Source organism: Glycine soja, chromosome 2 (genome assembly GCF_004193775.1).
Source record: "Glycine soja cultivar W05 chromosome 2, ASM419377v2, whole genome shotgun sequence".
Classification (NCBI taxonomy): domain Eukaryota; kingdom Viridiplantae; phylum Streptophyta; class Magnoliopsida; order Fabales; family Fabaceae; genus Glycine; species Glycine soja.
The window spans coordinates 8,204,616-8,344,514 of NC_041003.1; the positions used below are offsets into that span (position 1 = coordinate 8,204,616).

Below are 139,899 nucleotides of genomic sequence, written 5' to 3' on the forward strand. Positions count from 1 at the left end.
AGAAATAGAGAACTCCATCAGATGATGACGACCAAAACTTCATGCACTATATTTGCTGCATCTAGAACAAGAAAAACCACAGCAATTGAAGCATGAAAGGGAGAAAAAGGGTGCACTACCCAGGCAATTGAATTGAGCAACTTCTGGATTCGGTACCAAAAAGGACTTCATACATAGAGCACCTCATAACCTATCCATCCAATCAAGGATACTGTCTTGAGAAAAACAGGTTGCTTCTATATAAGGTTGGCATACTCCGGATGGTTAACAAATGGATTCCGATTGTGCTATTTGCATATCCTTTCATTTCTCAGTTTTTCATCCCTCGAAGGTGGATCAACTTCATTCCATTTTAATAAAGTGGAAAGGAGTCCCATCTCCCTCTTTTCTGCAGGTAAGATGTAAATATCATTTTTACCTTATATCTGCAGCGAGAAAGGAGTTGCAATATGTAAAAGAATAACAAACTAAACATCAGACTCGGAGCAAACTTTAGTTTTAAGTTGATGTCAAATTTTACACTTGCAGAGTAATGCAATAATCAAATTAAACTTTTTTTGAAAAGATGTTTTAAGAATTCACCATAAAAATAAAAATAAAGAAATTGTCATGAAGAATCAAACAGGTTTTAAAACTTTGTAATTTTAGATTTTAGGAAACTAAAAACTTTTTTTAAAAAGAGTAATCAAACATGTCCTAATTCAAATCCTGCTCTCCGTATTGGATGCCAGGTTTAAAAGATTCTTACATCTATGAGACTATGACTAAACATGAGCTTGATATTATAAAATTGTCATCAAAAGAAATACTACATAACATCAAGTGATAAAATTAATCATTTGATAAACAAATGCATAAAAAGGAAGATAGTTCACTTATAATTTGATCAACACATGTAAATGTAAGGCATGTATATTCCCCCTTGAGCTAAAAACCCAAATACTATTGTCAAATGAGAACTTCAATAGTTCAAGTGTTGAACCTACCAACATTTGGGGCATCCGAGAGGCGAAGGCCTGGAATTCCCCTTGGTTGTTGGAACCCATAACAGACTGCCATGTACATTAATGCCTTTGCTATATACCCTCTAACTTGAAGGAGGTAACATCCCAAACATTGTTCGAACAAAAAATAAGTTAATTGTCCAAGTGAAGAAACATCATAACCAATTATAAATAGATGAAGTACATCATTGAGACTTTCACCATCTATCCAGGTTCCTTTAACTGCTGTTATTGGTTTGTAGTCAGGAAGGGTAAAACTATAAATAGATGCAAGGCTATATATAATTATTATGCTTACCACAAGCAAGTGTGCTGCTATAGATAACCATGTTTTGAGAATTTTGTATGTGAATTCCATCAGTGTTGGGGTTATCACCAGGTGATGAAACACTAATGCCCGAGACTTGAACATTTGTGCAAGAGTCAAACTTGAGATGGGTTTGTTGACTATTCGGAATTGTTATGTTTGTGATTGCTACACCATCACTTCCATAGAACATGAGTGCCTAATTATAATAAAGAAGTAATTAATAGCATAACACATGAGAATTTCAATTTCAATATGTTAAGAAGTTCAACGATACAAAAGGACTCTTACTGTTGGTTTTGTGCTAGGAAGTCTTCCATTGCTTTCCAGCATCACTTTTGTGGGATTGTAAGTGGGAGAGTCATTATTCCACCAAACAAATCCTTGACCATCAATGGCACCTTTGCCTCTGATTGTAATATTGCTACGCTTTCAGAATTCAAGCCATTGCAAGGTACCAGAGCCCCAAGTTGCAGAGCCTGTAGGTGCAATGATTTTGCCATCGAACTGCATGTATTCTTATGAACATAATATGTGAGTATTGTATTCCATCTTAAAATCAATTGACATTACATAAAGTTATCTAACATGTATATAACTTGGCACTGGGAATTTAGGTAGGTAACGTGAGATTTTTCAATATCCCTTATAAGAAAATGAACTATAGACTCTAATATTATATTAAAATTTATCTTTAAACCAATTTACATTATATTAAAATTATGCTTACAAAAAGATCAAAATCAGGAGTATCCAATTCCAGTGAATCCAGGACAGAAATTCCGCAAGATTCATTATCATTTCTAGCCCTTTGGGTAGCATAGCTTGCAATGTCTTCAAGATTGGTGGAGTCCAATCCAAGGTCATTTAATATAGCAGAAGAATCTAAGATCTCCTTGCACAATAAGATGTTGTCACAGCCATCATATTTGGTGCTTTCCTCAGCCCGCGATTCGCCAGCTAACCATGCAGCATTGCCAGGAAAGTCTTGATCCTGAATATCTGATTGTGGAGCATGTGATTCTCTAGGGATTGTCTTGGTATCCTAGTTCATAGAAAGTAAATTTTAGCAAACCAAGTAGATGGTAAAAAATGTCAAGTAAAACTATTGCATCACTTGTGTACTCATTACTCATTAGATCTACAAACTTCAGGGAGGATCAACATAATTAAAACTTCTTTAAGCTAATACCAAAAAAAAAAATTTATACTAGCTTGTTTAAGAGGATCAACATAATTTCTCGTCTTCCCGGTCTGTCCTGTTTTATTTTTCAAACATCAATTTAAAAACATGTATTGAATTCTAAGGTGCAAAAGGCAGTAAAATTACATTGATGTGTCATTCATGGCACTTTTCCATAACCTGTTCCACAAGGGACATCTCTTGTCACTTACATTGATCAGTCTTCCTTCCAGATGTTTGTGTGGTTTGGTTAATGACTTTGTTTTACAGGTTCATTGATCAATCAAGTATAATAAAAAGAGCGGTAAAAGTTTACATATTTGAATTGAAAGCAAAAAGGTCAGAGAAATCTCACCTGGAAGATTTTCCGGATGTGTGTAGCAAATTCCTTGGTCTCCTTCCAGTGTTAGGATGAACTCATTGATAAACATGTGTTGCTGAGTGTTTCCAATGCCACATTTTGCTGCTAAATGTTCTAAGAGTTCTACATCAGAAGGATCAAACTTTACACCAAGAGGAAAGCCAGGCCACTCAGTAGAAACCTACATGCAAAGAAATATTTCTAACGAAACATCTTCTATCATTCAAACCCATGCTAAACTTTTTCAAGAAATGAATCCTGTTACATAAGTAAAGTATGCAAACTTTCCCGTAGGCACATTAAACAATTGAATTAATTTTGTGTACCACAAGGAAAAAAAAACCTGAAGGATAAAGGAATAGGAGCATAAACAGTCTCTATCGTAACATGAAAAGCTCTACAGTAAAAGCAGAAATTGCTTCTAACATTACTGCATTTTTAGTGCATGTGTGAATTTGAGTAAGTTGTTATGAAAATAGAATGAATATAATGTCAAATTGTAACATACATCACTGTTATCAATATGATAAGAACAGTTTGGACATTCACGATATGCCCCACAATCCTTGATTTGATCAGCTGAAGATAATAAGCCAGCTCCTGTAGAGAAAATTAGCAAATATACTCTATATTGCCAGTCTATGACTAACAAACGAAAAAAAGATATACCAAGCATAACACTAACATAAAGAAGAGACATACCTTTTTTTCCTTTCCTAATATCTTTTTAATAGGTCGATCTGCTGCAGTTACACACAAATTCTGCAATATAAGGGCAAGCATCAAATATTGAATAATAGTAACATTAATTTCAAAGAATAAGGTAACAGGAAAAAGAACACCAACAACCTTAAGATCACTTCCGGAATATCCATCAGTCATACTTGCTATTGCATCTAAATCAACATCAGGAGACAATTCCTCTTTTGCCAGGATAACTTTCAATATTTTCGCTCTATTAGGAGCACCCCGACATAAATAAAAGCACAGCAACAATCCAAATGGCCACAACAAACCCTGCATTGCAATACCCAACAACATCAAATAAATAAATAAATTCTCAGATAGAACAGTAACTCAAAACATAAAAACTAAGAACACACCTTGCAAATACTACCTAATGAAAACGACCAACAGAAGCAACGAAAATGGTAAAACCAAAATAATGTTTTTATCGGGAAATCACTGTTAATTTACCAAGATAACATCTAAGAATATTCAGAAAAACAAAATCTGTAACTACAAAATATGGGTTATGTATTTAGTTGTACGTGTAATTAATCTGCCTAGAGCAAGTGACCAATACCTTCTCTTTGCTCCTAAACATAGGTGAATTATCCTCAACTTCATCAGTGACTTCATTCTTATCCTTCCACCCCAAAAGGGTCCTAGATGGTCTCTTTGAAGTGACGTCTTCCTTTTGGGGTTGTGCCTCATCATGAGTTGTCTCACTGTGCTTTCTTTTCTTCCCCATTTTTTGCTAGAAAATATGCCATACCCAAGAACCAAAATCATATGACAAAAATGGTACTGAAATTATATACATAATAAACTTACATTTGTGCTTTAGCAGTTTAAGTTTCAATCTCTTCTTCAATTGAATTTTTCTCTGATGATCTACGAGTATCTTTGGTATCCCTTGCTCAACAAATTAAACAATATCAGCTTAAGCAAATCTACCAAATCTGATATTAGCTTAACATACCAAACATACAATATTTTATTGGTCCATGAAATTTTTTGCAAGATAATCACAATGAAATAAAAAAATAAAATATATATTGTTGGATCAAGTGGCCTCGGAATAATTAAGAAGGGGGGTTGAATTAATTATTAATGTGTCTTAACTAATTAAAATTTATTCTTCTTAATATTATTAGATTCAATTAGGCTTTACTACTAAGTTATGAGAAAGTAAAGAACAAAAATAATAACTTAGACAAAAATAAAGCGGAAATAAAAAGTACACAGCGGAAAAGTAAAGAGTGTAGGGAAGAAGAAGACAAACACAAGATTTATACTGGTTCGACAACAACCCATGCCTACATCCAGTTTCCAAGCAACCACTGATTCTTGAGATTTCCAATAACCTTGTAAAATCCTTTACAAGCAAAGATCCATAAGGGATGTACTCTCCCTTGTTCTCTTTGAACAACCAAGTGGATGTACCCTCCACTTGAACTGATCCACAAGAGATGTACCATCTCTTGTTCTCAGTATTACAACCCAAGTAGATGTACACTCTACTTGTACCACAAAGAATGTATCCTCCAATGTGTTAAGACAAAGAATTCTTAGGCGGTTAGTCCTTTAAATCTTTGTAAGGGGAAACAAAAGATATCTCAGCCGGTTAGTCCTTTGAAATCTTTTGTTTAAAGGGAAGAGGAAGAATCAAAAGAATTCTCAGGCAGTTAGTCCTTTGAAATCTTTTGGCAAGAGGGAGAAGGAAGAATCAAAAGAATTTTCAGGCGGTTAGTCCTTTGAATCTTTTGGCAAGAGGAAGAGGGAATGGAGAAAAAGAATAGCACAAGTTTTTGGCCAATGAACTTTTCTTGAATAAAGAAAATATTGAACAAAAACTCTTAGAAGAATGCTTTGAATGAATGAAAGAAATTTAAAAGTTCTCTCTATAAAATTCGTGTCATGGTCACATATTTATAGCCATTTGATGGCTCTTGAAAAAACAAGTTAAAAGTTGTGATTCTTGGCAATTTCTTCAAAACTAGTCACTTTTTAAAAGTTGTGACTCTTTTGAAAACTAGTCACTTTAAAAGTTGTGACTCTTTTGAAAACTAGTCACTTAAAGGTTGTGACTTTTGAAAAAATCTTCAGAAACAAGTCACTTTAAGAATTATAACTTTTGGTAATTTATTTTTCAAAATAAGTCACTGGTAATCGATTACCATCATAGTGTAATCAATTACACATCAACAGATGGGACTCTTCATGTTTAAATTTGAAAATCAAAACATTTAGAAACACTGGTAATCGATTACAAGTATTGTGTAATCGATTACACAAGTTTGAAATGATTTGAAAATGTTTTATCACAAGTTGTGACTCTTGAAATTTGAAATCTAACGTTTTAAAACATTGGTAATCGATTACATGATTATGGTAATCGATTACTGCTTTGTAAATCAGTTTGAAAAGAATGTTGGTTACTGGTAATTGATTAGTGCCTTCTGGTAATCGATTACCAGAGAGTAAAACTCTTGGTAAAAGATTTTTCTTTGAAAAATTCTCTTGAACAAAATTGTGCTATTCAATATTTTGAAAAACTCTTTTAATACTTATCTTAATGGTTCTTGAAGTTCTTGCATATCTTGAGTCTTCTCTTGAAACTTCACTTTAATTTTGATTCTTGATTGAACGACTCTTTAATTCTTGAAACTTGTTTGACTCTTGATTCTTGACTTGAGTCTTTGGCATCATCAAAATAAACTTGGAAAGCTTTGCTTCCATATATACAACACAATAACAGAAAGAATAACAACTAAATTGAATCCTACACAGCTCACGAATTCAGAGTTTTAGATTTTTGACAAAAGTGATGGATATGACGGAAACAAATCACCTAAGCAATGAACAACCAAACTTCTATTCAGGAGCACATGGATTGAATCCTAAACACACACATAACTGATGCTTAAATATATTTAAGCAAGAAAACAAATCATTCACACACTGAATATTTATTCAGAAATCAGAATCAAAATATACTTAAGCACATGGATTAAATCCTAAAGAGAAAGTGCAAAGGATTAAATTGACTTCTTTGCATGCATCCTCAGATAACTCAACTCACATTGAAAACAGAACATGAAGTCAAAAGCAAATTGGGAAGTCTAAGCTACAAATCAATTAAAAAAAGGAACTTGAGAAGACCCATGAGAAAGAAAAGTCATGGAACCTCAAGCCTATGGATCAAAAGTGAAAAAGAAAAATGCCATTAGGAAATAAATGTTTGAACTTTGAACCTAGGAATTTAATTATATGGGGTCAATGATTCTATCAGTGTATAGGAGACAATAACATTTAGCGAGAATCGTAAGAACGAAATTACAATACAGTTAGAAATAATTTGCAACAGGCTTTCCTACATCTTCATTATCCGATTCCACATGAACAAAGATCAGATGCAACAGATCGGTGCACAGTAGAAATACATTATTGAAAAATGAAAACAAAACTTTTCTTCGACTTGGGAAAAGTTTCGGAGAGAAAGTTGGATGTTGGTTCGTGAAAGGGGCTTACACGATCAGTATCCATATCCTTTGTAACCTTGAATGGCTTCACGAATCTCTTTTCTGCGGAGAAAAAACCGTGACAAATTATTGAAAAAGATAGAAGGAAGGAAAAAAAGAGTGGAAAAGAAAAAACCTTTGCGAGTAACAGGAACTTTCCCGTAACAGGAACTTGGGTGAATGATCTTAACACCAGTTTTCATGTTGAGTCGAGACCAATTGTAAGCGATTAAACCCGAAATACCACTGAGCCATAGACACCCTAATCCAAATAAAAATCGCAAAAATAAAAAAAAAAGATATTGTGAGGTGGAGAGCTTGCATGCAAATCCAGATAATTAAGCACTAAGGAAAATGCATAAAAATTATAGCTTACCTTATAGACTATCCCGTAAAACTTTGAACAATATCATAAATATGAGTTTAAGGAAAAAATAGCAACGAAGCATCCAAAAAATCAGACAAAAAGAAAAACATAAACACCATTTTAATAAAATTAAAATAGAAGAATCTCTATCTTCCTCTTAACTTCTCTGAAAACTTCTTTGCCAAAGTCGTCGTTGTTACTGTAGCCTGTTTAAAAAATAAAACCACAAAAAATTAGACCAATCAAAGAAAACGAACCCAAACCAAAATCGCAAAAAATAGAATGAAATTGGAAGCCCTCCGCAGCTCTAAAACTCAACCGAAAACAAAAGAAAAAAGTGGAACTGAAGAGGACACCAAAATGAAGAAGAAAGAATGAAAATGGAGGAAGCAAATTGGTGGGAAAATGACACAAATGAAGGAAGTAGGTTTGAAGTTGGTAGGGAAATGACTAGAAAACGCTGGAGAAGAAGCCATGTGCATCACCAACAAAAGTAAAACACTGAAGCTGGAATGGCCAAAGCTAAACACTCAACATGGCAGAAAACGTGACACAAAACCAAGGCAAAGCTGGAGGGACATAAAATGACCAAAAAACCAATAAAATGGACGGCTGTCAAACTTTCAGGCATGGACACAATAATAATTTTCCTGGCCTTCTCTTTTAATATATAGTATATAGATAATCTCATTGTTTGCATAAATCCTTTGGCCTCTTTACAAAGGGCGGGCTTAATTGTAAGCCTGAGCTGCATAATGGTACAATCCGCAAAAATTCACTTCATGAATTCTCAACGCATAGAAGCGGTAACTAGCATGGTTATTGGGTTGGTTCCAGAACACTTGATCCGATATTATTATTTTTCATTTAAAGAACAATGTAAAAATCATTTTCAGAATACCAAATCCGGATTAAAAAAACAAATAAACTCACGTCATTCCAGATTTTATAATTTTGAAATAAGTAATCCCAAAAACAACATCTATTATGGATTACTTTTCTAGAATTGTGTATGTACTGTTCCAGAAAGGGAAATTTAGAAGTTCATAAGTTTTTTGTTATTCCAAATTCTTCAATCTGAAATTATAAGAGGATTTGGAAAAAAAATTATGAACTTACCTTTAATTGTTACTTTGATGCAGAGAAACGAAGGGTGACCCAAGCCTTCTACCTAGAATTACTGTGACAAAAGGAAAAGGGAGCAACTGTGGTGGCAAAGGCTTTCAGGCGGAGGTACGTAGTAGATGTTAATGGAGGTGGGTGAAGAAGGAAGGGCAATTTTGGGATATTAAAATAACGAGGTGTAGGTTATAAAACATGGGGATACAGAAAGCAACAACCCAATTCTTATTGCAATTGTGATCATAAATCCATACAATGGGCCCCAATCGATTTTGACCAAAAGATAACAGATTCAACGGCTAAAAGGGGTGGTATCGACTCATCGTGATACAAATTATACAAAGAAACTCATTATGGTCAATGTAGTGGTATTAGTCTCTATTGTATTTTAAAATTAAAAATCAGAAACCGATAATCCTTTCCAAAAGCAAAAGAGTATATTGTTTAAAAGAAAAGAAAAAATAATAATATGATATGTAATTAGAAAATATTTATAATTACTTTAAATCAAAACCAATATGGTATTGATCCAAGTAACATGAAATTTAAATTTTCTAAATTCAAATTTTATGGATAAAAAATATTATTTATGATAAAATATCACACTAAAGGTGATTCTTCCTAAAAAAAAATTAATTACCAACAAAATCAATAAATATTTTACATTAATATCACGCTAAAAAATAATTAAAAATGTTTGTATACATTCATTCATTTGAACTTTGAAACAATACCTATTTAAAATTTACAAAAATATTAAAGAAATTAATTTTATATACAAAATATTGAAATAAAAGCTACCATATAAAAAAATGTGTTAAAGAAGAATATACTTAAAAAGTGACATAGTAAAAACCTTTTTAAAAAAGTTTGAAATATTTACACTATATATATATATATATATATATATATATATATATATATATATATAGTTCTATACCCTTAATGTATCTAAGGGACATTTTAGGTAAGGTGTCACATCTAACAAATGATAATGATTGTCCATTTCATGCATGTATTAATATAGTTACCGTTTAAATTGTTTAATTTATTTCGATAATAAAATTCACTGAATTTATGATATTATTAATTTAAATTAATATTAATTACCTCAACTGTTTTTATTGATCTTGATTATTAACTATTTTTTTTATATACAAACAGAAGTAGTATTTAATAATAATAAAAAAAGTATTGCTCATCCAATTCGTGCTTGTTTTATCCGTAAACAAGGCAACTTAGTGGCTCATGCATGGTTTGGCTAGGGCTTCTACTTGTAGGTTCCATGCTGGTCTCATAGATTTTCAGCAAGCTTCAGTTGCATTGCTCATCAATTCATCAACGAAATAATATAATTCCATTTTTAGTAAAAAAATATATTTGTATATATTAATGTTTATAATATGTTTAATTACTTTTATATATATATATATATATATATATATATATATATATATATATATATATATAATATTTATCTAATGATGTGTTTATTATTATTGTTATTATTAATTATATATAGTATTATATGTATTTGTATAGTGGTGTGCTATATATATTTGATACATGTAAATATATTTATAAGCTTTGAAGTTAGATATATCTTATTATTATAATACATATTTATCTATTTGTTAAGTATATTTTGTAGTTAGTTAATTTGTGAGTTGTTAAATTATGGGCATGAGATATGGTTGTGAATAAGTGAATGGTTAATACTTGATGTGATATTACTTGTGTGTGTGAGTTGTGAATTATACAATAACCTAACTCATGTTTATCTTGAGAAAAATATTTATGCACGATGTGTTAAAAAGAAAGTGTAGGATTCCAAGTTAGTAACCCGAGGTGTTAAATTGTAACACAATGTGTTAAACGTGTTTGAAAATAAGTATCAAGTCATGAATATTATATAATTCATTAGCAATGTCTATGTGCAAAAGTTGTTATAGGAGTTAGACTTGAATCAAGAAGGTGAGACCCTAACAGATTATTCGGAGTCTAGGCCTTGGGATTAAATACTCTCGGTTTGAGTGCTCCTTTAAGTCTGTATTGATCCCATATGGTTGGAGCATTCTCTCAAAACAAAGTGATCTTGATTGGTCCCCTAATGATTTTACTTAGTGAGAATGACCAAACATACCCATTGTGTGGTGTGTCTTGTTATATATTCCTAAGCGTCCTAGTGTTGTTTTTCATTGACATGGTACCACATTACATATAGGCTTAGGTCTTAGTATAATTGTTGTATAACGCCTGTGAATTATTTACAATGAAATTGTGAGTGTTGTTACGTCTTAAGTCAAGTGTTTGATTCAGGTGTAATATGATAGATGATTGAAAAATAACTTTAAATGATAAAGTGGTGAAATGACGTGAATTGTATTAAGTTTAGTTATGTTACAAATATTTGTATAATGTATTTTGCTTATGTTTTTGTTTATCCGTATTTTATTTAGAAATGTAATAACTTACTCCCTATGTGTGTTTGTGTTTGTGCTGATTGTCATTTATTTTAGGTGAGCCAGCATATGATGAGTTCCGTGTTGGAGATGGAGAGGCTTAAACTGTGCTAGGGAAATGCTCTGATAAATGTGACATCGGGGCATAGAATTTTATTTCATATGTTATAATTCCATGAATTATATTATTGTTTTATGTTTTCCGCTTTATTGTGACTTCTCTTCATTCAGAAGGGGCAGTCTTGTTTTGAGCCGAGATAATTTTATCATTTATTTGAACAAGTTCTATTATGATTTCACTAAGTGAATGTGAAATTTTTACCCTTTTGAAATGTTTTTATGTGTTTCAAAACTTTTAATTAATTTTGCATTCTTATTCCTTTTATTATTAGTATATATATGCATGGAGTAGATGGTGTCACACCCTACGGCTCAACATCATCGACTCAGCTCACGACAATGCCGTTGAGAGCGTTGAGGTTGCGCTCACCTTAGCAACTGATTTGATGAAGAGAGGATCGTATGGACACGTGTACGCTTAGAATTGGAAGGTCTTTTCGGGTTGCGTGATTCAAGCCATTGAAGATGCCTCTAAGAGAGATTCATACACTACTTCGTAGCTTTAGCCTTTTAGGATAAGGGCTCGTGTACCCGAATAAAATAAATTGGGTTGCATTGGGTGTATTTATTGGGCCACTTTGTAATTCTTAGTATGTTGGGCTCTGAAGTCTAATAGTTGGTTGGGATTTTCTTTCTGCACCCAGCATTTTTCCAATACACCCAATAGTGAGAAGCTTACAGATTCATATGAGGCTTATAGATTGGCAATCCGTAAGCCTTATACATTGGCAATCCGCTAAGCGCGGGGCTGGGCCTTAGGGCCCTCAGCCCTCGTTCCTTACTTTTGCACCTCCATTTTACTATTTACACTCCCTTCTGAATTTCTATTTGTACCCCCTCTGTTTATTAACTGCAGTCTGTTTCTCTTTGTTTTGTTTTTCTTTGTTTTTCCAGATGAATTCCCGCAAACACCGAGCTGTGCCTACACCTGGGGAAGCGTCCAGCTGGGACTCTTCCCGCTTTACATCAGAGATAGCATGGCACAGGTATCAGGATAACGTTCAGCTCCGGAACATTCTTCCGGAGAGGAATGTCGAGCTTGCACCTGGGATGTTTGATGAGTTCCTCCAGGAGCTTCAGAGGTGTTGTTGGGACCAGGTCCTGACCAGGCTTCCAGAGAAGAGGATTGATGTCACTCTAGTGAAGGAGTTCTACTCCAACTTATATGATCCAGAGGATCGAAGTCCAAAGTTTTGCTGGATTCGAGGACAGGTGGTCAGGTTCGATGCTGAGACGATTAATGACTTCCTCGACACCCCGGTCATCCTGGCAGATGGGGAGGAGTACCCAGCTTACTCCCAGTACCTCTGCACCCCTCCAGACCATGAAGCCATCCTTGCCACCTTGTGTACGCCAGGGGGACATTTTGTTCTGAATGTTGATGGTGCCCCCTAGAAGTTGTTGTGGAAGGACCTGACGACACTCGCTCAGACATGGAGTGTCCTTTCGTATTTTAATCTTGCTCCTACTTCTCACACTTCTAATATTAATGTTGACAGGGCCCGACTCATATATGGCTTGGCGATGAAGATGGACCTGGACTCGCCCAGTCCAGCACTTCCAGGCTTGGATTTCCAGCGTTGATCACAGTGTTGTGTGACATTTAGGGGGTTGTCTCTGATACCCTAATCTTTGAGTCACTCAGTCTTGTGATCAACCTTGCTTATATTCGGAAGAACTGCTGGAACCCCGCTGACCCCTCTATCACCTTTCCAGGGGTCCGCCGTGCACGCACTAGAGCCCCAACATCAGCATCTGAGGCTCCTCTTCCTCCTCAGCCTCCTTCTCAGCCTTCCTCTCAAGCCTTTCTTCCTCCACTCACATCCACTTCAACACCGCTAGACATGCACTGACAGATGCTCAGGTCCCTGTACCAGGGCTAGCAGATCATTATTCAGGACCTGCATCGATTGTCCCTTCATCTGAAGATGGACCCGCCCCTCATGACTCCAGAGGCCTATATTCAGCAGGTCGCATGCCCAGGAGCCCAACCCTCTACTGATAGGGGGGAGAGCCATCTGGAGCCGGTTCGGGAGATGCTGCAGTTGATGAAGACATTATTGCTGATTTGGCAGTAGCAGATTGGGGCCCATGGGCAGATTTGGGTGGAGGCAGCACAGGATCTTAGCTTCTATGTCTTTATTTTTTTTTATGTTTTTATGTCTTTATTTTTAATGTAGTTGATGTCCTTATGTTAGATTCTGTTTGGAACTTAAAAAGTAGTAGTAATAATATTAGAATTCAGTATGTGTTTTCTGAATAATAATTGCATGATAACTTGAGAAGTCATAATTCTTTAGGTTGTTCTGAAAGGTTCGACACTTGAGATGCTACTGATCATTGGAGAAACACTGGTTCTGGAAGCAAAAGTCAGGTTAAGAAATGGAACATGAACCCCACAGAGAGAAAAAGGTTAGCTTGATGGAACGAGGTCATACCTGGTATGCCGAATACTTACTTAGTCCCAGTGAGAGTGTGAACTTAATTGTGAGAGAAAACGCCTATTCTTAAGCTCCTAGTTTTGCATCATTCTTAGACTGCTAGGTTAGTTACGTAAGGTGGATATGATCAAGGCCATGTTTATTTTGTTTAGAAACTTAGCCAAAAAGCCAACCCAACATAATTCTACCCCTTGCACCCATGTTGAGCCAATATATCATTTTGAATTAACCCTTGAGCCAAAAATTGATAGTCCTGACCTTTTTAGGATTTTAAGAAAGCAAAAGGGTTATAAAGGTCTTAATTTGGGGGATTTGGGATAAAAGGATAAGTGGCCAAGATAATAGAAAAACACAAAGTAAGATACCCTCTACAAATTGCAGGCCCAATTCCTTCCAAAAAAATAAAAAAAATAAAAAATAAAAATAAAAAATATTCTAAATAAAGGGCCGAGAAAAAAGAGGTGTCAAGGAAAAGTGTTGTGGAGAAATAAAAGGGCTACGTAAGAGGCCTAGGCAGAAATTGAAGTTTTGCTCTCTTATAATCCTAAATTTGAATTTCCAAGAAAAACCATGATTTTTTTATAGCCAGGCCCCAATACAAGCCAACAAAGTCCTTAGTGATCCACCGAACGTAATTAAAGATAACCTTAACTGAGATGAAGTGCAAAACTCTGGAGTCTTACTTGCAGATTGTTAGATTGCAAACACTGAACCAAACACTTATGAGCAGAGGGAAACACCAGCCTTGTGAGGAAAGTAAGGCAAGCCAAACTTGATTGAATTCCAGATAATTAGTCGATTTCAACTCTTGTGTTTTTGTGATTTCATTTTAAGATTATTACAGATGCAGAAAGGACCAGTCAAGGAATTGAAGAACTGCAGCCATTGACAGTGTTGGAACATTTAGAACTTGCTTATGAATTTATTTGCTTGGGGACAAACAAAGTTTAATTTGGGAGATTTTGATAACTGCTAAATAATTGTGAATTAATAATAGAAAATCAAGCAAATTTTGGCTTAAAATTAATTATTTAGTAGTTATTTGTAATTAAAGCTTAAAGAATTGATAAAGTTTAGATTTTGGCTGCAGAATTAAAGGTTGAAGGTGTAACAAGCAAAAGCAAGAGAAAAACTGAAGAAAAAAAGAAAATTGGAAGTAGGCCCAATCCAGTAGGCGCGTTTAGGGCGCGTCATGCGCTAAGCGGGCAAGGAAGCACAGGCGCTAAGCGAGGCGTTAAGCACAAAGACGCAGGATCCGTTACTCGCACTAAGCGCGGAGCACACGCCAAGCGAGCGATCCAACAGAAGCATACGCTAAGCCTGCAACACACGCTAAGCGCACGATCTGAACACGCTAAGCGCACGATCTGGACGCGCTAAGTGCGGGGTGTCACGCTAAGCGTGCCTATGAAAGCCCAAAGCCCATTTCAGCAGCTATAAATAGAGAGCCAGTCCAGGGGGAAACACACACCTCGCCTCAGAGCACTTCTCTCAGCATTTTAAGCCTGAGTTCTCCCTCCCTCTCTATATTCTTTGTTTTCCTATCCATTCTTCCTTTCACCCCTCAGTTGTAAAGCCCCTCAATGGCCATGAGTGACTAATCCCCTAGCTAGGATCTGGCAGGCCTAAAAAGCCAACGATGTATGGTGTACTTCAAGAGTTATCAATGCAAAGAGAATTCCTTCCAGGTTTTATGTTCTAATTCTTTTCTTTTTACCTTGCATTTACGTCTTAAATTTCTTTTGGTTTTTATTCGCTCGGGAGAGGGTATTTCCTAATAAGGGTTTAAGAGGCAATGCATGCATCAATTTTAGGGGTTATACGCTTGAGAAAGGGTAACACCTAATAGAACAAATAAAGAAAAGAATCATTGGGTCAACATTGCTAGACATAGAATGATGGCCCAATGCCCACGCATTCAGCAAACATCTAGAATTTAACCTTAACGCATTTTAATTATTGAGTCTTCACAAAGGCATTTGGGAGATAGGTAGTTAAAATAGGCTTGTCATCGTGAGGCATCAGGGGCAAGTAAAACTGACATATGTGGGTAGAACAAGTTCAATTGCATAGGTAATGAAACATCATAATCGTAGGCCAATTAGGTTTGTCCGGTCTTAGCATCTTCATCTTAATTAATTATCTTTTTAAATTGTTTGATCTAGTAGTAGCAAATTACTCTCGCATTTATTCCTGCTTTTACTGTTTATTTCTCACTTACAAATTGAAGAGTATTCAATAAAGTACAATAAAATCCTTATGGAAACGATACTCGGACTTTCGAGAATTACTACTTAGAGCGATTTGGTGCACTTGTCAAACACCTCAACAAAGGCATTAGCACTCTAACCCGTAGAAAATGGTACCTCTAATTAATTGTGCAACATTATTAATTTTATAAATATTTACTTTAGCCCAAAAAACATATTAGGCTATGTGAAGAAAAGAAAAAAAGGAAGGAATGAAGAAGAAGTAAAAAAGGGTAAAGTTAGAATTTTTTAAAATATTGTTAGGTGTAGAAAAAATTTGAATGGTGTAGGAAGAATAACCCTAATGGTTAGTGTCTAAGCTGGATTGTTTCTTCATGCACTTCCTAGCACCCCATTACATTACATATTGGACATTTCATAATGTAATAGGGTGAAAGAAGCAAATTGGAGTTATAAGAACTTTTACCTACTGTTAATATTTATTGGAGTTTTATACCGATTATATGGGACTTAATTATTAATTTGGTCACCAAAGTTTTAAAAACTTTAATTTGGTCATTTAATTCTTAAAAATGCATCAATTTAGTCATTTTTGTTGAATTGGGTTGATGTTGTTAAGATTGTAAATGCTAATATTCTTGGAACTGGACTAGTCATTGAACTAGTGAAGGCACTGGTTCGAGGGTCATTGGTTCAACTGGGGTCAAATCGATTTTAATAATTTTTTAAAAATATTTTAATATAATATCCTAGTAATATTGAATAAAAAACAAGAAAATATGCATAAATTGATAATAATAAAAAGTAAAATTCACTTAAAAGTGTCATAAGTTATATTATTTATTTTTTTCCTTAAATCAAAATGACATCATTTTGAATGTTTTTTTTAAAAGATAGTTTTAAGCGGGATTGGTTAAACCGGTTAATCCATTGGGTTTTATTGGTTATCATTTTTCAACCAATTTAGTGGTTTAACGACACACCAATTTTTATGAAGCGTTGGATTGGATACATGACCGATTCCCAGTCAAACCGGTCAGTCCGGTCCAGGTTTCAAAACAGTGATAAATACCAATGATTTTCTTTTATGAATAGTGGCGATTTTAAAATGTCATTATATTTATTATTATTTTTAAAATAAACACAAACACTATTCACCATCATTACACCGCCACCTCCTTCCTCCCTAAACATCACCATAGTCGCCAACATCACCTCCTTCCTCCCTAAACATCACCATAGTCGCCAACATCACCATACCCACTATCACTATCGCACATGAATCTGACGTTTTTGGGCCTAATGGAGGCAAATCTAGTGTTGTGTTGGTGTTTGGCTCGTTAATGGTGGATTTGGTGATGGTGAAGGCGACGTGACAATTCACAAATCTGGTGGTGTCGTGGTCATGCACTCGAAGGTAACGAGGTGGGTCACACACGTGTACGGGTTAGGGAGAGAGATTGACCCACAACATGGGTGCTAGAATCAAAGGTGGCGAAGGTTGTTACCTGGGGTGTGTGATGACAAAGATCAAATCTAGATTTTCTCTCACAAACTCTATGTGTTCTCAACGTAGCTGCACCCATTATATTATTTGTGGTGTCATCTAAATTTAAAACTATTATTACAAAAAATCAATGGAAGGATAAATTTGATTTAATAAACGAATACTTTAAGGGATTAAAGTAATTTCTTTTAAATTAAACTAAAATAATATATATATATATATATATATATATATATATATATATATATATATATATATAGATATCTTACTTTACTCATTTTTAATACATATTTCATAACTTATTTTTTTCATCATATTTTATACTCACAATATTAAGTGTTTATTTAATAAAGGTTAAATTAACTTGCAAGTGTTTGAACTATTTGATAAATTTTAATTAGGTTTCTAAATTTTGTTCCGTATTTGATCTAATTATAAAATAAATACAAGTTTAGGAATTAATTAAAAAAATATTAAATAGTTTATGAACTTGCAGATTAATTTAATGTTGAATAGATTTATCACATTAAATTGGTTCTGAACACACAACATTTTTTTTCATAATTCTAAGAACCAATTTAACTTGTAGTGTCAATTAGAAACACATAATTTTTTTTTCATAATATTTTTCCTCAATTTCTTTTTTGTTTCTATACCCGATGTTATTTAAAGAAGAGAGACAAAAGCGAAAAAGACACCACAGTGTACAGGTAACTAAAGCATAGAAATTGCGAGATACCCGAAAGTGTGTTTTTGTGTCAGTGTAAATAATGCAGTCCATTCAATACGACAACAATCTTAATTTTAATGTGAATGTTTCCATGTGAGAACAGAGTTGTTCATGGGCCACATATAGTTCATTCATTGATGCATCGCCTCTTTCAACAAGAAACCTATCTATGTTCATGGGCCACATATAGTTCCTTCACCAAAGTTCGACTTAGAATTTATGTTCCAACTATCAGTCTATCACCGAATTGCCATGAAGCATGCCATCTTAACTGGACTTTGTTCGTATAAACCTATGGTTAAAAAAGGTATTGAGTGAATCATTAATTTAGCTCATGATGATCGATTAAAATGATCTTTAAAATTTAAAAAATTGATAAAATAGTTATTAAAACTGTAAATTATCAATCAATTTAGCTTTTAAAATTGTAATTAATAGTTAAATTGATTCTTAATATTAAAAAAATAATGAGCAGGAGAAAAACAAAGACGTTGGAAGAAAAAAAAATCAAGTATTAAATATTTCAGTTATTTTCGTCGGTGTGACAATCAAATTTGTGTCTAGTTGACTATCACTATTTAATGTGCCAATTTAACCTTTTTAACGATATTAAGTGAACCAAATGGAAGGACTAAATTAATATATGATTTATAATTTGAAGGATCATTCTTTTATTTTAAAAGCTAATTTGAACAATCATTATGATTTTAGACACAAAATTGCTTGATAATTAATTATTAGGACCATTTTATTAATTTCAAAGGCTAATTTAACCTACGTTACATTAATCAGAGATTGATGGTTCACTCAAAGTATTTATCAAAAGCTGAAACTAAAAGCATTGTCCCTTTGTTATGTTAATGTAAGTAATGGTTCTTTCAAGCTTTTGATTTCTTGGTGTGATCTAGTTGGAAGTGTGCTGAATTAATTAATGTTCAGGAATTTCAGTAGTGAAAATTTTTTATGATCATTTCAAGTTTTTCTTTTATGATCTTTACAAGTATTAAAATGATTCCATTTATGTGTCTCTCCATTTAAATTCAATTAATTGTTGATTTTTGTGTTTGATAAATTTGAACAATGTTACAATTGTGCTTAATTACGGACTCGGAAATGTTCAAATAAAGAGAGAAAAAAAAGGTAAAGGAGTGCCTTAAATTGGACTCAAAGTACAAAACCACATTATGGTCACTAAACTGAAAGTGCATAATGATTTCAAAATCTCAATGAGGGCATAAAATTCCTGAGATCCATGCCTTATGCAGCACTTGAGGTCTTAAAAACCTGTGGTCCCTTAACAACTATGGGTCTTTGATAGCTAACACGTACTACTCAGAATGTTAAAACATTGGCAGAGTAATATATATGATCGAAGTTATGAACACTCTCTGGCATTGGCAATAATATGCATGAAGTTATGCACACTATCTGTAACAATGCCCCAATAGTATGAACACTAGCCGTGACATTGGCAATAATGTGAACGCTAGGTGTGACATGAACAATAATTATAAAGCCAGCATTGAAAGAAATGTGAACATGTTAATGAGAAACGATCGAGAACACTATCAAAAACTTCAATTCATTATCTTCCTATCCGCTGGTCTCACCTTAAGATCTTTAGCCCCAAACTACCACGTGATTCAACTAACTTTGAATAAATGGTATGAAGCCCCTTGATCTGTTAGGTGTCTATACTGCTACAATGAATGTTCATGAACATTCTTTCCCTGCTTAATATGCATACTAAGTCTATGGCTTTAGGTATACATTTATGAGTATCATAATAAGTTAATGCTTACATCTAAGTCAAAAGATAAAGCTAATGACAATGGGGTGTAACTTTATTGCCTCATAGTCCCTTAACATTTGGTTTTTAACCGAATCGAATGGCATCACGTGATTTATGTAACAGACCTTGAGCATATTTGGAAATCAGGTGAAAAATGACTTTTGAGTTAAAAGTACTTTTGCAAAAGAATAAGAAGTCTTCTTTTTGCTTTCATTTTACTTTTATCTTGCATTGGAATGCTTGTCGCAACAAATTTAAGAGCAACCAAATATGCACCTTATCTAGAGAGATAAGGCTTTATTATTATTGTTGTATAGTTTCTCATAACCACATCAAACATTAAGGGACTGAGCCAGTGACTCCAAATAGCGATCTGCATGTAAGATTGAGTAACAGATAGTTATGGAGATAATTAAACACTAAACAAGAAGCATTTTGAATGATCACAAGCTAAACATATTTCTACATAGTGGTTATAGAAGACATTTCATGGGCACAAGTGGAGATGAAAGTTTTAAATAAATCTCCTCAAGTCAATATATAGTTAAAACTCAAAATACGTGTAAATTTCCCCTTGTGATAAGCCACACGAAATTTGTCATGACTCATAATGCTGTCTCAACCTTGTGCTTACAAATGTCATAAATAAGACACAAAAAGGTTCACAAAAGGGAAAAGTGCGCCAAAAGAAAAACCGGAAACAAGTGATTGAAATAATTTGGTCCAGACTGCAAAAAGTTGTTTCTACATTTGATAACCAATACCTCTCAAGCATGCTACTCCTAAAGTCATGTTGTACACGTATCAGTTAATACCAGCTCCATAGTAAAATATTTTCTAAAAAAAATTCGAATACTTAATTTTAATACATATAGGTACTAGTGAAAAAAATTGCATTTGTCCTTTGATCCTACTTGATTTCATTTATATTGCTGTTGTGTCCATGTTCGTGTATGGTGTGGATGAGTGACCTTTTCAAATCTCTGATCTTGACCTTCCAAATCTGCCACTGAGTATGATACTTTTTGAATCTGTACGTCAGTGTGAGTATTAAGTATAACTCATTCCAAATATGTCACTGTGAACAATTTAAAGATGAATAAGATTCATTTTAAGGCACTGACTTTCTTTAAGTACATTGTTACTCTTTCTCTTGATGAGCTAAATAGAGGTAATTTATTTTACTGACGATGAATATTAAAGAAATGATGAGATTGAACAAGTTAAAGTGTGGCATCATAGTGATGCTTAGGTGTTATAATCTTCTTGACTATTAAACATTTATATATATGTGTTATAGTCTTCTATTATGATATTTTTTTTGTAATTTAATCTTATTTTAGGTTATAATTTATGTTTATTTGTGTTTTTTTCATCATTTATACAATTTAGTCATATTTATGCTATTTTTTTATTTATGTATATTTTTAAAATTTACATTAACGAATCCATATCCTAAATTTTTGAAAAATCCCTTATCGATACCCCTAACCCGGTACCGCATGCAACGTAGCCAATACTACATAGTTAGACTTGTTGCCCCTCCATTTCTATATATATCTTTGGAATGCTGTCATCAAATTCAAAGCGTGCAGTCTTGAAGCAGAAGAAAAGTAAAGAAAAGGTAAACTCTTTTCTATAGTTGCAATGAGCATATTTACATCATACACTTTTACTCTTTTAGTGCCTATTTAAGATTTGATGTGACGATTTTATTAGCATTTCATATTCCATTAACTTTTTTTCGTGCTCTTGTCTTAAGTCCGGCATAATAACAGACTGCAACAGACCACTACTTCAATCTGTCTGTGATCTATATCTCACTGCATTGCATAGTTTGCATACATATACAAGCAAAACTTACTTTTAATTATCTACATTCCTAAAGTACACAATGTTTAATTTAAGACTAAAGATCGGCTTGTAGCTGAAACTATGTCTCTCTTAGAAAGAAAAATGTAACAAAAACTGGTAAAGAAAAATAGTCCATAGAAGTTTGTGAATGGTATACCATTATTTCCTATTTTGATTTATCTTGAATATTTGAAGATTCTTATGGATTTATTTTAGGACCTTAGCAGCCATGAAGTGTTAATTCCTTTCTTCATTTTTCGCAGGCATCATGATCTTTAGGTTTAGGATACTTATCCTATTTCTGGCTTTGATGGTGACAAATTCAATAGCTTTCGCTGACCAACAGACATATATAGTACACATGGACCAGACCAAGATCAAAGCCTCAATTCACACTCAAGACAGCACAAAACCATGGTTTGAATCAATCATTGATTTCATTTCTGAATCTTCAATGCAAGAAGAAGATGAAGAAGACGACAATTTAGCCCCTCAACTCCTTTACACATATGAAACCAGCATGTTTGGTTTTGCTGCCCATCTTTCCAAGAAACACCTCAAATACTTAAACCAAGTTGATGGTTTCCTCTCAGCCATACCTGATGAACTGTCAACCCTCCACACAACATACACGCCTCACTTTCTTGGCCTAAGGAATGGAAGATCACTTTGGAGTGCTTCTAACTTGGCCACAGATGTGATCATTGGAGTTCTTGATTCAGGAATATGGCCTGAACACATCAGTTTCCAAGACTCAGGCATGTCCCCAGTGCCTTCTCATTGGAAAGGTGTTTGTGAAAAAGGCACCAAGTTCTCTTCCTCAAATTGCAACAAGAAGCTTGTTGGTGCAAGAGCCTACTACAAGGGGTATGAAATTTTTTTTGGGAAAAAAATCAATGAAACAGTGGATTATCTTTCTCCAAGAGATTCCCAAGGGCATGGAACACACACTGCCTCAACTTCAGCTGGTAATGTAGTGAAAAATGCCAACTTTTTTGGCCAGGCTAGAGGCACAGCATGTGGAATGAGGTATACCTCTAGAATTGCAGTTTATAAAGTGTGCTGGTCTTCTGGTTGTACTAATGCCGACGTATTAGCAGCCATGGACCAAGCAGTTTCTGATGGTGTTGATGTGTTGTCACTCTCTTTAGGGAGTATTCCCAAACCTTTTTATAGTGATAGCATTGCCATAGCTTCATATGGGGCAATCAAGAAAGGGGTTTTGGTTGCTTGCTCCGCAGGCAATTCAGGCCCCTTTCCATCAACAGTTGGAAATGGTGCTCCATGGATCATGACAGTTGCTGCTAGCTCCACTGACCGAAGCTTTCCAACAAAAGTAAAGCTTGGAAATGGAAAAACCTTCAAAGGGTCATCTTTATATCAAGGTAAGAAGACAAACCAGTTGCCCCTTGTCTATGGAAAATCAGCAGGTGCAAAAAAGGAAGCACAGTATTGCATTGGAGGCTCCCTTGATCCAAAGCTTGTGCATGGGAAAATAGTTGCTTGTGAAAGAGGTATAAATGGTAGAACTGAGAAGGGAGAGGAAGTTAAAGTGGCTGGTGGAGCAGGAATGATACTACTCAACAATGAATATCAAGGAGAAGAGCTTTTTGCTGACCCTCATATTTTGCCAGCCACTTCCTTAGGGGCCTCAGCAAGTAAAACTATTAGAAGCTACAGTCAATCTGTTAAAAAACCAACAGCTTCAATTTCCTTTATGGGGACAAGGTTTGGTGACCCTGCACCAGTGATGGCAGCATTTTCTTCTAGAGGACCAAGCCTAGTGGGACCAGATGTAATTAAGCCTGATGTGACTGCACCTGGTGTGAACATCTTGGCTGCTTGGCCAACCAAAATTAGCCCAAGCTTTCTCATGAGTGACAAAAGAAAAGTACTATTTAACATACTTTCAGGTACTTCAATGTCTTGTCCTCATGTTAGTGGTATAGCAGCACTGCTCAAGTCTTTGCACAAAGATTGGTCCCCTGCAGCTATTAAATCTGCTCTGATGACTACTGCTTACACATTGAACAACAAAGGAGCTCCAATTTCAGACATGGCCTCAAATAATTCACCATTGGCTACCCCCTTTGCATTTGGTTCAGGCCATGTTAACCCTGTAAGTGCTTCTGATCCAGGATTAGTCTATGATATCAGCACCAAAGACTACTTAAATTATTTATGCAGCATAAACTATACCTCTTCTCAGATTGCTTTATTATCAAGAGGTAAATTTGTATGTTCTAAAAAAGCAGTTCTTCAAGCTGGTGACTTGAACTACCCTTCATTTGCTGTTCTATTAGGCAAAAGTGCCTTAAATGTTAGTGTGACATACAGGAGGGTTGTCACAAATGTTGGAAAACCACAAAGTGCCTATGCAGTTAAATTGGAACAGCCAAATGGAGTTTCAGTTACTGTTGAACCAAGGAAATTGAATTTTGAAAAAGTGGGTCAGAAATTGAGCTACAAGGTGACATTTTTGTCAATTGGAGGAGCAAGAGTTGCGGGTACCTCATCATTTGGGTCACTGATTTGGGTATCTGGCAGATATCAAGTTAGAAGTCCTATGGCAGTGACCTGGCAATAGTGAAAATCTTTCTAAAGGGTAGCGTTTGGGAGAATAAGAGAGTTTATTGATGACTCATTAGATTATTGTTGGAAGTTACATCATGTGCATAATAAGTTCAGTTGTGGAAAACGGTAATTTAAATTGCTTCTTGGTTGTTATTTTCCATATTGTTTTAGTATGATGTATTTGTACACTTATAATCATGTAATTCTAAATTTTATAATAGGCTTTGTATTTCTCATAAAGTGTCCTCCGTTCTTGAAGTATTAACTTATTCCCTTCCTAGCATGAAGAGATTGTTGACTTTTGTAAAACCAGCTTAAAAATTATACAAAGAATGTTTTTTATAATTAGTAAAAAAAAAACTATTCTGATACGTATTAAACTCTTTATTTCTTAAATTCAATAAATATAACATATGTTTTAATATATTTTTATATTTTTATATACTTAATAATTTGACTACATATTATATTTAATAAATATAGTGTTTAATGTTGAATTTTATAAAAACACCTTAAAAATCATATAAAGGATAATTTCTTAAATATAATATATGTTTAAAAAATTAGCTTCCAAAGCATGTTTTAAAAAATCTAAAAATACTAACAAAATGATAAATATATTTATCAAATTATTTCTTAATTTTTATATTTAATCATGTGACTACATATTAATTTAATAAATATAGTACTCAATGTTGTTGACTTTTATAAAATCACCTTAAAATCATACAAAACATTATTTCTTACTAATTAGTAATAAAATTTTGACCATATACTAAATTCTTTATTTCTAAATTTAATTATTACGACATATGTTTTGATAAATTTATTTATTTTTTATATACACAATCATTTTACTATAATTATATTTAATAAATATAGTATTTGATGTTGTTCAGTTTTATAAAATTACCTTAAAAATTATTCAAAGGATGATTTATCGTTAATAATGGGTAAGATAAGTATATTGACCGTATATACTTATTAAACTCTTCATTTTCTAAATTTAATTTATATAACATATGTATTCAATTTAATAAGTATGTACAGTCAATATAATTTTTATTACTGATTAGTAAGAAATCATCTTTAACTTGTTGCTCCTCTGTTTCCCTATATATGTCTTTGGAGATTTTTGGATTGTTGCCATCTAATTTAAAACGTAGAATCTTAAGCATTAGTCAAATTCAAACCATTTCGCACTAATTGATCCATATTTCTTAATTTTTAAAGTAGGAGAGAAGTAAAAAATTGAAAATAAAATTCGTCAAAAATTAAAAATTAAGAGTAAAAAGATAATTAAGTCTAAATATTATATTATAAAATATATATTGCCCCCACTCTATAAAATGTTAAGAAATTTTAATATTACTTTGAGATACTAGTATTATTGTACTAATTAACTCCCAAGATATTAACTTTTTATGTTAGATAATAAAAATGTTAACCTTTTATGGTTATAAATTTATTTATATAATTTTTGCCCCCCATTATATTGATTTTCTGGATCCGTCATTGATTTTTATTTTGGAGATTTTTGGATTGTTTTCATGTAATTCAAAGCATTTAGTATTGATCATTAGTCAAATCGAAACAATTTCGTATCAATTGATCTACATTTCTTGAGATTGAAGAGTAGTAAAGGGAAGGTAAACTCTTCTTTTGTAATTGCAATGAGGATATACATTGAGTTAAAGCTTACAACTACATTGCATATTTAAGATCTGACGTGATAAGTTTATTAGCACTCATTGTTCCATTAACTTTTTCATGCTCTTGTACTAAGCCCAGCACAGGCACAGATTGCAACACACACAACTTCAATCTATCTACGATCTCTATCTCACTGCATTTCATAGTTTGCATACATATACAATACAAGTAAAAATTTCTTTTAATTATATATAATATCTGAAGTACACAATATTTTAAGATTAGAGATCGGCTTGTAACTAAAAACTATGTTTCTCCTAGAAAGGAAAATGTAACAAAAACTGGTAAAGAAAAACAGTCTATAGAAGTTTGGAAATGGTATACCTTTGTTTCCTATTTTATTTTTTGTTGAATTGAAGATTCTTATGCATATATTTTAGGTCCTTAACAGCCATGAAGTTTTAACCCCTTTCTTTAGTTTAGCAGGTATTATGATCTTTAGGATACTTTTCCTATTTCTGGATTTTATGGTGACAAATTCAATAGCTACCGCAGACCAACAGACATACTTAGTACACATGGACAAGACCAAGCTCAAAGCCTCAATTAATTCTCATGACACCTCAAAACCATGGTCTGAATCAATCATTGATTTCATTTCTGACGCTCCAATGCAAGAAGAAGAAGAAGAAAAAGAAGAGATTTTAGCCCCTTAACTCCTTTACACCTATGAAACCACCATGTTTGGTTCTGTTGCCCAGCTTTCCAAGAAACACCTTAAATACTTGAACCAAGTCGATGGCTTCCTCTTAGCCATACCTGATGAGCTATCAACCCTCCACACAACATACAACCCTCACTTTCTTGGCCTAGATAATGGAAGTGCACTTTGGAGTGCTTCTAACTTGGCACAGACATTATTATTGGTGTTATAGATTCAGGAATATGGCCTAAACACATCAGTTTCCAAGACTCAGGCTTGTACCCAATACCTTCTCATTGGAAAGGTATTTGTGAACAAGGCACTAATTTCTCTGCCTCAAATTACAACAAGAAGCTTATTGGTACAAGAACCTATTCCGAAGGGCATGGAACACATTGTTACATGCTCAGAGGACAAGAGCCTTGTTTCAAGGACAAGGGAACCTCCGTATGCAAAAGGTAAATTACTAAAATTCTTCTCTTCCATTTCTATTCATTCAGTGCTTATTTATACATGACATATGTTTGCCTGCTAGTAGGAAAATCATATAACAATAATATTCTTCCTACAGAATTGCACTACTGCATAATAGAATTGCTCTAATGGATTTTGTTATGACCTATACTAGGTGTGCTAAAATGGTCTATGTGCTGTAGTCGTTCAAATGGATGGGCCTAGTAGTAATTCTCTTGGGTCTCCCTTCGTGGACTACTGCTTGCATAATATTGATGGTATTGTTATTGTTGTTGCTTAGAGAACCATGAAGCGTGACCAAGATCATCCATGAGCTCGTCAATTGTTGGCATAGCAAAGTGGTCGTGAATTATGATCGTATTAAGTGCTCGATAATCAACACACATGTGGCATCCACCGTCCTTCTTCTTCACTAATAACACCAAAGAGGAAAATGGACTGCTACTAGGGCGAATTAAACTAGCTTTGAGGAGTTCTGAAACCTGTTTTTCTATCTCAGCTTTCTGGAAGTAAATGTATCTATATGGTCTGACATTGACAGAGGAAGTGATAAGTTATAGGTTAATATGGTGTTCAATCGCGCGAGGTGGTGGCAGAGTGGAAGGTTGAGTGAAGATGGAGCTATAAGTGTCGAGAAGGTATTGGATATCGGGAATGGGGTGGGCTGGTAGTGGGTCAGGGTCAGGGGCAGATGTCTGGGTCACTGTGAGCTGGAATAGTGTCGACGTAGGCCCATTTGTAACATCAGCGTTTAGTTGCACAGGAATGTCCAAGTGATTGAACTTTATGGTGAGTGTGGTGTAGTCAGTAATTACTGGGCCCAAGAGCTTTATCCACACAATGCCAAGGACGACGTCTGCGTTGCAAATGGGTAGAACACGAAGTGACATTATGAAGGTGTGTCCCTCGATGCAAAGGACAGTGGCGGGGAAAATTTGGTGGCAATCCAACATCGAACCATTGTCGACCATAACGCATAAAGGTTGGGTGGTCTTGGTGTGAAGATTGAGAAAACACACAACCCTTGGTTGAATAAAATTGTGCATGTTGCCACTGTCGATTAAGATGGTCAGGCGAGCATGGTTTATAGTTCAATAAACGCGGAACGTTTCTGGTGCCGTTAAACCGGAAATAGCATTGAGGCTGATGTGTGGGAAGGAAGTGGTGAGTGGCGGGTTAGGGTCGAGTTTAGGAGGGTTAGGTGGTGGGTCTTCTGAGTAGTCTAGGGATGGGTCAGGGTCGTGGGTCTGTGTCAGCGATGAGGAGAAGAATACGGCTCTTGCAACGATGTTGCGAGTTCCACTTCTCATCGCAATTGTAGCAGAGACCCTTCTCTCTGTGGAAGGCCATGTCCTCTAGGGTATGGTGAATGAATGATGGCTTCGGTGCTGGGGAGGGAGGGGTAATGGTGGTGGTGGTGGATGGTGGTTGCGCTTACGATCGAACATCTTGTCTTCTTGAAGCTTCGCCAGCGCGGTGGCCTGTGGTAGGGAAATTGGTTGTAACGCTTGAACATCACAACGCATGTTTGGTGACAAATCGGAGATGAAACAACTCAACAAGAATGGTGGTGGCAGTCCAACAATTCAATTAGCCACCCGCTCGAATTCAGTCAGGTATGCATTGACTGAACTGTGTTGTGTGAGTTTGAAGAGAGTACCCTTCGGGTCGTCGTAGAACGATTGCACGAAACGAGATTCTAGCGTTTGAAGGAGTGCGTTCCAGGATGTGATGAATCCATTACGAAACATCCCTTGGAACCAACTCAAAGTCGAACCATCCATGTAAAAGGAGGCAAGCGTGATTCGGTCCTCATTCGGTGTAACCTGGTAGTCGAAGAACTGGGTAGCTTTGAAGATCCACCTGACAGGGTCTGTACCGTCGAATCTAGGAATCTCGACTTTGAGGTGTGGTCGCGGGTTGGGCAAGGATGCTGGAGGGGAGGGTGTCGGGGTAAGGTGGTTCAGACGACCAAGGATAACTTCGACGGTATGGGCTAGGTCTGTGTATTTTTTAGAGAGGTTTTCATGGTGAAGAGAAAGGCGAGAAATAGCTTCTTCGAGACGGTCTATGGTGGTTTTACGGGTATTATGGTCAGCCATGGAAGGTCGAACCAAATGTTACATGCTCAGAGGACGAGAGTCTTGTTTCGAGGACAAGGGAACCTCCGTATGCAAAAGGTAAATTACTGAAATTCTTCTCTGCCATTTCTATTCATTCAGTGTTTATTTATACATGATATATGTTTGTCTGCTAGTGGGAAAATCATATAACAATAATATTCTTCCTAACAGAATTGCACTACTGCATAACAAAATTGCTCTAACAGATTCTGTTATGACCTATACTAGGTGTGCTGAAATGGTCTACGTGTTGTAGTCATTCAAATAGATTGGCCTAGTAGTAATTCTCTTGGGTCTCCCTTCGTGGAATGCTGCTTGCATAATATTGCTGGTATTGTTATTGTTGTTGCTAACACACACACTGCCTCAACTGCAGCTAGTAATGTGGTTGAAAATGCCAGCCTTTATGGTCGGGCTGGAGGTACAGCAAGTGGAATGAGGTATACCTCAAGAATTTCAGTTTACAAAGTATGCTGGCCAAAAGGTTGTGCTAACTCTAACATATTAGCCACGGTGGACCAAGCAGTTTTTGATGGGGTTGATGTATTGTCACTCTCTTTAGGGAGTGATCCTAAACCTTTTTATGATGATTTTATCGCCATAGCTTCATTTGGGGAAACCAAGAAAGGGATTTTTGTTACTTGCTCCACATGCAAAGAAGGCCCCTCTCCATCAACAGTTTCTAATGGTGCTCCATAGATCATGACAGTTGTTGCCAGCTCCACTGACTGAAGCTTTCCAGCGGAAGTAAAGCTTGGAAATGAAATTTTTTTCAAAGGGACATCTTTATATCAAGGAAACAAGACAAACCAATTGCCCCTTGTATTTGGCAAATCTGCAGGTATTAAAAGGAAAGCACAACATTGCAGTGAAGGCTCCCTTGATCCAAAGCTTGTGCATGGGAAAATAGTTGTTTGTGAAAGAGGTAAAAAGGGAAGAACTAAGATGGGAGAGGTAGTGAAAGTGGCTTATGGGGCGGGAACGATAGTACTTAATACTAAAAATCAAGCTGAAGAAATTTATGTTGATCTTCATATTTTGCTAGCCACTTCCTTAGGAGCCTCAGTAGGTAAGACTATTAAAACCTATATTCAATCTGATAAGAAACCAACAACTTCAGTTTCCTTTATGGGAATAAAGTTTAGTGACCCTGCACCAGTAATGAGAGCATTTTCTTCTAAAGGACCAAGTATAGTGGGACTAGATGTGACTGACCCAGCTGTGAATATCTTGGTTGCTTGGCCACTAAAAACTAACCCAAGTTTTATCATGAATGACAAAAGAGAAGTACTATTTAACATTCTCTAGGGTGCTTCAATGTCTTGTCCTAATGTTAGTGGCATAGCAACACTTCTTAAATATTTGCACAAGGATTGGTCCCCTGCAGCTATCAAATCTGCTTTGATGACTACTGCTTACACATTGAACAACAAAGGAGCTCCAATTTCAGACATGGCCTCAGATAACAAAGCATTTGCCACCCCCTTTGCATTTGGTTCAGACCATGTTAACCCTGTAAGTGGTTGGTCTATGATATCAGCACTGAGATTACTTTAATTATTTATGCAGCCTAAAGTATACCTCTTCCCAATTTGCTTTGTTATCAAGAGGTAAGTTTGTATGTTCTAAGAAAGCAGTTCTTCACGCTGGTGACTTGAACTATCCATCATTTGCTGTTCTATTTGGCAAAAGTGCCTTAAATGCTAGTGTGACATGTTTGCAAAATTATACTTTCATGTGTAATTTCTTGAAGTTCAATATGCAAGAAATTACACTACATGATCTTGAATAACATATTTTCACTACTATTTACTCTTATTTACATAAGAGGATTCAAAAGACTTACTCGGATCCATCATGCAAATCTCTTGATGTTTCTCTCTTTTCTGATTTCCTTTAATTGATTCCTATGATGATGTAGTGATTTTTTATTTTGACCTTTTCTTCTCTGATTTTTCAAAATGTAACTTCTTTTTTCAAAATATTTTTTTCTTAATGTCAAAATTGCCCTTAATAAAGTGAGAAGAGAGAGATTTATTTTGATAACTTAAAAATAATCTCCAATAACTTTAATACATTTAAGTTTAACGACCATTACATTAGACATTTTTTTCATTAAAATCATTCTATAATTATATGAGTTAATATTAAATTAAAATAACTTAACATCACATACACGAGAGTTGTCACAAATGTTGGAAAACCACAAAGTGGTTATGCAGTTAAAGTGGAACAGCCTAATGGAGTATCAGTTACTTTTGAACCAAGGGTATTGAAGTTTGAAAAGAAATTGTTGCGGGTACCTCATCATTTGGGTCACTGATTTGGGTATCTGGCAGATATCAAGTTAGAAATCCTAAAGCAGTAACCTGGAAATAGTGAAAATCTTTCTAATGGGTAGTATTTGAAAGAAGAATCAGGATTTATTGATGACCCATTACATAATTGTTGCAAGTTATATGACTTATATCACATGCATAATAAGTTTTGTAGTTTGCAAAAAGATAATTTAAATTGCTTATGGGTAGTTATTTTTGTTATCTAGACTTATACTATAAATAATTATATACCTATAGTTGTTTAATTTAATAAAATTTAATGCATACAATGAATGAATGTAATATATAATTATAATTTAATGATGTTATCGATGTAAATCACATTTTATTTGCAAATCTCTTTGAAGTATTTTTCAGATTATAAATTGTGCCGACAAATCTACACAAGTATTTTTCTTGTCCGATGTTTATGTGAGTTTTTTCAAACAATATATAATGTGCAATAGAAATAAAATTTGAGCATAATGAGAGCGACAAATTCTAGAATATAACAAAAATATTCCAAACACAAAGCTACTTTGTTAAAAATAAAGCAAAATCAAATAATTGGGTCCTAAAGATTTAATCAATGTGTCTTCTTGGAAGAATCCAATCTAATTAGTCTAGTAATCTACTTTATCGATAATGATTTTTTTGGTTGATTTTTTATTGGTAACGATAACAACGTGTAGTTAATATTTTATAGCGACCGATCTCCCCTTGTCCAATTCAATGCTATTAAACTATACATGTATTGTATATTTGGCTTATATAATATAAGAAGTTTTGGAATTATAATCATAGTTTTACTTTTATTGCATGAAAAAATTATTACTAGTCCCGCAAGTTCCGCTGTTCAGTTTCGAGAAGGTTAAAATTTTCTTCCCTCAGGTGCTCATGTCCATGAAGATATCCAATCAAGTTTGTCCACGTGGAACAACGACATGGACAACTGTTTGAATCTACCGATCTAGGAAAACTGGAAAAGTGTAAGAGAAGGTAGGTTTAGGTAACGTGCCATGCGAGTATTCCACGTGGACTTTCGTTCCCTGAACGGACTTCTTCTTCTTCCGAAACAAAGGTAAGAAAAGTCTCCTCCTTCAACTAAGTTTATTCATTTGATAAAATACCCACCAAAATTTTCAACTAAGTTTATTCATTTGATCGAATTCCCACCAAATCAGCCAAATTTTTCAGTAGCTATACTATAGGATCATTCTCAACTATCACCCTTCAATCACTGCAATTCACTTTCTTTCTTTCAAATATGTCTTTTGTATCAATTCAAATCCAATTGGCACGGTTCTTGTTTGATTCCCTCCAATTTTATGTCTTCTTCTATGACCCTTTTGTATTGAGAATCAAGTTTTGATTTTAGCTATAATATTATTTATAAGAAGGGTGATAATTTTTGTATTGAATTGAATGGATAATTATGGATCATCTTCTCCTTACCGGTATCCAAGCCCATATATGTACCCTCCCAATCCTCATCAACCGTACCCTCCTCCTCCAGGTTCAGCTCCTGATCCATATGCACAGCATGTTCCTTATCAACCATATCCTTACCTTTCTTCACATTCCTTCAACTATTCCTATCCTCCACCTCCTAGACCTTCCTCACATTCTGGCCATTTTGAGTATTCCTATACTCCTCCTCCTCACCCTTCTGATTTTCCCTACCCCCCTCCACCTTATTATGCTCATCCTCCATCTTATCCTTATCCCTACCATGTTCCTCCACCAAATCATGATCCTTCCAAGCCTTCCCTTTCATACCATGCTAGTTTCCAACATGGATCATCTCATTATTATTATCAACAACCAAACCAGGCCTATTCAGCTTCGGCTCCTGAAGTCCAACCTGATATCCACTCGCACACCAATAGCTACTCTGGTCCCTACTGGCAGGAGAACACAAGCACTGCAGCAGATGAAGTGTCACAAGCTAGTGATAGTTCCAAGCCTTCTCAGGGTTCTGCTTACCCGCCTTTGGATGATCTTATGAGCAATGTTCGGTTGTCTGATGGCCAGCCAACTGCTCCTGCATCGCCACCTGCACCTGCAAGGCAACCATTTATGCATTCCATTTCAGTTCCAAAGTTGCAACAGAAGAGAGAGGAATTTTATGGATATTCGAATAACTCCTTCTCGGGGTGGGGATCCTCCTACCACAGTCAGGTTGATTCGTCTAGGCTTTCTGATTTTTCTGGCTCATTTAATGAATCAATGCATAGTCAGAGTTTGCAGATTGTTCCAGTGCAGAATAAAGGGTCCTTGAGAGTTTTGCTGCTACATGGAAATTTAGATATATGGATCCATGAAGCCAAGAACCTTCCAAATATGGACATGTTTCACAAAACATTAGGAGATATGTTTGGTAAATTACCTGGTAGTGTGGGCAATAAAATTGAAGGAACTATGAATAAGAAGATTACTAGTGATCCTTATGTATCAATTTCAGTATCCAATGCTGTTATTGGGAGGACTTACGTCATTAGCAACTCCGAAAATCCTGTTTGGTTGCAACATTTCTATGTTCCTGTTGCGTATCATGCTGCTGAAGTGCACTTTCTTGTTAAAGACAACGATATTGTGGGTTCACAGCTCATTGGCATTGTGGCAATTCCAGTGGAGCAAATATACTCAGGAGCAGTAGTTGAAGGAACCTTTCCTATCCTGAATAATAATGGGAAGCCTTGTAAGCAAGGTGCTGTCCTGACCCTATCCATTCAGTACATACCTATGGAGAAATTGAGCATTTATCACCAAGGAGTTGGAGCAGGGCCAGAATACATTGGGGTTCCTGGCACATATTTTCCTTTGAGGAGGGGTGGAACCGTTACTCTGTACCAAGATGCTCATGTTCCAGATGGCAGCCTCCCTAATGTGTTGCTTGACAGTGGGATGTATTATGTGAATGGAAAGTGTTGGCAAGATATCTTTGATTCCATAAGTCAAGCTCGGCGTTTGATTTATATTACAGGATGGTCTGTGTGGCACAAAGTAAGGTTGGTTAGGGATGCTGCTGGTTATGCTTCAGATTATACCTTGGGTGATCTTGTAAAGTCAAAGTCACAGGAAGGAGTAAGAGTTCTTCTCCTTATCTGGGATGATCCTACGTCAAGAAGCATTTTTGGTTATAAAACAGTAAGTAACACAACCTTTTCTGTTACATATCTCTGCATTTCCATGCTTGGTATGGCTGGTAGGAATTGATTGGCAATTGTCTGCATATGCAAACCCTTGCTTTATGTTGTTATCATCGATACACTTTTTATATCTTTTTGGACTTTGCTACTTGTTGTAACTATTTTTGAATTGTGGCAATGAAAAGAATTAGATTTTGGCAATGAAATGTAGTTCAAGAGACAATGAGATACTTGTTGTTGGGTAAGTGAACAGCAGAAGTGGAGGGTACTGATTCCTCAACACATTTTTCTTGGTTACTAGTTTTATAACTATTGATAAAACTTGTTTCTGACCTTCCATTGCCTGATGGTGGCCTTAAATAAATCAGGGTTGAATTTCTAAAACTTGTATACATTTGGACATGGGACATTTTATAACTTAGGTTGTCTTATTCTGTAACTAGGATTCTGTGCCTAAAATCTGTCTTGAAAGTCACACTAGCTTGATAGTTAATCTGTCAATGCCCTTGGATAGATTAGATGGTAATATAAATAAAACAAGTTACCCTGCAATCCATTTTTGTACCCTCTTCATTAATACTTTCTCATGTATGACTACTGATTTTTACTTTATTTCAAGTAAGATTAAGATTATTAAGTGATTTTTTTTATCAATACAAATATAATATTTATGATTTTCCCTTTTAGCTTTAGTTTTGAGACACTCTTGGACTTTACGATCAGGATGGTGTCATGGCAACTCATGATGAGGAAACTCGTAGATTTTTTAAGCACTCTTCAGTGCAAGTGCTTCTTTGTCCTCGCAGTGGCAAACGACATAGCTGGATCAAGCAAAAGGTTAGGTTTTGACAACTACTTTAATTGAAATATTTTTTATTAGTTTATGCTCAACTGTCTACAAATTGAGCTGGAGTGTTGTTTCCCATTGATTTAATTCAGTCATTGTTTGAAACCTTGCATTTTCGGGATTTAAACTTATGTATTGTGATTTACTACTGATAACGTGATCCAATTTGGTAGCTTACCTAATTATACAAAATAAAACACCATTGGCTATGACTTATACAATCTTCAAGTGTAGTATTCTACTTGTTGATGATATATGCAATGTCATTTGCAATTTTACACAGAACTCTTTGCAATGCATATATCTTATAGGAATTTAATGTTTCTGCTTATGCATAGATGCAATTTATAGTTAAAAGCAGCATGCAATAACATTACTTATGCAGTAAGGAAAAGAAAAATCAGTTAGAAAAGTAAAACTTTGACAGGGTTCAATTTTTCCAACTTTTATATCTGCTTTTTTTGTGTTTGATCTTGGTAGGTTATCACATACTTACAGAATTTTGGTTTCAGAGTTCAACATTGAATTTCTGTCTTCTTATTATTAGGAAGTTGGAACGATATATACACATCATCAGAAAACCGTGATTGTGGATGCTGATGCTGGAAATAATAGAAGAAAAATTATAGCATTTGTTGGTGGACTTGATTTGTGTGATGGGCGATATGATACTCCCCACCATCCTCTTTTTAGAACATTGAATACAATACATAAGGATGACTACCACAACCCTACTTTTACGGTAATCTCTATCTCCATTTTTGATCAATCAAGACCATCTAGAGTTTTCTGCCAATCTCTTGATATGATAAGCAAAGGATGAATGAAAGAATCTGTAAAAGAAAAATATAGCTACAAAATGTATAAATCTAGTTTCATTAGTTCTAAATAAAGTCAAAGCATAATCAAGAAATAATTTTCATTCTTTTATAAGGAAGATCAAATTTTTATCACTAAATGTTGTGTGGATTTATACCGCAGCATGCATTGAACTACAAAGTTAGCGATGATATGTTAAGCATATTATTAAAAAAAATAGTTATTTATATTCACGTACCCTAATTGCACAACTGAAATTTGTCTATAAAAACCACAATTTATGAAGAAAGTGGTGAAATCTGTATAAGGTTTACAGGCCAAACAATTTAAATCGTGGTGGAATGTGTAGCTAGGAATCAGTAAGGTGCAATTTCTAAGTATTATTATTTGAAATACGCAGACCAATTAATTCCTATAATATGACTAAATATCATGACAGGGTAATATTGGTGGTTGTCCGCGGGAGCCATGGCATGATTTGCATTCTAAAATTGATGGTCCAGCAGCTTATGATGTTTTAACTAACTTTGAGGAGCGCTGGTTAAAAGCTTCGAAACCTCACGGGATTAAAAAGTTGAAAATTTCATATGATGATGCTTTGCTAAGGCTGGAAAGAATTCCAGATGTTATTGGCATCAATGATGCTCCAAGTGTTGGTGAAGATAATCCTGAAGTTTGGCATGTTCAGGTAATTAGTTATCTAATAATGCTGAATAAATATTTTGATTTTCTAGAAGCAATTATTTTCTCATTTACTCTAAAATGAAATTATCGATTATGTCTACTTTGGAATGTAGATATTTCGTTCAATTGATTCAAATTCCGTTAAGGGGTTTCCAAAGGATCCAAAAGATGCAACGAGCAAGGTGAATGAAAAGCCTTGTGTTTCAATTTTTGTTTGTCAGACTTGGTTTAACCTATCAAACCTTAACCAATTTGTGCTATATGTACTGTCAGAAGGTTAAATGTTAAATGTATTTTTACAGAACCTAGTTTGTGGAAAGAATGTGCTGATTGACATGAGCATACATACAGCATATGTTAAGGCCATTCGTGCTGCACAACATTACATTTATATAGAGAATCAATATTTCATCGGTTCTTCTTACAATTGGAGTCAACATAAAGACCTAGGTATGGAACTCCTCTTTATGCATAATTGTTCCTTATAATTGCACCCAATACTATCCTGGAGACTGTGTAGAACATAAAATAACATGATGTATCAACTTCAGTGCGGATAAATCATCCAAAACCAGAATCCATCTTGGAGAATTAATCTTTCACTAATTTAATTGAGTAACCTATATATACATTATATCTAGATCATATTATGTTGAATTGCAAATTTTCAACGGCTGTTTGTTTTTCTAATTTCATGTTGAAAGGGAAAAAATTCTATATTTCTAAATTCTAAATGAATATTCTGTACAAAGGCCTTACAAATCATAGGCTAAGGTCCATGATTAGTTTCCTAAGGTAGGGGTAAGATACAAGAACAATAAAATGCAACAAAATTGGCCCTGATGAAATAAAATAAACAGCTAATGTTCAATTCTACACATTAGGCTTTGCAGAAAAAACTTGTTGAAAAATAAACAATAGGAATGCCCATGGCAAGCCTCTATCAACTGTATTTTTTCTATGTTCTCCATCATTTATTGGATGAATAAGGAGTAAGCATTGTTAATGAAGTGCCACAAATTTATTTTGAAACTCTCTTTTATATGTTAATTTCCTTGCTTTGGCAGGTGCTAATAACTTAATCCCAATGGAAATTGCTCTAAAGATTGCTGAAAAGATAAAAGCAAACGAGAGATTTGCAGTGTATGTTGTTATTCCAATGTGGCCAGAAGGTGTTCCAACAGGGGCTGCCACACAAAGGATTCTATTTTGGCAGGTATGATTCAATACACAATGTGAAAGCCAAACTTCAAATTTTGGCAAGGATTTGATTGAACTAATGAATTTGTCATAATTTGAAATGGTTCACTCTAACATCATCAAATTGCGTCTCTGCTCGAGATCATTTTCCTATTCTATCCTCCTATTTCAGGTTGTTGTTTTACTGAAAACTGAAAAGGATTATGATGATAGTCATGCAATGCAATAAAGAATATCATTGCGGCCATCATAATTTTAAATTGCTAGAATAGCATCTTCTTTCTTTTCCATTTAATTGTTGTTCTTTCATCATTCCAAATACTGAGGTATAGAAGAAAAAATAAATTGGACTCTCAAATTATTCTTAAACTAAGGGATCTTTATGGCCTGTCAAATGAGTAGTAAGACTCAATTGTTCAAAACTTTAGGTTCCAAATGTCAGAGGAAAAAGTTATAGCACCTGCTGGTACTTGGTTACTTCATTTGTTAATGTGAAATTCTTTTTTTAATTTTTGCAGAATAAAACAATGCAAATGATGTATGAGACAATTTACAAGGCTTTGGTTGAGGCAGGGCTTGAAGCTGCATTTTCTCCACAAGATTATTTGAACTTTTTCTGTCTTGGTAATCGAGAGGCCATGAATTTGTATGATAATGCCGGTGTGACTGGAGCTCCTCCCCCAGCAAATAGTCCACAAGTATGTTACTAACACCCCCTTTCCCTTTTATACTCTTCCAAATTACATTTTTCTGCTACCATACCACATTTATGTTACGAATCTCATCATATGAAATAAGGAGTCCATATAGAATTCAAGACATCTATATTGCCAAATACCGATATTAGGAAAAAAAAAATGCTTCCGGGTAGGTGCCTAATATGTTAGCATGTAAACTGCTCCTTGACACTCGGAACACAACAGGTTGTTGCATATCAGATAGTACTCTAATGCTCTATCCAAGTGTCGTATAATTTTCACTTAATTTCCTGAATGTTATTTTCCTGACAGTCTTTATAATATTTTTTTTAATGGCATGCAATCTTTATTTAGTGAATGCAATAGTAAAAAAATTTTATACACATGTGCTATATTTTCAGGCAGCCAGCCGAAATAGCCAACGCTTCATGATTTATGTTCATTCAAAAGGCATGATAGTTGATGATGAATATGTGATATTGGGGTCTGCAAACATCAACCAACGCTCCATGGAAGGAACAAGGGACAGTGAGATTGCAATGGGAGCTTATCAACCTCATCATACGTGGGCAAGAAAACAATCTTATCCACATGGACAAGTAAGCTTTTCTACATTGTCATTATTGATATTTGCTAAGATATTACCAATTTCATGTTTCACTTGTGTTATTCAAGCTGAAAAGATGAAATTGCAAAATTTCAGTAAATAATAATTCATAATGATGTAAAAATATTAGATAGAATTTTCCTCTATTAAATTCCAAATGCGAGACAGCATGGTAAGGGGGAATAACTCACTGCCATAAAAAAATTTGTTTAAAATGCAGAAGATAACTCGCTGCTCTCAGAAATATAACACTCATTAGTATTGTTTTTGGGTTGTCAAATGAGGTTTTGCATGCATATCATGCAATGGTCTACTGCTATATCTCAATAATTAATATTTACAAGGTAGAATGATGTAATTAATCCTTATTATATTACAGTCTGTCAAGTCAGACTGTATTCTCTTCCTGACTCAGCCACTCAAGCATATATAAATTTGAAAAAAATTAAAAAAAGATAATAGTTTGATTTTGATTTGATTTTTCAGCAAGTACATTATCGAACCCATTAACTTGTATTCGTGTATTATAACTTAACAGCAATTCTTTGTGAAACTGTGCTATGTAGATCCATGGATATAGGATGTCACTTTGGGCAGAACATACAGGAACAATTGAAGAGTGCTTTTTGCAACCCGAGAGCCTTGAATGTGTAAGAAGGGTTAAAGCAATGGGTGAAATGAACTGGAAACAATTTTCAGCTAAGGAAGCAACAGAGATGAAAGGGCATCTACTGAAATACCCGGTAGAAGTTGATCGAAATGGCAAGGTTAGACCCCTTCAGGACTGTGAAGAGTTCCCGGATGTGGGAGGAAAAATAGTTGGATCTTTTCTTGCTATGAAGGAGAACCTAACCATTTGATATTGAGTTTATTACTTATTAGTTTGAGTGTTTTCACATTATGCTAGCCAATAGGATATGGTGTATGTATGTACATTACAACATAGAAACAATTTTGAAAAGCATGATAGTTGAAGAAACAATTACCAACCCAAAATCCAACCAAATAAAGACACCATACTGAAAAAGACCAAGTGAAGATGATGTACAAATATACAGCTAAGTTCTATTGATCTTTCTTTCATGGGACGTTTACAAGCTTTGCATGTCTACTACTTCCACTCGGAGACCAAGTGCAGCAATTTCAGGCACATCAGCAACTACCCTTTGGTTCTCATCATTGTTTTGTCCTCCAACATATTCCTCACAGACCATATGCCTCATTCTCTCAGAAAAGGATTAGTTTATCAGTAACACACTGCTGCAATAACAATAGAGTTTCATTCCAATGCTGGATTTTGTCTTGTGCATGCTTCCTTCTTTCTATATGCACACTTGCCAATTTATATATATTGAAATTAAAAATTTAAGGGGGCAAGTTAGTTACTAGTGTTTTGCTTGGATTATGAGTGAAATGGTTGGCAGTGGGAGAGACAAACTGAGTGGACTTGAACTGAGGAAATGTCAGAGAAAAACTCTTAAAGGGCCTCCTTCATTGTCTTTTGACTTTTGCAAACTTTGAGACACTAATGTTTTGTTTAGATTATGAGTAAAATAAAAAGGAAAAAAAAAGTGTTGTTTGAAAGAATAAAATAAGAAGGAAAAAAGAAAGAAAAAAATCTCCACTTAATTGGATGAGTGAAAAAGAGCGTGAAAATAAATAAATATATTATAGTACAAATAATTTTATACTAATTAAAAATTATTTTTTACTATATTATTTTTTTCTTGATATAAATTATTTAATATTTTAAAAAATTTGTTATAAAAAAGTTATTTACCTTTTGAATAAATTAAAACAAAACAAATGTAAAAGAGATATTATTTCCTCACATTTCATTCTAGTGTGGATCCTACAAAAGCAATATTTCTCCTTCTTATATTTCTTTTAACACAAAACTATAGAAATTTGATATTTTTATCTCAATACTTTTTAATATCTTTTCACTCCATTTTAAACAAAAACTGTAAATTTTTAGAAATATCTGGGACATGAAGCAACTTAGAGGCTTGCCTGAATCAAGTTTCATTCTTCTTGAGCTCAGAGTAAAGCTTAAGTTGAAGTTGAAACAAAACATATTTGCTTTTAATGATAAAACTTTTTTTGGTTGTGTTGTTACGAATGATAAACTATATTAGATGGTTAAAGATTATATGGTTTCAACTAATTTCTAGGTGATACAGAATTGAATATTTTTAATTATTTATCATTGAAAAACTTAATTATGTGTTACATAGATATTAGTTAGGATTAGGGGTGGGAATAGGTCAGGTCAGGCTTTGAAATGCCTGAGCCTAGCTTACAATGAATCTTTGGTTTTTATTTTGGCTCGGCTTGGCCTTTTTAAAAGTTTGGTCTGGCCTGATAGCCTTTTTAAAAGTCTTCTTCGCAATAAATATTTAATATTTTATGGAGAAGGAACGTAATAGGAAAATTAAAGAAAAAGGAAAGTCAATCAAAATAATGAGAAATATAAAAGGGCACATGACTCACACCTAAATTGTAATTATAGTCCTTGATTATAGGAATAGAAGTTATGAAGCAGTAATGTGTAATCAAAGTCTGATAGTTTCAAAAAAAAAATAATTGTATCCAAAAAATAATATTATATATTGGTATCCAAAAAATAATATAAGTATATATATATATAGGTCGGCCTATCAGACTTATAAAGTTTTTTAATGAGTCTAAGTCTGGTCTATTTAATTTAATAGGCTTTTAAAAAAGCTTGAGTCTAACCTTTTAATTAAATATGTCAGTTCAGGTCAGGCTTTATGTAGGCCAAGTCGTAGACCCCTGTAGGCCGACCTGACCTATTTCTACCCCTAGTTAGGATCATAAAAAGATGGTAGTCAAAGACTAATTAATAATATTTCATGATTGAAGGCAACACATGTTTGTTTGGAACAATTGACACTAACAACATATTTGGAACATCAATGGAAATTTAATAAAAAAATATTTTTTTTCTCTTTAAATATAAGTTATTTTCATGCCTCTAAAAAATTATAGTTTATGATCATTCTTCAAACATTTTCCCCTCAAACATGTTATTCTCAATTTATTCCCAAAATTTTCAAATATTTTTTTGTCTTTTATCTTCATACATATTTTTTTTCAAACTTATTGTTAACTCCTTCACAAGTATATTAATTTATCAAAATAATATTAAACGATAAGACAAAATGTCAAGTTCATAGTGACTTTGAATGTACTCAGAATTTGTACATACCAAATTTTAAACCAAGGAATGACTAAAAACAAATATTTTTTCAGAGTGATAATGCAAAAATGTCAACTTCAATACTAATAAAGGATATAAAAACAACATAACAAGATGCAAGAGACAAGAAAACCAAATACTTGGGTATGGAAAAAAAAATACTTGGTGTAGATTTTTGTAGAAGTATTAGGTGTTTGTCCTACCAAAAGTATTCTTGATGTAATGTTAAGGATTTTTCACCATTTAAAATTTTTCCAACTACTCCCTTTATCAACTAAACTACTCTAACCATGATCTCTAATGTGAAAAAGCCTTAATCACTTGATTTCACTCCTAATTACTTAGAAAGTTAAACCAGGTAATTTGCTTTAAGAATAAAGATACATATATAAGACTAAAGAACACCATTTCATCCCTAGACATGGGTTACCTAGAAGTTTCTTCAAGTTCTTAGAGTAAAAACATTTTTCAATTATTAAAACCCTATAACATATTGTAAATGAGTGATCAAACCATAAACAAAGCAATAAACGTAGAAAGGAGGCAATAATACTGAAATAACATTAAATGAATAGTAAAGATCATTACATCAAAGATTTTTTGGTATCCAATCCCCAACAATGAGTAAATTAGTCTCTCATAGTCATAAGAGACTCAAAAATAAGAGATGAAACAAAGGAAATGAAAAAGAATGAAAGAAGAAGAGCTCCCAAGTGGATGTTTTGCTTCAAAACCTGCCCTCACTGCCTACTTCCTCCAAAAAGAACAATGCATCCTTTTATATCCTTCGAAACATTGCATTGTCATTCTTTTTGAAAATTCATCATGCGTTAAGCCTATACATGCATGCTTAGCACACATGCATAATACAATTGACTTAAGTGATCACTTGTTAAGCACCCAACAAAGCCCTTAACGTCCAAGCACAATATAGATTGGCTTCTCGCACTAAGCGTGCACTAACGCGCTAAGTGCACTATTCTCATTCTTCATACATCGTTGAATTCTTTGTTGATGTATTGAAACTCTACAAAATATTGTAAATTTACTAACTTTAGCATTCTTATGATAAAAACTCAAAAGAATCTAAATTCTTATCTTTTTAAGTCAAAAGAAGCCTTAAAAGAAAAGAAATTAGATAATTACTATGTAATTTAAGTGCACAAACTAAGTATACATAACACTTACCAATGAGTTTTGTGTTATCATCAAACTGTTCTAACCAACTAAGCTAATAAGTTAATTATGTTAAAAAATAATTAATGTCGCTATATATAACACTAAAATTTATAATGTATATTTAATACACATATAAGTTTACATAATTAATTTTGATCTAATAATATATTTTTTTTATATGTATAATTTTTTTTATTAAACTTATGATTTTTATTTAAACCTATGATTTTTATTTAAAATTTATATATGTAAAAAAATACATTAAAATGTCACATGTTATATGTGTATTAATTGTTATAAAATTTATTATATAAATTTATAAGTGTATTAAATATATATTAGAAATTTTATTGTTATATATAGTGATATTATATATTTTTTAACATAATTGACATATTAACCCAATGAGTTAAAATGTTATACTAATAACACGAAAGTCACATGTTCGAGACATTTTTAATGATGCTTGGTTTTGTTTGTAATAATGCATGGAAAGTTTTAATTTTGTGGCATTCTTCATTTAAAATATTTATGGACCAAAGTAAATTAAAATATTTGAAGTTTAATATTTTTCATGCTTATATTACTGTTTATTATAAGGAGAAAATGAGTTATTAAAAACTCATGATGACATTTATTGAATTTTAATTTTATCTAGCTTATATTTCTTAAATCTTGAGTAAACTATAAATAGCATTTATTGGACTTTAAATTAAGTAGAGATAGTGCATATACCTGAATTGAGATTATAAAAAAGAGCTTTTCTATTAGGTAACATTGCAAAAGTTAGAGAATGTTTATATATTTTTAATTACTTAAAGTAATTTTTTAAAAGAAATAAGCATATTTTTTTATAAAACCTTTTTCATTTTTGTTTTTTTTTTTAACTTTCTTTATATTAAATCCATTAAATATATAGGATCTTTTAAGAAATTTGCTTGTTCATTTTTACAAGACTTCTTTTAAATTATCTTTCACATGGATGATTGTTTTTATCAAATACTCTTAATTAATTGATAATATGTTTAATCTATAAAAGTTAAATATTGTATTATTAAAAAACGTCAAATATTGTAAATTAATAAGATAAACTTTTTCTCTCGTGTGAGTATTGAGGAAGATTACTAACCACAAATTAATGAGATGATATGCATAACTACTATTATGTGTTAACAAAATAATTAATTAAATGAAAAGTAATTAGATGACAAGAATGAGATGATCAGTCTAAGTAGTCTCAAGAGTAATTTAAAAAATATATAAATTGTTAACAAATTTAATATTATTAATTAAATTAATTATTTTTCTTAATTTTTGTAAATTAATTTAAAGAGCCTCGTATATAAAAACAAGAATAATATACAATGACAGTTCTAAAATTTGAACATAAGATTTTACGTAAATTACCTAAATTTATACCACCATTCAATTTTTAATGGAATTTCCACCACTAAACATAGTGGTTTGTTTTTCTTGACTTATGTTAGGTTCATGAATTAAGAAATCTTAACAACTGATGAAAATATTCCCAGCCGAACGATTGTGGAAATCACAACTTTAATTTTCAAAGATTGATGTGTAAAAGAAAACAAAATTCTTCTCAAGGCAGACATGAGACGTTAATAAATTAATTTCTAAAGATAAAAAAATTAAATTTAATTCTTAAATGTATAAAAATCATAATAAATCAATCCAATAGATAATTTAATGAAATATTAATTCTTAACGTTATAATTTAATGTAAAATTAATGTTTAAAAAATATAATTTATTATCAGATTAGTCATTAAATATTGCACTTTAATACAAAATGATCTTACAAATTTAACAATAAGATTAATTTATCATATTTTTTATACATTTAAGAATTAAATTTTTATTTTTTATTTTTAAAGATTAATTTGTCATTTTATCATAGATGAATTTTATTATTTTTCAAAAAAAAAAATGAAATATACAGTAAAGTATAGAAACCCTAGGAAGAAGAGATTTGAAACGGAAAGGGAAACTGGCTTACCAAAAATAATAGAGAATATATTTATTTGTTCAATTTAATAGTAATAATTATATATAGAGTATTTAGCGCATGCCAGCTCAGTCCCAAGTGTTGTGTTCATAAAACTACGGCGCTACGTACAGCTAATACAACACTCCCCAAAATTAACAACATTCATTTTTTCCCTTTTTTTTCTTTCTTTCTTTCTTCCTTTCTCAAATCTCAAATCTCAAATCCAACACAAAACAAAAGGCACTTACTAACGGAACACAACGCAGTACTTGGCTTCGCACTTGCTTGCTCCTTCCAATCTCTCGATTCTCGAATCGTTCAATTGCATTCAATTCAAATGTGCAATAATTCCTTCTTCGTCTTCCAGATTCGCTGATGCTGATGATTCCGAATCCAATCGAAACCAATCCAATAATGTTTTCCAGCTTCAGCTCCTCGTGCCTGCCGCAGCAGTTAATCCCCGTCTCCCGCCTGAGATCCTCCGTTGTCAAGAAGCTGCCGGAACCCTTGCGCCGCTCCATTGCCGATTGCCTCTCCTCGCCCCTCTCTCCCTCCAATGAACCTTCTAGAACACTTCAGGTCTCTCTCTCGCTTCGTGATTCGTGTTTCGCACTGGATGTAGAAAATGAATTTCACACGCACACTTGCTGAATATTATTTTTATTATTATTTAAATAAAAAATTACACGTTAGTTATAGTACTTGTTTTTTCTTTCGTCGTCATCATCATCATCATTATTATTATTATTATTATTATTATTATTATTATGTGGAAATAGGAAGTTATTAATTGTTGTGGTTGGTTGGGGGAAGAGAGTGGGATCGAGTAAGCTTAGCTTCTTTTACGTACTTGGCTGAATGCAAATCTTGTTACTGGGTGAGTTGGGGAAGGGGTAATTTGGTCAATGTCCTGAGGCCGGTTTGGGTTTAACTTGTCGGAAGGGGCATTACTCCTGTACACACTCTTACATACGGGCTATGTTACCTTACCTATCTAGTTATTTTTAGGTCCTGTTTGGACTTTTCAATAAACACTTGAATTAAGTTAAAATTGACTTATGCATAAGTTAAAATAAGCTTTTGGAGAAGCTAAACAAGGGAGTTTCTATGCATATCATCTCTGTTAATTAATTTTATCTCCTTATTTTCTTCTCCTAGAAGTGCTTATCGAGAAGTTTTTTTCAAATTGGCCTGGATAGGATTTTTTAACATTAACTATAGAATTAGCATTCAGTAAATGCTTGACAAGTCTTCCTGGCTTGCCATACCCATCATGATAGGCACCATAGCAACTCCATGTGTGAAGTTCTGGAAGTTAGTTAACTGCTGCTCAGTGCTCACATCCTTAATTTTTTAAGTTTAGGCTGTGATGGATTCCTGATATGGTTTTCTTATTTAATTTAATGATTGCTTCTTTATCATATGTGATAATAAAAGTCTCTCCTAATTTTGTTGCTTGTAAGTTAACGATTTTAAACGGCTGAGTAACGCTGTGCACAGGTACGACAAATTTTGAAAGTATTGTGTGAATAAATGAGTATTATTGTCTTTGTTTTCAATTCGTGATGCAGTCTGTGTATCAGCAGGAAAAATTTAATATTTATTGCATAGCTTGTGATGCAGATGTCATGTTCAATTTTTTCTTTCATTTATTGTATTTGTACCATCTGTACTGAGATTGCTAACATATATCGTATCCAAAAGATATGATTGTTATCGGCGGTAACTAGTAAGTCAAGTATTTGTACATGTAGGCTGATTACGCAAGCACTAGCTTCCTATTATTGGGGTTCCTTACTCTCAAACATATTTGTGTAGCTTAAAATATAACCAAAATTTAATGCTATGCATAACTGCCATTCTTGTTGTACTATGACTGAGATTCCATTTGACTGCAAATTATGGTGCAGCTAGAGTCTAAACTTTACCGATTTTATTTTTATTTTATAGCTTAAATATATTATTGCAGGATTATCTGAAAGCCCCTGCAACCACAGACTTGGCTTATAATGCAATTCTGGAACATACTATTGCAGAGAGGGAGCGCAGGTAATTGTCGCATTTATTTATTGATGTGGTGGGATAGTTGGTGATACTACCCAGATTTGTTAAAACCATAGCACTATTACTATTCTGCTATTTTCCTAAGACAATGTCATGCACTAAGTAAACTAATTTTGTTGGATGAAACATGTGGAGTACATCCTTATAATTTCGATTCGATAGTAGCTTAGAATTTTCTTTTTTCTCTTTTCTTGGATAAGAAGGTAATGCATATTTGTTCAAGCAGATGGTGTTGTATTTGTCGGTTCATTCTGTTCTGGGATTGAACCTGATTTTCCTTTCAATTCATCCAAGATCTAGTTCCTATTTGCTATGGATCTGTTAATGTTTCCCACAGTTGAACTATTGTAATTGGCTTTGTACTGGTATTTTGTTCAGCTGAGCCACTTAGGCTGCTGTTTAGTATCTGTTAGGCACCTCAAATATTGTTTCTATTTCTTTATTACCTTTTGCCTGTTAGCATTATGCGGACCATTTCAAATTCCAGCAGCTTCTAACTTTGACACTATTTTCTCAGTCCTGCGGTAGTCTCAAGGTGTGTGGCACTTTTGAAGCGGTATCTCCTAAGGTTTGTTGCCAGTTACTAAATATGTAGATACTCAACAGTTTACAAGATTTCTATCTTTGAGACATCATCTATTACTCTAGCTGTTCGACTCTCATTTCATATAGTTACACAATTTGCTGTCACAATCTTTATGTAAGTGGATAAAATGCCAAAAAAGAGGAGAGTATTCGTAGGTTTTTTCATCAACGATGAAAATTCATTGGTATATCTTCTGTTTTGCTTGCTTTACTTCAATCATTGAGCTGAAATTGAGCTCTAAAAAACTTTGTGCTGAAGTTGAGCTTCTACTCCTCAAGTACTAAATTGTTGGAAGAATATTATTTAGTTTTAGCAATTTTACAAACAGGACGCTGATGTATATTTGGTGTCAATAAAGTCCATTATTTAAACAATGATGATTAAAGGTGCCACAAAAAAGTGCTAGAGTATGATGTTATCTCGTTGCTTCATTAGATTCTACAGGAAGATGTTCTGATTTTTTGTGGAAATGGGTTCTTTCAATTACTGCTCTAATGTATTAAAGTTTCTGATATACTTACATATATATATGCTATAATGGGCATACAAGCACTCGTAATAATAAACTAATGGAGTAATATGGTAGATCCTTATTGTAAAGATTAATGTGTTCTAGCATATTTATTTTCTATGACATGGCAATGCCTCATTATTTGTCAAATGAGTGCTTGCTGGGTTTTGATTATTTTACACTCAAAACTAACTTTTCAGTCAGTTTCTTTCTTGAACAATTTGATTATAAGCTTTTGTCAAACTCATGAAAGAAAAATAAGCTAATCCAAAGATGTACTAATGTCTGACATGATTTCCTTATTTGACTGCTTATTGGACAATAAACGATTTTGCTATAGTTGTTATTTACTCATTAAGTATTCACAACTTCTTCCTACAGATACAAACCAAGTGAGGAAACATTAGTTCAGATAGATCGTTTTTGTTCAACCATAATTGCTGAATGTGATATTAACCCAACTCAGCCGTGGTCACGAGCTTTGAATCGACAATCTGGTGCATCAACCACATCCACAAATACATCTCCTTTACCTGTATCTACCTTTGCCTCTGAGTCCCTTGTAAAGTCATTAAGTTATGTGCGTTCCCTAGTGGCTCAACACATTCCAAAACGGCTTTTTCAACCAGCTTCATTTGCTGGACCACCTTCATCAGGACAGTCACTACCAACATTGTCATCTTTGCTGAGTAAATCCTTCAATTCCCAACTAACTCCTGCAAGTATTCCAGAAACACAAAGTTCTGCAAGTGTTCCAGAAACACTAGAGAAGGATTCAAGTGCTCTATCTGTTTCAAGGTTATCAAAAATTGAAAAAGCTGATGAAACGGAAGAACTAGGGTTCATTGCTCATGATGTTCTAAAATGGCGCTGGCTTGAGGAACCACAGTCATCATCTATAGGGACTGAAAAGTAATAATCTATGCTTCATGTTGGTTTAGGTGTCTTGGTAGTGACCACTGTAGTTTATATCTCTACTTTACCTGTTAGTTTTTCCCCATCATATAGTGCTTCAGAAATTGACTTTGTTATTTGACATGTTTTAATGCAGTGATCGAGCTGTGAATTCTCAAGACATGACAGCACATAGTTTCTTAGAAATAGGTGCTGCAGCTCTACTTGTAGGAGATATAGAATCTAAGATGAAGGGGCAACCATGGAAATTTTTTGGAACCGATGATATGCCTTACCTGGATCAGCTATTGCAGTCTTCGCCTGTAACACCAATAACTAATTCTGACTCTGCTCGCCCCCATTTGAGAGCAATAACAGCATCTAAACGCACAAAACCGGGCTCTCGTCAGATTTGGCATGTTCTTCTATCAACTTGCATTGATATTTTTCTTTTTTAATTCTTTCATATTTAAGTTCTGCCAAATCTTACATAATTTGTTTTTTTAGCCAAATATTATATAAAAAAGTTGAATGATCACTTTCATTATAGTTTATAGTTATTGTGAAATTAAAGTACTTACAATCTAAAACCACTGGTTTATAGAATATTTGATTAGCCAGAAAAGGACAAATGTATTACATTGTCATGTCCTGTAGGCTTCTATGAAAATAAAAATAAATTTTAGTATAAGAATTATAATTATCCATTGCTGTTAATGAACGGAAATTTTCTTATTGATTAATTGACTGGTGTGGTGTTTCGGGGGGAGGGGGATTGATCTTGTTATTTCCCTCTTCATAATATCTTTTTATTCTTCAAAGAAATAGAGCAAGTAATCTTTATGCAGTAGTTTGGGGTTCTGTTTGGTTCATTAACCACTCGTTCCCATAAGGACTGTAATGTTCCATGACTTATCATTTGTTTATACGCCTATGTGATAAGTATTTAATAGCTACTCTACAGTTTGATACTCTCGCTCTCTCTCTGGGGATAAATGCTTGATACTCTTTTTACCCACAAGATGCATAAAAAATCTGTTTATTTTTTCACTACTTTGGCATGCTGAATGCTTTTCATGATTTGATTTGCTGTTCTGGACATCTCCATTTCTACAGGGAGGATTTTCCTGTTACTACATTCCGTCCCAGAGCTCGACAGCTTTTCCAGTATCGTCATTACAGGTTTAGATCATTATTGACTTTAGAGAATCTTCAGAGGAATTAGATAGCAAATGTTTGCACCTGTTTTTACTACCTCTGAAAATTCATGCAATAATACAAGTTTTAGCTTGAATCTTGCATTGTTGCAAGTCAAATTGCTGTGATTCCAATTTTGATTCAGATTTTTTTTGTTATTCTGTTTTTGTTTTTGTAACTTGCATCAGAAATGCATTCATTTAATTAAAGCTTCTAAGTTTCCTTAAGTGATTTCCAAGATTTACATTGGTATAAATGATTTTGTATTTGCCTGAATTTGAATTGTTGTTGGGACAAAAGGGATGGGAAAAACTGTTTGGGTCTTTTAGAGCAGTTAGTTGGAGTGGATCAGTTGGACAAATTGGGGGGTTTTGGGGGCGGGGGGGATGAAGGAGAAACCCTCGAGGGAGAATTCTCTCTTATTTCAATTGTTCAATAAAATTGTTTGTTTATATAAATTTTTCTCATTTTTCTTTCCTGGGTTCCAAACATACATACTGCATATGTATTCAGTGAAGAATTATAATTTTTTTTTATCATACTCTAGCTGTTTTAATTGATTTATTTGTGTTTCTACATCTAAATGTTCTCTTATGCCTGACCAGTGAGCAACAACCTCTGCGATTGAACCCTGCTGAGGTACAAGATGTTATTGCTGCAGTTTGCTCAGAGGCTTATTCCCCAAATACCAATGTTACTACAGCATCAACTAGACTAAGTAATAACAGTGGAAAACCATCAACGGATGTGGCTGTGAGCGTCCTTATTAAACTAATTATTGACATGTATGTTTCAATTAATTGTTGTCTTTTATGTTTTATTCCTTTTCTGGTTATCATTTGCTTAGCCCCAAATAAATTTTCCCATGGTTTTACTATATATTCCTAATTTCTATGATCAAAATTTTTAATCACAAATTCTAAACTGGGATGAGTTGAATTAATTTTCAAAGTAGAGGAAAGTGGGAGGGATTGATATTGAAAAATCAAAGAAAAATGTTATGGGATTATTACTTATAAAATAGTGGAGTTAAAATTTCAAATTAGAAAGTATTTTTATTGAAGTTGCTCCCCCCGTCTTCCCAAGTAAAATTATATTCCAAAAATCAGCCAGAAATTCTTGCAATTTGGCACCAATTTGAGGAATGCCATGCTTAGAAGCTGTTGTAATTGGGCGTGCAAACAGAGGGAGAGTAAAAATAGACAGTTTAACATGTTTTAACCTACAGCTAACTGTAGGTTCGTGGCAAAAGCCATGAAACAAATATAATTCTCTGATCTGCAAAGATTACAAGTAGCCATTCAACACTCATACTCCTAGCATTGGATATCCTCCACAATCTCCCTGAAAATTTGTTAATTATCAATGGGGAGACTGCTGTGTGCCCTTCACAATTGAAGGAACTATTGTTTTGTTACAGTAAGGAGGGTTTTATAGAGGTGTATGAATGTATAACTCATTGGCTGGTATTTTGCTATTGTCCAGTTGATTATAGAATGGGTCACTGGATAACCTATTGTTAATACATTGTTACATGAAAGCATTGCCGAGATATGGCTACATGGTATTTCAAAGCTTTGAGGATTAAGCTTTTCAATGTCGGGTAAAAATATCATGTTGAGTGTCAGATTCCTTAACCACAAATGAATTTTCTGGCCAATTGATTGATTGAACTTGTATGTTATTTCGCATTTCTATGGTTTTACACTGTTCTGCGACTCAGTTATGTATGATGGTCATACGATATTATTTTGTAGGTATGTTTTAGATTCTCGGACAGCTGCTCCTCTCATTCTTTCTATGCTTGAGGTGATGCATAAATAAAGTACTTTCTCTCTGTTATGCCATCTGTAATTTTTTTGGGTACTAATTTATTTCAAATGCATATTTCAGGATATGCTTAGTTCTTCTAAAACAGCATGCAGGGTTCGTGCTTTTGATTTAATTCTAAACCTTGCGGTTCATGCACATCTCCTAGAACCGATAGTTGCTGATGATGCTTCCACTATTGAAGAAGAATATTCTCAAGAATCCTATTATGACAGTGACACTCAAGTTATGGTGCAAGGAAGCAGAAAAGGAAGTTCTCAGAACAAATCAGACACAGGCTCTGCAATTGATAAGTTTGAGTCTTGGATTTTAAATATTCTGTATGAGATACTACTTCTTCTTGTTCAGGTACCATTGAAAATGAAACTGTTGAAATAGATTATTGTTTGTGTTTCTTAATATTTTTTCTTGGCTGGGATCATCTGATTGATGGGTGTCAATATTTTATCTTTGACACTTTTCACAATATATTAATTTCTGTTACATTATATGGTGTAGATGAGTTGCCATTGGAGAACTATAATGAGGAAGGGGAAGTTTTAAATAGATTGAAAATATAAGAATACATGACAAGACTGCATTGTTTTTTTGACAGCATTGAGACCAGGAATTTGCTGCTTTATTTTTTGTTTTAAGAGTTAGATAGCAAAGTTAGATGGATTTGTGGTGATATTAGCATTTGCTTGGGAGTAATTAAAGCAACAATTAGTCTATCTGATGCTGTTTTATAAAATATATTTCGTATGACTAGAAAGAAGACTCTTTATCAGATAATTGTAAAAAATTTCTAGATGATTTGCCCACCTGGACAGTTAAATTCTACTTCTGAATTCAATTACCTTAGAATGTGGATTTGAACCTAACTCAATCCCAAAAGCTAGCTCATAGGGTGATAGTTGCCCTCCACTTATATACCATATCTTGGCACTATCTCTAGCCAATGTGGGACTTGGGTTTTTCTCAATACTTTTTATATTGGTGTGTAGATAACATGGTGGATGACCTTGTGAGTGGATCTAGGATAGACTTTGATACCATCTTAGAATGTGAGTTTGGGCCTAACTCAACCCCAAAAGTTAGCTCATAGGGTGACAGTTGTCCTCCACTTATATACTATATTTTGGCACTATCTCTAGCCAATGTGGGACTTGCATTTTCCCCAATAAGTTATGATATAATATCATAATACATTCAAAAGTTGGCTTTTTTTATATGATACATACATACATATATGTGTGCACACACGTATCAATGAAACCTTTTTGTTCAATATTGCATAGAAGTATATTGTAAAAATGTAATCTAGTGTTTATAGTGTAAATATGAATTTGGATCCTCACATTACAGATCCTAATATGACCTTGTCATTTAAAGATATAGAAAGAAGACATTGTACATGGGGATCCACTGTCATGCATATCTCCCTCTAGACTACTAAATTGATAGGATCACTGTAAAAGCTAAAATAATAGGATTTAAATTCTCTAAATGTATATGCACCATTGATTCATCCTTCCATCTTGTACACATTCTAAATAAATCCCCTTTAGCTATATTAAGCAGAAGTAACTGTTTCCTGAAGATCTTATCAATATCTTGTTTTTAACTATATATGACTTGTAGTGTAATGCAGCACTGTAATTTGTTAAATTTGTAGAGTATAATAACACTGGGGGCTAAATCTTTGGAATACAGAATGAAATTGAAGAGTAATTGCTGTAGTCATAGGTGTTACCTTAATGCTTGGTATACTTGTAGATAGTGGAAGCATCTTTTGACAATTACTGTTTTTTAATAAAAAAAGAAAACTCTTTTGAGGTATTACTAATGTTTCTGATTGGGTTTGCATTAGTTTCAATCACATATCTTGTACTTCATCTCAAAATCTGAGATTGATTCTGCTTAGGTGGATAAAGAAAAAGTTTTTATCATCTATTTCACATGAATGTTCTTAAAACAATTATGCTATCTGTCTGTATACTTTTTCTGTTTTCTGTTTTTCAAAAATAATGGTTTAATCATGCTGTTGTCATAACTTAAAATTTATGCTGATTAATTGTTTTATACAGTCTGAAGAAAAGGATGAATCTGTTTGGGCATCTGCTCTCAGCTGTTTGCTGTATTTCGTCTGTGATAGAGGAAAGATCAAGAGAAACCGTTTGCATGGTCTTGACATAAGGGTGAGAAATAATATCCCCCTCTCCTATTTGATTCTACCAGTATTTCATTGAAATTCCATTTTTTGTTTCACTCCACATTCTGCTGGGTAAATGTTTTGCTTCTTTTTTGGGAGGTTGGACAGGGTGTTAGGGGAGAGGAAGCTTGCCAATTAATGAATTTTGGAATTTTTTTGTATCTATTTTAATACATAGCCATTCATTCACTACTTTGTTATAAATTGTTAATGTTCTATGTCATTAATTATGATATAACTGTCTAATTTAGTTACTTCCAATCTGCCCATAGGTTCTGAAGGCACTTGTAAGAATCAGTAGGGAGAACTCCTGGGCAGAATTAGTTCACTGTAAGCTTATTTCCATGTTAACCAACATGTTTTATGAAGTTGCTGAAGTTGCTGAGTCTGTATCTGGCAAACCCAAGTTTCTTGTGGATCAACTTGATCTGATTGGAGGAGTTCAATTTATTTTTATTGAGGTGTGCATATCTTTTAACCTCAACCTTGATATACCTCCAATAGTGTTTATTATCACTAATACTTTTGACCCTTTAAATACTGAATACCAACAGTATTGCTTTCTATAATTATTGTATCCATGTTAAATATACAATGCTCAACATGTTTCTTCATCAGTTGAACTTTTAACTAATAATGGCTCCTCAATCCCTAGAAAAACAAGTATATTATGGTTGATATACAGTGTTCTTTATATTTGCAGTATTCTACAAATGTATTATGTTGAAATAGCAAAACTAGTATTAGAAATTGTGCAGTGGCCTGCTTCAGAATATGTATTTGGCTTTTAGGATTGTAAAAGAATGTTGGGGAATTATGCTTTAATTGTTTGGTAATAAGCTAGTGTTGTGATTGCTTGATCCTAATGGAACAAGACTTTTGTTATTGTGATTGCTTGATGTGCCCAATATAGATTTACCATTTCGTTTAATTGATAAGATTCCTGCTTTTTGGTTTTTCAAAGTAGTATAAAATGTTGTTAAATCCCTAAACCAAGATCCTAATTACAGTGTTAGTTTTAAATTATATGATTTCACCCTGCTTTTTTGCTATGTTGATTACAGTATTCCCTTGCAAACTCAAGAGAAGAGAGGAAAAATCTGTATTCGGTGCTTTTTGATTACATTCTGCATCAAATAAATGAAACATGCATAGCTACTGGTGTCAATGATTATAGTGATGATGAGATCCAACCTCTTGCTGCTCTTCTTGCTCAAACAAATGCACCTGAGGCATTTTATATTTCTGTTAAACTTGGGGTAGAAGGTATTGGAGAGATTCTGAGAAGATCAATTGCATCAGCACTGTCCAGATATCCCAACAGTGAACGACTAAATATGGTACTTCCATGTTCTTCTTTTCTTATCTGGTTGTCTAAATAGTTTTAGGGCTATTCTTTTTTCATGATTCCAGTGAGCACCTCCCCTTTTCTCCTTCCTTTTCTTCCCCTCTCCTTTGTGGATGTTTTTATGTGGGGTGATGGACATTATAAGTCCAAATGCTTTTTTTTAATGTCAACAAGCTGCAAGATAAGTTTCTTTGTAAAATACAGAGAGGAAAAAAATCAACTTGGATTAGTTTGTAAAGGCAGGTAACATTTAACCATTTGGGCTCTGGAGAAAGCATGTGAAACAGTTTGTCTAGTGCTTCTCATAGCTTTGTATATAGGCATGTGTAATACCTTCAGCGAACAGAAAAGCTCTGCTATACAAGATAATGAAATCATTATAGGTAAAAAGTAAGTGTTGTTTTCACTGAGCTGCATCTGCCTTTACCTTACAGTTTGCTCTAATTCACTACCTAATATCAGGATAATGCTTCACTTCACTTGTTTTAGTTCAAATATAAGTTTATTTTACATTCATTATACTCCTTAATAAAGATTAAGTTGTTGTCACTTTTAATTTTAATATATTTCCTCATATATGTTAAATCTTTGCAGCTACTGGAAGTTGTAGCAGAGAAATTTGATGCTGTAATAAGTACGTTTACTCATTTGGACAAAGAGTTCTCTCATATGAATCAGATAACCAAATCTCTCAAGTTTCTGGAAAATATGGAAGGTGTGGTTATGAGAAATGGCATTGGTTTGCAGGCAAAGCACTCCTGGGCTACTTTACATTCTCTTCTTCATTCTGAAAGAATTTCTTACCGTCAAAATGGGTATATCTGGTTAGGTGATCTGCTTATTGCTCAAATTAATGGAGAAAGAGATGGAAATATATGGTCAAGTATCACATACTTCCAGAAGAAAATTGCTCAAGCTGGAACTCAAGATTCTTCAAATACATCAGATGTTCCTTTGCCTATTTTACTTATGTGTGGCCTTCTAAAATCAAAATACAACTACATTAGATGGGGATTTTTGTTTGTTCTTGAAAGGCTTCTCATGAGATGCAAATTTTTGTTAGATGAGCATGAAATGCAACAAACAAGCAACAGAGATCTGGGTCATGGAAAGAAAGATTGGCATCTTGAGAAAGCCAATGCAATTATTGACATAATGAGTGGAGCTTTGTCTTTGGTGTTTCAGATAAATGAAACAGATCGCATCAATATTCTAAAAGTAATTGTTTCTGAACTCAATGTGTTTTTTATAATATGCTCGTGTCATAACATTAAATGTCCAAGTCTTTGCAACCCACACTACAAAACAACAAAAGCCTTATTCTACTTGGTGAATCAGTTACTTGAATCACATGATAACATTAGTCTCAGTCAAAGACTAAAAATCTTAGGAGATATTATTTACCATTCTTAGAATGTGGGTTTAGGCCTAACTCAACTCCAAAAACTAATTCATAGGGTGAGGATTGCCCCTCACTTATATACTACTCCAACCTTTTTCTCTTATTGTCCCCTTAAAGCCCCACATCCAGTACCATAGACTATAGCTAGATGTATAGTAGTATGATAAAACTTTCTGTTTAGATTGGTAGGTATTTTGTGATCACAAATAACGCCAATGCCTTTCTCCATTTTAACCCTCCCGCTTGTATCTTGTATATGGCATCCTCATTAATTGCAATCCATGCAAATTTTGAAAAAATGTAGCAAGCAAATCTGCATGTTGTTTATCTGATCAAAGAAAAGGAAGAACAGAATGCTTTGCCAGTTGGATTTAGTTTGAGGAATTGTTAAGGAACTTTTGGCCACCCTTCGTTTATTAGTAAACTGCTGATAGAGCATGGTTTTTTGTGATATGATCTAAAATGGGATTATTTGTCAACTGGAGAAGCATTTTATAATAAATTAAGGGTCAGTTTGTTTAAACTTATTTTTTGCAATAAGTGCTTATTTTAATAAAATAAACAGTATTATGTTTTTTGAGCCCTGGTGCAGCGGTAAAGTTGTGCCTTGGTGACTTGTTGGTCATGGGTTCGAATCCGGAAACAGCCTCTTTGCATATGTAAGGGTAAGGCTGCGTACAACATCCCTCCCCCATACCTTCGCATAGCGAAGAGCCTCCGGGCAATGGGGTACGAAGAAATAAATGTTTTTTTAGTGTGCTTGTTTAAACTGCTTCTGCTTAAAAAAACAGTTTCTGCTTATTTTAAGAAGCAAATCCTATCTGCTTCTTAAAAAAACACTTATTTAAAGTTGCTTTTTTTAAATTTAAACAAACTCACCCATTACTGTTACAGATTTTTTAGAATAATAATTTTTTAAGAAATTTGTTTGTATAATCCCTTGGAACAATGTTAGTAGAATTTCTATTCGGTTTTATGTTTGGGCCTTCTATTTAAGTATTGTTTGACTTAGCGTTCATTACCTGATATTTTCAACACTTTCCTCTGTTTCTAAACAGATGTGCGACATACTATTCTCTCAATTGTGCCTTAGAGTTCCTCCTGCTGCATCTCTGCCCTTTGGAGATGATGTGCGACATGGCAGAAATTTCAATCACGTTAATTTAAGCAAAAGGTTTGATGGTGATAATCATGCCAAACAAGATACTTTTCACTGGGATGGACACAAGGAAGAAGCAAATAGAAGATCCGGCTACCATAATAACTACCACCTGGATCACGAGACTGCATCAATGGCAGCACTTTTCCAAGGACGAGCTGTTGTCCCAATGCAATTAATTGCATGCGTCCCTGCTGCCATACTATATTGGCCACTAATTCAATTGGCTGGAGCAGCAACAGATGATATTGCTTTGGGTGTTGCTGTTGGAAGTAAAGGAAGAGGAAACCTGCCTGGTGCTACATCTGATATTCGGGCCACACTTCTTCTACTACTTATTGGTAAATGCACAGTAGATCCTGTTGCCTTCCGGGAGGTTGGTCAGGAACAATTTTTTAGGTGATTCCAAACTTCTTTGCTCTTTTTGAATTAGTTGGTTTTCTTACTTATTCACCTTTATACATTGACATATAAAGCATGAACGTTTTTGCATCTTGCAGGGAACTTTTGGATGACACAGATTCAAGAGTGGCATATTATTCTTCTGCTTTTCTTCTGAAGGCATGGATTTTAATTGATTTTTGTGTTAAAAATGTGTTAGATCCATTTATATCACCTTTTGTAATACTTTCTCATTTCTGCAGCGAATGATGACCGAGAAGCCAGAGAAATATCAACACATGCTTCAGAATCTTGTTGTTAAGGCACAACAGGTACCTTCATTTTATTAATGATGTGCTTGAAGTCCATATACTATTTAGCAAAGCTGAGATTCTATATTAATTTTGCATCTGGATGAGCTTCTATTGGGAAAAATCCAAGTCCCACATTGGCTAAAAATAAAGTCAAGTTAGAGTATAAAAGTGAGGGATAGGATAACACTCACTCCTTGAGCTAGCTTTTGGGATTGAATTAAGTCCAAACTCACATTCTAAGATGGTATCAGAGCATATCCAAGAATCATTCAAAGAGCCACCCAACATGTTATCCACACACTCAACCCAAAAGCTAGCTCAAAGGGGTGAGGGTTGTCCCTCACTTATAAACTCTAACTTGACTTTATTTTTAGCTGATGTGGGACTTGGGTTTTTCCCAATACACCCCTCGCGCCCAGCTCTTCTTGGGCTTGGTGCGTGGATAACAATGGTGAGTGACCCTTTGGATTAATCTTGCATATGCTCTGATACCATCTTATATTCTTAGAATGTGAGTTTGGGCCTAACTCACATTCTAAGAGCTTCATATTCAAGTTCTGTTTGGCTAAAATACAAGATTTTGGGATCATGCTTGCAAGTAATGGTTTGTATTAGAATGTTAGGGTTATTCATGTGTTGAGTCTTGTAAACTTCGTAGTCATATTGGAATGGGTTTGTACTAGTTGTATACTATAGTACCTGGCTTATGTTATTATAATAAATAGGAGCATTAGGTTTAGTGTTCTGTATTCACTCATCTCATGCATTATATATTTAGAATTCTTCATCACTTTTTCTCCTTTTTCATCCAACCCTATAATTTTAATGAGAAATATATTGCTGTCTAGTGAGAAGTTGCACACTAAATTTATCATTGATTATGGCCTTGTGTTTTTTTTTTTTTTATCAGCAAAAATATAGTAGAATTATGTATAATATGAAGATCAGTATAAGTGGTACTGTTATATATACAACCTAGCATCATACTCTGCAGAGCTATGGTGACCTAATACTAGCAATACATGAAGAATTAGGTAACCATAGGTCTGACCACAGGCTAGGCACCCCAACACCAAAAAGCTATGTGCTAATCCCCCCCTAAACACAGAGCCCTTCCCTAATATTGCTGGACCAGAAGTGGAATGGAGTATGAAATCCTTTTTCCAAATTCTTAAGCCATGTCCAGCAGAGGAATAAAGCGTCCTCCATCAATTTGTAGGCATTAAAGCTGTCATTTGAGATAATGATTTTGTTTCTATGGTGCCAAATACACCATGTCAAGGATATCCACCAAGTCTGCCAGCGCTGTATCTTAATGTCCTCTAGATTACAGTATGAGTGTTGGAGGAAATGGGCCCTCAGTGTTTGGGAATACACCCACACTGTTTAACTAGGACATGGATTCCCACCCTAATGGCAGAATATTGTCACAGTTAAAAAATAGGTGAGATGCATCCTCGCCATGATTCCTGCAAAAAGGGCAGCTGATGTCGTAGATTTCGATATTTCTCCTTCTCAGATTGCACTTTGTTGGTAGTCTATCCCGGATTAATCTCCAAGCAAAGATTGAGGCCTTAATAGGAATTTTAAGCTTCCATATTATATTAAACACTCCATCCTGATTCTCATTAGGCGACCCCCTATCAAGCAACCTATATGCATTCCGCACTGTATATCTTCCATTTGTCTCTCCCTCCCATCTCCATGTGTCCTGTTGCTGCACTTGTGGTACTAGACCCTCTTTATCCTCCATAAAAATTTTGCAGCCAAGTCTATTTCGCTTTCCATCAGCATGTTGGTAGTGGAATCGACATCTAACCTGTAAACTATACATGTTGGTAGTGGAATTCAATTGCTAATGTGGTCTCCTCTAGTGAAAAGGCAGTCAATTGTTTACTAAGTTGTTTCATTGTTCATAGAAGACCACGGCCATTTTAATACGAAGTTTCTAATGTTCACATATAGATGTATATAGCTATTGCCTAATACCTTTTTGGTTCAAATGAAATATGAGTATAACATATCTTGGTGTACTACTACTGCTTAGCTGATTAAGCCCATTCAGAGTTTAAGCAAAAGTATGTAGCAGCTAATGAATAGTGCTTGATAAGTTTCCATATGTGTGAAAGTTATGCGCCCTGTAGAGATGGCGCAACAAGCATTTGTTGACTTGTTACTTGTTGCGAATTAGTTCTTCCGACTTCAGACATCTTGTTCATATCTCTACGGAGTTGTTCTTTACAAAAAACAAAAAACACCAGGGGCTTTGTGCAGTTTATTATATTATATTCTTAAAATAAAAGTAATTTTACTAGAAGTTCGTTTTTCTTGCAGTTTTCTTAATAATATAGTATTTTTGGCCAATTTAATATTTACTATTATGATTATGATTATGCATTGTATTTGCAATGTAGAGTAACAATGAAAAACTGTTAGAGAATCCGTATCTTCAAATGTGTGGCATACTTCAACTGGCAAATGATCTGGGGATTGACCTATGATCTTCAAGGCGTGACTTTCTGGGAGATTGTTATACGGGGTAGGACATCTGCATTGGTTTGAGGAATTATTGCTATTGATTCTCAGGGAAAACTTCCATTATTCGATTGGCTCAGATTGAAACGCCTATCCAGGACATACTCTAGTTTGAATGTTTCATTCCTGCAACAAAATTGTGATTGATTGTCAAAATTGCAAAGTACAATTGCGTCCAGAGAAAGAGAGCCAGTGGACTTGGGTGAACTCTTGATATTAATTGATTACTTTGAGAAGTAATTAACCGAACTAGGAAACATACTGCATGCCACCAATTCTCATTGATCTCTTCAGCGATATTACTCGTTTGGAGAGCCATGTTGTATACTTGTATCTTCCATATCTTCTACATGTATTTCAACTATTGGGGGAAGCCAGAGTTCTGTTGAGGGATACTTTTGAACGTCCCTGATTTTGACTCTACTGCTGAATGTTGCTTATCTTGGCGTGTCACCAGGTAGAGACCCCTCTCCCTCTTTCTCTTGCTTTGTTGGGGAGATTGACACCTACATAGTCTTGACACTTCAGTCGAGATTATCAGTGCAGGCCTAAATAGGTATCGATAGACCAGCTAAACTTGATGATATACTCTAATCTTGCTATATCTAACTTGTTTTTCGGTAGTTGTATCAGATTGTTCCCACATTAAACAATTCATGTATTTGATTTTGCATGAAGGGAAGTTTGTAGCCTTTTTTTTGACTCATTTTGACGTGATCTTTTTGTGTGCATGCAGTTGCTGACGATTGCATTACATTCCAACCTAAATGTATGCAGAAACTACACAAGTTTGTTTCTCTTGTACAGGACGTAGATTCCCACCGAGCCTTCTTCAGTTTTTTTCATTCATGAAGGCTGCCTCTATGCTTTCTTTTTTACTTGGCATACAGGACCTTTCATGGGCAAAGGAAGAACTCAATTTTGTGCGTTGTCAATATCATCACAGGTCCAACAAAATCCTGTTAGGGGCTTCTGGGATGTCTACTTTTAGAGGCATCCAAGTTGCTCTCATTTTCTGTAAATATGTTGTTTTATTTTTTTCCCCTTTTGATCCCACCCTTGTTGCGAAAACTGTAACATGAATTGAGAAATTAATACGTACTAATGTAGATTATCTAAACAGTACACATGGTTTTATGATGGATACGGTTGTGTAGGACAGTTTGTCATGTAACTCTTGGGTAATCAAGGTTATCACAAATAAAATTACTCACATCACAAAGAATCGTGAGAATACACAAAGATTACACGATAGGAAAAATAATAACAAATAAGAATTTAACGTGGTTCGGCATCTCTTGTCTACATCCATGCAACTGTCTCAAATATTTTTACTATCACAAAATGATTACAAGATTGTAATTCATCCTAAATAGTGTATTACTTTACAAATCTGAGTATCGCACTCAATAGTTACAAGAAATGATAATAATCTCACATAAATACACTTTTCTCTTAACAAAGTAATTTTTGTTGACAATCTCTCTTGTCACACACTCTCTCTTCATGTGTTGTATTTTTTCAATAATATTTTCTCTATTTATAGTGAAATTTGTCACCAACTATAATAAATAAGTTTTTTTGAAAGTTAAAACAAAATTAACTTTTATTGCATCCATTTAACTAAGGTTCATATAGTAAAATATAATTTTTTATTTTGCATTTAAACTACCTAAATTTTAGTGATAAAAAAAAATCAATTTCCAATAAACTCTACATTAATTAGACACTTAGATTTCATATTTTTTAGTATGTTTGCAATTAACCCGAAGTTTTATGTGTCTAAATTTACCAAAAGAAATGTCAGCAACGCTCTTTACTATGTATGTGTCCCACTTTTCATTTACATTGCATTTAGTAGACAAGTGATAATTGTTAGAACACGTACTAAAAAAAAATAAAGAAAATGGTAGAACAATACAAGAGATATGGCATTAAATAGAATATTTTATTTCTTAATTTTGTATATCACATATACATAATTGGTTTCTGTAGTACAGTTACAGCCTTAATTCAAAGTAGCAATACACTATACCTTTGTTATGTCTCTAATCAGATTGAATCTGCAAATTTGCGATCAGTTTGGTGTAGTAGAATAAAGGGGGAGAGGAAGGATGAGGAAAGAAAGTGAAAATGAGTGTTGCTTGGTTGAATTGAAGTGCAGGGAAATATTCAAGTGTATTTAATGCGGCCTGCAAAAAACAATTCTCTGCTGAATAGCAAAGAAAAGATAATAATAATAATAATAATAATAATATAGTTTTTCAATATTAATTTCTCTTTTTCTTTCTTATCTATCAAATATTTTTTTCATTATTTCATTCTATTTCTCTTCAATCAAATATTATCATTCATCATATTTCTCTTTTCTTTTTTCCTCACGTGTTTTCTTTCAACTCTTCCTTTTCTTTTCTCACAACCTAACAAAGGATTAAAGAAACTTTGTAAAAAAAAAAACAAAACCACTCACTTCTCCATTAGGTATTTTAATATTTCAGCTCTAGTTTCCGTTTATTAACCCCAAGTGAAATATTGTCTAAATATGCTTACTTTTTCTGAGTAGCAGTGGATTTAGTCGAGATTATAACTAACTTTTCTATTAACATGTTCATAGGTCCATAGGTTCTTCTCTTATTCTTAATTACATTAATGGTAATTATGCATTGTACCAACACTCAGCCCAACTCGTCAACCTTGGTCATTGCTTTGGCTTGGACCCTCTCAAACATTGCAAGTATGTTCTTAGCACCATGTTCATAGGCTTGAAAGGGTGATGCTAGGTGCACCAGCATTATTGTTTGTGCACCCAACATTTTTTGGTAATTTCAGAATTAACCCTACGAGTCTTCTTCTTACTTTTTAAGTTATTTTTAGCCTTTTTTTGTTGGGTTTTTACTGGTTTATGGCATTTGCGCTCTGCTTTGTGCTCTGTTGGTTTTTTTCGTTGAGTGAGGTGTCGCTTGGGTGGAGGTGAAAGTGTTACCGGTGGTTGGTGGTTGTTGCGGTGGCTAGTTCGTCGTCGGAGGTTCACCAAGTACGCGCGAGTTGTGTTGCTGGGTGAGTGAGTTGATTTGTATGTGTAATTTTAATATGCGGATCAAGTTGATCCGTATGGTTTACACATTTTGAATTTTGTAAAAATTGTTTAAAGTTAATTTTTTTAATTATTAATATGTTTGTATGTAAATTTGTAAAAAAAAAAATTGTTTATATGTGTATTTGAAATAATTCGTATGTAGATTGATATAGGGTTTTTGGTTTTTAATATATATGGTTATGAGTTGTAGTGTTTATAAAATGGTATGCAGTAAAAGATTATGTAGAGTTTTGTATGATATTATATGTATAGTGTAGTTAGATGTTGTATGTTTGTCATGTGAAAATTTTTTATTTGTTGTTAAGATGGACGAAGATCAATGAATGTATGACAGTATAATGTCTGAAGAAACTGATATGGATGATGAAAATGAACAAGAATATGGTGTGAATGAACATGTTGATTGTTCATATGCGTTCAATACTTTTTAGGTAATAATCTTCATTATTGTTATTAAATTGATAAAATGAATGTCCCTTTGAAGACTAAAATTGTGTGGGTTGTGTTGTAGGTGTTTGATGTCCGAGATGATGTTTTGCAGTGGGTTCGATCAGTTGCTCATGAAAATGGATTTGTGCCGGTGATTATGAGGTCAGACACAAACACTGGTATTGGTTGTAAAAGGAGTGGTCAGTATAGGTCTAGAAGAAAGATTTTGTTAGAAGAGATACTGGGAGTAGGAAATGTGGGTGTCCCTTCAAGCTTCGTGGGAAACCAGTGGTTGGAGGGTAAGGTTGGATGGTGAAGTTGATGTGTAGGAGTCATAATCATGAATTGATGAAGTCATTAGTTGAACATCCATACGCTGAGCGATTGACTAAGGATGAAAAGATAATTATTGCTGATATGACAAAGTCAATGGTCAAACCAAGAAACATTCTGCTAACGTTGAAAGAGCACAATGTCAATATTTGTACAACAATTAAACAAATATACAATGCAAGAAATACATATCGTTCTTCCATTGAGGAAGTGATACTGAAATACAACATCTAATGAAGCTTCTTGAACGGGATCAATATATTCATTGGCATAGATTAAAGGATAAAGATATGGTACATGATATCTTTTGGTGTCACCTTGATGCAGTGAAGTTATGCAATGCATGTAATTTGGTGTTTTTGATAAATAGTACCTACAAACAAACAGGTACAGACTCCCACTACTTGACTTTGTTGGTGTAACACCAACAGGGATGACATTCTCTGCTGGTTTTGCATATCTGGAAGGTGAACGTGTTAATAATGTGGTATAGGCTTTAGAACGACTTCGAGGTTTATTTCTAAGACGTGATGCCTTCCCTGGAATTATTATGACTGGTAGAAACCTAGCATTGATGAATGTAGTGAAAATTGTATTCCTTGAGTGTACAAGCTTGTTGTACAGGTTTCACATCGACAAGAATGTCAAGGAAAAATGTAAATCCCTAATTGGTAAAAAAAATGCTTGGGAATATGTGATGGATGCCTGGGGAAGTTTGGTTGATTGTCCTTTGGAACATCAGTTTGATGATTGCCTTAAGAAGTTTGAAATTGCTTGTTCACCCTAGCCAATGTTTGTTAACTATGTTAACGAAACATGGATAATCCCCCACAAGGAAAAATTTGTTATAGCTTGGACGAATAAGGTGATGCACTTAGGAAACACAACAACAAACAGGTATGAAAATGTTCATGTTTTTCTATTAGGGTTGATGAATTGATGGATTTTAATTATTGTATTTATTTTTTGTTTTTTGTGTATTTCAAATGTAGGGTTGAATCTGCTCATTGGGCTTTAAAAAAAGTATTACAAAATAGTCTTGGAGACTTATGTAGTGTTTGGGATGCCATGAACAACATGATCATGCTGCAACACACTGAAATTAAAGCATCCTTTGAAACAAGTACACATGTGATTGGACATCTTTTTAAATTTACCTTATATAAGAGGCTTCTTGGCATGGTTTCAAGGTGTTGTTTAAATCAAATTGCTGCTGAGTTTGAGCGTGTACATTATGTTGGCAAGAATCCTTCTTGTTGTGGTTGTGTCATGAAAACTACACATGGTCTTCCTTGTGAATGTGAGCTATCTAAATATGTTCTTGGTAGCATCCTACTAGATTCAATCCATATGTTTTGGAGGAGACTAAGTTTTTCAGACCAAGGGTTATCTGAGCCCCAAGTGACCATAAAGGAAAAGATGAAAACCATATCTAAGAGATTTGAGGAACTTGATGTTTGTGATAAAGTAACTCTAGAGAGTAAATTTCGGGAAATTGCATGCCCTGATCAAAACTCTATGTGTCTTCCTCCAGAAAAGGTCAACACTAAAGGTGCACAGAAGAAACCGATGAAGAGAAACCAAAGATCAACAAAGCGTGATCTGTCTTACTGGGAGTATGTTGATGCTTTACATTCTGTGCAAAATAGTAATTCTTCAGTGAAGCGTAATGCATCATCTTTTGACCAGCCTATTCCAAGAAGGACCATGCCGATGGTGGATCAATTTCATCCTGTTATACACGATTTCATTGACAACATTGTGGATGTGAAAAGATGACGGTAACTGTGGATATCGTGTGATTCCTGCTTTATTAGGTATGAGTAAAGAGTGTTGGTCCTTGGTGCGCAACCATTTGCTTAAAGAACTTGGCAAATGGTCAGATGACTATATCAAGCTCTTTGGTGGCACAGACAGATTCAAGGAATTAAGGAGGTCCCTACTTGTTGATGGATTTTCCATGGTATGTAATTTATGTTTTGCTTTTTAAGAATTAACTTTAAATAAATGTGATGTGTATATTTGTTTGATTCACGTTACTATGGATAAGTGGATGGATACAATCGAGATGGGATATATCATTGCATCAAGGTATAATGTAATCTTTGTATCGTTGTCGCTACAACAAAGCATGACATTCTTTCCTCTTAGAAGTCAACCACCAACAGATTCTTTTGTGCATCGCATAATATGTATCAGTCACGTCTATGACAATCATTTTGTTCAGGTAGATTCAAGATAGTCCTATTTTTAAATTTATGCAATCATTTGTGTTATAATAACATAAAATTGTTTGTGCATGTACAACAAGTTTATTTAAAAGATTGTTATCCTTTACCGCCTCTAGCATTGTTATGGTCTAGGAATTGTCATCCTCGGGCAAAGTAGTGGCCAACTCCATATATTAGTAGAATGCATCAGTATAAAAACTTGTTAACGTTAACTGGATATAGTGTTACGTCATTACTAGGGTTACCTGGTACGTTTAACAGTTACGTAATTTAAAATAATTTGTTAACGTTAACCCTAATATTTAGAGGCATAAACATAGACTAAAAATTATAAACCAAAATAAATTAACATTTACAAAATGTTTGGTAAAACCAAAATATTGTCAAATACAAGAAAATTATAAACATAGTCCAAATATTAAAATATAAAATGGATGACGTCTATGGCTGATCCGTGTGTTGCCTTTGTCGCGACCTGACATAAACATTGCCATCTACTGTGACACCCCTAGCGATCCTTAAACAGTCTTCCATGACCTCGTGTATTTTTGTGCCTGCATTGACTATCCTTAGGTTGAGCAAACGCTCAAACCTTTCTGCGATTGCTTGGCAAGCCTCCTATGATATTGAATACAACCCATAAAGTATTACAATAATTGAACTAAATGACATTTGAAAGAACAATAATGCAGCATTATTTACCATTGCATGTCTAGGCTGCTCCTCATCAGAAGGGGCATGTGTCGGTGCTGCTGCTGGTGCCACTGGGACCTCAGGGATATGTGGCTCCACATATGTGTCATCCTGCGTCACAGGTGGATGTCTAGCCAGATCAACAGGCTGTGCTTGTATCATGAATAGATGAGAAATCATGAAGAACCAATGCATGTAATCTGATGCACACTATCCTGACACAATACAAATCTGCCCCACTACTGCAAGATAATCAGAGTAATGCATCCACCTGTCGTTAATATCTTCAAATGATAACATTGAACCCGTAGTCTGTGGAGGAATGGTTTGAACATATCCAAATTGTCGCACCACCCTCTCTGGTCGGTGTCTGACGACAATGGGACTCCATCGTAGATGTCCTGAAAAGCACGAAATCTAATCAAAATTCTGCACTCCACGGTGCTCACCGTATGGCATCCAGCAAACATCAACAATTGTCAATCCATCTAGACGTTTCTGGTACCTCGATGCTGGTAATGACTTCAAAGAAGCCTTCGTAGCAATCCACCGCCAGGCACGTGGTGACATCTCATCATAGTCTGGATCAGTCAAACACTTAGCAATAGAGGAAAAATGCTCATATATCCAACACTACAAAGATTAGATCAAAATAAAACAAATGTCAAATTAACATATTAAAAACATAGTCCAAATTAACATGTTAAAAACATATTAATTACCTGTAATAGGGTAATGTAACCAGCAAGCTATCGGCCGCCGCTCTTACAAGCATCATTCAAATGATCATACATATGAACTAGGGCAGCAGCTCCCCATGCATAGCTTCCACACTGACTCAAGTCTCAGAAAGTGTTTAAAAAACAACATGAGCATGCGTTACACTCGTTAGCAAAAAGAGTGCAACCTAAAAAATGCAGCAGATAGGCACGAGCTGCAACAGTCCAATGTTCGGCCTCACATTTACTCTGATAAATATCTTGTAGCCATGATAGGTGTATGTATGCCCCATGACATTGTATTGTCTCAGCTCTAGCTTCCTCTCCGGGGACTTCAAGTAACTCCACCAACATCAAGATTGCTTCATCGACATGCAGAGTCTTAAAGCTGTAGAATGCGCCTATAATTAGAAGATGAAGCAAAGAGGCCACATCATCCAGGGTGATGGTTAGCTCTCCAACAAGAAGATAAAAACTGCTAGTTTCCTTATGTCACCTCTCCATAAAAGCGGATATAAGTCCTCAATTGCCAGTGTCTACTGAACATGGGATCAAAGGACTTAATCCTGTGGCAGCGACTAGTCCTTCAATTTCAGGAACATGCCTCCCAAATTTCTGAACCTTCCTTCCATGGGAGGATAACTTCAATTCAGGACGTTCCTACAAAAAAAATTAAATGATTCGACAACTTATAAAAATAATAATTAAAATTATGATAAATTTAAATAATAACAAATACTTAACAAATAAGTTTAATTAAATATTTTAAATACCTCTCCATTCCATAGGATGACTGCAACATGGTCACCATAGTCAGTCAGCACTGATGGGTCACGCAGTCCACCTGGAAGTCCCTCAGCATCATCAACAGCTTCTTCAACATGTGCATGTAAGTCTTCAGTCACCACAGGATCATCCTCAACAACAGGAGCAGCTTCCTGCTGCCTACGTGCGCTGCTGTAGGCCTTCGCCGCTGGGGAACATCACCTGAATGATGATGATCCTCTTTCCCCAGGGCTCTACCTATAACTTTGCCTAAGGCACGACCTAACCCTCTAGTTCTAACCATAATCTACAAATTTTGACACATGCATTTTTTGGCCAAATTCAATATTTACTATTAAAATAAACATAAACAACTACAAAATTTATAACTACAAATAGTATATGATTATTTTCCATTGAAATAAAGTGACACCATTTATAACTATTTCATACAGCATATATGACTACATAATTAAAACACAAAATTCATAAATAAAATAACAACTACATAATTAAATAATATATGACTATTTTTCATTGAAATAAAGTGACACCATTTATAACTATTTCATAACAGCATATATGACTACATAATTAAAACACAAAATTCATAAATAAAATAACAACTACATAATTAAATAATATATGACTATTTTTCATTGAAATAAAATAACACCATTTAAAACTATTTCATAACACCATATATGACTACATAATTAAAACACAAAATTCATAAATAAAATAACAACTACATAATTAAATAATATATGACTATTTTCATTGAAATAAAATAAACATAAGCAACTACAAAATTCATATATTTACTATTAAAATTTAAAACTATTTCATAACACCATGCAATCATACATATTTTTTTTTAAAACACAAACAATACCTAATTTTAAAACAAAACTAACAAATAAAATACCTATTTAAAAACATTTTTCAAAACATAAATACCTATTTTTTTTTTCAATTAAAGAGGGTCATATGGATCAAGATGATCCGTATGACTCACACAGATCAAGTAGATTCATATGAGTCATACGGGTTAACTAGATCCTTGTGACTCATAGGGATCAAGTTGATCCATATGAGTAATACATATCTTATTACAAACACAGATCATGTAGATTTGTATGACAACACAACCAAAAACGAAAGGGCAGCCATTAACGAGGAGAAAAAGCTTACCTCGACGGTGGAACAACACAATGAAGCTGCAAGTCCTCAATGTTGACAACCAATGGAGGAGAAGAAGCTCGAACTTCCAACAAAGAAGAAGCTCCAACGGCACAACCAAAGCAAATGAAACAGTGGCACAAGGATGTTGGGTGCACCAGCAATAATGCTAGGTGCACCTAGCATCACCTGGCTTGAAATGCTCCCATTAAGGCTATAATGTACTCAGGCTCACATGAGAACAGTGCCACCATTGACAGAGTGTGTAAAATTTCTTGATTGCATCACTGTATACAAGTTTTCTATTTGGACATCTATTTTTCACAACTTAAACGGACTTAAAGTTGGTTATGGGCCAACTTCTTGTTTCTTGATGAAAACAGAATCCAAAGAAATGATTATTTTTCTTTGGTTTTGTTCTTGATTCTTCAGTTTTTTATTTCTTTTTTGTCATCACCCAAACCAAATCAAGATGATGAATGATGAACGGGTGTTGCTAGCTACAACAGCCATATTGTTTGTACACCCAATAATAAAATGTAATTCCAAAAATGTCCTTATTGTTTTTTTCTTTCTTTTAAGTTACTTTTTTTTTATAGTAACACATTCATTCCTTCGTTTTCTCGGTTTCTTCTGGTTTTTCATTGTTGTGAGAGGTGCATTATGTCGCTTCGGTCGAGGTGAAAGTATTACGGAGGTACATCAGTGGTGGTTGTTGCGATGGTTGGTTTGGTTGTTAATGGAGATACGTCTGGGTACGTCAGCATTATTTTTTTTTTGCATAACATACAGATTAAAGAATTTGTAAGTTATATAAAACTTATGGATTGATTAATCCATAAGTTTTATTATAACTTACGGATTAATTAATTCGTATGATTTATACATATTATGTAATCAGTATAACTCATACGAATTAACTAATTCATATGACTTATACGGATTACCTAATCCGTATAAGTCATATGGATTAACTAATTCGTATGACTTATACGGATTAGGTACTCCGTACCGTATGAACTATACGAATTTTTAATTTTTTTAAATTAAAATAAATATTAATTTTTTAATTTTTTTTGAATTATAAATATGTTAGAATGATTGTTAAAAAAAATAAATTAATGTGTATAAAAAATTTATTTGTTTATTTGTTTTTTTTAAATGTAATTCGTATTATTGTTTTAAATATTTTTAAATAAGTGTAGATTGATAATCAATTTGTAATTACTTATTTTTATATTTTGGAAATGATATTAATTGTAAGATAATTTACCCTTGTAATTTATGTATAATTTATTTGAGTTGTTGTGGTCTAAAATTGATTGTTTTGTGTGGTCATAATTTCATGAATTAGAATTAAGTTGAATAAAATAATTATTTTACTACATATGGTCCGATTATAATTTTTTTATGTATTATATGCTTATGAATTGTAAGTAGAAAAATTTGATGTTATTGGTTTTTAATATATAGGGTTATCAATTTTAATGCTTTATAATATTATATGTAGTAAAAAATTACATAGGATTTTGTGTGATAGTATATGTATGGTGCGGTTAGGGGTTGTTTGTTTGTGATGTTAAAATTTTTGAATGTGTTGTTAAGATGGGCGAAGATCAATTGATGTATAATAGTATAATATCTAAAGAAGTTGATATAAATGAATAAAATGAAGACGAAATTGATGTGAATGAAGAACATGTTAACTGTCCTGATGCATTCAATACTTCTTAGGTATTAATGTGATTTATTGTTAATAAATTAATAAAATGAATGTCCCTTTGAAGACTAAACTTGTATGAATTGCATTGTAAGTGTTTGCTACCCGAGATGATGTTTTGCAATGGGCTCCATCTGTTGCTTATGAAGTTGGATTTGTGGCGGTGATTATAAGGTTAGACACAAACAGTGGTATAAGGGGAAGGACTTTATTTGTCTTAATTGGTTGTGAAAGGAGTGACCAATATAGGTCTAGGAAGAAAGATTTTGAAAGAAGAAATATTGACAGTAGGAAATGTGGGTGTCCCTTTAAGCTTCGTGGGAAACCAGTGATTGGAGGCCAAGGATGGATGGTGAAGTTAATGTGTAGGAGTCATAATCATGAAATAGAAAAGTCATTAGTTAGACATCCATACGTTGATCGATTGACTAAGGATGAAAGACAATTATTGCTGATATGACAAAGTCAATGGTGAAACCAAGAAATATTCTGTTAACGTTGAAGGAGCACAATGTCAATAGTTATACAACAATCAAACAAATATACAATGCAAGAAGTGAATACCATTTTTCCATAAGAGGTAGTGATACTGAAATGCAACATCTAATGAAGCTTCTTGAACGGGATCAGTATATTCATTGAGTGTGTACATTATGCTGGCAAAAACCCTTCTCGTCGTGGATGTGTCATGAAAACTAATCACGGTCTTCCAGATGCATGTGAGCTATCTAAATATGTTGTTGGTACCATACCACTTGAGACACTCCATATGTTTTGGTGGAGGCTAAGTTTTTCAGACCAAGGATTATCTAAGCCCCTAGTGACCATAACCGAAGAGATGGAAACCATATCCAAGTGATTTGAAGAGATTGACGTTTGTGGCAAAGTTACTCTAAAGAGTAAATTCCGGGAAATTGCCTATCCTGATCTAAACTCTATGTGTCCTCCTCCAGAAAATGTCAACACCAAAGTTGCTCAAAAGAAACCGATGACCAAAAATCAAAGATCAACAAAGTTTGATCATCATCTGACCAACCAATTCCAAGAAGAACTATGCCGATGTTGAATCAATTCCATCCGTTCATTCACGATTTCATTGAAAACATTATCGATGTCAAAGCTAACAATAATTGTGGATATTGTGCAATTGTTGCCTTATTAGGTATGGGTGAGGATTCATGGTCGTTGGTGCGCAAACATTTGCTTAAAGAACTTGTCAAATGATCTGATGAGTATATCAACCTCCTTAGTGGCATAGATAGATTTGAAGAATTAAAGAGATCCCTATTTATTGATGGATTATCCATGATATGTAATTTATGTTTTGTTTTTTTTATTTAAAATTTAGTTTAAATAAATATAATTCATATAACTAGTTCATGCAGGTTACTATGGATAAGTGGATAGATATAATCGACATGAGATATGTCATTACATCAAGGTATAATGTTATCCTTGTATCATTGTCTCTACAACAAAGCATGACATTTTTTCTTCTTAGAAGTCAACCACCAACAAATTCTTTTGTACATCGCGTAATATGTATTGGTCATGTGTATGACAATCATTTTGTTCAGGTAGATTCATCATAATCCCGTTTTTAAATTTATGAAATTAATTGTGTTATCATAACGTGAAATTGTTTGTGCATGTGTAACAATTTTATTTAAGAGACCGCTGTCCCTTACCGCCTCTAACGTTGTTATGGTCTAGAAATTGTCATCCTCAGGAAAAGCAGTGACCAACTCCATATATTAGTAGAATGCAGCAGTGCAAAAATTTGATGATGTTGAAAAGATACTATGTTGATTTAAGTGAAGAGCGAACATTTAGGTACCTATGACATTGTCATGGACTACAATAATATATAGTTGTTTCATTGGAAATTCTTATAATTATTTATTACACCTTATGTTAAAACGGTTTAGGGTTACTATAATACTTAGGGTTTAGTGTTACGTGCATTGTTAGAGTTAACTATGACGTGAAAACTAGGGTTTAGTATAACATCAAAAACTAGGGGTTTTGCAGACTAGGGTTTAGTATTACGCTTTAAGATTAATTCGAAAGTTATTAAAAAAAATTAAAGTGTGGAAAGTTTAATTTACGTGTGTTGATATAAGCAGTTGTTAAATAATTTATGTTTGTCAATGGTAATATAAAAAACAATTCAAATAAAATTGCTAAAAGAAAAATGTTGTCAAATAAAATAAAATGATAAACAGTCTATAAATTTTCCTAAAAAATTCTAAATGTCTACATGCATGATCTGTACACCTCTTCGTCGCGACATCACATATACATTGTGATCCACAGTGACACCTCTAGCGATCCTTAGGCAATCTTGCATGACAACATATGTTTTTGTGCCTTCAGTCACTATCCTTAGGTTGAACAACCTCTCCAACCTTTCAGCTATTGCTTGACAAGCCTCCTATGACATTCACAACAACGGATAAGGTATAACCATATTGCATGTTTAAATTAAATGAAATTAAAAGTAGGATGAATATATATATATATGTTACCATTGCATGTCTAGGCTGCTCCAAATCAGAAGGTGCATGCGCAAATGCTTCCTCCATAGCTGCTGCCACCACCAAGTACTGAGGCATATCTGGTTCGACATATGTCTCATCTTGCACGATAGGTGGATGTTTGGGTGGATCCCCAAGCTGTGTCAGCCTCATGAATGGATGCAAAATCATGTAGAACCACTCCATATAGTCTGGTGCAGATTTCCAGGCACAACACAAATCTAGCCAACCGATGCAAGGTAGTCAGAGAAATGCATCCATCTATCGTCAATATCTTCCACGCATAATCTTGAACCCGGAAAGTATGGAGGAATCGTCTGAACATACCCAAATTACCACACAACCCTCTCTGGTCAGAGTATGACAACAACGGGATCCCATCGAAAATGTCTAGAAAAACATGAAATCGGGTCGAAGTCTCTAATTGCATGATGGCACCATAAGGCATCCAACAAACATTAGCAGTCGTCAGTCGATCTAGACGCTTTCGATACGTTGACGCTGGTAATGCCTTCGTATAGGTCCAGTGGTAGGCACATGGTGACCTTTCATCATAGTCTTCATCCGTAAAACCCTCAGCAACAGATGGAAAATGCTCATAAATCCAACACTACACAAATTTTCAAAACAAAAAAAAATATCAAATCAAAACATAAAAAAAAATATTAAATAAAATTCAATGACAATTACCTGTAATAGTGTGATATATACAACAAGTTGTATGTTGTCACTCTTACAAGCATCATTCAAATCATTGTACATATGCACTAGGGAGGCAGCTCCCCATGCGTTGCTTTCATTCTGATAGAGGTCTCGAAAGGTGTCCAAGAACACCACATGCACGTGTGTTGCACTCTTGTTAGCAAAAAGAGTGCAACCTAGAAAATGCAACTGATAAGCTCGAGCTGTTATAGTCCAGTGTTCGGCCTCACATTTGCTATGATAAATGTCTCGTAGTCATGATAGTCTTACATATGCCCCATGACACTGTACTGTCTGAGCTTTGACTTCATCTTCACTGACTTCAAGTAACTCCACTAACATCAACACTGCTTCGTCGACATGAAGAGTCTCGAAGCTGTGGAATGCGCCTATGATGGGCAGATGAAGCAAAGAGGCCACATCATCGAGGGTGATGACGACCTCTCCTACTGGAAGATGGAAACTGCTAGTTTCCTTATGTTGGACAAGTGGCCTAAGAAATTTTAAGAAAGGGGGGTTGAATTAAGATTTCGTTGACTATTCTTAATTGAAAATTTCTCTTTCTTAGATATTCCCTAGATTTAATTATTTCTTTAATTGTAAGTTACTTGAATAACAAATAAGGAGAAGTAAACTTAAAGAAATATAAACACAATAGAAAGTAAAAGAGATTAAGGAAAGAGAGAATGCAAAACTGGATTTATACTGGTTCGGCCAAAACCCGTGCCTACGTCCAGTCCCCAAGCAACCCGCTTGAGATTTTCACTATCCTTGTAAAATCCTTTACAAGCAATAAACCCCAAAGAACTTCCATCCTTTGTGTTCAGTGATTACAACCAAGAAGTTGTTTCCACTTCTTGCAATGAACCCCAAGGAACGTTGGTCCCTTGTGTCCAGTGATAACAACCAAAAAGTTATACCCACTTCTTGCAATGAACCCAAAAGACGTTGGTCTTTTGTGTCCAGTGATCAATCAAGAAGCAAATCCTGCTTCTTGCAATGAACTCAAGGAACGTTGGTCCCTTGTGTTCAGTGTTTGCAACCAAGAAGACCTTATCTTGAAAACAGTCACCAAGAGTAGGTCTCTTGAAAAACTTTTTGTAAGAATTGAGGAGAGGAAGAAAATAGAATAGCACAAGTTTTTGCCCGATGAACTTTTCTTGACAAAGCTAGTGTTAAACAAAAACTCTTTAGAAAGATGTTAAGAATTAGTGTTAATCAATATTTGAAATTCGTGTCATGGTCACATATTTATAATCATTTAATGACTCTTGAAGAACCATGTTAAAAGTTTTGACTCTTGGCAAAAACTAATAATCACTTTAAAAGTTGTGACTCTTTTGCAATTTCTTCAAAATCAGTCACTGGTAATCGATTACCATAATGGTATAATCGATTACACAGTTTATTTTATCAAAAGTCGTGACTCTTCATTAAGGTATGAAATCCAACATTCAAAAACCACTGGCAATCGATTACAAATATTGTGTAATCGATTACACTATTTTGAAAATATTTTGTCACAAGTTGTGACTCTGGAGATTTGAAATTCAACGTTCAAAAACATTGGTAATCGATTACATGCCCATGGTAATCGATTACTACTTTGTAAAACAGTTATAAAACTATTTTTGGGCTTCTGGTAATCGATTACCAGAGAGTAAAAACTCTAGTAAAAGATTTTGAAAAATTCTTTTGGACAAATTGTGTTATTCAATCTTTTCTTTGAAAAATTCTTTTTATACTTATCTTGATGCTTTTCTTGAGGTTCTTGCATATCTTGAGTCTTCTCTTGAATCTTCTTGATTTCTTTAATCTTTTTTAATGTATCTTTTTAAAAATCTTTGGCATCATCAAAATAATCTTGAAAGCTTTGCTTCTACACCTTATGCCACCTCTCCGTAAAAACATATATAAGTTTTTGATCGCCAATGTCCAATGAACATGCGATCAAAGGACTTAATCTTGTGGCAACGACTAACCCTTCAATCTCAATAGCAGGCCTCCCGAATTTATGAACTTGTCTTCCATGGGAGGATAACTTCAATTTTGGACGTTCATAAAAAGAATTAAATAATTTTAACAATAATAACAAAAACTTGTTGAAATATAATTTTTTAAAACTATAAATACCTCTCAATTCCAAACAATGACTACAACATGATCAGCATAGGCAGTCAGAACTGATGTGTCGCGCGGCCCGCCTGGAAAACCCTGATCATCAACAACTACTCCTTCAGATTGTTGGAAGACCTCTTCAGCTGCGTCATCCAGGTGAGGACTCTCCTCAGCAACAGCGGCAATTTCTCGATGCCTACGTGCAGATGTTGTTGGCCTTCGCTGTTGGAGAGATTCATCTGAATCACGATTATCTTCTCTCCCTAGGGCTCTTCTTACAACTTTGCCTAAAGCACGACATAAACCTCTAGTTCTAACCATAATCTGCAAATTTGAACATACATAAAAATCTATGTCAAAATTCAAATAATACTTCAACCAATTACAATGCAATCATTCATAAATAAAAAAATATTATATATATATATATATATATATATATATATATATATATATATATATATATATATATATATATATATATATTCAAATTTTATTTTTAATTAATTTTATAATTACAAAATAAAACAATAACTATTTCAAAACAAAAATGAAAATAATCTATTTTTTATTAAAATAGACTAACTATTTAAAAAACATTTTAAATAAAATATTTATACTTAAAAAAATAACTATTTGAAATTAATATATTTTTATTTTTAAAAAAATATTTAAAAACATATTTGAAAATAATATATTTTCATTTAAAAAACTATAACTATTTCAAAACAAATTTGAAAATAATACATTTTCATTTAAAAATAATAATAACTATTTCAAAACATATTTGAAAATAATATATTTTAATTTAAAAGACAATAACTATTTGAAAACATGTTTTAAAATAATATACTTTCATTTTAAAAAAATAACAATTTAAAAACATATTCGAAAATAATATATTTTAATTTTAAAAAACACTAAATATTTGAAAACATATTTGAAAATAATATATTTTAATTTAAAAAAAAAAACAATAACTATTTGAAAACATATTTGATTTAATTTAAAAAAACAATAACTATTTGAAAACATATTTTAAAATAATATATTTTCATTTGAAAAAACAATAACTATTTCAAAACATATTTGAAAATAATATATTTTAATTTTAAAAAAATAACAATTTCAAAACATAATTCATAAAATATTTTTTAAAATTAAAAAATTAACTATTTAAAAACAAAATTCAAAATAAATGTTTTATTTAAAAATAAACAATAGCTATTTAAAAAAATTAATACATTTAGAATTAAAAAATCACTATTTAAAAACATAATTCAAAATAAACTATTTTTATTTAAAATAGAAACAATAGCTATTTACAAACAAAAATAAAATTAATATATTTACAATTAAAAAAAACAACTACCATTTAAAAAAATAATTGTAAATAATCTATTTTTTATTTAAAAAATAAACAATAACTATTTACAAACAAAAAAAATTATATTTATATTTAATAAAAAAAACAACTATTTAAAAACATAAATCAAAATAATACTTTTTATAAAAAAAATACTAATTAAAAAAATAAATAAAATGAATTTATTGATAATTAAAAAAGATACAATTACATAATCCGGATGCATTATACGGATTAACTAATCCGTATTAGGTAATCTGTCGTATAACACATACGGATTAACCTAATTAGTATAACATCCATACGCGTTATATAGATTAATTAATTCGTATAACGCATACGAATTATGTAACCTGTACATCATTACAAAGATACGAATGCGCTAATGAACAACGAAAACAAAACAAAAAAACTTACCTTGACAACGAAATACCACGACGATGGTGTAGACGGCCTCAACGGAGCCAACAGAGGCTAACTACGATGACAGCGTGGCAAGAAAGACGCAGACACGGAGGAGGACGAAGACGCGTTGTGACGGAAGGAGTATGGACTCCACGAGGAAGATGAGAGGGAGAGGGTTTTTAAAATTTAAGTAAAATACATTTTTGTCACTTTACTTAAATTGCTAGATACACAAACAATAGTGCTGGATGCACCTAGCAATAGCCATGATGAACGTGTTGGTTAAACATCACAATATTTTGACCTGATTGAAACAAACCTAGAAATATGAAATTAACTTTAACTACCAACATGTTTTGCAGTCCTTAAAATTTTGGATAACTTAATTGTGACTCTTTGCATGGAAGAGTTTCTAGACTTTATATAGTTCCTTGATGCAATTAACGGGACACACGGAATTGGATGAAATCAGAATTGTCAGTTTTTTGTGCTTAGAAATCTAATTAGCGCGTTAGGGTGTAAATCTACATTGTTGCATTCAATTGTCTCTTCCTTGTTTATAGGAGCTACATGGGAATGTTAAGATTTTGCAACAAAAATTAGAAAACAGAAACCCCAGACATATTACCATTATGTTATAAACAATGCTTGTCTGTCGTATGTACTCAGAATGAGTCATTAAAGCTATCAGTAATTATCTCACTTTCCATTTTGCTTTTTAATCCGCTTAGCCTCTAAGTGATACCTCTCCAAGTCATCATCAAGATCTTTAGCAGTCACCTTTCCAAAATTGCCATTTACTTTTGCGTAGCTTCTCTGACTCTGAGTGCGGTGAAACCTCTCAAAGCTATGATCAAGATCTCTAAAAGACACCTTTCGAATATGGTCCTTCTCTTCTCCACGGCCCCTTGGAAGGTAGCCCTGTGCAAAGTCATTGTGAAACCCACTATCGCCAACCCTTCCTCGTGTGCTGCATAAAAAAGTAGTACAGTATTCCAGAACTTGCAATTAATAGTAACAGAGAAGATATCTAAGAAAAGGGACATGGAGGATAAAACCTGCCATGTATGAGCAGTTAAGCACAATTCCAGGGTATCACTATAATAACATATGCAGCATGTACACTCCACATGAATTTACATTTATTTATTGAAAAACAATTATATATTCATATACTCAGAAGTCAGAACCAAGGACTATCTAAATATAACCTGTGATTTCAGGTAACACAAGTGAGAAACTGCAAAGTTCAAATTAAGGTTATCGAGTATTTCAAAGGATAAATGATATGATAGGTTCACAATTCAGACTAGATGAAGAAATATATAAAGCTGAGAAGCTCAAACGATCAAGAATCAGAATTTCACACCTAAAATGGACATCATTTGGTCTTCCCATCAAGTTATTTTGACAAAGAGGAGCGACAGCAGGAGTAGCCAAACTTGTTCCAACAAGCTCAATTTGCAATGGCTTTCCATCAAGCCTCATATTGTTGTATTTCTTGATGGCTAATAAAGCATCAGAATGCCTCACGAACACAACTTCTGCAGTTCCCTTTGATCTTCCACTCTGATCATAATGAATAGTGTAGCTTTTCAATTCACCCTCTTCCGAGAACAGCAGCTGTGAAAGTCAGACACAATTTTTCAATTTTTTGCATTATTTGACAGACCAAAAGAAATAGGGCTACTACAATTTGTGTTTTCTCTTTTTCAATGTATATTTGATGTTTGACACAAGCCATTTGGGTATGTAGCCCGATGTACCTCAACCAAAGACAAGGAGGGGAAAAAACTGAGATGTGACAACTTTGACTTCATAAACCAGAAGAATGACAGGGTTGCCATCAGAAATGACATAAAATTTAACATTAACAAAGATATAGAAACCAATCGAATACGTAGCAAACAGTAGCAAGTTGTGACATTTTCTGCACCTCTCCACAGACGCAAACTTTCGGAATACAGAGATTCAAGCATGCTACACTTTTGAAGTTAGGAGCAAAATTATGACACGGATAAGAACAAAAGTTGAAATTATAGGGTAAAACGTGTTTCAGGTCCTTCAATTTTCAGTCCAAATTGACCTAAGTTCCAATACTGTAAAGACCAATAACTTTGATTCTCATATTTTTTTTGATAATCTGTTATTTTCATCTCTCTTTATGAAACATAAGACACTAGGGCGAGTGAAGAAATTAATTAATAATAAAATAACTTATAAAAAATACAAGTACAGGGAGCATGACCAAATTTGACTGAAAAGAAAACTGAAGGACCTAAAACTATATTTGTATCACCCTGATGAAAGAACATTTACTACTATTGTCACGAGACGTACAAAGAAAAATGGATCATAACACATACAAAGTAAAACAGTAAAAAAGTAGGGGGAAAATAAAGCAGAACAGAATTTCTAGTGTAGATGATGATGAACCTTGATATCATCGTTGGTAACTCCATGATCCAAGTTAGATAAATAGAGCTTGGTGCCACTTTCAATCTTAGCCGCACCTGACTCCTCCAAAACCATTTCTGGAAATAATGCAACCATGCTCTGTTGCCTTACCTGACAACCAATCAAACACTAACATTCTCTTTTCTTCGTCTTAGTAATAATAATAATAAGGGAAAAATAGGAAAGCATGAAACCCTAACTCACCTGCGGAATCGGGTACGGCGTCGTTCTGGCCGGGTTGTGAACAACCGTGAATCGGCGGCGAGAAGCCACGGCGGCGGCTGAACGCTTCTTAATGTCGTCGAGGGACATGTCGATGCCGCCGGCCATTCTCGTCGGAAAAAAAAAAGTGAGGGTTTAGGGTTTTGGGAAGAGTGTTTGTGAGTGAGTGTGCGTGTTTTTGTGCCACTGAGTGAGTGAGTGTATTTGAATATGGCGCAGTGCGAGAGGGAGAAGAAAGAGGACTCCAATTCCCTGTTTTCGCCATCCCACGTACTCAATCATACTACAGTTATTTTAGTCGTTTGATAGATCAAACGAACCACACGTTTAAGATCCCAACCGTCTGATCTTCATCAGACGATTATATACGCGACAAATATGTGAGTGCGTCAAAATATTGTAGCTGGTGCGCTGCACTGAATCGTGTTTACGACGGAGATTGTTTGTGGTGTGATGGATTCTGACATATTGTGTACGAATTTTGATCAAGTTCCACTGATATTTTGACGCGTGTCAGCGTGTGAAGAAAACAACCAATTCGAGGTCGTCTGATCATTATTTCGTGCTATCAACCCTTGATTCAAAAGTGTAAAGCATTTTATTTTTATTTTTTTTGAAAATGAAAATTATGAAGTTACCGAAACATTATTTTATTTTAGCCTGAAGCAACGTTTGATTTTATTTATAGTTGAGAAATGATACTACTCAACTACGGTAAAATATCGTGCATAGCTTCTTTGCGTCGCTCTAGCAAATGGAGGTGAGGATGAAAAAACATAATTCTTAACGGCATTAGTTAGGTTGGTTAAGTTGGTTATGGAGAAGTTAGTTAAGTTAGTTAGCTTTCGGTTATAACAACCTTACATCTCATGTATATAAGCTTCCGCCATTGATGAATAAAGCAAGAGCTGCAGATCATTTTTCTTTGAGTTGTTTTAGTTCTCCCTTTCCTTATGATACCTCATCTTGTTATCATGGTATCAGAGCTCTTCTGGTGGAGAGTTCTGTTGCGCTGACATTCCTTCTTCCACTACCCTCAATAATCCACCATGAATGAAGCATCAATCAATAACACGGAGAGTTACCTATACCTCCATCCGAGCGAGAACCCGACCATTGCCCTCGTTTCCCCAGTCCTAGACTCAACTAACTACCACTCATGGAGTAGGTCCATGGTCACTGCATTAAGTACCAAGAACAAAGTGGAGTTCATAGATGGAAGCGCGCCTAAACCACTGAAGACGGATAGAATGCATGGAGCGTGGCGCCGGTGCAACAATATGGTTGTTTCGTGGATAGTTCACTTAGTGGCTACCTCCATACGGCAAAGTATACTTTGGATGGACAAAGCTGAGGAAATTTGGTGCGACATGAAATCAAGGTATTCACAGGGGGATCTTTTGCGAATCTCCGATCTCCAGCAAGAAGCTTCAACGATGAAGCAAGGTTCACTTACAGTTACTGAGTATTTCACTCGTCTACGCATGATTTGGGATGAGATTGAGAACTTTAGACCTGATCCAATCTATTCCTGCAATATCAGGTGCTCCTGCACTGCTTTCACCATTATCGCGCAACGAAAGCTCGAGGATAGAGCTATGCAGTTCCTGCGAGGCTTGAATGAACAATACGCTAACATTCGTTCTCACGTCCTTCTCATGGATCCCATACCCGCCATATCCAAAATATTCTCCTATGTAGCTCAACAGGAAAGGCAATTGCTAGGTAACACCGGACCAGGTATCAACTTCGAACCCAAAGACATCTCCATTAACGCCACGAAGACCATTTGCGATTTCTGCGGACGCATTGGTCATGTGGAAAGCGTGTGTTATAAGAAGCATGGAGTGCCCTCTAATTACGATGCGAAAAATAAGAGTAACAATGGAAGAAAAACGTGCACCCACTGCGGCAAGTTAGGACATACAGTGGATGTCTGCTATCGGAAACATGGGTACCCGCCGGGATACAAGCCTTACGGTGAAAGGACCACCATGAACAACGTAGTGGCAGTAGAAAGCAAAGCCACTGATGATCAAGCTCAGCATCATGAGTCCCATGAGTTCGTTCGCTTCTCCCCTGAGCAGTACAAGGCACTACTCGCCTTAATCCAGGAGCCATCCGCCGAGAACACGGCACCCAATCAACCCAAACAGGTTGCATCAATTTCTTCATGCACCGTCAATACTCCAATAAACCTAGGTATGTCACCTTCTACCAGTGCGCTTTCCACCTCCTGGATACTAGATTCAGGGGCTACAGATCATGTGACTAGCTCCTTGCATAACCTTCACTCCCATAGACGAATCAACCCAATCACAGTAAAACTTCCGAACGGCCAATATGTTCATGCCACTCATTCAGGAACAATTCAGCTCTCGCCCAACATAACCTTACACAATGTTCTTTATATACCCACTTTCACGTTCAATCTTATTTCGATATCAAAGCTTGTATCTTCCATTAATTGTGAATTAATCTTTTCTTCCACATCATGCGTATTGCAGGAAACGAACAACCATATGAATATTGGTATAGTTGAAGCAAAGCATGGTCTCTATCACCTGATACCAAACCAGATAACCACCAAAGCTATAAACTCTACCATCATCCATCCTCGATGCAATGTAATTCCCATAGACCTTTGGTACTTTAGGTTGGGTCACCCATCAGCTGAAAGAATACAATGTATGAAAACCTATTATCCTCTTCTGTGACACCCTCTACCCCTCACATATATATTAATAAAGGAATAAAAATTCAAATATTAATTAAAAGTATTTTTAAAACATTTTTAAATACAAGCTTTTCAAATGGGTAAAAGGCTCACATTCACTTTCTTCTACATCATATTCAAACTTGTCCAAATAAATAATAAAGTCATCTCGACTCAAAGAAAGTCATATAAGTCTCATACAATTAATATAGAACCTATATCCTAATGTCACATCCTATCAGAGCGTGGTGTTCCCGTGTCCTCTAGCATGAGGTTCTTCATAGTCATCCACCTATTCATCTGCTCCCACGAACACAAAGTTCAAGATCATCATAGGATCCAAACACAAACAGCAAACCGGGAGTGAGTTATCACATTGCTAACTACTAGAGAGAAACAACACAACATATAGTAGCCAAATACAATTTACTTAGCATATCTCACATTATTTCATCACTTTGTCATTCATCAATCACACTTTTCATCCATCAATCACACCTTTCAATCATCAATCATTATACACAGGAATCACACACTCCGATCAAGACATAATAACACATCAATTTCATAATAAACAATTAGCCAGCGTATGCGACAGTTATGCTAAGACTCAAGCCTATATGCAATGTGGTACCATGTCAGTGAAAAACCACCCAGGGGCACTTAGGAGTACATAACAAGACACACCACACAATGGGTTTGTCAGGTCACTCTCACTAAGTAAGATCATAGGGAGACCAGTCAGGGTCATAATGTTTTGTAAGAATGCTCCAACCATATGGGATCAACATAGGCTTAAAGGAGCACTCAAACCCGGTGACCCCCAAGGCCTACACTCCGAAGAGTCCGTCAGGGCCTCTCCCTCCTGATTCAGGTCCAACCCCTAAAATTATTTTAGCACACAGACTCTATCTATGAACTGTACAAAACACACGGCTCCTCAATTGTTCTCAAAATAATTTTAACTCATCGCCCTTTAAGGGTCTTATCATTAATTCGTCGCCCTTAAAAGGACTTAACATTAACTCGTCGCCCAAAAAGGGACTTAGCATCAACTCGTCGCCCTAAAAGGGACTTAACATCAACTCGTCGCCCTAAAAGGGACTTAGCATTAACTCGTCGCCCTTGAAGGGACTTATGATCGTGTGATTGTACAATTCATAGTTCACAACTCAATGCACATATATAACTCAATCATATACATACTCAATTTATCACATACACTTAATCCCAATCACAATGGTATAATCTCAATTTAACATGTTATCACACCTCATGAATCATGTACACTTTACCTATGAACTATGCAATACACACATCTACTCAATTGTTTTCAAAATCATTTTAACTCGTCGGGTTCCCACAGTGGATCCCATCACAATATTCGTCGTCCTTAAAGGGTCTTACAATTGTGTGATTGCACAGTTCATAGTTCAGAACTCAATACACACATCTCATCTCAATACACATGTATTTCATCATCCGTCACATGTTCAATTTATCACATACTCACAGTTTGAATCATCATTTCATAACCTCAACATAACAATTTATACAAAAGATTTCATCACAACATGGAGTGTAAAATCCTTGGAATAATTTCTCACAATTATATCAAAATCAATTAATCAAATTCATGGGTTAAACACAAAGACATCAAGAGCACTCAAGTTTATCAATCAATTCTCATCAAGACATCAATTGGTACATAGAACACAATAATATTATATTTATAATCATAAAGAGAAAATTATAATTCAATAAACATCCCAAAATAAACCCAAATTTAGTTCTCTAAGGATCCCTACACATGTTCATTCTAATCCCCAATTGCGATAACCTCATCCCTTACCTCTGAGCGGACTCACGTGTCTTCAGCCAGCGATAGTAACATCTCTAGCGGTTCCTTGAGATTCCTTCAGTTATTCCTCCGAATGCTCCGATAGAATTCCCAAACGTCAGAGAGACGGAGAAGAGATTAAAACCTCCACTTGTACTGTCTTCATGTGATTTCTTTTTCTCCCTCTGCGAATAATATCTCGAAAATCCCAACGGTGGAATTGTGCGCAATTGAATTTCTAATAACATATCCAAATTTCATGAAAATCCAACGGTTAACGAAACCGGGATCGTAGTTTTACCGAGACAGTTTTGGGTTTCTGTGGGAAATTAAAATGCTACAATGCGAAGGGTTTTCCTCTAAGCTCAGATATGATTTTGAAATTCCCAACGGTGAGAATGTTCGAAATTGGGTTACAAACGTGGTACTCAAATTTCACCACGATCCAACGGTGAACGAGTCTGAGATCGTCGTTTTTCTGAGACAGGTTTGGTGGGCTGCGGGAAAAAGAAAGGGTTTTGGAGAGGAGGAGAGGGAAAACGAAAATGAGGGAAAGAAGAGACATCGTCAGTCTAAAAACTGACCTAACATCGCTATTTATACCTAGGGTACACACAACTTATTATTACTCTATTTATTTATTTTTAATATTTTATAAAAAGGAACTCTATTTTATTTTCTATCAAACAAATAAATGAAATACCCTTTTTATTTTCTCTCAAATTATTATTTTAATTAATAACTATATCTCCTTATTTATTTATTTATAAAATCTCATCATTTTTCTAAAACTTTATTTATTTATAAATAACAATCCTTTTTAATCTAGATTACAAAAATTGGGATGTTACATCTTCTGACTAATAACATAAACTTTGTATGCAACACATGCCATTATGCAAAACACAAGAAAATGTCGTTTTCTTCTAGCAATTCACATGCATCTCATGTTTTCGATTTACTTCACATGGACATATGGGGCCCATGTTCGAAACTATCCATGCATGGTCACAAGTATTTGCTAACGATTGTTGACGATTGCTCACGTTTTACATGGGTACATCTCATGAAATCTAAAGCTGAAACACGACATGTCATTATGAACTTCATTGCATTCATTGAAACACAGTATAATGGCTAAGTTAAAATCATAAGTGATAATGGGGTTGAGTTCTTCATGCATCATTATTATGCATCGAAAGGAATTATACACCAAACTACATGTGTCGAAACTCCAGAACAAAATGGTGTCGCGGAACGAAAGCATCAGCACCTACTCAACATCACTCGAGCACTCTTGTTTCAGGCGAGTCTACCACCTAATTTCTGGTGTTACGCCTTGCCACATGCCGCATACCTAATCAATTGCATCCCCACACCATACTTGCATGATATTTCACCTTACGAAAAATTACATAAGCATCCATGTGATATCTTTAACCTTCAAGTTTTCGGATGTCTATGTTACATCAACACGCTCAAAGCAAATCGACAAAAGCTTGATGCTAGGGCACACCCATGCATCTTCATTGGTTTTAAAACACATACAAAAGGATATCTTGTATATGATTTGCATTCTAATGATGTTGCAGTGTCTAGAAATGTCATGTTTTATGAAGATCATTTCCCATATTATTCTGAAATCCAGCATTTAAACCCAGATAATTCAGCTCCATCTCCGGGATCCTTTTCCGGTAAGAACCTTGACCCACCAATAGAAAACTACCCATCACGACCCACGATATCAGTACCCTCATCTAATGAACCTTCAAATGAGCAACCTCTTCCACACCTTAGGCGTTCCACACGAGCAAAACATGCCCCGACATATCTCCAAGACTATCACAGAGACCTTGCTTCATCTACATCAAATGCTTCGGCGGTTGTTCGTTATCCTCTAAGTTCAGTGTTTTCATACTCACGTCTCTCACCTGCACACAGGAATTTCGTCATGAGCATCTCATCAACAACAGAACCCTCCTTATACGCCGAAGCTTCTCGCCATGACTGTTGGATTAAGGCGATGAAGGTCGAGTTACAGGCTCTCCAGTCAAACAACACGTGGAGACTCACACCTCTTCCTCCTCACAAGACAGCTATCGGATGGATATGCATATATATAAAATCAAATATCGGGCAGATGGTTCCATAGAAAGACACAAAGCGCGATTAGTTGCAAAGGGGTACACCCAAATGGAGGGGTTAGATTACCTCGACACATTTTCTCCGGTAGCGAAGCTCACTACAATCCGTCTTCTTCTTGCATTAGCTGCACTCAACCGATGGCATCTACGACAGCTGGATGTCAACAATGCGTTTCTCCATAGGGAACTTGACGAAGAAGTGTATATGCAAATCCCACCAGGTCTTTCGGTTGATAATCCGCAGCTTGTATGTCGTCTTCAACGGTCTCTTTACGGGCTTAAACAAGCTAGCATACAATGGTTCACGAAGTTATCTAGCTTCTTAACCTCTCACGGGTTTCAACAATCCAATGCAGATCACTCCCTTTTCTTGCGCTTCACAGGAGCCATCACTACGATACTCTTAGTATACGTGGATGATATCATCCTCACAGGAAACAGCATAGCTGAAATACAAACCATAATCACCCTCCTGGATCAAGAGTTCAGAATTAAAGACCTTGGAGATTTGAAGTTCTTTCTCGGGCTCGAAATTGCACGCACCTCTGATGGCATCCATCTATGTCAACATAAGTATACCTTGGACATTTTATGTGACTCAGGTATGCTAGGTTGCAAACCAAACTCAACACCAATGGATTACTCCACGAAGCTGCAAATGAACTCAGGAAACCTTCTTTCGACTGAGTCTTCATCCTCCTATAGAAGATTAATAGGCAAACTCATATACCTCACCAACACACGCCCAGATATCGCATATGCAGTTCAGCAACTCAGCCAATACATGGCTACTCCTACCAACACTCATCTTCAAGCTGCCTTTCGCATCCTTCGATACCTCAAGGGTACACCAAGCTCAGGACTCTTCTTCGCTGCGACGGGCACTCCCCAACTTCGAGCTTTCAGTGACTCGGATTGGGCAGGGTGCAAAGATTCCAGAAAATCTACTACGAGGTTCTTGGTTTACCTTGGTTCTTCCCTTGTCTCTTGGCAATCAAAGAAGCAATCAACCGTGTCGCGCAACTCCTCCGAAGCTAAGTATCGAGCTCTTGCTTCTACCACTTGCGAGCTACAATGGCTGACTTATCTACTTCAGGACTTTCGCGCCACATTCATTCAACCAGCAACCTTATATTGTGACAACCAGTCTGCAATTCAAATAGCCACAAATCCTGTTTTCCATGAGCGAACCAAACACATTAAGATAGATTGTCATATTGTCCGTCACAAGATTAACTCGGGCCTCGTCAAACTCCTTCCAGTTTCATCATCCCTGCAACTCGTGGATATATTCACCAAGGCCTTGACGCCTGCCATCTTTCAGCACCTTTGTAACAAGCTGGGAATGATGAATATCCATTCCCAGCTTGAGGGGGGCTCTTAACAGCATTAGTTAGGTTGGTTAAGTTGGTTATGGAGAAGTTAGTTAGGTTAGTTAGCTTTCGGTTATAACAACCTTACATCTCATGTATATAAGCTTCCGCCATTGATGAATAAAGCAAGAGCTGCAGCTGATCATTTTTCTCTGAGTTGTTTTAGTTCTTTCTTTCCTTATGATACCTCATCTTGTTATTAATAATTGCATACACCCCACACATCTTTGGGAGCCACCAACTTCTAATGCCTTTTATTTCCATTGACAAAACGACAAGTTTTGGTAGTTAATAAAAAATTATAATTACAATGAAATAGTAAAATAATACGTTGCATATGGACCTAAGAATGGTTGGTCAGTCTGATAACATGTCGTGATTTATTGTATGCGTTTGCCAGACCAAATTTTTACATTTCAAATTGTTTTCTTTCTTCTCTTTCTCCCTCATGATTGTACATTTTATACATCTGGTCTTATTTATAAGTGAAATAAATGATTTCACACTCATTAACAAATTTAGATAATTTCAAAAAAGATAATTTTGTCCTAAACTATCATATATTAGAATTTGATATTCAATCAAATGAAATATATTTTAAAGATAATTTCATTGAATAAAACAAATATAGTTAATTTTTTATATAATGATTTTTTTTCTTGCTGTTGATGCAATGGTAATCTACCTTGACAATCTACCAAAATAGTGTATAACAATGTCTTCAGAAAAGAAATCTTAATAATATATCAGAAACTATTGCAAAGCAGCTGATATCAAAATAAAATCATACTTCATAATTTGTAATGGAATTCCATTTACCAATATTAACATCTGCTCATAGCTAATAGTCAATGGTAGAGAATAAAGAAGCCATTTTCGCATGTCAATTAGTAGTTTTAGTAGTTTAGTATGAAATCCAAATGAACCCATCTCGCAATTATTTAAGAGTACTAGATATTGGGAGTTGGCACTAGTTAAGCAACTAAAACTGTAATGGTGTGGCAAAAGTTCCCAAGTGTCACAAAGCTACGATTCTGCCAACTTACCTTGTTGGTTTAGATACTCTGAAAGCAGATCAATTTGCCTATAAACCTGTTGTGGCACATAGAAATGCTCAATGTTGGCAGAAGCATTTCACCCTTACTTTAGCTACATCAAATCTGATTGGAAATGATTTACCTGCTGATGGTCCATTATTGCATGGTGGTGATGAACGCATAGAGGTCCATGGGGCATGTAACATACAATTATCTTCTTTTCACTGGAGAAATGAAGCAGGGGTTTGTTACTTTTAACTATTGTTTTTTCCCTTGTTTAGTACACTTCTATTAGTTTTCCATTTTTATCTCTTTAATTATGTTTCAGTTCGAGGCTCCAAGGTTATCACTATGCAGAAGTGAGCAAAATGGGTCAACTGTAATTCTAGTTTGATTTTTAATGATTTAATTTTGGTTTTGTAGAATCATTTTTAGGATTTTATTTTTGGTTATACTTCTGATGGTTTATTGAGAAGTCCTAGAAAAGTGCATGCCTGCCAAGAAGTTTTATGGTGCCTGTAGAGGGACCAACTATTTGTAAAACTTTTATTTTTATAGCAATCTATATTATTCCAAGAAAATTCCTTTTGTTTTGGTAAATTCAAAGTTTCTACTTAGTGGATTCTATGTCAGATGCCAGAAAATCTAGTTCTTTTTTTTCTTATACCTTTTGTGCTTCTTTCTAGTGTCACACTCCCATGCTAGCTATGAGATTATGGTTTTGAATATTTCAATGGTCCACTTTTTTAAATTTAAGATTTGAAATATAACCATTCTTATATTTTCTGTACCTGTGCATGCCAGTGCATGTACATACAATATGTTGGCTTTTTGTGTAACTTAATGAAATAGCCAAAGAGTTTCTAGTCGTGATTATATTTCTAGGAACTTTAAATGAGTTAATTTGAGAACTTTGGAGTGGGAAAGTATTTGTTTTGTATAAGGAGTTCTTTCTCCCCACCAGTTTTATCAAGAACTTCCTTTTCCTCTTATTGGCTAATGGCTATAACATGTATTTAACAATTGCCCTGGTCGACGCATCTTGATTAATCTGGCTTGCATAACTTAGTTCAAATTTATGGTTTCTTTGTATTTCTTTATTCATGCTAACTTCCCCTTTATTTATTGGATAAATACTTAGAATCAAATTAAGCAGGCTACGGCTGATAGTGAACAAGTTGTTGAGATGGCTCTTCTTATTCTCAACCAGGAAATTAATAAATTGCAGGGTGTAAGAAAGGTAACAGTTGTATATGCACTGTCTGGATGGTTAGTGTTACGATTTGTCCATCGATCTTCATCTCAAAATTTGGATTTTTCAGGCTCTGTCTGTGCTGTCAAAAGCTCTGGACAATGATCCATCATCTGTGGTACTCTGGTTTGTTTATCTACTGATTTACTATGGAAATTTGAAGCCAAATGAAAAGGATGACATGTTCTTGTCTGCGGTATGTTCTTCTTTGCTCCTACTTTTATGTGGAGTGTGCCCTGGAGAATATTTCATCTGAAGAGTTTTTGAGAATATTGTTATTGATGGTAAACTCAGGAAATCTAGAGACTTTATGAATTACCTTTTAGGTCTTGTGGTTTGGTTTGTGTAATAACTAGTCCCTCTCCTACTTGCTTCTATTTTTTGCACATAGAAGTAAAAACACTAGTCTAAAATACATGTTGTCCATTACTTTAAATATCATAAGGAAAACCGAGTTGTACAGCAGAACTATTTTGGCCCATTATTTTAAATTGATAAATTGTTGGAACCAGTCTATCATTTTATAAAAACTGGTCGCTGGCAAGTATATTCATGTAGTGATGGGTGTGAATGGATGAATTAAAAATCTTTCTGGACAAATAGTCTTAGTAGGAAAGTGGGCCATTATGAGAGAATTCAATGCAATTCTTATAGAAAAATGAACTGTATTTTTCTATGTTTGAGAAGGTACAATGGTGTGTATAAATAGGGTTACAAGACTGATTTTGTACACTAATTTAGAGCTAAAAATCAGGAACCAAAATCTCTATAATTGTTGTAACTAAGAAAGAAAATAAATAATAGCAAATCCTAATTATAGTTGTACAATTAGAATCACATGATTCTGTCTAATTTCCACAATCATCTACACCCCCCCTCAACCTGGGTGATAGATATTTATCATTCCCAGATTGGTTCTAATGTCCTCATATGAGTGTCTTGGAAGAGCTTTAGTTAGGATGTCTGCTGTTTGGTTACATGATGGAACATGGGTAACAACTATAATGTCTTGGTCAATTTTTTTCTTAATGAAATGTTTGTCAATCTCTATATGTTTTGTTCGATCATGATGAACTGGATTTTTGGCCATGCTTATGGCAGCTCTGTTGTCACATAGTATCTTCATTGTAGAGTAGGTGGGAATCCTGATTTCTTCCAAATCCTCTTCAGTCAAATTCCTTCGCAAATGTCATGTGCCATGACTCTTAGTTCGGCTTCTGCACTACTCCTAGCTACCATGGACTGCTTCTTGCTCCTCCAAGTTACCAGATTCTCCCACACAAAGGTGCAATAACCAGTAGTTGATTTCCTGTCAAAAGCACAACCTGCCCAATTGATAATTGCTATTCAAGAGTACAAAATCCATTAAAAAGTAGCAATGTGCCTCTAATTTTATGGTTTCTTGTGTAAGATTTGTAAATAACTGATTTTGTTTGAGTTTTACACAGTGGAGGCTTCATTTTGATGATTGAGATTGTTAATATTTGGATTTTCAGGTTTAAGAAAGGAAGATTTGGAAGTGTTGTTAAAGAGCTCGCTCAGCGAGCCAGACTAGCTAAGCGAGGCTAATCCGCTTAGCGAGGAAGCCAGCTCGCCCAATGAGAGAAGAACCCTAGAGAATGTAAAGTCAGATAGCAGCGCGCTAAGGGCACAGCCAGCCCGCCCAGCGAAACCTTTGTCGCTTCTCACGCTTAGCGCGTCCACATCCACTAAGCGCCCAGTCACTAACTCTAGCTCAGCGAGACATGCTCGCTAAGCGTGCATTCATAATCTAAGAAACCCAAAAGTCTTTAAAGCTGGAAGAGAAAGGGAAACTAGGGGGCACATGTAGCGTAGGAGAGAAGAAAACGGAGCATCAAGGCTGAGGGAAGGAAAGGAAGCTGCTTTCTTCATACTTTCACTTCACCATTCCATTTCAATCTTGTTTTTAGCCTTGTATTGAGCTCTCCATGCTAATGGAGGACTAAACACTTCATTGTTAAGGAGTTTTTCCACTGAGCACTCTTGATGTAAAAACTCTAACTATCTATTTAATATTATTTGCTAATGTTCTCTGCTTCTATCTGTGGTTACTTATCATATTTATGACTTGATCATCCATTTATATGCTTTGTTAGGATTTAAGTGTTGGGAAATGCTTTTAGTCCTTAGAACTTGGTAGAACAGCTTGAAGCCTTCGTTTCTAGGAATAGTGTGAAGTAATCTAGTAGAAATTGCATCTAATCCATAATGCGGCTCGCTTAGACTGAATTTGTTGAGGAATCAAGAATGAAACTAGGAGGGCTAGGCTCTTTCATGTGAGATATTGCAGTTAGAGTAAGTTTGACAGTGCAAAGAACATTAGGATAATGTTAGATAGAAAAAAACTTCATTAGTCACATCAAGAAAAAGTTCAGTAGAATACTCTCCGACATATCCACCTCGGTATTTGTTTCATCTCACAACTCAGCGTTTATTTCTAGCATTTGTTCTTAAGTTGAGAAAAATTGTTACAGTTCACTTGATGACATGAATGAGCTGCTTCATTTCACTTTACTACAATTAAACATTGTTTACAAACTGAATATGCGTCATTGAAGTACAAGAAATTCTCTGTTGATACGATACTCGGTCTTACCATTTTAATTACTACTTGAACAAATTGGTGTACTTGTCAATAGTTCTAACACCAATCCAAGTTTGTATATACTTCAATGCCCTTGTCTGAGTTTTTCTTGAAGTAGAGACCTTTGCCTAGGGTACCTTTAAGGTATTGTAGGATTCTCCTCATAGCTTTCTCATGAACATCTGTGGGATTTGACATATGGCGACTTGCCATACTTACTGCAAAACCAATGTCCGGCCTGGTATGTGTCAAGTAGATTAATTTTCCAACCAGACTTTGGTACCTGGTTTTATCAGATGGAGGACTATCATCTTCAAAGCTGTTCTGATTGGTTGGTTCTATAGGGGTGTTGGCTTCCTTGCACCCAAGCATCCCTATTTCTTGGAGTAGATCTAGGGTGTACTTCCTTTGAGACATATAGATCCCATGCTTTGTTCGAGCCACTTCCATCCCTAGAAAGTACTTAAGCTACCCCAAATTTTTTACCTCAAATTCTCTAGCCAGAAAACTCTTCAAGGGATTGATTTGGTTATGGTCGTCTCCCGTGATTACAATGTCATCAACATAGACGATAAATAGTGTTACCTTCCCTTCCAATGAGTGTTTAACAAACATTGTGTGATCTGACTGACATTGGGTGAACCCCTCTTTCTTGACAGCTCGGGTCAGCCTCTCAAACCAAGCTCTTAGAGATTGCTTAAGACCATACAATGACTTCCGGAGTTTGCATACCTTATTTGAGGTGTTGGCTGCTTCACAACCTGGAGGAATCTGTATGTCCACTTCCTCTTCCAACTCGCCATTTAGGAAGACATTTTTGATATCCAGCTGGTGCAAGGGCCAATCCAGGTTTACTGCCAATGACAAAATAACTCAAACTGAGTTGAGTTTGGCTACTGGTGCAAAGGTTTCTTCATAGTCCACCCCATATGATTGGGTGAATCCTTTTGCCACTAACTTGGCTTTGTACCGGTTTATACTACCATCAACATTGTACTTGATAGTAAAAATCCACTTGCATCCAACTAGTCTTTTTCCTTTAGGTAGAGTAGTGATCTCCCAGGTGTTATTCTTTGCCAATGCTTGAAACTCTTCATTCACTGTTGTAGTCCATTTAGGATGTTGGAAAGCTTCCTGAATGTTTCTTGGGACATGAGTGCTATCAAGCAATGCTACAAAAGCCTTGTATCCCTATGATAATTTTCCATAGGATATATATTTTTCAATGGGGTGTTGAGTGCAGGTTCTCACCCCTTTTCTCAAGGCAATAGGCATATCCAAGTTACTTGTATTAGTATGAATAGATTCAGAGATAGGAATAGAGTTACCTGTGGGAATTTCATTTTCAGGAGCCTGGTCAGATTCATGGATCTACATTGAAACTATGATTGGCTTTACCGCCTTCTGGTTTCTCCTTTTTCTAACGTAAACCCTCCAGTTTTGATCTTGACTCCTTGGTTGAGCTTCTTCTGGTTTCGCAGAAGCAATTTCTGTTAGTACTGCTGATATAGTTTCTTCAATCTCTGGTTCTGCAGGAGCAGTTTCTGTAGTCTCCAAAGGTGCAGCCATCTCATCCTTTTCTAAGTCTAAAAGTTGGAATTCTGTCATGTCAGTCAAAACTGGCATCTTCTCCCCTTGAATGCCAACTTTGGGATAGTAAGGCCGATGCTCGAAAAATGTCACATCCATTGTATGATAGAATTTTCTGGTTGTGGGAGAGTAGCACTTTTACCCCTTTTGGTGAGGTGAGTATCCTAGGAATATGCTTTTGATGGAGTTGGGATCAAGTTTACTACGGTGTGGGTCTAGGTTGTGAAAAAAATATGAACAACCAAACACTTTCAAGGGAATTGAGGTGAGGCTTTTGTTGGTTGGGTAGGTGGTCTGAAGGACTGTGTGAGGGGTGTTGAAATTAAGGACACTAGAAGGCACTCTGTTTATGAGATAGGTTGCGGACAATACAACTTCTCCCCAAAATTGTTTTGGTACATTTGTGGCCAACATCAGTGATCTCGTCACTTCCAGTAGGTGTCTATTTTTCCTCTCCGCCACTCCATTCTGTTGTGGAGTGTCTACACATGAACTCTGATGCACAATTCCATTTTTCTGTAGGTAGAAATTCAGCATGGAATTATAGTATTCACGACCATTATCTATTCTCAATACCTTAATGTTGGTCTGGAATTGTGTTTGCACCATTGTATGAAAAATCTCTAATATTTGTCCTACTTCTGACTTTTCCTTCATAAGAAACACCCATGTGACTCTTGTGTGGTCATCGATGAACGTCAAAAACCATCTAGAGCCGATAATATTGCTGGCTCTTGATGGTCCCAATACATCACTATGAATTAGCGAGAATGGTTAGGAAGGTTTGTAAGGTTGTGGGGGGTAAGTGCTCCTAGTATGCTTGGATAATTGACAAGTTTCACAATGAAAATTTCTTAGTCTTTTATTGAATAATGATGGGAACATTTTTTTCAAATACATAAAATTTAGGTGGCCTAATCTATAGTGCCACAACATTACAGACTCTTCACTTTTTGAAGGGATCACTATACATGAATTAGCTTCGGGTTTCTTATTGGAATCTTTAACCTGAAGAAGATAGAGCCCATCACATTCTTCAGCACTGCCAATCGTCTTTCCCGACCTCAAAATCTGAAAAACACACACATTATGGGAAAATTTAGTGACACAGTTCAAATCATTTATCAATTTGCTGATGAACAGCAAGTTGCAGTCAAGTTTGGGTACATAAAGTACAAAATTTAAAGTGATATCTTCTAAAATCACAACTGAACCTTTACCAACAACTTTTGAGAGTGTATCGTCTGCTATCCGAACTGTAGAGTGTTCATGACATGGAGAATAGTTGTCAAAAACAGTTATGTCTCCAGTCATGTGATCTGAAGCTCTAGAGTCTATAATCCAGGATCTTCTTTTTCCTTTGGAGGTGTTTAAAGTATGTGAAAAATTACCTTTCTGAGCTACTTTTGTTGTACTAGTAGGTTTCCTTGTGCTCAACAAGGTTTGTTGGAGAAGTTTCTGCAGGGATTCTATTTGTTCCCTGCTAAAGGGACTTGGATCAGAACTTACCTCTCCTTCTTGAGAAGTGTTATAAGTTGTGTTGCCTCTAGTTTCCTTATTCCGGAATGACTTTGCATCTAGTGGTTTACCATGGATGTCCCAGCAGGTTTCCTTGGTGTGGCCTAGTTTCCTGCAATGATCACAACAGGGGCGGTTCTTCTTCTGTGGTGGACGGGTCTGATTCCCTCCTGATGCCAATGCTGAGTTTTCAATGTATGGGGCTAGCGTAATGTTCCCTAGCATAAATTTTCTTCTACTCTCTTCTCTTCTTACTTCTGAGAATACTTCCCGTAATTTTGGATGTGGTTTGGTTCCAAGTACTCTTCCACGTACTTCATCAAGGTCCCTATTAAGCCCCAACAGAAATTTGTAGATTCTGTCCTTTTCCACCAACTCTCTATATTTCTTTTGTCATCTGGACACTTCCATTCCATTCCTTCGTAGGTATCCAATTGCTGCTAGTATCTACTCAAGGTGTTGAAAAATTCAGTGACTAATTTTTCTCCCTGTCGCAGGTCAGGAGCAGGCTCTTGATCTCAAATATGGCAGAAGTGTTGTCTTCATTGCATTCCATATCTCCTTTGCGGTGTCATAATACATGAAGTTCTCCCCAATTTCATTTGTCATGGTATTGAGAAGCCACGACATCACCAAACTGTTTTCTAGTTGCCATTTTTGAAGGTTGGAATCCCTCTTTTTTGGTTGTTTGGGGTCACCCGAGATATACCTTCCCTTTCCTTTTCCTTGGAGGAAGATGCGAATTGACCTCTCCCATTGGATGAATTTTTGCCCATTCAGTTTGTGGCATGTGATAGGGAGAGCAATCCCTTCAGGTGAGCTGGTTAGCAACATGTCAGTCTCCCCTTTGGTTGCGTTTTCTGTTTTCTCCCTTTCCATGGTAGGACCAATGCTAGGTTTAGGGAAGTATCAGATCGAGCTCTGATACCATATAGAAAAATGAAGTGTATTTTTCTATGTTTGAAAAAGGTACAATGGTGTGTATAAATAGGGTTATTCTGTACACTAATTTAGAGCTAAAAATCAAGAACCCAAATCCCTATAATTGTTGTAACTAAGAAAGGAAAGAAATCATAACAAATCCTAACTATAGTTGTACAATCAAAATCGCATGATTCTGTCCAATTTCCGCAATCATCTATAATTCTTGTTTGTTATCTTTTTGGTCTCTACTTTAATCCTTTTTTAACTTTTTGTTAGCATGTTATTCCTTCCTTTTGAGAACTGAATTTGTGCTGTGAAAACAGTCAACTGTTGTTTTCCAGGTTAAGCTCTGTGAAGAATCTTATGTACTGTGGCTCATGTACATCAATAGTCGGGGGAAGCTTGCTGACCGATTGGTTGCCTATGATTCTGCTCTCTCAGTGCTCTGCCAACATACATCTGCCAGTCCCTAGGGCATAATACATGAAAGTGCATGCATCTTAGACCTGTTTTTACAAATGATGCATTGCCTATGCATGTCAGGGAATGTTGAGAAGGCCATTGAAAGAAGTTATGGAATATTCTCTACTACAACAAAATCCAATGAGTCTCATCATCTGTCACTCTTAGAAATACTCAATTGCTTAACTGTTTCTGACAAATGTGTATTCTGGGTTTGTTGTGTTTACTTAGTTATTTACAGGAGACTGCCTGATGCTGTTCAGAAGTTTGAATCAGAGAAAGGTCTCCTTGATAATGAATGGCCCTTTGTCAGTTTATCTGAAGATGGCTATTAAACTTGTGGAAACAGCTATTGAATCTATTGATTCTTTTGTCTATCGTGAATCTGTAAAAAGTGAAGTTAATCTCAGGTCTGCTCAACTTTTTGCTCTCAATCATCTCAGATGCATGGCTGCCCTTGATAACAAAGAATGCTTTAGAGATTTGCTGGATAAATATGTTGAGCAGTATCCTTCCTGCATAGAATTGGTCCTGGCATCAGCTCTTATACAGAAACAGGATATTAATGTTGATAGTTTCATGGGATTTGAGGAAGCCATTAACAGATGGTCAATAGAAGTTCCTGGAATCCAGTGCATCTGGAATCAGTACATTGAAAATGCTATCCACAATCGAAGAATTGATCTGGCAAAAGCAATTACAATCTGGTGGTTCAAATCTATTTGGCAAGTACAAGTACAAAATCTCCCAAATGGAGGGATGGAGATCACTGATGATGGTAATTCTTGTGGCTCCCTGGGATTGGATTCAAAATCTGTTTCAGACAGATCCAGTTATGATCATAAACAGATAGATATGATGTTTTGATTTCTTAATCTGTCTTTCTATAATTTTTTACAGAATGATAAAACAGCAGCATGCATTGCTTTGGACAAGGCTAAGAGTACTGCTAGTTTTGGAGGTTTAGAGCAATGTATAAAGACATATGTAATGTTTCTGGTTTATGATGCGTGGAGCTTGAAGGAGGATGGTTCTGATGGTGCCATCAAGAAGAATTTGGAGTTGTATGCTGATGGTTCCTCTCAAGCATTGCTAGTTCCCAAGGTGTTGACCAGAAAATTTGTTGACAGCATCAAGAAGCCAAGAGTGCAGCCATATTAAGTCCAGTTTCATTTGACTGTTCTCTGCTAAATTTGATACTTCAGTTATGGTTTGGTTCATCTATTTTACCACAAACTGTTAGTGACCCCAAACATCTGGTGGATTTTGTTGAAGCCATTATGGAGGTTGTTCCTCACAACTTCCCATTAGCTATTGTTGTTTGCAAGCTACTAACCAAGGAATACAATTCTGACTCAAACTCAGCCAGTCTATGGTTTTGGGCTTGTTCAAGCCTGCTAAATGCAATTTTGGATGCCATGCCAATACCACCTGAATATGTCTGGGTGGAAGCTGCAGAGCTTTTGCACAATTCTATGGGCATTGAGACAATATGTGACAGATTTTATAGAAGGGCTCTATCAGTGTACCCATTTTCTATCATGTTGTGGAAATCCTTCTATTAGCTGTATATGATCAGTGGAGATGGAAAAGATGTTGTTGATGCAGCAAAACAAAGGGGTATTGAACTTTGTTAACTAAAGATTTAGGAACCGATTGAAAGTCAGGTTGGTAGGATCAACATAATTGCTCACGGGAAATTTGTTCGAATCATACAATATTTCCACCTTTTGGAAGCAGTTCTAATGACAAAGAAATTTCAGGTGTTTGAGAGTTGAACCTATATCGAACTTTTGTTCTGGAAGGTATATAAGGTATGAGTACATTGGCAATGTCTGGTGAGTTTTTAGGTGCAGGCACAAACAAATTATAGGTTATGAAACTTTATAGGAACAGTGAATCTTTTCTGTTTTTGCCATCTCACCTTTTGTTTTCCATCCCCCACCTCCCCGTTTTCTTATAATTGATGTTAGCCTACTTCACTGGTGCATGCCCGATCCTACACACAAAAATGGGAAACAGAATAGTACTAAGACATGTGAAGGCCATTCCACCATAATTGGGGAATGCTGGTAACTTACTCGTTGACACTTTTGAACATTTTACTGCTATTAGGTGAAATCTTGTGTTGGCATCACTAAATAACTCGAACCCAATCCCTATATAAGTATGACCTATCAATCATAATAATTAGTTTTCAATTCCTTTAATTATTTAGCCGTGCAAATCTATTATTTCCAATTCTGATTTGTTGAGAATTATTAGGAGATTGGTAGCTTGATTCACTACATATTAGGGCTGTTCACTTGTATATATATCACTGTAAACTAATATCAAATTTATCAATAAAAGTTACAAACTTATTCCTCTATATGGTATCAGCCTAAACGATCCACCCATTCCCTATTTCTTCAATTAAGGACGTCGTTCCCCACCCTTGCCTCCCATGGCCGACAACAACTCCTTCATTCCCAACCCCCATGAGCCATCCAAACCCCTTGCTTGCATCACTTTCACCAATGTCACCAAACTTCTTCCCAACAATTATCCTAATTGGAAACAACAAGTTGAAGCTCTCCTTGATGGTTATGATCTCCTCCAATATCCAGATGGATCTTTTCCTACGCCGTCAGAAACGATCCTCACCGCTCCAACATCTTCGACGCCGACTCCGTCGGAAACGACCCCATCACTGCATCACTTCCGGTAACAACTCAGAATCCTGCTTACCAAACCTGGCGTCGACAGGACCGCCTTATATATGGTGCTCTCCTCACCACTGTCTCTAATGAAGTGGTCTCCCTGGTGTCTCAAACCAAGACCTCGCATGATCTCTGGATCCTTCTCAAAAACACCTATGCCAAAGCATCTCGCAAACCTTTTCTCGGCCACTGTCAGTGGTGCAACATCAAAGGTCATGTTCTCTCTCAGTGCAAAACCTTCCAGCAGCAGCATCCTAGTGTCCCACCGCCACCTCGTAACTTTTCGGCTCACACTGGACAGGTTCAGGTCAATACTGCAACTGCCGGCCCATCGCAACATGATTTTCTGTTTGACAGTGGAGCGACACATCACGTAACCAATGATCTCGATAATCTGGCGCTTCATCATCCGTACACTGGTCCTGACTCACTGTTTATGGGTAATGGTTCAGGTTTAAACATCACTCATTCTGGAACACTTTTACTTAATGATTTATCCTTGTCTAATGCTTTGTGTGTTCCTTCCATGAAACAAAAAATAATCTCTGTCTCTAAACTTACCCAACAAACCAACTATGTTGTTGTTTTCCTGTCAAACTCTTTTTATGTGAAGGACTTGCAGACGGGTCACACAACCCATAAAGGCTCATGTGTGGATGGACTCTATCTCTGGCCCGCCACCTCACCCTCCGTCCACACGGTTCGAACAGAATCCTCTGCATCATGGCATCATAGGCTTGGGCACCCTTCATCTTCTATTTTCAAATTTGTTCAGAAACATTTTTCCTTAGGCTCAAATAAATTTTCGCAATCCGATTGTAACTCGTGTCAAATTAGCAAAAGTCATAAACTTCCATTCCATGAATCCACTCTTAAATCTTGTTATCCATTAGAAATAATTTTCTCTGATGTCTGGACTTCTCCTATTTTATCAATTGATGGTCTTCGCTATTATTGCATGTTTGTTGATCATTTTACTCGCTATATTTGGCTATATTCAATGAAACGAAAATCTGATGTGCAAACTATATTTCCCAAATTTAAATCGCTAGTTGAAAATTTCTATCATCACAAAATAAAAATTCTTTACACAGACAATGGTGGCGAATATATTGGTCTTCGCCCTTTTTTACTCAATCATGGTATAAGTCATCATACAACGCCACCTCATACACCTGAACATAATGGAATTTCAGAACGTCGGAATCGTCACATTGCTGAAACCGGTCTCTCTCTTCTCCATCACTCGGGCTTGCCCCTCACCTATTGGCCTCACGCCATGACCACCGCCGCTTATCTCATAAATCGCCTCCCAACTCCAATTCTTGGGTACCAATCACCCTATTCTAAATTGCTCAACATTAGTCCGGATTATCATAAGTTAAAGTGTTTTGGATGTTTGTGTTTTCCCTGGATTAAACCATATGCTAACCATAAACTTGCACCAAAGTCTGCTATGTGTGTTTTTGTAGGTTACTCGGCTGATCAACATGCATATTTGTGTCTCGATCCCACAACAGGAAGGATCTACACCTCTCGGCATGTGAAGTTCGTTGAATCTGAATTCCCGTTCAACTCCCTAGTAACTCACGCTAGTCCAAATAAAAGTTACAAACTTATTCCTCTATATGACCAACATGAGGTTTTATCCGATAGTGTTGAAAAAGAGTGTCAAAATTGAGTCTCAAAATTGAGTTGCTGGCATTTTTCCTCCCCGTTATTATGCTGGGCATGGTGGTATCACATTTTGGACATTGAATTTTGTAGACCGTTACCACAGATACCGTGGTTGGTGTTATTCTTCTTATTCCTTCTCTCACCCTTTTTGTGAGATGACAACGCGTTGTCTTTTTTTCCTATACAAGTTATACACGGGATTAGCACACGGTCATACACTACAATTTTTTTAATTAAAGTGACACGAGCCAAAAAAAAAAAGAACAAGATTAAAGGTTAGTTTTTTTCTAGTTGAGAACCAGCATTAGTGGAAATTTTAAAAAATAGTCATTGAAGGGGGGGGGGGTTAATGCTAGTATGTCAGAGTTAGCACCTATCTAAAATGATAATACGACAATTCCTGAGCTTGACAGTTTCCAAAATGTAGGAGAGTAAATAGGTATTTTGGTCTCTGACTTTTGACTCATTTTGTAAATTAGTCTCTATCTTTTTTAAATGTAAAAAATAGTCTATATCTTTACATAAGTTTTGCAAAATAGTCTTTGCCGTTAAATTTAAAAGTAACGCCGTTAATGAGATGCATTTTGGCAATTTTAGTGCTACATAAACTATCCAACGTGGCAAATTGTCTCAGATTGTAACACGTAGACTGTACTTTCATGCAAAATTTAAAAAGTTATCAAATATTTTCTTCTTCACTTGCTTCTTTCTTCCTCAAATTAGGGTTTCTAAAGCTTTGATGCTTCTAAATGCATAAATTCATATGACTATGACTCAATGAATAATTATATACATAAAGCAAAGCAGTATTCGAATACCAGCCCAACATAATTTACTGGCAGACTGTAGATTTTGTGGAGGTGATTTTAGGTATTCTAAAAGGACTGTGTTGTATGTAAAAATATATCAAGATATTGGCTGAAATTTTAAACTTTTTGTGCTTTTGTTGTGACATGGCAGGTGTTCTTTTTCAATTGTTTCTAAGGATGAAATTCCTACATACGAATATGCTTTGGAACTTAATGGTAGCACCTACATTCTCTTTTGTTTAGTTGAATACAAGGTTAATTAGGCCAATTGCCTAACAGTCATTAAATATCTGGTTGACTTGCAAGTGTTACATGGATAGAGGAAAAACAATGTTACCTATTATTATCTGGATCGTTATTTTTTCATTGGTTAGTTTTTCCATGAAATTTGGCTACAAAAGTACATGTCTCTGTGTGTGAAATATTTCATAAAGAAGGCACTAAAAGTAAAAAAGGGCATAGAGAGAAGCTTTAGAAATCCTAATTTGTGGAAGAAGAAGTAAGTGAAGAATAAAATATTTGACAACTTTTTAAATTTTACATCAAAGTACAGTCTACGTGTCACAATCTGGGATAATTTGTCACATTGGATAGTCTATGTGACACTAAAAATTTCCAACAATGCACCTCACTAACGACGTTATTTTTAAATTTAACGACAAAGACTATTTTGCAAAACTTATGCAAAGATAATAACTATTTTTTACATTTCAAAAAGATAGGGACTAATTTGCAAAAGGGGTCAAAAGTCAGGGACCAAAATGCCTATTTACTCTCAATATAATAATAAACTTTATAATAAAAATAATAAGCAATGAATATAAATTTCCCTTCTAAGAACCTGTGGATAAAATATAGAACGCAAAATAGAAAGTAAAGAAAACAGAGACACTTGTTAACATGAAAAATCTCTCGATAAAAATCATGGGTCATCCAGACCAAAGAAATAACTTCACTAAAGATACAAGAGAACCTTCAACGAGTGCACTAAAACGTGCTACAAATGGTCGAATCAAAACAAAGTCTTACTTGTTAATAGAGATAAGAAGATAAAATCTCAAAATATAGAGTAGATAATGTGAAACACTTATCTTTCTCAAGATATCTTTTACCCGATTCAACTGAATAATTTGAAGTATCACGCGCGTAGAACTTGTTATCCAAAAATCAGCCTGATCCAACGGTGAACGAATCCGCATTTGTAATCTGAAAAACATATGCGAAAATCACAATAATTTTCTCTCTTTTTCTTTCTCTCTCAATGATTTGTAATTACTTTTTTACTCTCAAATGAGTTCCTCTCAATCTCTAATCTCATCCCCTCCACTCAAATAAGTGAGACTTATTCAAATAAGTGAGACTTACTTATATTCTCATTTTAGATATTTTCTCCACATAGAAAAGAAGTCCAAAAAATCCAACATAATACTTTGTATAAGCTACTAATGCGCAATGTAGTTCATAATTACCCTCTTAATAAGAAACTTCGGATTAAAATACAAGTATCATTTTATCAGTCAGATCCAGTTTTCAATTAATCCTTTAATATGTTAACAAATTATCATCCAAAATTTTAGTGGGTGCCTGTTTCTGTGTTTTCAACCATGTATCGACGTCCAATTTAAATCAAGAATTTATAGCTTTTGCGTTTTCATACGAATTTGATGTGAAAATTAGAAAATACATGTTCAAAATCAAAACTTGACTTCGAACACAGATAGTCAAAATTGCCTTTTCTGTTCTCAAGGTAATTTCTTTTTATCTTTTTGATGTTTTTTTTTTGTAAAGTTACTTTAATATTATAAGTTCGAGTTTCATTATTGGAAGCAGAATCATCCTTTTCTTTGGTGATGCAGGGAGGGAAATCCTCTTGTGAGATATATTAAAAGCCTCTAAAAAAGACCGTGGAAGCTACATCAACAATAACTTTTAAAATGATAAAGGACAGATTAACATTAAATATACAACTAGTGTCTATAGACAGACCATACTTAAAAGTGCATCTATAGCTTGATTAGCTTCGCCAAAAACATGCTGTCACGAAGAAATAGCAAGACAACATCTCATTTACATAATGACACATAATAACATATTAACATGTGACGGTTAATATTTAATTTTAACTTTAGGGACTTAAATAGTTAATTTGAAAAAAAAAAATCTAATAGTGAATCAAAATATAAGAAAATTAATTTAGTAAGTTCAGATAAATAGGAAGGACTATTTTTACAATTAAATCTTTTTTCTAAATAGAAATTCAATGAAAAGAAATTTTTAGCTTCCTTAATTATTTTAATCATTACTAGATGTTACCAAACTAATTTAGTATGTTTTTTTTAACTAAACATTTCAAACGCATTTTTTATATTTTAATTTATATATTTTATTGCTAAAAACTAACATTTATTTCATTATTTGTGATTTTAATACCTGTTGTCTAATTCCAATAAATTGGTTCGTGTTCGAGAAAATGTTCTAATCTGTGATTTTATATGGTACGTGTTTTCCTTAGATCATTACTCCCCCGTTGTTTGAATTATGGTTGAGAATAGTAGAGGAACCAAAGTGTTCGTGTTCGTTTACGTAGTGAGGCACAAAAGCGTGGAAAGGGTTACCAACAAAATAAAAGTAAAGAAAAAAATTGGAAAAATTTACCCACAAAATAAAAGTAAAGAAAAAAAATTGGAAAAATTTACCCACAAAATAAAAGTAAAGAAAAAAATTAGAAATGAATAAGGGCCCAACCGGGTTCGAACCGGTGACCTCTTGATCTGCAGTCAAATGCTCTACCACTGAGCTATGGACCCTTTGTTGTTAGTTTTTCTGTTAAAATATATTAAAATATAAATACAATTGACAATGTGATCTACAAATTCAGTTGTAAACACCAGTTTATACTGAGTTGTATCAATGTGACTAGAGATAATGAAAATGAATTTGCCGTGTCGAATTTTTAAGTTGATATTTACATTTTGGTCTGGTATTTTATTTTTTATTTATAAAAAAATAAAAAATATTAAATAAATGAGACTTATAAAATATATATTAACAAAAAGAGAAGTATAAAATTTAAATATTACCTGTCACGCGCTTATGAAAAAGAACTTTCATCTATAAGTAAATTTTTAGAATTTTTGTAATTTTTTTTTGACATAAATAGTATTTTTGTAATACTTACTCTCTTAATAGTTGCATGTTTTAATTTGATATTTTTAATTTTTAATTTTATATCATTACCTAAAATCGAGCTCTATGATCGGCCCAAGTTAAGAACATATCCTTAATATTGAAATATTACATCTATTTTTTTAAAAAAAAATTGATATAACTACAAAGAACATTAAGGAAATGTGAAAAGTTGGATTATCAAATTGTAATACATTTTTAAAGAAGTGTTGGTATCTTGTAATTCACCTAAGGATTTTCAAATTGGATTATCTGTTTATATCCAACCTCTTTAGCACAAAAAAAAAAGTAAAAAAAAAAATGAAAAAAAGGTAAGAGGCCAAATTCATAGATTTTCTAGCTTAGTGTTCAAAGCAAAGAGTTCAACTTATTAGTACATTTTTTTAATCTAATAGCTTATTTGGCAAGAGAGAAAAAAAAAAGTGGATGAAAATAAGAAGAGAAATAATGTGGACGAAAATATGGAAAAAATAAGATTAAATTTAGGAGTATTTGACTTGAGTGAAATAATAAATAAATAAATAAATAAAATATTACAAGATTGATTAAAAATAAAAATATATTATTAAGGGTTGACAATTAATTGACTTTCTTTTAACAACCAAAATTGATTGACTTTTTTTAAAGAAAAAATTAAGGTTAAATTGAATTTTGTTCTCGCAAGTTTTTCAAATCATGATTTTAATTTTGTTGATTTTTAATTGTAATATTTGATCTTTTTAATTTTATAAATTTACGATTTTGATCTTTTTATAGATAATAACTTAATAATTGTGATTATTAGAGATATTAAATTAATAATAAAATTTTAAAAAACTTTAATAAATGACTATTAATCTTAATGTGATGTTATTGTGGGTGGATTCAAGTGTGACAATGAAGATAGAAAGAAGAAGTGTGTTGCAAAGAAGATGAGAAATACAATGTTTGTGAAAAATTATTATTATTATTTTTTATTCAATTTTTTTAATAAAATAATTTTGATTAATTTATAATTAATTTAGTAACTTATTTAATCATAATTATTTATTAATAATCTATTTAGAGGACCAAAATTATTAATCTACAAGAAAGATAAAATGTTACAATTAAAATACAAGAGATCAAAATCATGAATTTGAAAAACTGAAAGAATTAAAAATAGAATTTAACCAAAAATTATATATAGTACTTTAAAAATGTTCGTAATACGTCAAACTAATAACAAATGCTTTCGGTCACCATTTTTTACGATTTCAAAAGTAATTTATAAACATTTTCATTGTGACATTTTCACATAATTGAGCGAGAAAATAACAAAGTGAAACCTACATTTTTTTTTAATCTCTATCTATTTCTACTCTATCAAACAAGGCTCATTTCTCATTTGTTTTTCATTTCTTTTCCCCTTAGTTTCCTTCCATTTCTTTGCTACCAAAAATGTATACTAAGAATTTTAACAAAAGAAGTAAGTGACATTTGATCTAATTATTTTTAAAGATATTTAATAATTTTTTAATCTTGAAATTATTTTTTTAAAATAATATGTTCTTATATCGTGAAATCTAAAAAAACCACGGAAAGAATAAGCATATATTAAAAACTCTTTATCTTTTTCATATAGAATCCATTTAAATTTCTTGCTAAGAATATTTTTTATCTATACAAATTAAAAATAATGTTAAAAAATTATAATAATTAATACATTTTATTCAGTGAATCATGTAAAAAGAAAAAACATTTTATTCGAGCAAGTGAGGAAGCTAGTCTTCTGCAGTCTCTTTAGGAAGTTTAAAAATAAGATGAGGACACCTGAGTATTTGACTAACAAGGTAATTAGCATTTAAGCGCGAGAATTCAAATGATAGATTAGAGAGACGCGACCGAGATGAGGGCAGAGAAGGCTTTTTAAACAAATGAGGACAAATCTTTTTTCTTTTTTCATATGGGTACATTTTAATACAGTAAATTCTAACATGTGTATGTGACTTTTGAGTTAGAATAATAATATCTGTTATAATTTATTAATTTTTTATTTTTATAATGAAATTATAAATTTTTTTTATGATTTGAGTTTAATTTTTTTATTTATGACTTTAAAGTTATATATATATATATATATATATATATATATATATATATATATATATATTATGTTTTTTTTTACGATTGTGTAGTTGTAAGTTTTTTTTTATTTATATTTTATAACTTTTGAAGTCATAATTTTTTGTTTTTTTCCTAGTAAAGTTTTTTGTTTTAGGTTTTTTATTTACCTATATTTTCTTTTGTTTTGCTTTCAATTTTTTTTAAAAATTGTAAATAATTTTATTTATTTAATTATTAAATAAATATTTTAATTTTACCTATTATTAATTTTATTTAATATTTTGTATATGATTTTATTTAATATGTTGCATATTTTTTTAATATTATTTTATTTAAAATATTGTATATATTTTTTGAATATTTTTTATTGAATATATTTGTATATTTAAAATTTAAATAATTTTTTGATAATGTTATTGAATTTGATTTGTTTTTAAAAGAAATAAAAAGGCAAGACATTGGTACTAATGACATGAAAATCATTAAATATTTTATAAAATAAATAATTCATGCGTATGAAAATCATGAATATGATAAAGAAAGAACATAGGTACTCTAAAGATGTATATGTCATGATAACAAAAATCGACATATTGTAACATTGCATTATGTTCGCATGTATGTTTGAAGAATATGAGAGCTTAAGGTTCAAGAAATTACAAATATGCAATTTGGTTGATGAGTAATGGCATGCAAACGAATGGTCATGTGATTATGATGACTTTGTTGACCATCTATGCTGAAAAACATTTTCAAAGTTTATTCACATAACTTTCATTCTCTTGAAAGTAAAGAGAAAATGTCAACCACTACTCATATAGGACGAACCAATTTTAAATAAGTCTAAAAAATGTTCATTGTGTGGAAGTGAATAACATAATCGTAATAACTGTTCATGCAAACAAATAAACAACTAATATAATTTTTATTTTTTATGTTTCTCTTTAATTTATATTGTTCATTTTATATTAATGTATCATGTTGTTTTTAATTTAACAACTACTTTTATTACTAAATTATTAGATGTTGTTAATAATAAATTTCTTTATGCAAAATAAATAATATTATTTCATAAATTATAAGTTAATATTAGTAAAAAATTATTTTAAAATTTGTTTTAAAATTTTTGTTTTTTAAAGTTTAAGTATTTTAAATAAAACAAATATTTTTAAAAAATATTGAATAACATTATGTTAGTTTTTTTTATTTCATTTACAAAACAAATCAAATTCAATAACATTATTAAAAAATTATCTAAATTTTAAATATACAAAATATATTAAATAAAATAATATTAAAAAAACATATACAATATTTTAAATAAAACAATATTAAAAATATATATAGCATATTAAACAAAATCATATAAAAAATATATACAAGATATTAAATAAAAATAATAATAAGTAAAATTAAAAATACTTATTTAATAATTAGCTAAATAAAATTATTTACAATTTTTTTAAAAAATTGAAAGCAAAATCAAAGAAAATACAAGTAAAAAAAAAATCTAAAACAAAAACTTTACAAAAAAACTATGATTTCAAAATCGTAAAATATATATAAAAAAATTGAAGACTTCAAAGTCATAAAATGAAAAAAAACATATACGATTTTCAAATTATAAATAAAAAAATTAAATTAAACTCATAAAATACTTTATCACTTCAATTAAAAAAATTAATAAATAGTAACAAATATTACGACTTCTTACTACTTATCTAATTTTCTATAATAATTTACATTCCTTTTCAATTGTTCACTTGACATTAGAAATGTTTAATTTTTTGAAATATAAAAAATATTTATCTTATACATCAAACAAATAAAAACCTAGTTTGGATTTCAACCAGGATATGCTTATTCTCATTATTTTTTTTATATATAAAAAATCTTATCCTTATTTATGCTAATAATTTTAACTAATTTAGAAAACTAATTACAAAATAATAGAAAATAAGAAATAATATCAAACTGAAAAAATCCTAAATATATAAGAAATAAATCACAAATGTTAAAAAGTATGGAAATTAAAAATATGAAAAAAATCCTAAATATATAAGGAAATAAGAGATAGAATCCCCTGGCGTATATCAAGGATTTTGTTAATTCGCACCTTTACGGGACCATTCAACCCACAGGCAACACCCTCTTTCTGAATTACCTTCAAACAACACAATCGCTCTCTTCGATTTCTAGGGTTTTGCTATTGCTTTGCATCCGTTCCCCCTTCTCACAAAAACAACGCGTTTTCTCTTCCCCTTCGTATCTGTAAGCGTGATTTCTTCTTCTTCTTCTTCACCTTCGTATCGTTGATGCAGCGTTCGATTCATTCTCTTCTGTATCATTTTTAATTTTCGGTTTTTGATTATTATTTATTTTAAAATTTTCAGATTCTTTGCGTTTGTTTTTGGTTGATTGAAGGCATTCACAGCGTAATTCGTTGCTGCATTTTAATCGATTTATCCAACCAGTTACGTGCTCTTCTCTTAATCTCTCTCTCTCTCTCTCTCTCTCTCTCTCTCTCTCTCTCTATATATATATATATATATATATATATATGTATTTTATTTTGTAATGATTGTGTGGTTTCTAGATCCAATGAACTTTTTTCCTTTTCTTTCTTTTTTATTTCGTTTGTCTTGTTCGATTGCTTTATTTGATTTTCGTCCTTTGTTTATGTTTAATATTTTTTCGTATGATTCTGTTATTGTTTGCTTCTGTCTCTCTTCGCTCTCCTCTTGTTTGTTTATTTCATTGATTTTTCGTGATTATTACTTGCTTTTCGTCAAATGAGATTTCGATGCCAGTTGGTGGATTCGTAATAAACTTTTTTTATTGGTTATGTACTTGGGTCACTTGGCTTTCCTTTTGTCATGTCCAATTCCAATAAGTGTACTAGATATGAATCCCATTTGGATTATGCAGGCATGAAAAGCCATGGCCTTTCCTAATATTGACAAATATGATACAGCCGGGTGTATGGTCACAAATGTGACTAAATTGGGCCTAAAGTCATTTTAGTTCCATTAACCCTGCTTCTCGTTCTCGTCGTTTCATGATTAGGGTTTATAAATAATAAATAAATAAAATATCGTAGACACATGTGAATGTGTGATCGCGGTTTGTTGAAGTAGATGGTGAACGCGATGGAGTGGCAGAAGCAGCGTTGTTGGCAACCAAACAGAAACGCGGAAATGATGTGCGTGAAAGTGATGACCGACGAACAGCTCGAGATTCTGCGCAAACAGATTGCGGTTTACGCAACAATCTGCGAACAACTCATCGAGATGCACAAAAACATCTCTGCACACCAAGATCTCGCAGGTTTCATCTTTCAGCCTTATTCATTACTTTGTGACACTCTCCGTTAATGTTACTTTACTTTCCCACGACTGTTTAATTTAATTTAATAAACTGCCTAAAGTATTTTTCCTACTATGTCACTGCCAAATTATAACGTATGAGCTGTTTTAATATAATCAGTCACAGTGTGTAAGTTTAACGTATGGACTGATTTAATGAAAGATTTCGGATTTAATCTTAATAGTTAGCAATTTACCACTGTCTTTTTTATTTAATTGAATTGAAAGAGTTCTTAGTTATATTCAGTTACGATGTCTGCTAGTCATTTTAGTTTCCTTAAACTGTTCATGTGAACTATTATTAAATCAGACATGTGTGTTTAATTTAATAAACTGCCTAAAGTATTTCTCCAACTATTCTGCCAATTTGTACAAGTACAATGCATGAGCTAATTTAATGAAGGAATCCAAATTTTGGTTTTGATATTTAGCACTTGTTTATTGAATTGAAAGTGGCATCACTCTCTATAGAGAAAATAATAATTTGATGGCTTAATTGCACTGATTAATCAAAAATCATAGTTTGATATGACTTTTAGGGTAATTATTGTAAAAATCCTTTACGCTGTGAGAGCATATAGCCATATAGTATTAAGTCATAGTAATAATGATTAACTGGTGTTTTAATTGACAGGTATTAGGCTGGGGAATATGTATTGTGATCCATTGTTGGGGTCTGGTGGTCTCAAAATAGCTTCAAGGCAGCGGTGGACTCCAACTGCTATGCAGCTTCAGATTCTGGAGCGAATATTTGATCAAGGGATTGGGACTCCCACCAAGGAAAAGATCAAGGAGATCACTAATGAGCTCAGCCAGCATGGTCAGATTTCTGAGACCAATGTGTATAATTGGTTCCAGAACAGGCGGGCTCGCTCCAAAAGAAAGCAGCAGAATGTGGCGCCTAGTGCTAATGCTGAATCAGAAGTGGAGACTGAGGTTGATTCTAAGGATAAGAAGACAAAGCCGGACGAATTTCAGGCCCCTCCTAGCGTTTCTGCTGGGCCTGCTGATAATTTAGGCTTCCAGAACCATGATAGTTTGCAGTACTTGAATCCAGAATCCAACAAACCAGATTCTGTCTTCCCGTCTGATGGGACCAGAAATTTTCATCATGTGCCTGCTTTTGATGGGCTGCTATCAAACTCAAGTATGTAACTTCTTGTGCTTTCTTTCTGTATTTGCCCTTATATTAGTCAAGTAAAGTTAAGATTAAAGTTCTCTAATGTTATGTTGTTTTAAGTTGGAAGTCAGTTGATAGGTACCAGGAAATTGACAAAGAAAAGGGAGATGAAATGTACTGTATTATTTAGTATTAGGCCTGATCTTGGTGAACCAGGACTTAAGTATAGCTGTGTTTTCAAGTAGGTATGGAGAAGAAAATGTAAAAAACCACTCTAGGCATTCAAGAGGCCTAGTTCTAGTTCTCTCTCAAGGTCCTAAGTCTCCATCCCCCCTCCTTCCACCGTACTCACTGCAGATGCTTATATACCCTCTCCCATTCATGACACCCCCCTTTGCTGACACTGCCACTTGGCAGTTAGACCCTCTCTCTCTTCAATTCTGATAAGTCATAACCTGATCATGTCTAACAGGTGCTCCTTGCCTTAGGTGTCTCCTCACATAAACTTTAGTGACCTTTAGCCACTGGTCTATCAACTCTCCTCCCTTCAAAACTCACTTGTCTCCACCCCAAGTTGGAAATCAAGAACTGTTCCTGGAAATCACCCCAACTTGAACTTGTAATTTATTAATATTTGTTTTTTAACCCAAAACCAATTTGCTATACCTTGTTTAAAGATCCCTGTATGTTATACTTTGCATATTCGTGCATCACCAGAAACCATTTTGATGAGTCTCATCTTCATGTGTTTGAATTTAATTAGACTATGGAGTGTAGTGATGGAACTGTGTGGTGAAATTACCTTCTAGTTTTAATTTGGAAATTAGGCGAAGGATTAAACTTTTTCTTTATCAAAGAAATTTGACAATCAAGAATGTTCTATTAATGTTTGCAGGGAGCAACTATCTTACTGGAAAACTGGAAACACCTGAGAACTACGAATTATACCAGCCAGCAGGTGACTACAACATTGCAGGTTGACATTCAATATTATTCTGATGACTGTGATTAGCTGTAAAGAATTGCTGGTGTGGTTTTGGGCTTGTGTTGATGAGAAAAATTGAACCAATTGAAACGTGAAACTTATAGTTTGTAGTATATAGATACAATGATCTTTTATGTGGTAGGTGGACATTTTACTTGATAATGGAATATAATCATGAGTTCATATTGATATTGTGAAGTTGGCTTTTTTTGTGAATGGTGTACTGTAAGCATCTTTTACCATTGGCTTGGCTTTGGTATTTGGTTGACAGAGACATAGTAAGAATATATTATCTGTGGCTGTGGCTTTCTGCTTAAATTTAAGTGGAAGCAGGATAAGATGAAATTGTGACTAAAACAGTAAAGCTTACAAAATAAAGTCATACGTGGATTTGGTTTTGTTTTTCATGCCCCATGTCCTGAAGACAAACATCCGCGTTTAACTGGCTCATTACTTGTTAAAATTGATGTAAATCGAAGATATGCAATCCATTGTTTTCTTGTGAGAAATGTTAAAAGAACTATGGTCCCAAACATGTTCCTAAATATGCAATCAATATCTTAGCAAATGTTCAAATTGATATAGTATGCGCCAACTAATTTACCATGCTTATAAAGGAACTATGCCTCTAAGTATTTATTGAGGCCGAAGCATGATGAATCTGGTCTACCTTTGTTATTTTGTCTGTGATTGATATGGGAACCAAACAAAGTCCTCTGCTCCTTAGGTCAACCTCCAATTTGTCCGCACATTCCTGACGTGACACCAGCTGTTAAGAAACAAAATGATCAGAGACGAGCAATTTAGAGAGAAAGCAATTGTACAGCATGATAATTAATCATCAACCTGAGTATGGGGATCATTAATCGTGCTAAAGTAAGTGAAGCTCAGCATCTGAAACAAAGTCTACAATCCCAGAACAAAATAAGTAAGAGTGATCTCAAAATAACTTGTTCAAGTTTCCTTATAATGTATTCTTATTTTTATTGCCTGGTAATATAATTTTCTGCCTAGGAGTATCAAATATGTACCCGGATTTGTGCTTGAAGAAGCTTGATATAAAGAGAAGCCTCCTGAAGAACTGATGCGGTGTCAGTCTGCAGGATATTCAGAAAGCCAAGGCCACACTTTCTTAAAGGTGTTTATTATGCTAGTAAGAAATGAAGGATCTAGTTTTTGTCCATTAGGGGTTAGCAATGATGACTCACCTTGCCAAAAGGTGAAACCAACTTTTGTAGAGTTGTAATTTTATTGCTAAGCTTCTGATTTGTCATCATAGGCACATGCAACTGAAGGCAAAAAAGGGGCATTTTTTAGGCTTACGGTTAAATTGAATTACCTAGTGCCTAATTTAATCAGCAAAACGAAAAAAAAGTAACTACTATTATCATAGTTTACAACACTAAATTCTATTCATAATAATTATGTACTAGTCTTACTCTTTGATAAAATTAAGTTTCTTTTCTCCCTTCTGAGAATTACACAAGTTTCATTGATATCTCAAGAATAACATTAATAAGCCACAAAAGAATTATAACCTTTTTAATTTTAGTTACTTTGTGCGGAGGGATTATCTCTGAAACTTCTTTTGCTTGATGCCATTTCGGTTCCATGATTGTAATTTTGCTTTTGGAATTGCTTTTCACTTTTTTCCACAAGGACATGTTGTCAGTGTACTCAAATGGACGCTTTCTTGCATTTCCACATACCTGCAAACCCCTCTCTAACTTAAAAATTAAAAATAATTAACTTGAGTCAGGGATTATTAGTCATCTTGAAGTTGCATTAAAACTTAACCCTTATTATGAAACTAAAAATTCTCAACAAGAAATCACGTGTTGATTTATAATGTATAGAAGTCCATTTTCTATTGTGATGATTCAATTACAAAACAGGGCCAAACATGGACATACTCCTTCATACTGAGAAGGGTCTTTGTCAAGTAACAATGATTGCTGAGAAATTTCTTTGCTGCTTGGGATGGCAAAGAGACTACCTGTCAAAGTATTAGAATATTCATGGTTTTCACTAAGATACAAAATTATATTTCAATAGTTATTGGGACTGGGGAAAGATCGTATAATAACCAGAGTAGGTAGAGAAAAAAGGAGCTCCTAATATCTAGTCTAGTATTGAAAAGTATATGCACCAAACCTGGGTAATGATTGTAGTCATAAATCAGAGACTGAGACTGGCTTGGCTGTGTATGGACTCCTTGACCTAATTGGCTGTAATTGTTGAATATTCTAGACTCCATGTTGAAGCCATTGATATGGAAGTCACTATAAAGAGAAGTGTTATTTGTACAACAACTAGCACAACAAATTGTATAATTAAGAGAGAAAAGCATAACATGTTATAAATGAGAAAGATAGACATAAGAAAATGTTATAAGAATTGTTGTATGAATAACACAATTAAGCTATTAAAGAGTGTGTACTATTGCAAAGAACTGTCAGAAGTGAACCGGGACTTGCAATTTTTTCTATGCAAATTGTTAACAGTAAAGTTAATTAAAATTCTTATAGGGGTTTTTAGGATAAATTATTAACCTTAAGATTTTGTTTATATGAATTTTGATATTTAAGTCAAATTCTTTTCAGAAGTACGAACAAAATAAAACATGAAACACATATGGAGAGAAGGGCATGCCAAGCTCAACCACTTATCTCAAAATGATATAATTAATTCTAACCTCCGGCCATCGTTAAAATTTAATCAAGATTCTTTCGATGCATGTTATATAATCAAAATAATACGAAACTTCATGAAAAATATGCACTCTTTCAAACCGGTTATGGCTAAACAAATGCAGCTCGAATGAATTAGCTTTGTCTGGTCTATTTTGCTTGTATTATCATGTCGATTGGTATTTAGTAAAACCATAAATTGATGATATAAAATAATGGTGTTATACTATGCTTTAATAGAATCCTTCAATTAATTATCATATTGATTTTTGTCTTTTGTAAATTACTATTAGTGGATGATACGGATACCAAACATGCAATAATTTTACATATTGAAATAGAATCCGATTGTTCTCGTGGCAAGCTAAACCTGGTGAAACTCGAAAAAGAACAAATTTGGATTATGCGTACTTCGTTCACTTTGTTTCGTTTATTTCACACCACAATGAAAATCAAATTGCACAAGACAGTGTTAAGATAACATTAATTCACTTACATTAGATCGTTCATATGCATGGAGCCTTCTAAAATTTCAAACTGAGCTTCATCATTTCCTGAATTACCAAAAAAAATTAAGCAAAAAAGCTTGGTGACTGAGTTTAGATATTTAAAATGTTTGCAATTAATAACTTTGGAGTTATTACTATTACCATAGCAGTTAAACCTAGAAGAAACTGATGATAAAAGAGCATTTCTCATCTTTGCAATATCAATGGAATAAGAACTAGCTTCTGACATGTTGGGCAAATTGGCACCTGCATATCAATCAAGAAAGAAAAGATTGTAGGACATGGATGGAGTTTAATGGCGGAAAATGATCTTGCTGATGCATTACCATGACTTTGCACTTCAGGAATTGGAAGAGAAGGTTATGGTTACGGTTTTGTTTGCTAGTCATAAAGGAGGATTGAAATTTGAAGCACAAAATTGTACACATGCACTCAAACTTGAATGCAGATTCTTTAGTGAACAGAAAAAGGATTTTAAATAGGTATACCGGCACTTTGGGTTCTCATAGAATAAAAATGCTAGTAATCAATACACAAAATTGCAAGAACTAGCAAAAATGATCTCAATCACTCATGTTGGCATTGTTGGAATAATTCCCATGTAATGAAGAATACAGTAACATCCAAACCCAAGACGAAAGATGCTGTAAAATTTCACACATGAAAGGCTAGTCATAAACAAAACCAAATACAACTTAGTACCTTTCATGTAAATGTCTTGTTTTCCTTCCAATGAAAAGCTGAACTAGAGAGGATGTTCAAAGATTTGAGTTTTGGTCTTGATCAGAGAGAGACGCTAGCAAATTAATGGAACTTAAATGAATTTGGTCATGTAGCTCATGCTGATTTGTTTGGAGTGTAGCAAAGGAATCTATTTATTTAGGAAAGCAGAGTTTTCAGAGTGAATTACAGTAAGTAACTACTAAATTTGTCATCTGTTTGATTTCGCTTTCATCTCAGCTTGACTTGAGGTTGATTAATTAATGACTTCCTGCAAATGGACAAAGTGTGTATTAATTAGTGTGACACAGACGTATACTACATATGATATAGCTTTTGGAGTAACAAGAAAGGAATTCGAGGCCAACACCTGGTCAAAGCCTAAGGAAGTACTGTGTTAAATTCTTTTGGACGACTACTTGCACACTAGTACAGTAGTACTTTTGCTTGTGCATTAGTATTTTTTGGGTACATTGTTTTTACGTCTATAAACATCATAAGTTGTAAATTCAATGCTAGGTTAATTGAAATATGCAGAAGTTACTCAGGATATTATACCTAAGAAATTTTCATGTTTAATTTTAACATTAAAAAAAATGTATTTTTTTTTGGAGGGATGTGGGGTGGGAATTCAATGATAGCTGTGTGATCCGTTATTTGGGTAAGATTTCTCAAAATTGATATTGATTTCTCATTTGAGTCAAATTTTTAACAATAAATATTGATTACAAGTTTGAGTTAAAGATTATTAGATTATTTATTTACAATGATTGTGCTAAGGTTAGAAGCTAAAACCTCAAGCATATTAACCAAACTCTAAATTTAAGTATAAGAATAGGAATTTTTAATTTAATAACCAAGCTTTAATCAGGGTTTCCTATGAAATGGTCCGACCTTCAATGACCACCTTGCATATGTGGCACTCTTACAAATTTTTGTCAATAAAATAATCAATGCCAGTGCTGCGTTTTGTCTTTGCTTCGTTTGCCTTTTGTTTCTCTTTCGGAGCTTTCCCTTCACATCGACAATCCGTATAGTCCTATTTTGCGCTTCTGTCCACTTTTCTTTTTCTTTTCAAAATCCTAAATACGCTTTCTTCTTCTTCTTACCCCGCTACTTACCCATACTAGCTCTACACGTCTGAGCTACCAAGGCTATGAGGTCAGGCTTCTTCTTATGAAGGTAAAACTAGGAATAGAGACTATTCGAAGAACTACAAAGCTTTAGGGATTCTAATGGAAGAATAGAACCCAAATAGTTTCATTGCATTCAGTGAAAAAGATTACAAAAGTTATTTTTTTCTTTCCCTGCCACCCCTTATCTATACCCACGAAAACAAAATCATAATAGAAATCATAACAAACTAGATGCCACGTGACTTCCTTATTAACTTCCTACCTCAATTCCCCTGCCTTCAAAAAATCCTTGTCCTCAAGGATTAAAAGTTGGATACGTCCTCTTCAAATCATACAAGAACTCCCAAGTAGCATATTCGATTAATTGGTGTTTCCACTTGACCAACACCTTTGTGACAGTCCTGTTACCTCTCTTGACAGTTGCTCTATCCAGAATTAGTTCAGGTTCTTTGCCTCCCATAACACCATCGGAATCTGTAGGAAGGAAATTTGAAACTGGTGCTTCACCAACATGTCTTTTAAGCTGTGAAACATGAAAAACATCATGGATTTTAGACCCCTGTGGCAGCTTCAGCTTGTAAGCTACAACCCCAATTTTATCCTTGATCTAAAATGGTCCAAAGTATTTAGGTGCTAGCTTTGCATTAGGTCTGAATGCTACTGAAATCTGCTTGTATGGATGGAGCTTAACATACATTATATCACCAATCTCATACGATCTGTCACTTATCTTCTTATCTGCTAATTGCTTCATTCTCTTCTAAGCCCGCTTCATGTGAAATTTTACTAACTTTAATGCCTCCTCTCTTTTCTGCAAACTTCTGTCAATTACCTCCACCTTTGACTCACCCGGCAAATAAGGAAGGTAAATTGGAGGAGGCTGGCCAAACATAACCTCATAAGGACTGCACTATATGGAAGTGTTATGGTTGGTATTGTACCACCATTCTGCCAGCGGAAGCCATTTAGACCACTCATGAGGAACATCACAACACATACAACTCAAGAATGTCTCTAAGCATCTATTCACCACCTCGGATTGACCATCCGTTTGTGGATGATAAGCTGAAGAGAGTTGTAGCTGAACCCCTTGAAAGGCCATCAAATCCTTCCAAAATTGGCTGACAAAGATAGGATCCCTATCACTGGTTATAGAGTCTGGAAAACCATGTAACTTGAACACATTGTCCAAGAAGGATTGAGCAACTTCAATAGCAGTGTAGGGGTGTGTTAGGGACATAAAGTGGGCCGCCTTACTTAATTTGTCCACTACCACAGAGATCACTTGTTTTCCTTTGGAATTTGGTAGACCTTCAATAAAATCCATGGTGATATGCTGCCATATCCTCTCTGGAATTGGTAAGGGTTGTAGCAAACCCGAATAGGAAGATTTGTCATATTTACATTTCTAGCAAACTTCACAGCTGAGCACAAAAATTCTGACATCCTTGGTCATGCCTCTCCAATATACAATTGATTTCAACCTCTTCAATGTGGCTTCCCTACCCGAGTGGCCACTAGTAGGACCAGCATGTATCCATTGTAACAAATCCGTCTGTAAAGTTAGATCCTTCCTAACTACCAATCTCCCTTTCCTTCTGAGTTCATTATGGTTCCAAGTATGATGTTTATGTGAAGAAGCATCGGTTTGCAAATCTTGGATCAATTTTTGAATGTCAGGATCAGCCTGCCAAGAGCGTATGATTCTGTTCAACATGTTGCTTTCCGGTATGAGAGTTGTGATTGTTTGACAGTCTACGGCTTTGTGTCGGGATAGGGCATCAGCTGCTAAATTTTCTCTTCCCTGTTTGAATTCAATTGTGAAATCAAATTCCATCAATTTCACCAACCATTTCTGTTGGAAGGATGTCGTCAACCTTTGGCTCAGTATATACTGCAGGCTTTTGTGGTTTGTTCTGATAATAAAGTGAGTATTCAATAGATAATGTCTCCACTTTTGGACTGCAAAGACTACTGCTAACAGTTCCTTTTCATATGTGGAAAGTGATTGTTGTTGTATATCGAGGACTCTGCTAATAAAAGCAATTGGATGGTGATTTTGCATCAGCACAGCACCAATGCCATAACCTGAAGCATCCACCTCAACCACAAACACCTTAGAGAAGTCAGGTAATGCTAATACTGGTGATTGAATCAGACTATCCTTGAGGGATTGAAATGCTGCTTTTGCTTTGTTAGACCAGTGGAAATTATTTTTCTTCAACATGTTGGTTAAAGGCCTTGCAATCCCACCAAACCCTCGAACAAACCGTCTATAGTACCCTGCAAGTCCCAAAAATCCCCTCAGCTGTTTCAAGGATGTTGGTTGGCCAGTTCTTGACAACCATGATTTTTGCAGGGTCAATTGACACACCATCTTTTGTGATAAAATGGCTTAAATACTCAACTCTTTCTACACCAAAGTAACATTTAGATTTCTTAGCATACAAGGAATTCCTTCTCATAGTCAACAATACCATATGCAAATGAGAGAAATGGTGTTGTAAATCCTTGCTATATATTGCGATGTCATCAAAAAACACCAAAAGGAACTTTCTCAGGTAGCCTTGAAAAATATTATTCATGAGACCTTGGAATGTGGCTGGTGCATTGGTTAGGCCAAATGGCATGACTAAGTACTCAAAGTGGCCTCCATGTGTCTTAAATGCAGCCTTGTGGATATCATTGTTCTCCATTCTCACTTGGTTATAACCTGACCATAAATCAATTTTGGAGAACATCTTAGACCCATGCAACTCATCCAAAAGATCATCTACTAAAGGAATAGGGAGCATGTCCTTAATTTTTTGTTTATTAAGGTCTCTGTAGTCAACATAGAGTCTCTAAGAGCCATCTTTCTTGCCAACTAGGACAACAGGACTTGCAAAAGGGCTGCTGCTTTTCTGTATTATACTAGACTTAAGAGAATCCTGCACCAACTTGTCAATAACATCTTTTTGCTGCTTAGCATATTTGTAGGGCCTCTTATTATTAGGATTAGCCCCTGCAACCAAGGGAATTTTATGATCATGACCTTTTCTCTTAGGTGGTAGTCTCGTAGGTCCCTGGAAAATGTCCTCAAACTGCAATAGTAACTCCTCTATAGATTCAGGAGTAGCTTGATTGGTAGCATGTGTGGTTAATGAGTGCAGTAGGAAATTATTATTTGTGTCACACAATTGTAGCATGGATAAATGCACACCTAAGACAATTGTCTTTTGTAACTGTTTTTTTTTGTTGCCGTTTTTAGTCTTGCACCTGTTGCCCCTCTCAAGACCAATTTCTTACCTTGGACATAAAACTGCATAGATAACCTATAAAAGTTCCAGGTAATGTCCCCTGGAGTAACTAACCACTCAATTCCTAACACCACATCACAACAACCCAAGGGTATAAGAAGCATATCTGAGGTAAATCCAGTGTTTTCAAGTATCCAAGAAAACTGCTTAACAGTAGAAGTAATGTTTACCCGAGCTCCATCAGCTACTGCCACACTTAAGATAGGAATGTCTGTTATAAGACAACCCAATTTCTTAGCCACCCCCTCATCCAAAAAATTATGGGTGCTGCCAGTGTTGATGAGTATATGTAAGGGTTTCTTCTAATAGTAACCATTCACTCTCATAGTTTTGGAACTAGCTATACCAGTCAGGGCATTAACTAATATTTGAGGGTCCAAAGAAGTACTACCATCTTCATGCGTGTTGTCAAACTGATCTACAATCTCCTCCTCAATATCACTCACCTCCAGAACATGAATCTCAAGTTTCTTATGTGTTAAAGCATGGTTGGGGCTATATGGTTCATCACAAAAATAACAAAGTCCTTTGGATCGTCTCTCAGCCATAAAGGCAGGTGTGAGTTTTTTATTAGGTTGTCGTTGAGTTGGGTTTAAGGTAAATTGTGAATCAATAGGCTTGTGGGTAGGGTTAGGTGTGGGTAAAATGGCTTTTGTACTAGGTTGTGTTTTCTGGAATTTAGGGAAGGTTTTGGTAGGGATGTATGAACTGGAAGCAGATTCATACAATTTAGCCAACTGGAATGCCTTTCTTACATCTTGAGGCTGAAACATTTTAACTGTCATTTGAATATCCTTTTTTAACCCTCCTAAAAAACAGCTTAACAAATTAGCAACACTTATGTCTAATCTAGAAGTTATTGCATCAAATTGATCATGGTATTCCACCACCGTACCCTTCTGTCTTAATTGCATAAGTTTAGCCATTGGGTCATCATATACTACACCAAAACGATCGATTAATATGTTTGTAAATTCAGTCCACTTAGGAAGGTTACCTTCTGGAAGAGTCTTCACAAAGGAGGTATGCCACTGTAGTGCCTTCCCTTTGAAGTGCATTACAACCAATTTCACCCGAAAATCCACAGGAGTACCATTAATCCCGAAATACACTTCACATTGGTAGATCCATTGTTGAATTGCATCACCACTAAAGCGCGGGAAATCAATTTGTGCCAAACGCGTTCCACAAGAATAATTGGAATTTGCATGGTGTTCGTCTCTACGATGAGGTCCTCGGTCCGTAGCATTAATCTCTGAATCAAAGTTCTTTTGTAATGTTTCCAAGATTCGTCGATCGATGGAAGAGTCAATCGCTTGTTGTATTGAAGATGTAATCTCCATTATGCGCGCTTTGAGTTTTGACGTGATCCGGTGTTCCAAGCGCTCTTCTTGTTCCCGCAACGCTGGTTGATTATGAGTTGCTTCTGCCATAACTGCCAATGGAAGGTCCAAGCTGATACCACTGATGAAGGTAAAACTAGGAATAACGACTATTCGAAGAACTACAAAGCTTTAGGGATTCTAATGGAAGAATAGAACCCGAATAGTTTCATTGCATTCAGTGAAAAAGATTACAAAAGTTATTTTTTCCTTTCCCTGCCACCCCTTATCTATACCCACAAAAACAGAATCATAACAGAAAAAAATCATAACAGACTAGGTGCCACGTGGCTTCCTTATTAACTTCCTACATCATCTTCTTCCCGCTTTCTTTCTTCCAGACCCCTTTCTTCAAAATTAGGCTTAAGCTTTTCTCAGTATCCCTCATTTTCATTCTCATTCATTCTCTATTCTTCTTCTTTATCTTTTCCCTAAACAAAATTGAACACAAAACTATCTTGGATGAACCTATACCGATGTCAATGCTATTTTCAAGCTGTATCGTCCACTCCGTTTCGAGCTCCATCGTCGTCGACTTCTCACCGCTCCACCTCTCAGCGTGGTTGCTTCTATCAATTGATTGCTCTTCTTTAAAATATGCTGGAGAGATTAATGGCCCCCGAAGTTCTGTTATAATCTTGAATTTGTTTTGGTTTCAATTAGGTATTTTATGAGAAAACTGAAAAAGATGAAGAAGAGCAACGACCAAGTGCTTGCTATCAACGAGGTACAAATTCCTAATTAATTTGAATAGTCAAATTTCATAAAATTTACTACTTCAAATTATTTATACTTTTTATTATCTTTAAATTTTTTTCTTATGAATTTTAATGAAAAAACATTTTGATAATAATTATTTAAGTATTTCTTAATCAATAGCATACATTTGTTTGTCTTTTTATAGTTTACAGATCCATATATACCTTTTCAATCCATTTTCTTCCACTATATAAGGGATGTTGCTCTCCATGTGTTTTAATCATAAAAAAAAGATCACCAACAAAAAAAGCTTGTCACTTTAGTTGAATTTGAGGTGTGAGCATTCCTCAACATTCGATTTTCAAGTGCAGAGAGTTCGATAAATCAATGTCTTAGTAAATGTTGCTGTGAAAATGTCATCATTCCCATAAAAGATCACCATGAATATTATAACATAATGCTATACTTTTTTCTATCTTCAACAAGTAATCAACTTTAGTAATGTAAACCGCATGTTTGACATGATAACAAATTTATAAATGTCATGATTTTCTTAATATTTGGCTGGAAGGCACAAGTGGGTTGAATATGCAAAGAAGACTAGATATAATGCCTCCCAGGTTCCAGCTGAATGGCATGGTTGGCTTCACTTCATAACTGATCACACAGGAGATGAGGTAATTTTTTTTCTTTCATAATTACTTCTTTGGTAATGCCTTATGGTATGAAAATTTTGAAGCCCCAAGATAATAATAATAATAATAATAATAATAATAATAATAATAATAATGCAATGAAATAGTTGCAGCTTCTTTTACTGAAACCAAGATAATAATAATAATAATAATAATAATAATAATAATAATAATAATAATAATAATAATAATAATAATAATAATAATAATAATAATAATAATGCAATGAAATAGTTGCAACTTCTTTTACTGAAATCAAAAAGGTATGGTGTTGAACACAAAGAAAATTTATCTGGAGAATGTGAATAGTATATCTATCACGTTGAACCTAAGGATAAACTAAGCATTAAAAGCATATGCTCTTATTGTACCTATTTCTTTCTCTATCAGCAAGTATATCTTCCCAGCCTAAATAGGGACACTTGTTTTTCAATAAATCAGTTCAGAAACTATCAACTACAAGTAGATTATTCTTACTTTTACATTCTTCATTGAATAAATAACATTTGTGAATTATAAAATTTATCTAATAGGTTTGAGAAAGCTTATGGATGATATGAAAACTTATAATCCCACCGATAGTGTTTCTTTTACTTATCTTTCATCTGTTAGTTTAGTTACATTATGGAGAATAGTCTCATCCAAGTCTTTTCATACCATATGGTATAATAAACTATAAGTGATAGTTTAGATCATTATTTAAAAAAGCATGCATACTTTTTAACTTATTGCTTGAAAGCTCTTTTATAGACAAGTCTTTTCTTATCACATGGTAGAATGAACTATAAGTGATCATTTAGTTCATATCTTCTAAAAAACATTCATAATTTTTAACTTTGCTTGAAAGCTCTTTTATATTTGTATTTGTTCTTGTTGTTGTGGACAAATGTATGAATTCTAATTCTAGAGGTAAGCACGGTAACATCCCATTTTTTCGGGAAATAAATTAAAAAGGTTTTTCATTTAAAATAAATAGATTTTTAGAAAAAAATGATGAGATTTTTATAATTAAATAAATAAGGAGAAATAACTTTATTAAAATAATGGTTTGAAGGAAAATAAAAATAATATTTGATTTATTCATTTGATAGGAAATAAAATAGAGTATTTATTTATAAAATAAAAATTAAAAAATAGATTAAATAATGGGCTAAAAGTATCTAGCTATAAATAAAGACATATTAGGTCAATTTTTAGGATGATGACAGTCTGTGCGCTTTTTCTTCCTCTCAATTTCATTTTCCTTTCTCCTCCTCCCAAAACCCTCTCTTTTTTCTGCATACACACAAATTTGTCTCAGTAAAATGACGATCTTGGACTTGTTAACAGTTGGATCATCGTGAAATTTGAGCACCAGGTTCAGAACTCATTTCCGAACATTCTCACTGTTCGAAATTGCAAAAAGCTATCGGAGGAGATAGAAATTCTCTTTGCATTGTAACCTTCTCCCTTCCCGCAGAGATCCAAAATAAGTCTCATTAAACCTACAATCCTAGACTTGTTAACCGTTGGATCATTGTGAAATTTGGACAATAGGTTTGAAATTCATTTCATTACATCTTCACCGTTGGGATTTTTTAAATGATGTCTGGGAAGGGAGAAATACTTATTTCACGTAGATAGTGGAATGAAGGTCTCAATCTCTTCTTCTCTCTAACGTTTGGAAACCTTATCAGAGCAACTAGAGGAAAATCTTGAGGAATGTCATGGAACCGTTAGAGAAGCCGCTATCACTATGGGAACATACGTGAGCCCGCTTAGAGGTAAGAGATGAGTTTATCGCAATTGGGTTAGAATGAAAATGTGTAAGAATCCTTAGGGGATCAAATTAGGGTTTATATTGAGATGTTTATTGTATTAAAATTCTTGTTGTTTGAGAGGTTTTACTGCCCGTGGATTGAGAAACATGTTTGTATAATTTGTTTGTGTTTTTGATAGGATTAATATGATAAATAATTATATTGGGATCATGAAATTGTGTATAAGTGATAAATTAAATAGGTGATGAATTGTGGGATAACATGTTGCTTTGAAATTATAATATTGCTATTGAGATTGAGTATAAGTGTAAAGTTGAACATGTGTTAATTTGTGAGATACACGTAAACATGTGATGGTGGATTATGACATTATGAGATGTGAAATTGTGAACATGAGATTTAGTTGTGAATAAGTGTGTGGTTAACACTTGATGTGAAAATACTTATGTTGTGAGCTGTGAATTATACCATAATCCGACCAGTGTTTACCTTGAGAAAAATGTTTATGCGCAGTGTTAAAGGGAAAGTGTAGGATTCCTAGTCAGTTTTCCAGTGGTCAAGTCAGGCTAAGCACCCACTGGCACTAAGCCTGTACAGTGTGTCACGTTAAGTGAGTCTGTCTCGCTAAGTGCAATTACCTCTCTATTGGAGAATAAGGCTTAGCGAGCCATGCTCGCTTAGCCACTGTGTTGTTTTAGCTAAGCGAGGGTGTCTTGGTCAGCCAGAGTCTTCAGTTTCCTGTAGTCGCGCTAAGCGCGCCCTGTGCGCTAAACGTATCACGTTATTTTTTGAAGGCGCGCTAAGCCAGCCAGTCTCGCTAAGCACCCAACCTTTTTTTCTGTTCTATTTTTCTACTTTTAATCTTGAATAAAACTTGTCTAACTTTCTTTCTTGTGATTATTTTGATGTAGATGGCCTTTAGGAAGAGAAAATCAACTGCCTCCTGACCTTAAGAACCCTACAACACGACGAGATTTGTTTCCGAGGTCGCATGGGAAAGTTATTAGTAGAACATTCACTCCAGGAACATCCTCCTAGAGAGGAATGTTACATTATATGTGACAGAGTACGATAAGTTCCAACGGGAGCTCGAGAGGCGCATATGGCATAAAGCCTTTACCAGGTAGCCTGATCGTCGCATTAATGTGGCCTTGGTCAAGGAGTTTTATGCAAACTTGTATGACCCAGAGGATAAGTCCCCCAGGCAGGTTCAAGTACGGGGAAAGCTGATTAAGTTTGATGAAGAGACGCTGAATGCCTTTCTAGAGACCCCTGGGGTTTTGGAGCCAGGGGAGCACTACTCATCCTTTTTAAGGTTCTGCTATACACACCTAGACCCTCAGGAGCTTGCTTCCAAGCTATGCATTCTCGAGTGCGATTTTGTTCTTAACGCTGAAGGAGCGCCCTAGAAGCTCCTGAGGAAGGACCTCACTACTTTGGCGCAGACCTGGAGCATCTTGTCATATTCTAACCTTGCTCCCACCTCTCACACATTCGATATTAATATGGACAGGGCGAGGTTAGTTTGCGGTCAAGTGACGAAGATGGATATGGACGTGGGTTCATTTATTTCAGGCCAGATTTCATAGATGGCCCAGTCCAACTCTTCCAGGCTCGGATTCCCTGCTCTTACCACCGCTCTCTACATTGCTAGGGGAGTCGTGCCTGACTCACTAACCTTAGAGTCCTTGAGCCTTGCCATTAATTTGGCTTATATTCAGAAGAAGAACTGTTGGAACCCAGATGATCCCATGATCACCTTTCTAGGGACCCTCAGACGCTTCTGCTCCTTCCTCTTCTACCCCTGCTCCAGCTTCTACATCAGCACCTCCTCCACCAGCACCCTCCGGCACCTCCGCTCAGAACATAGACGTCTTGGTGCCAATGCTGCAGAGCCTTCACCATGGCTTATGCCTGGCGATGCAGAGTATTCACGATCTGGCTCAACATCGGCCCATCATCAGTATGGAGGATTTCATGGCCCAGGTGGCCTGGCCAGGAGTCCATCCTTCTCCTGTGGGGGGAGGTGAGGCTCCTACAGCCCAAGAGCCACAACCAGAGCCGGAGGCGACACCTGCGGAGACTCCAGAGGTCACGCTTGCTGCCACACCCATGGATGTCACTGAGTACACAGATTATGCAGCAGATATGGCAGCAACGCAGAGCACCTGGGATCCTTGGCCTACTTCAGCTCGGGACATACATCTGCCAGCCCAAGATGCTCTTTCCTCACCTTAGGATGACCCTACACCGACACAGGAGGGTTGAAGACAGGACCTATTTACATTTTCTGCTATTTAGATTTTTTCTATTTAGATTCAGTTTTTAAATTTCAGTTTTAGTTTTAGTTATTTACTTACATACCAAATTTCACAACTTTTTGAACAGTTTACATTTCTTTGCACAGTGGGTTGTTTTGGTTTAAATTTTTTGTGTTTGTGATTGGTTTTGAATTTGATTAATTGCATGACTTGAGTGAATTGCGATGTTAGATCACGTGCTTTGAATAAGTATGCGGTAGTTAGAAGAGAAACAACATGAATTAAGGGCGTGAGTGAAACTGTTAGTTTGTTTGGCAGGTAAATAGTGAAGGTAATCATTGGCCATAACCCGGTGAGTTGTGTGAGCTTAAATTGTGAGAGAACGACTAGCATCGAGTACCGATCTTTGCATGAATATCTAAATGCTGAATGAATGCATGATTTGGAAATGATGAAGGTCGTGATTGATTGAATTAGCCACTTAGCCAAATAGCTTTACCCTGTTCATGAATGATGAAACCTTTGCACTTAAATCTGATTGATCGACTTGAACCCTAAGCTTGTTGAATTATAATCTCCATCTACCTTTCTTTAGGTTGTAGGAGAGCATTATGGTTCAAAGCAAATTTGTTCCAAATTTGGGGAAAGGTATTGGGTGGTGATGATTGTGGTAAAACAAACAACAGCCACAGGAAATTGTATAAAGAAGCAATAAATAAAAACTGCTAAAAAAAAGAAAATAAAACTTTCAAGAATAAGCAAAGTTTATGTGTGTTGTTGCTTAAGCTAAGTGTCTTATAAAAGTATGGCATATCAATAGAAGATGGAAATAAAAGGGAAAAGGGTGATCTAAGGATGAATGCTCTCCTAGAACCTAAGTTTTGCATCCTAGAAAAACCATGAATTGTTTGTAGCCCAGCCTCATTACAAGCCAAGAAAGTCCTTCAAATTCAATTTGTGTGTTTGTGATTGTATGACATGAGATGAAATGCAAAAGTTGAGACTTATGTTGGTTGTTGATTTGAAGAATTACCTTAAACACTTGTGCTTATGAAAGAAACAGTGATCGTGAGGATTAGGCTTGATGAACCTTCCTTGATGCCTGTCTTGCTTGCTAGCTTATTTCATTTGTGCTGCTTAATGAACATGTTCATATCTTTGAATTTCTGCATATCTTTATGAAGGGTTGTTGGTTGAAGTATTGCTTGCCACTTATGTTAATGTGATTGAATGTTTTGGGACAAACACATTTTTGGTTAACCACTATGATTTTTATCACTTGAGGACAAGTAAACTATTATTTCTTTGCTAGAGGACAAACAAAACTGTAAATTTGGGGGAGTTTGATAGTCACTATTCACGACTTAGTTTTGCATTGAATATTTGCACAAAATTAGCACCTTACCTCCAATTTATGGTTCTTTTGTAGGAATTGTACATATTTTCATGTTTAGTGTGATTTTATATACTAGATACTCTCATTTTGTGAATTAATGTTGAAACCACTTCAGTTTTAAGCCAAAAAAAGAGAAGGTTGAAGTAGCTGATGTCTCGCTAAGCGAGGCAGATCCGCTTAGCGAGTGACATCCATTAAGCGAGACATACAACTCACTTAGCGGGTTGGGAAATCCTAGAAGAGGATTAGTCAGAGATTTTCTTGCCCAGTGCGCCGCCAGCTCACCCAGTGATTAGGTTGTCTCTTCTCGTGCTTAGCGCGCCCAGCTCTCTAAGCCAAAATTCACTTACTCTGGTTTAGCGAGCCAGTCTCGCTAAGCGAGCCTTCAGAAGCTGAAATGTCCAAGAAGCCTTTAAAACACTGAAGTTGGCGGAAACTTAGAGGCGAGTCGAAAAACAGAGCACAAGGAGAAACTGATGCGACAAAAATAGAGCTGCTAAGAGAACTTAGGTTAGATAAGTGAAGTTAGGGTTTTAGAGGTTGAAGGAGACATCTTCAACCATTCTTTGCCATTTTCAGTCACTAAACTTTGTTCTTTCCTTGTATTGAGAGCATATTTCTTGTAATGGAAGGTTAAGCCTCTTGGTTGGGAATTTCTGCTGAACCCTTAATGTAATATTCTTTCACTATCTACTTAATGTTATTTTTATGTGTTCATTGCTTCTATCTGTGCTTATTTTTACATGCTTGTGGCTTGATCACCCATTTGTATGTATAGTTAGGATTTTTAGCATTGGGAAATTCTTCAAAGCCTTAGAACTTGATAAAGCAAACTAGAAATTTGTATGTCTAGGAATGGAGTGCAGAGATCTAGTTGATATTATGCTATAGACTTAATGCAACTCTTTTAGGCTAAGTTTGTTGAGGGATCAAGGACAAAATTTAAAAAAAGTTAGGCTCATTCACTAGAGGGATCTTGCTTTGAGTAATTTCTCAGCATAAGAATACTAGGATAATGTTAAATAGAGAAAAATACATAATAACATCAAGAGGAACTCAATAGAACAACCCAACGCTTTTTACTTGACTGGTTTCGCTTCTATAATCCTAGATATTTAGTTTATACTCAAATAGACTGTAGTACAAAATTCAACTTGATATTCACTTTGCTTTTAGTTTATACAAATGTTTGCTTACTGAATGTACAGTGTCTGAGTGAAACAAATATCATGTGGATATGATACTCGGTCTTACCGTTTTATATACTACTTGCGCGAATCGGTACACTTACCGATGTTATTCGAACACAAAGCAGAGCTGGTAAACCATTAATAGTTTCTATATAATACAATCTCATATAAAATCATTAATTATTTTAGTATATAAAATATTTTAACTTTTGACACTAATAATATAAGAAATCTGACATTACTACATTAGAGAGAAATTAACAAACACAACTTTATTGATTCACTCTCAGTATGATTTATTATTAGCTCAACCTTATGAAGTACATCTAGATATATAACATGATGTGTAGGAGTAACGCTATAAGAACTAAGTGACCAAGCTTTATATGAGATTAAAATCGAAACATACCCTAACATTTTTCCATTCAATAAGAGTCATACCCTTTTTTTCGAATAAAAACCCATGGCCTTGAAATTAGTTTTTGCCAGAAAATTTAGTGTCACCAAATATCATTGGATTTACAGAAAATTCATAATAAAGAGTCCATTCTTGCCACAAAATTTAGGGTCACCGACGATTATTGAAATCAAAGAATTCATAATAAAAATCTAGTTGTTGCCATAAAATCTAGAGTCATTGAATTCACAAACAGTTCATAATAAAAAATTTGTTATTGTCACAAAAATTAAGGTCACCAAAGGTCATTGAATTCACAATAAAGCATTCATTCTTGTCACATAATTTAGGATCATCGAGGGTCATCGAATTCACAAAGAATTTATAAAAAAATTTGATCTTGCAACTGAATTTAGGGCCACTCAAGGTTATTGAGAACTCATAAATAATTTGTAATCAAAACTCTATTGTTGCCACATAATTTAGGGTCATTGAATTCACAAAGAATTCATAAAAAAAAAATCGTTCTTGCCACAAAATTTAAGGTCTTAAAGGGTAATTGAATTCACAAAGAATTCATAATAAAACATTCATTCTCACCACAAAATTTATGGTCACCGAGAGTTATTGAATTCACAAATAATTCATAAAGAATATGTTCTTACCTAAAAATTTAGGGTATCGAGGGTCTTTGAATTCACAAAGAATTCATGATAAAGTATTCGTTCTTGCCACAAATTTAAGATCATCGAGTGTCATTGAAATCACAAAGAATTCATAATAAATCATTTGTTCTTGCCACATAATTTAGGATATCCAAAGGTCATTGAACTCAAAAAATTCATAATAAAAATTCCATTGTTGCCACAAAATCTAAGGTTATCGATGGTCATTGAATTCATAATAAAGTATTAGTTCTTGCCACATAATATAGGATCACCGAGGGTCATTGAATTCACAAAGAATTCATAAAAAAACCATTCGTTCTAGCCACAAAATTTAGGGTCATCAAGGATCATTGAACTCATAAAGAACTCATAACAAAAATTTCGTTGTCACAAAATTTAAGGTCACAGAGGGTCATTGAATTCATAAAAAATTTATGATAAAGAATCCGTTCTCGCCATAGAATTTAGGGTCACCGATGACCGTTAAATTCACAAAGAATTCATAACAAATCATTTGTTCTTGCTACAAAATTTAGGATCACTAAGTGTCATTGAATTCACAAAGAATTCATAATAAAACATTCATTCTTGTCACAGAATTTAGGGTTACCTAGGGTTATTGAATTCATAAAAAAGATTCAAAATATTGAGAGAAAAAATATTTTTTTTCTTGTCATAGTATTTAGGGTGATTCCGTTGTTCATGGAAAATATAACATTTTTGAATAATCAATAATAAGAAAAGAAAAAGTTACCACGTTGTTCTAGAATAAAATTACTATCACAAACATAAAATTGCACCACAAACATTTGATTAAAACACGATTTTAGGACTGAGTGGCATTTGCTAAGTGAAAGACACCATTTTCTCATATCAATTATAAAGAAGTTTGAAGATAACATAATTGGAATGAAATAGAGAGGGAGCGAGAGAAGAACCTGGAAAATCAAATGAATGCAATCGCAAATTCAGACTAGCAACACCATGGGTTTGAAGCCCAGTCACGAATTTTTTCTTTCCTGCTCAGTAGCATTGAAAACGAATTCAAAACTGACTTTATTCAAAAGTGTGTGAGCCATGCACGATGATGTCTTGTTTGGGGATCCAAAGCTCATGTGATCGTTTTATACCTAGAGTGTTACTAGGTGCATCCAACATTTTTGCTGGTGCACCCAACAATTTTTTAAATGGCAAAAATGCCCCTGGCTTCTTTCTTCATTATAAACGTTTTTTTTTTCGGAAATGTGCATTGTACGCCATTTTTCTTGCTTTTGTTTCTCTTGTTTTCTGTTTTTGGTGCGGCATTATCTCCAGTTCGTGGGTTCGTTGTGAACGATTAGGTGCGGTGAAGGTACCAGTGTTGAGCATTGTGGTGATCGTCGGTGGCATACGAGGTACGAAAATGGTGGTGCCTCTGTTGGGGATGTACGGATCAGTTACAGATCAAGTTGATCCGTAATATATTTATAGATTAACTTGATCCGACAGTTGTTATGCGAAAGGTATGTTGGACAGGTGGCCTCAGAAATATTAAGAAGGGGGGATTAAATTAAGATTTCATTGACAATTCCTAATTGAAAATTTCCCTTACTTAGATATTCCCTAGATTTAATTATTTCTTTAATTACAAGTTACTCAAATAATAAATAAAGAGAAGTAACCTTAAAGAAATATAAACACAACAGAAAGTAAAAGAGATTAAGGAAAGAGAGAATGCAAAACTCGATTTATACTGGTTCAGCCACAACCCGTGCCTACGTCCAATCCCAAAGCAACCCGCTTGAGATTTCCACTATCCTTGTAAAATCCTTTACAAGCAATGAACCACAAAGGACTTCCCTCCTTTGTGTTCAATGATTACAACCAAGAAGTTATTCTCACTTCTTGCAATGAACCCCAAGAAACATTGGTCCCTTGTGTCCAGTGATAACAACCAATAAGTTATACTCACTTCTTACAATAAACCCAAAAGACATTGGTCTTTTGTGTCTAGTGATCAACCAAGAAGCAAATCCTGCTTCTTGCAATGAACCCAAGGAACGTTGGTCCCTTGTGTTCAGTGTTTGCAACCAAGAAGACCTTCTCTTGAAAATAATCACCAAGAGTAGGTTTCTTGAAAAACTTTTTGTAAGAATGGAGGAGAGGAAGAAAATAGAATAGCACAATTTTTTTCTCAATGAACTTTTCTTGACAAAGCAAGTGTTGAACAAAAACTCTTAAAAAGATGTTGAGAATGATTCAGTTATGAAATTCGTGCCATGGTCACATATTTATGGTCATTTGATGGCTCTAGAAGAAACCATGTTAAAAGTTATGACTCTTGGCAATTTCTTCAAAATTAGTCACTTTAAAAGTTGTGACTCTTGGCAAATTCTTCAAAAACCAGTCACTTTAAAAATTGTGACTCTTGGTAATTTATTTTTCAAAACCAGTCACTGGTAATCGATTACCATTATAGTGTAATCAATTACACATCAACAGTTGTGACTCTTCATGTTTAGATTTGAAAACCAACGTTTAGAAATATTGGTAATCGAATACAAATGTTGTGTAATCGATTAAACAAGTTTAAAAATGTTTTATCACAAATTGTGACTCTTGAAATTTGAAATTCAATGTTCAAAAACATTAGTAATTGATTATATTCCCATGGTAATCGATTACTACTTTGTAAATCAATTATAAAATTGTTTTGGGCTTCTGGTAATCGATTACGGCCTTCTAGTAATCGATTATCAGAGAGTAAAAACTTTGGTAAAAGATTTTTCTTTGAAAAATTATTTTGGACAAATTGTACTATTCAATCTTTTCTTTGAAAAATTCTTTTTATACTTATCATGATGCTTTTCTTGAGGTTCTTGCATATCTTGAGTCTTCTATTGAATCTTCACTTGAATCTTCTTGATTCTTTAATCTTGTTTGAATGGATCTTTAATAATCTTTGGCATCATCAAAATAATCTTGGAAAAGCTTCTACAAGGTATGAATCAACTTGATCTATAAGTCTCTTACGGATCAACTTGATCCGTACGTTTCCCATAATAACTGCCGGATCAACTTGATCTGTAAGTGACTTACGGATCAACTTGATTTGTAGGTTGATAAAACCCTATTACAGATCTAGTTGATCCGTAAATATTTTATGAATCAACTTGATCCATAAGTGTAATTTTAAAAAAAAAATTATGGTTTTTTAATTAAGTTTCCTTTTCTTTAAATTATTAATTTGTTTGTATGGTCATTTTTTATTTGAGATGGTTAGATCGACGAAGATCAGTGGATGTATGAAAGTATAATGTTTGAAGAAGCAGATATGGATTATCAAAATGAAGAAGCATGTGGTGCGAATGAACCACATGTTGATTGTTCCGATGCGTTCAATACTTATCAAGTTATAATGTTCATGTTTGTGAGAGATTTAATAAAATGAATACTGGTAGAAAACTTAAATTATGTGGATTGCTTTGTAGGTGTTTGACAGTCGAGAAGATGTTTTGCGGTGGGCTCGATCCATTGCTCATGAAAACGGATTTGTGGCAGTGATTATAAGGTCAGACACAAACACAGGTAGTAGAGGAAGGACTTTGTTTGTGTTAATTAGCTGTGAAAGGAGTGGCGAGTATAGGTGTAGGAAAAAATAACTTATCAGAAGAGACACTAGGACTAGGAAATGTGGGTGTCCCTTCAAGCTTTGTTGCAAGCCAGTGGTTGGAGGAGAAGGCTGGATGGTGAAGTTGATTTGTGCAGTACATAATCATGAATTGGTCAACTCATTAGTTGGACATCCATATGCGGAGCGATTGACTAAAGCTGAAAAAACACTTATTGTTGATATGACGAAGTCCATGGTGAAGCCAAGAAACATTCTACTAACTCTGAAGGAACACAATGCCAATAGTTGTACGACCATTAAACAGATATACAATGCAAGAAGTGCATTTTGTTCTTCCATAAGAGGAAGTGATATTGAAATGCAACATCTAATGAAGCTTCTTGAACGTGATCAGTATATTCATTGGCACGGAATAAAGGATGAAGACGTGGTTCGTGATATCTTTTGGTGTCACCCTGATACAGTGAGGTTAGTCAACACATGTAATTTGGTGTTTTTGATAGACAACACCTACAAAACAAACCAGTACAGACTTCCACTGCTCGATTTTGTTGGGGTGACACCGACTGGGATGACATTCTCTGCCGGTTTTGCATATGTGGAGTGTGAACATGTTAATAATTTGGTCTAGGCTTTACAACGCTTTTGAGGCCTTTTTTTAAAGCGTGATGCCCTCCCTGGAGTTATTGTCACTGACAGAGACCAAGCATTGATGAATGTAGTGAAGACTGTATT

At 34.5% G+C, this 139,899-nt stretch overlaps 10 protein-coding genes, 1 long non-coding RNA gene, 1 other non-coding gene and 1 pseudogene across 18 annotated transcripts; 6 read left to right on the forward strand and 7 right to left on the reverse strand.

The window, feature by feature from the left end:
- Positions 1 to 1,279: 1,279 nt before the first annotated feature.
- On the reverse strand, positions 1,280 to 2,692 carry LOC114370218. Its single transcript, XM_028327514.1, has 4 exons — positions 2,675 to 2,692; positions 2,042 to 2,356; positions 1,603 to 1,740; positions 1,280 to 1,510 (listed from the first exon to the last, which is right to left on the reverse strand). Exons 1-4 carry the CDS (start codon positions 2,690 to 2,692, stop codon positions 1,280 to 1,282), a joined length of 702 nt encoding a protein of 233 aa, XP_028183315.1.
- Positions 2,693 to 21,430: 18,738 nt separating this feature from the next.
- Positions 21,431 to 24,520, forward strand: LOC114385275 (subtilisin-like protease SBT1.1). Its single transcript, XM_028345294.1, has 2 exons — positions 21,431 to 21,477; positions 21,971 to 24,520. The coding sequence occupies exon 2, from the start codon at positions 21,976 to 21,978 to the stop codon at positions 24,292 to 24,294; it is 2,319 nt and encodes a 772-aa protein (XP_028201095.1). The 5' UTR covers positions 21,431 to 21,477; positions 21,971 to 21,975; the 3' UTR covers positions 24,295 to 24,520.
- A 1,992-nt stretch (positions 24,521 to 26,512) lies between these two features.
- Positions 26,513 to 31,613, forward strand: LOC114370225 (annotated as a pseudogene).
- Positions 31,614 to 32,472: 859 nt separating this feature from the next.
- Positions 32,473 to 40,944, forward strand: LOC114385284 (phospholipase D gamma 1-like). Its single transcript, XM_028345298.1, has 10 exons — positions 32,473 to 34,702; positions 35,428 to 35,541; positions 36,099 to 36,293; positions 36,810 to 37,058; positions 37,168 to 37,236; positions 37,357 to 37,504; positions 38,122 to 38,270; positions 38,773 to 38,952; positions 39,354 to 39,551; positions 40,126 to 40,944. Exons 1-10 carry the CDS (start codon positions 32,978 to 32,980, stop codon positions 40,417 to 40,419), a joined length of 3,321 nt encoding a protein of 1,106 aa, XP_028201099.1. The 5' UTR covers positions 32,473 to 32,977; the 3' UTR covers positions 40,420 to 40,944.
- A 5,132-nt stretch (positions 40,945 to 46,076) lies between these two features.
- Positions 46,077 to 63,605, forward strand: LOC114385291. 2 transcript variants are annotated; one of them, XM_028345310.1, is made up of 18 exons: positions 46,077 to 46,547; positions 47,938 to 48,017; positions 48,550 to 48,600; positions 49,511 to 50,041; positions 50,181 to 50,438; positions 51,140 to 51,205; positions 51,826 to 52,005; positions 52,978 to 53,029; positions 53,114 to 53,398; positions 55,120 to 55,230; positions 55,517 to 55,705; positions 56,309 to 56,584; positions 57,187 to 57,810; positions 59,053 to 59,552; positions 59,654 to 59,714; positions 59,798 to 59,866; positions 62,263 to 62,939; positions 63,120 to 63,605. In XM_028345310.1, the coding sequence occupies exons 1-17, from the start codon at positions 46,344 to 46,346 to the stop codon at positions 62,347 to 62,349; spliced, it is 3,624 nt and encodes a 1,207-aa protein (XP_028201111.1). In that variant the 5' UTR covers positions 46,077 to 46,343; the 3' UTR covers positions 62,350 to 62,939; positions 63,120 to 63,605. The 2 variants fall into 2 exon arrangements, with proteins under 2 accessions (XP_028201111.1, XP_028201105.1); XM_028345304.1 differs by having other exon boundaries at positions 62,263 to 62,840.
- Positions 63,606 to 69,583: 5,978 nt separating this feature from the next.
- LOC114370234 lies at positions 69,584 to 79,230 on the reverse strand. The gene is made up of 9 exons (XM_028327532.1): positions 78,940 to 79,230; positions 78,774 to 78,832; positions 77,062 to 77,284; positions 76,780 to 76,944; positions 76,417 to 76,699; positions 76,081 to 76,310; positions 75,830 to 75,986; positions 70,659 to 70,858; positions 69,584 to 69,799 (listed from the first exon to the last, which is right to left on the reverse strand). The coding sequence occupies exons 1-9, from the start codon at positions 79,228 to 79,230 to the stop codon at positions 69,584 to 69,586; spliced, it is 1,824 nt and encodes a 607-aa protein (XP_028183333.1).
- A 1,961-nt stretch (positions 79,231 to 81,191) lies between these two features.
- Positions 81,192 to 83,636, reverse strand: LOC114385300 (THO complex subunit 4B-like). Of its 2 annotated transcripts, none has more exons than XM_028345317.1 (4): positions 83,342 to 83,636; positions 83,117 to 83,266; positions 82,050 to 82,303; positions 81,192 to 81,650 (listed from the first exon to the last, which is right to left on the reverse strand). In XM_028345317.1, exons 1-4 carry the CDS (start codon positions 83,465 to 83,467, stop codon positions 81,380 to 81,382), a joined length of 801 nt encoding a protein of 266 aa, XP_028201118.1. In that variant the 5' UTR covers positions 83,468 to 83,636; the 3' UTR covers positions 81,192 to 81,379. The 2 variants fall into 2 exon arrangements, with proteins under 2 accessions (XP_028201118.1, XP_028201127.1); XM_028345326.1 differs by having other exon boundaries at positions 83,117 to 83,248; positions 83,342 to 83,524.
- A 15,238-nt stretch (positions 83,637 to 98,874) lies between these two features.
- On the reverse strand, positions 98,875 to 99,690 carry LOC114385313. The gene is made up of 2 exons (XM_028345338.1): positions 99,137 to 99,690; positions 98,875 to 98,987 (listed from the first exon to the last, which is right to left on the reverse strand). The coding sequence occupies exons 1-2, from the start codon at positions 99,657 to 99,659 to the stop codon at positions 98,953 to 98,955; spliced, it is 558 nt and encodes a 185-aa protein (XP_028201139.1). The 5' UTR covers positions 99,660 to 99,690; the 3' UTR covers positions 98,875 to 98,952.
- A 449-nt stretch (positions 99,691 to 100,139) lies between these two features.
- Positions 100,140 to 103,425, forward strand: LOC114385322. The gene is made up of 3 exons (XM_028345351.1): positions 100,140 to 100,249; positions 100,682 to 101,598; positions 101,721 to 103,425. Exons 2-3 carry the CDS (start codon positions 101,073 to 101,075, stop codon positions 101,723 to 101,725), a joined length of 531 nt encoding a protein of 176 aa, XP_028201152.1. The 5' UTR covers positions 100,140 to 100,249; positions 100,682 to 101,072; the 3' UTR covers positions 101,726 to 103,425.
- Positions 103,426 to 108,743: 5,318 nt separating this feature from the next.
- Positions 108,744 to 108,815, reverse strand: TRNAC-GCA. The gene has a single exon. It is a non-coding gene; the product is annotated as a tRNA-Cys (tRNA).
- Positions 108,816 to 113,363: 4,548 nt separating this feature from the next.
- Positions 113,364 to 118,227, forward strand: LOC114385329 (WUSCHEL-related homeobox 8-like). Of its 5 annotated transcripts, none has more exons than XM_028345371.1 (7): positions 113,364 to 113,550; positions 113,673 to 113,752; positions 114,380 to 114,606; positions 115,279 to 115,791; positions 116,660 to 116,740; positions 117,462 to 117,677; positions 117,764 to 118,227. In XM_028345371.1, exons 3-6 carry the CDS (start codon positions 114,417 to 114,419, stop codon positions 117,554 to 117,556), a joined length of 879 nt encoding a protein of 292 aa, XP_028201172.1. In that variant the 5' UTR covers positions 113,364 to 113,550; positions 113,673 to 113,752; positions 114,380 to 114,416; the 3' UTR covers positions 117,557 to 117,677; positions 117,764 to 118,227. The 5 variants fall into 5 exon arrangements, with proteins under 5 accessions (XP_028201172.1, XP_028201164.1, XP_028201189.1 ...); XM_028345363.1 differs by having other exon boundaries at positions 113,365 to 113,550; positions 114,417 to 114,606; XM_028345388.1 differs by having other exon boundaries at positions 113,365 to 113,550; positions 114,417 to 114,606; positions 116,660 to 116,722.
- Positions 117,116 to 117,867, reverse strand: LOC114385357. The gene is made up of 3 exons (XR_003660862.1): positions 117,781 to 117,867; positions 117,596 to 117,655; positions 117,116 to 117,518 (listed from the first exon to the last, which is right to left on the reverse strand). It is a non-coding gene; the product is annotated as an uncharacterized LOC114385357 (long non-coding RNA).
- LOC114370258 lies at positions 118,228 to 120,933 on the reverse strand. Its single transcript, XM_028327561.1, has 6 exons — positions 120,651 to 120,933; positions 120,090 to 120,194; positions 119,936 to 119,993; positions 118,904 to 119,031; positions 118,663 to 118,745; positions 118,228 to 118,458 (listed from the first exon to the last, which is right to left on the reverse strand). Exons 1-6 carry the CDS (start codon positions 120,655 to 120,657, stop codon positions 118,228 to 118,230), a joined length of 612 nt encoding a protein of 203 aa, XP_028183362.1. The 5' UTR covers positions 120,658 to 120,933.
- Between the last annotated feature and the right edge of the window lie 18,966 nt (positions 120,934 to 139,899).

Coding starts and splice junctions, on each gene's coding strand:
- LOC114370218 (XM_028327514.1), bottom strand. Junction 1,741..2,041: donor CTCCTGATTTTGATCTTTTT/GTAAGCATAATT, acceptor GAATTCTGAAAG/CGTAGCAATATTACAATCAG. Junction 1,511..1,602: donor TTCCTAGCACAAAACCAACA/GTAAGAGTCCTT, acceptor TATTATAATTAG/GCACTCATGTTCTATGGAAG.
- LOC114385275 (XM_028345294.1), top strand. CDS start 21,976: ATGATCTTTAGGTTTAGGATACTTATCCTATTTCTGGCTTTGATGGTG.
- LOC114385284 (XM_028345298.1), top strand. CDS start 32,978: ATGGATAATTATGGATCATCTTCTCCTTACCGGTATCCAAGCCCATAT. Junction 35,542..36,098: donor ATAGCTGGATCAAGCAAAAG/GTTAGGTTTTGA, acceptor TCTTATTATTAG/GAAGTTGGAACGATATATAC. Junction 36,294..36,809: donor ACCACAACCCTACTTTTACG/GTAATCTCTATC, acceptor ATATCATGACAG/GGTAATATTGGTGGTTGTCC.
- LOC114385291 (XM_028345310.1), top strand. CDS start 46,344: ATGCTGATGATTCCGAATCCAATCGAAACCAATCCAATAATGTTTTCC. Junction 53,399..55,119: donor TACTACTTCTTCTTGTTCAG/GTACCATTGAAA, acceptor TGTTTTATACAG/TCTGAAGAAAAGGATGAATC. Junction 59,715..59,797: donor CTTCTGCTTTTCTTCTGAAG/GCATGGATTTTA, acceptor TCATTTCTGCAG/CGAATGATGACCGAGAAGCC.
- LOC114370234 (XM_028327532.1), bottom strand. CDS start 79,230: ATGGTTAGAACTAGAGGTTTATGTCGTGCTTTAGGCAAAGTTGTAAGA. Junction 77,285..78,773: donor CCTGCTATTGAGATTGAAGG/GTTAGTCGTTGC, acceptor AAAATTTCTTAG/GCCACTTGTCCAACATAAGG. Junction 76,700..76,779: donor TATATATCACACTATTACAG/GTAATTGTCATT, acceptor AAATTTGTGTAG/TGTTGGATTTATGAGCATTT.
- LOC114385300 (XM_028345317.1), bottom strand. CDS start 83,467: ATGGCCGGCGGCATCGACATGTCCCTCGACGACATTAAGAAGCGTTCA. Junction 83,267..83,341: donor CGCCGTACCCGATTCCGCAG/GTGAGTTAGGGT, acceptor AGAGAATGTTAG/TGTTTGATTGGTTGTCAGGT. Junction 81,651..82,049: donor CCAAATGATGTCCATTTTAG/GTGTGAAATTCT, acceptor TTTTTTATGCAG/CACACGAGGAAGGGTTGGCG.
- LOC114385313 (XM_028345338.1), bottom strand. CDS start 99,659: ATGCTAGGGAACATTACGCTAGCCCCATACATTGAAAACTCAGCATTG. Junction 98,988..99,136: donor TACACTCTCAAAAGTTGTTG/GTAAAGGTTCAG, acceptor TGTGTTTTTCAG/ATTTTGAGGTCGGGAAAGAC.
- LOC114385322 (XM_028345351.1), top strand. CDS start 101,073: ATGCTGTTCAGAAGTTTGAATCAGAGAAAGGTCTCCTTGATAATGAAT.
- LOC114385329 (XM_028345371.1), top strand. CDS start 114,417: ATGGTGAACGCGATGGAGTGGCAGAAGCAGCGTTGTTGGCAACCAAAC. Junction 115,792..116,659: donor TGGGCTGCTATCAAACTCAA/GTATGTAACTTC, acceptor TAATGTTTGCAG/GGAGCAACTATCTTACTGGA. Junction 116,741..117,461: donor AGGTGACTACAACATTGCAG/GTTGACATTCAA, acceptor AACCAAACAAAG/TCCTCTGCTCCTTAGGTCAA.
- LOC114370258 (XM_028327561.1), bottom strand. Junction 119,994..120,089: donor TTCTAGGTTTAACTGCTATG/GTAATAGTAATA, acceptor TTGGTAATTCAG/GAAATGATGAAGCTCAGTTT. Junction 118,459..118,662: donor ACCCTTCTCAGTATGAAGGA/GTATGTCCATGT, acceptor AGGGGTTTGCAG/GTATGTGGAAATGCAAGAAA.